Source organism: Rhinopithecus roxellana, chromosome 2, assembly GCF_007565055.1.
Source record: "Rhinopithecus roxellana isolate Shanxi Qingling chromosome 2, ASM756505v1, whole genome shotgun sequence".
Lineage (NCBI taxonomy): Eukaryota > Metazoa > Chordata > Mammalia > Primates > Cercopithecidae > Rhinopithecus > Rhinopithecus roxellana.
This window is the reverse complement of record NC_044550.1, coordinates 107,558,598-107,702,776: the sequence shown is the minus strand read 5'-3', so window position 1 is coordinate 107,702,776 and position 144,179 is coordinate 107,558,598. Positions and strand designations below refer to the sequence as shown.

Genomic DNA, 144,179 nt, shown 5'->3' with positions numbered 1-144,179 from the left:
TTGTTGCCCAGGCTAGAGTGCAATGGCGCCATCTCGGCTCACTGCAACCTCCACCTCCCAGGTTCAAGTGATTCTTCTGCCTCAGCCTCCCGAGTAGTTGTGACAACAGGCACACGCCACCATGCCCCGCTAATTTTTGTATTTTAGTAGAGATAGGGCTTCACCATGTTGACCAGGCTAGTCTTGAAATCCCAGCCTCAGGTGATCCAGCCACCTCTGCCTCCGAAAATTCTGAGATTACAGGCGTGAGTCACTGTGCCTGGCCAATATTCTGTTTTTTAATGCAAATCATTGATAAAATTAGTCCTACATTTTTGTGGTCACAGCTTCCGACTGACACTGAGGTGAAGGACCATGAGTTTAGATGATACGAGGGTGAAAGGAAATTGTGCTCTGCCGGGGCCTCCTTGCAATTGTCTGTCTTCGGGAGCCACTCAGCTAAATACTATACAAAACCAAACAAAAAGAACAACGGAACCGTCCCTGAAACACTGTAGCTCATGAGGCTTTCTTTCCCCCTCATGAGGACATGTATTGTATGTATTTTTGTTTATCATGGGGAAGGGCTGAGCTCTGCTTAATGGAAATAGATCCGGTATATTCCAGAGCTCATGGTTTTTTGAAATTCAAGGTCCATATGAAATTCTGTTTATTTAGAATTAGAATGTTCACCTTTATTATTTAATGTACTTCAGTTGTTGGTTTGGTTAATATTCACACTTTTTAATATTCACACTTTGAGCTTAGCATTGTGTGTCTGTGTGTGTATATATATGTATGTGTGGATGGATGGATGTCTCTGTGTCTGCGTATGTGCATGTGTGTATGGTGTATGTGTCTGTATAGGGGCGTGTGTGTATGTGTGTGTGCATCTCTGTGTCTGTATGAGTGTCTGTGTATATGTGTCTGTATTGGTGTGTGTCCATGTATGAGCCTGTATCTGTGTGTGTGCCTGCATCTCAGTGTGTGTATGAATGTGTGTCTGTGTGTGTATCTGTCACTTTGTGTCCATGTATGTGTCTGTATGGATGTGTGTCTCTGTGTGTCTGTGTATGAGTGTGTGTGTGTATGTGTCTTCTGTGTGTATGAGTGTGTGTGTATGTGCCTCTGTGTGTCTGTGTATGAGTGTGTATGTGTGCATGTGTGTATGAGTGTGTGTGTGTGTCTATGTATATGTGCTCCGAATACACTTCTAATGTGTACCTTCCTGTCCCTGTTGGGAAGCCTCTGTTTTTGCCCCACACTCACCCTGAAGCAAGGATGCAACTTCCCTTTCCCCATAAGGAATTCATGAACTGTAATTGCGTTAAATCACGAGGAAAAACTGTGTATTTCACTAAATATCCCCTTGAAAGATGAATGTGATTCATATCACATACCATACAATATCTCACTTCAAAAGTTCTCTTAATTCCACGTCCAGCAAGGGTGGACTGGATTGTTTCAGACCAACTACCAGCTGAAAGCAACTAGAGAAGCTGAACACCAAGTTAAAGACCTCAAAGGAGTTAGGGTGACCTGCACATAGAGCAGTGCTAGGGACTGAAACCCAGTTTTAGATCTTCTCAATTCCGGATTGGATTAAGGTGACCTGGGACTGTGAGATCCCCCAGCACAGTCTGCTGTAAGAAGCAGATACAATCCTCTTTGAACTTAAGCTGTAAGCAACAACTCTATAGTGTTTACCAGATACCAGTTAAATAGAAGAAGAAAAAAATGTTAAAAATAAATGTACACATCAGGTGTTTGAATTTGCAAATAATCCAAATAAAAGGAAGCTGGTGTATCTTGTATTATATCAGACCAAGTAGACTTCCAAATAAATAGGAAGCCTTGGTGGAAGTAACAAGGGCCATTTCTTAAAGTTTAACGGGCCACTCTATGAGAAGATATAAGAATTCTTAATTTATAGGCACCAATAACATTGTTTCAAAAAGTACATAAAGATGCACCCATTTGACCAACTTGCAGCAGCTGATGTCTGCTGCCAAGGCTTCTGCTCCAGATGCAAGAAAAAGTGTTTTTTGCCATTCCTATCCATCAGCCTGTGGCAGCCAAGATTGAATGGAAGAGCATAGGAAATACAGGTAACTGCTACAACCCAGACATAAACTTGTAAACAGTGCAAAACCTATTTTACTCCAATAAAGGAATCTAAAATTTGACTTTATGAAATCTCTCTCTCTCACTATATCTATCTATCTATCTATCTATCTATCTATCTATCTATCTATCTATCTATCATCTATCTATCTATCATATCTATATATCTATATCTCCATATATATCTTGACAGAACTAAAAGGAGAAATAAATCCAAAATTGTAGTGGAAGATTTTAACAGTAATTGTGTATAATTGTTTGTTTGAGACAGGGTCTCACTCTGTCATCCAGACTGGAGTGCAGGGGCGTGATCTCAGCTCACTGCAGCCTCTACCTGCTCGGGGTCAGGTGATCCTCCCACCTCAGCCTCCCCAGTAGCCACCATGCCTGGCAGTTTTTTTGTATTTCTGTAGATAGGGGGTTTTACCATGTTGCCCAGGCTGGTCTCAAACTCCTGGACTCAAGCGATTCACCTACCTTGAGTTCCCAAAGTGCTGGGACTACTGGCATGAGCCACTGTGCCTGGCCAATTATATACAATTTTTTAGAGACAATTTGTTTCAGAAAAAATACCACCAATTTACCTTAGATTCTAACAACACAGTAATTCCTCTCATATATATGAGAGGAATACATAAATAAGACAGTATGTTACTGATACAAAGGTAGACAAATAGGCCAGGAGAGTACAGTACACAAGCCAGAAACACCTATTTGTACATGGATGTTTGGTTGCTGCAAAGTTGGTGCTGCAGATATTGGTAAAAGATGGTTGCTATGAACCAAATGTCTGTGTCTTTCCCCAAATTCGTATGTTAAGCCCCTGACTCCCAGTGTGTTGGTATTTGGGGAGTAACTAGGTTTAGATTAGGTCTTGAGGAAAGGCCCCTGTGACAGGGTTAGTGCCCTTATAAGAAGAGGAAGGACCGGCACAGTGGCTCACGCCTGTAATCCCAGCACTTTGGGAGGCTGAGGTGGGTGGATCACCTGAGGTCAGGAGTTCGAGACCAGACTGACTGACATGGTAAAACCCCATCTCTACTAAAAATACAAAAATTAGCCAGGTGTGGTGGCAAATGCCTGTAATCCCTCTACTCAGGAGGCTGAGGCAGGTGAATCGCTTGAACCCATGAGGCGGAGGTTGCAGTGCACTGAAATCATGCCATTGTACTCCAGCCTGGGTGACAGCAAGACTCCAACTCAAAAAAAAAAAAAGCCTCCTACTCTCCCACTCTCCATGTTCACACAAAGAAGAGGGCATTTGAGCACACAGGGAGTTGGCAGCCTTTGGCAAGCCAGGACGATGCCCTCACAAGAACCAAAACAGCCGGCACCTTGATCTTGGACTTCCAGGCTCCATGACTGTGAGAAGTCAGTGTCTGTTGATGAAGCTGCCCAGGCTGTGGTGTCTTGCCGCAGTAGCCTGAGCTGACTGAGGCAATGGTCTTTTCAATAAATAGTGCAGAACCAATTGTGTATCCTTACAGAAGTAAAAGATGCCTGATACCTCAAGTCACACTACACATACAAAACAATTTCATGCGGACCGTAGATCTGAATATGAAGGTAGAACAATGAGACTTCTAGGAGAGGACGTTGATGCCGATTTTCATGCATCTTATCCTTGAGGATAGGTAAGGATCTCTTTGCTAACAGACAAAATAATTGCTAACCAAAAAGTAAAAGTTACACTATATTAAAATTAAGACCTTCTGTTAATTAAAACAGACCATTTACTGGAAGGTTTTAAATGACCCCAAACAAGCCTTGGAGGGTCAGCTCGCCCTTTAACTGTAATCGATCGTTAGGAAAAAAGTTATTTTGAATTTGCTTTTGAATGGGTTTAGCTTCTATTCTAGCTTTCTTTATTATCTCCATAAAAGCAACACAGATAACACGTCATTTCCACAACAGAGACTTGGTGATATTAATCATTTGGCAAATGACCTTGGTACAATATTTTCCAGTGTATGTCACTTTTAAAGAAGGGCAAATTTTTAAAGACCTGTTATCTACTTCTGAAAATGAAGCCATCAGTCTTATCAGGAGACAAAATTACAACAAATTTAGTTCAGAAATCTCAATTGGTTTTATTTGTGATTCTGGAATTGGGCAACGCTTCCAGAAAATAGAATAAATGTGCCAAGGGGCAAAGCAGAGGAGGTGAGCTTTATAGACAGGAAACGGTGGAGAAAGCAGAAACAAAGAACAAAGAGTGAGTTGGTCATTTCAATGTTTTTTTATTTTTCCTTGTAAGGCAGAGATAGGGAGACAAAACATGTACCCTAGAACTTAAAGTATAATGATAATAATAATAAATAGAAAGGAATAAAGAAAGAAAGAAAACAAACTGATGGGCTAACATTGGGTTACTCCAGGTTAGAGATGAAAACAGAGGACTTCAGTGTTATGATGCTGATTGGTCTGTTTGGGAAATCAGGATGTCTTTCTCTCCTGATTTCTGGAAAGGCTGGATAATCGCTCAGTTTGGGGATCGACTTGGTGGTTCACGCCTGTAATCCCAGCACTTTGGGAGGCTGCGGTGGGCAGGTCACTTGACGTCAGGAGTTCGAAACCAACCTGACCAACATGGTGAAACCCCATCTCTACTAAAATTACAAAAATTAGCCGGCCATGGTGGTACATGCCTTTAGTCCCAGCTACTCAGGAGACTGAGGCAGGAGAATCGCTTGAACCCAGGAGGCGGAGGTTGCAGTGAGCAGAGATCTTGCCACTGCACTCCAGCCTGGGTGACGGAGCAAGACTGTCTCAAAAAAAAAAAAAAACAAACAAACAAAAACAAACCAACTCAGTTTGGGTTTGGTGAAGTGGAACTTGAGCACATAACTACATTTTGGTTTTTAGTCTTGTCTTTTGGGACCTAGTGCAGGAGCTTAAACCAAAACAGTGGCCTCCTGGAATGTTTATCTAACAGTATTGAAAAAACTTTTTTCCAAGTTGGGAATTACTGAATTTTACTGAATTTGAAATAAGATAGATTACAAGGCACACTGTCATTTTACATTCTACTACAAAGAAAAATGTTAAAATACTTTCTCATTGAGAATTTTAATTCTTATTGTAATAGGTTGTTTAAATTTAATTGGAGTTTAAAAAATCATAAGTCACTCTTGTGCTGATATAAAAAGGAAAATATAGGCTCAAAAAATTCCTAAAAGTTGTTAACAGAGACCAACTATTAATTTTTTCTGCTCAGGATTTGTGAGGTCTTTGCTTTTCCACTGGTAGGTTTTGTGCCCTTAAAGCACTGGTGAGGCACAGAACACAGTAATCACTCTCCTAGATATGAAATTGATTTAACAGCCACAGTAAATAAGACAGTGTGTTAGTGATGCAAAGATAAACAGATGGGCCATGGGAGCCCAGTAGAAAAGCCAGAAACAGACCTATTTGTCTATGGGATTGTTGCAAAGTTGGTGTTGCAGACATTGGTGAGAAGACGATTGTTACGGGCTGAATGTCTGTGTCTTCTAAACCAAAAAGTACCTAAGACAGGTCTCAATCAATTTAGAAATTTTGCCAAGGTTAAGAACATGCCAGGGAGACAGGTCTGTGCCTTTTTCCAAAGATGATTTTGAGGGCTTCGGTATTTAAAGGGGAAAAGGAGGCTGGAGGGGATAGAGGGAGGGTAGGGTCTCACTACTGAATCCACTTGTTCCAAGACAAAAGGAGCAGGGAGGGGAATGGTCAGTTAGGTACTAATCTAGGCTCTTTACGCAAGATAAGGTGAACATGGAGTGTGAAGATATTTAACCTTTTATCTGTAGCTCTCTGCCTGTCAACAAAAGGAAAGATAGTTTCTTACATTGGACTCGACTTTCGGCTTAAGTTTTTCCTTTTGGCATCATGAACTGGGGTCCCAAGTTTCTGTTTTCCTTTCACAGTCTTTCCCTAAATTCATATGTTAAGCCTTGAACCCCCAGTGATGGTATTTGGAGATGGATTTTTTAAAGCGACATTGATGCTGGGCTCTTAGACGAGCTCTGCTTATAGAGCTGGCCTGCACTCAGCACTGTTTAGGGAACGTGAATAAAGGCTTCTGACTCAACACTGCCTCCTCCTCCCTAGGCATTCACTGGTGGGTAAGGGTTACACAGGAGTCATGTATTGTCTCGACTTCTTTCCAGGCTACACACTACGTTCTGCAGCTGGGAGGTGATTTTTTAGAAATTGTGATAAATATGCATGATATAGAATAGATCATTTTAACAATTCTAAGTGTACCATTTAGTGGCATTAAGTACCACATTCATAGTGTTGTGCAATCATCACCACCATCCATCTCCACAAGTTTTTCATCATCTCAAACAAACTCACTACCCATTACCAGTAACTCCCTGTTCCTTCCTCTCCTCAGCACCTGGCAACCACCGTTCTGCTTTCTGTCTGTATGAATTTGACTACTTCAGGGACCTTATATAACTGGAGTCATACAATATTTGGGCTTTTGTGTCTGGCTTATTTCACTTAGTGTAAGGATTTTAAGGTTCATCCATGTTACAGCATGAAGCAGATTTTCACTCCTTTTTAAGATAGTATTTAATCGCATGTATTAATATATACTACCTTTTGTTTATCCATTCTTCTGTTGATGGACATTTGGGTTGTTTCCCTCTTCAGCTATGTGAACAGTGCTGCTGCTGTGAGCGTTTTTTTAAGAGATGGGTTCCTGCTGTGTCACTCGGGCTGGAGTACAGTGGCGTGATCATAGCTCACCACAACCCTGACCTCCTGGGCTCAGGTGATCCTCCTGCCTCAGCCTCCCAGAGTACCAGGGAGTACAGGCATGTGTCACCACACCTAGCTACTTTTTACATTTTTTGTAGAGACAGGATCTCCCTGTATTGCCCAAGGTGGTCTCAAACTCCTGGCTCAAGTGATCCGCCCACCTCAGCCTCCCAAAGTGTTGGGATTACAGGCATGAGCCACTGCACCTGGCCTATGTCCCTGCTTTTAATTCTTTCAGTATATACCAAGAAGTGGGACTGCTGGATTGTAGGGTAATTTTACATTTCACTTTTTGAGGAATCACCAAATGATTTTTTCCTAGTAGCTGCACTGTTTTACGTTTCCACTGGTGATTCATGAGGATTCCCATTTCTCTATGTCTTCACCAAAACTTATTTTCTTTCTTTCTTTTTAAACAGCCACTCTAATGAGTTTGAAATGGAGGACTGATCTTTTTACATTTTTTGGCAAGGGCTTCCAGATAGCACTGTGAGATGCTGTTGAAGATAGACGCATCCCAGCCTCAGAGATTAAACCTGAGCAATTATGATCTTTATTTTCTTCTTTTGCAACATTTTAGACTGGTATCTTCCTGGGTCTCAAATAGGAAGAAAGCCGGATGTGAAGCGTGTTCATGCCTGACTCTGTACTAAGCGCTGCAGCAGGGAGAGGAAGAAGAGCCTCTTTTTTAGGTGCAGGAGAAAGACAGTGAGAACACAGTCATCCTGAGAGTGTCTGGCAGCCTGAGTTCTCCTTTCGGCTTTGGTCAGCTGAGAGCCCTGGAGCACCAAGTAAAGAGGAACCTCTGTGCTCTCCCAAGTGTCTTCTTTAGTCAGACCTCAGTTTTCCCTGGGCATCCTGCACTGCCCTAGAATCTGACAGTTTTGGTGTTTTGCATTTAGAAAGGGTGTTCTGCCAGTGTTCCCACCCAAAGATGGAACAGGATTTACTTAGAATTAAGGCTGTCGAGGGAAAGCCTAGCCACTTCGTGTGCTGCAGGTGTGCAGGGATCTGGGTTCTGGTCCCTGGTCTTCACCAAGCACCAAGGCCTGCCCTTCTGAGACCTCACAGTCTCTTCTCTGGAATAGGAAGGCTGCTTTGATGAGTTCCTCTACTCCTTCAAACATCGATTAAAGGTGTGCTGAGGCTGGGGTGACACAATTCAATATGACACAGTTTCGGGCTCAAGCAATTTTTTAGGTGGGAATGGGTTGGGAGGATAGAATGTATAACAGATGAATCAGGGCGGTGGCTCTCGGAGTGCCATCCTGGGCCAGCAGTACCAGCAGCACGTGGGATCCTGAGAAATCCACATTCTCACTGCAGACTTGCTGCACCAGAGACTGGGGTGGGGCCCAGCAACTTGGGTTTTTACGAGCACTGGAGATTCTGCTGCATGTTACCTTTTGAGAACCACTGGATTTGATTCTGATCTGGCAAGCAAACTGCAGTGCAGACATAAGACAGCAGGCACCACCCCTTTGCCTCTACACTCACATTTTTTACTTTAGATTGTGTATTAAACATAAAACCCATGCAATCTCCCAATTCTAATGTTCTGAAATTCCATCTGTATGTCTTGAAATTTAGTAATAGATTTCTGAAGACGTTGTATCGTCATGTCACATAAATATGAGTGGTGGTAGAGGTAATCATCAGTTCTCATTATGCCTGGTGGTCATGGTCTGTGAAGTCACCAGAAACCATGATGTAGTGAATACTGAACCATACTGTAGAGGAAATACAGGGTTAGCTTCCTGTGAGTCTCCAGTCTCAACATTTTTGTCAGCTGATCAATACCTGATCTTGTCTAATGTGTGTTCCTGTTTAAAGACACCTGGTTTAATATATAGTGGTGACTTGCTAACATTGAACTCACCGACAGTACTGTCTATACCTCGTGCCTGAAAGCTGATCAACATACATATTTCCTTCCCAGGGCACACCACGGTCTTCTGGCACTTAGGAACACTTAATAGCTTTAACACAACACTCCGCAGGACCACTTGACACAGCCAGATCACCAAAAAAAAAGCACGACAGTTTGGAAAACCTGTGACAGCACTGAATAGACCCACAAAAGTGCACACTTGTTTACAGTGTGAGAGCTGAAACAAGGCAGGGTCGCCTTGTGTGACCGCAGTGGGGAGCATGCAGCTGAAGACACTCAGATGTGTCTGCCTTCTGCACGTGTGCGGAGGGGCACGGAGGCACCACGCGTGTGGATTTGGGGCTTACAGATATATTTTAGCAAGTAGGTGAATTTGCAGAGAGTGAACCAGAGAATAAGAAGGATCAATTGCATCTTAATATTTCAGTTACATGAAATATAACATACAATAGTGGTCTAGCAATTACTGTGAAGTCTTTGTTTTCTGCTGTGCTATTTAAAAGAATAAACATCAAAAAACACATTTTAGGAAAATTTGGCCTTATTGGTGTTGCAGTTTGCCCAATCAAACTCTTCATAGAATATATTTGGATAGTCATTTTTATTTTGAAAGACTGTTTAATTATCAAAATTTTTGTAAAACAGTTTTTAGATTATTCTTTTTAAACTTTATACTAAGTATGGTAAACAAATGTGTAAAAGTAAGAAAAAAATTGGATATTAATGTCATTGAACCCATTTGTTCAATATATTAGGTTGAAACAATGAAATTTCTGTTTCTCTGGTTCAAAATAGTACAATATGGACAATTTCATATGATTCTGCCTAATAGTTACTCTCCGTGATAAATTTTTAGCACTTATTTTAAAAAGTTGGGTTTCAGAACTTAGGTATTTCATTTTGAATAATGTACTTATTCTATATTCTTCTATAATTTTCTCTAAGCTTGTGGACCTCATTGATTGCATAGGACTTTCTATGCTTTTTACACTCTTCATATTAAAAGTCTAAGTATTTTTCATCTTCTCTTTCAGATACAACATTCATAGCAATTTTAAAAAGTCCTGGTTGTCTTGGCCATGTATCGGAGCTTTAGCGTCTCTGTATGATTTGTAGAGAGCTGTGGGGGTGTGCCCTGCAGGGCTGGAGGTGGGGTGCTCAACAAACCAGGCTGCCACAGCCTAAGAAGGTGGCTCTGCCTTTCCGTTCACTTCTCTGTGCCCGAGTTTTCTCACTGGCAGAATGGCACTAACAGTAGTGCCCCCTTCAAAGAATGATTGTGAAGCTCAAATACACTGATCGATCGATCGATCTCTCTTTCTGTCTCTCAAGTGCTTAAAACAGGGCTGGGCATGTGGTACATATTCAAGAAATGTTAGCTGGATCCTATGGTGGAACGTATTTGTTGGTTTAAAATAGACCAATAATGAAAGGAACTTTAACAGAAATCAGCAAATTGGATTTGAGATGAATCTTTGAAAGCTAAACTTCTAAAGACAGACTGGACTGATCTGGATAAAGCCGTGTACCTTTGGGAGTTTACCAGATGTTGCTGACCCTCTTGGTTTTTTTTTTTTTTTTTTTTTTTTTTTTTTTTTTTCTGTATAAAAGGGTAGCCACCTTTCAGGTGGCTGAAGGTTTTGCTCATGTGGTGGTTGTGAGGTTTGCGAGTGAGGTGCATTGGTCTCTGGCCTAAGTGCTTGTCAGAGCAAAAGCATCCCCTATGCCTCGTGCTCCTTCACATCATGGCACTTTCTGTTGGCTGCGTGCACCAGCTCCTGTTCACTGAAATGGCGACTTCTGATTTAAACAGGATTCCTCCTCTATTCTGGAATGAAAATTCAGCAAACCCTAAATCTTGAAAGAAAAACAAAAACAAACAAAAAACAAACAAAAAAAAACCCATAAAGTATTAAAATCTGGGCAAGGATTTTTTTTTTTTTTTTTTTTTTTTATAGTGATGAAAGAGGGGAAATGTTGACCTCTGGTGGCTCTCTGGCAATATTGCATGCCAGCCTTTCAGTCCCCATTTAGAGCTGTATCTTGGTTTACATAGGCGATTCCTAGAACATTCTCATAAAAGAAAATTCTGTTATCATTTAATATCATATTTATTTATTGCAATTTCCTGGACTCATTTAAAACAATGTACTTATAAATATCACCACTTAGGTAATTTTTAAACATTAAATAACCTATATTTTTCTATAATTTTATATAAGCTGTGGACTTCATAGTTTACTTAGCACTTTCTAAGATTTTTATACTCTTCCCACTAAAATAATAAAACATGATATTGTTTTATTAGTCTTCTCTGAAGGAAGTTACTAACTTGTAAAATATATTTAAATGTATAGAGAAGGTTAACGCAAGCATTTTTAAAACAGACTTTTTATTTTAGAGCGTTTTAGGTTGACAGAAAAGCAGCTCCCTATTATTCTGGTACACATGCCACAACTAATGAACCAGTATCAATCTATTACCATTAACTAAACTCCACATTTATTCACATTTCGCCAGAGTATTCTTCAGGGTTTTTCAGAGAAGCAGATCAGACAGGATGAGTTGGTGAGTGAGTGTGTGTGTGTGCGTGTGTGTTTGCGTGTATGAAGAGGGAGACAGATTTTTTAAAAATTGGCTTACATGATTGTGGAGGCTTGGTAAGTCCAAAATCTGCAGAGGTGACGTTATTTTGGGGGTTATAATTATATTTTAGCAAATAGGTGAATTTGCAGATAGTGAAGCAGAGGATTGCAGAGATTGGATGAGGTCGACCCACATGATGGAGGGTCATCTCCTTCACGCAGAGTCCACTAAACTAGTATTTTTTTTTTTTTGAGACAGAGTCTCGCTCTGTCGCCCAGGCTGGAGTGCAGTGGCCGGATCTCAGCTCACTGCAAGCTCCGCCTCCCGGGTTCAAGCAATCCTCCCACCTCAGCCTTCGACAAAAAGCTAGGTTTGCAGTCATATACCATCTCATCTGGCTAGTTTATTATTATTATTATTTATTTTTTGAGACGGAGTCTCGCCCTGTCGCCCAGGCGGGAGTGAGTGGCGCCATCTGGGCTCACTGCAAGCTCCGCCTCCCGGGTTCCCGCCATTCTCCTGCCTCAGCCTCCCGAGTAGCTGGGACTACAGGCGCCGCCACCTCGCCCGGCTAGTTTTTTGTATTTTTTAGTAGAGACGGGGTTTCACCGCGTTAGCCAGGATGGTCTCGATCTCCTGACCTCGTGATCCGCCCGTCTCGGCCTCCCAAAGTGCTGGGATGACAGGCTTGAGCCACCGTGCCCGGCCCGCTAAACTAGTATTAACCGTCACCACCAGTTTTCCCCGTGCCGTTCCTCTCCTCCAGGGTCCACTTGGCATCACAGTTGTCACGTCTCCTCAGCGTCCTCTGGTCCGAGACAGTTTCTCAGACTTTCTTGTTTTGATGACCACGACAGTTTAGGGGAGCACTGGTCGTGTGTTTTGTAGAAGGCCGCTCCACTGGGGTTCCCCTTGTGTTTTTATCATGGTGAGACTGGGGTTATGGGTTTGGGGAGGAAGGCCACATAAGGGAAGTGCCGTTCTCATCGCCTCATCGCAAGGGCGCGTGTCAACATGACGCATCACAGGTGGTGCCAGCCTTGACCACCTGGCTCCGGGAGTGCTTGTCAGGTTGCTCCCCTGGGAAGTCAACCCCCATTTCCATACTGCACTCTTGGAGTCAAGCCCCACTCCAGTTGGGAGAAGAAGGTATGACACCAGCCTCCTGGAAGGGGAGACACACACCACTGGGGAAAGTTGTTCTGCGGGAAATTCAACTCTTCTCCCCATTTATTTATTTATTTGTTTATTTCTATCAATATGGGCTCATGGAAATGTATTTTGTACTTCAGTTATAATCTGATAGCACATGATTTATTTTGTTACTCAGGTTGTTCCAGCTTTACCATTTGGGGCTCTTTCGGGTTGGCTCCTGTGACATGCTCTCATTCTGTTGTTTTTGTTTTTTGAGTACTTTCCTACCGTCTGGCAGGACAGGATGCTCCAGGTCCATTTCATATTTCCCTGCCTCAGCCCCCAGATCGGCCACTTCTCCAAGGAGCCCTGGTCCCTCTGTTGGGGAATGGTATTTGCTGTGGTCTGAATGTTTGTATCCCCCAAAATTCCTAGGTTGAAATCTTATCTCCAATGAACTGGTACCAAAGCTGGGGCCTCTAGGAGGCGATTAGGTCATGATTGCGAAGCCCTCATGACGGGATTTGTGCCCTTATAAAAGAGGCCCTGGGGGCTTCTTCACCTTGCGGTCATGTGAAGACACAGCTGGAGAGCACCATCTAGGAAGCACGGAGCCGGCACCAGACACTGACTCTGCTGCCACCTTGTTCTGGGACTTCCCAGCCTTCACACTGTGGGAAACAGGTCGTGGCAAAAACCACAGTTACTTTTGCATCAACCTAATACATTTCTATTGTTGATAAATCACCCAGTCTATGGTATTTTGTGATAGCAGCCCAAATGGACTAGGACAGTGTTAGGGACTAAGACCTAGGCACTGGAGATGTTCATTGCTACTGGAGACAGCTCTGTGGGATAGAGAGATGACATAGTTGTCTATACATGTATGTATTTGCAAAGCAGGGACACAGTTCTGATATGTACAAGTTTCCGTTTACATGATAGCCATGTGAAGCCAGGACTGCTCGTACTGGATAAATGTCAAAGATTATATGTAACTTTTGTATGTCATAGTGCATAATATTAAAATGAACTGATTCATACTCTATCTAACTTAAAAAAAAAAAAACACTCACTTTAAGTAACTCAATGCTTTAAATGCTGAAAAAAGAATTATTTACAATTTGTTATGTATCTATATGCACTTTCCAATCAATGCTTTAAATGCTGAAAAATGGAATAATTTACAATTTATTATGTATCTATATGCACTATCCAAAATTTGTCTCTAATTCACACAACTCTATGAGAAAGACTAATATTAGCCTTGTTTTAGCTAATTTCTGCTCAAAGCATTAAGTTGTCAGCTCAGCATTGCATGGCTAGGGCAAGACAGAGCTAGCATGTGAAATCAGGTCAATTTTTAGAGGAGTTAAATGTTACTTATAATTTTTGCAATAATTTTATATCTTATATTACTAATTAAATATTTTCAGAGGGTGATCACATAATCACATATACCACTTTTTATTTTTATTTTTTGAGACAGTGTCTTGCTTTGTCACCCAGATTGGACTACAGTGGTTTAATCACAGCTTACTGCAGCCTCCATCTCCTGGGCTCTAAGCGATCCTCCCACTTCAGCCTTCCGAGTAGCTGGGACTACAGATCCGTGTGAACACACCCAGCTTATTTTTATTTTTATTTTTTTTGTAGAAACAAAGTCTCATTATGTTGCCCAGGCTTGTCTTGAACTCCTGAGCTCAAGAGATCCTCCCACTTTGGCGTCCCAAAGTGCTGAGCCACTGTGCCTGGCCTATACCATTTTATTTTATCCTAATGAATTTGCCAAAGTGTAGGCTAAGGCAGATCCTATTATTTCAGGAATTGAGGTTTCCCATTTAATGATTATAATTACTGATCCCAGGGCCCCTGGCATTAAAATGTAAAACACTTAAACAATAAGATAGAAATAGTTATATACTTTTCAGTACTCAATTAGGGTTCAAATAATCAATGAAAGATGGAAAATCATATGGACTAAGTACAGGTAACATTGTATTAGGTTCTCCAGAGAAACAGAAGCAATAGGAGATACATGTCTACATCTATATGTATATATATCTGTATAAAGAGATTTATTACAAGGACTTAGCTCATTGATTATGGAGGCTGACAAGTCACAAGGCCTTCACGGTGAATGGCCAAGTTGGAGATCCAGGAGAACCAGTGAAGTAGTTCTGATCCAGCTTGCCGGCATCTGTTATTTTTGGCTTTTTAAGAATAGCCGTTCTAACCAATGTGAGATGGCATCTCCCTGTGGCTTAGATTTGCGCTCCTCTAATGATAAGTGACTGTTGAACTTTGTTTTATATGATTGTTGGCCACATGTATGTCTTCTTTTGAAAGTGTCTGTTCATGTCATTTGCCCACTTGTTTTTGGGGTTGTTTTTTTCTTGCAAATATGTTTTTAAGTTCCTTATAGATACTGGATATTAGACCTTGTTGGATGCATGAAATATGTTATCAGTGTAAACTACACACAGGATTTCAAAACTCAGTACAAAAAAACTAAAAATATCTAATTACTAAGTTTTATACTGATTACATGCTGAAATGATAATATTTTATATTAGAGTAAATAAAATATATCATTAAAATTGTACCTGTTTCTTTCACTTTATAAATGTGGACACTAGAAAATTTAAAATTGTATGTATTCACATTATATTTCTACTGGGCAGTGGTGGTCTAAACCAATCCAACGTGAAGATTTTATCACTTTAATCTTAAGCAACATAGCTTTAGGTTTTGAAATTTGAGAGAGGAGACAAATGAATTAAGGAACTGTTCAGGTTTTGAACAGAAGTCGTAGGAAATGTAAGTCAAGACTTGCTGGGTTTGTGCAACTTTGACCATCACAATCTCTCTGGGCAAAACTGAAAAATGGCCTCCTGTGCGAAAATCAAATCCTAGGCAGGGGCAAAGGTGAAATCAAAGGTTTGGCTTATTAAGACATCAGACTTAGGGGTATCTCATAGATCCCCAAGATAAACACTAGGGCTTTAAAAAAGCATAAGAGAATTGTCCCCCGGCAGTCTCAAAGGGGGATCAAGGGCCCATCTCAGGAAGGTCAGTGTGATTTGTGACTCATGGATGGGGTGAACTCTGATAAAACTCAAAGAAGCCCACAGGGTTCATAAGATAACTACATTGGCAGAGTGATGGAAGCGCCACTGGCTTGAACTAAAAGAGGCTGCAGACTTTTGGACCCCCTTCCCCAGCCTTCCCTGGAAGAAAGCAGGCTGAGAGGCTACTCAGTTGCAAACCTAGGCCATTTCTTTTCCTGAGGAAGTCTTGGAGGGAAGAAGCAAGAGCCCACAGGACAGAGCTAAGGGCTGGGGAGAAGGTCAGGCAGCAGAAGCAAGTCCTTCTCAAGGCAAGGCAGCAGGAGCCTGCTGGAACCCGCAGTGGCCGTTGCCTGACTCTGCCGCCTCTCCTGTTGGACAGGTGCCCACTTGGCGCTGTCCTGGCTCTGTCTCACCATTGTCGGTTGGGTGTGGAGAAGGCTGCTGCCTTTTCTCTTTAGTTCGCAGGTCTTCAGATGTAAGGCAAATACCCCAAGAAGAAGCCTCATCTGCAGGTGGATATGCTTTCGATGACGAAACTTCCGAGCATCTTGAAAGAGCTGAGTGTATCATGCATGTGTAAATGACCTGTGGCCAGAGGAGGGTTATGGCAGATTAAAGAGGGCTGTAGATTCTTCCCATTGAGAGCAGGGGTCTATTTTCCAACTCTTTCATTCTGAGACTGCTTTGATTATGGAGTACAGTGGAGGTGACACTGCCAGTTGCAGCCTTGAATAGAGCTGACAGCTTCTGCCTTGCTTTCTTGGAGCCCTAAGCCACCATGTAGAAATTCTGACGACCTCACTGGAGGGACCACTCGGAGAAGTGTTGAGGCTGCATGAGAGAGGGCTCAACTGAGCCCAGGCTTCCAGCCACCACCCACTGCGTGGTGTAGACACGTGAGCGAAGCCTTCTTAGAGCCTCCAGACCAGGCCACCCTCCACCTGTATGCCACTGAGCGACCCCACATGGAGCAGAAGAAACACTCAACCTGCCGGAATTCCTGAATTCTGTGGATTATGAGCATAACAACATGACTGTTGATTTAATCTACGTTTGGGGGTAGTTTGTTATGGGGTGACAGATATCTGGGACACATTCACACACATTCTAGCTGTGTGACCTCGAACATGTTACTTAAGGTCTCTGTCATCAGTATTTTTATCAACAAAATTGTAATAGTGTCTACCTACTATGGGTGTTAAATAATACATGTAAAATAATATATGTAAGAATATATGTAAAATATATAAAAAGTAAAAGCAGCTAGCATATGTTTGGATCTTAAATGACTTTGTGTTCGATTTTTACTTTTTTTTTTTTTTTTTTTTTTTTGAGAGAGTCTTGCTCTCTTGTCCAGGCTGGTCTTGAACTCCTGGGCTCTAGTGATCCTCCCATCTTGGCCTCTCAAAACGCTGTGGTTACAGGTGGGAGCCATCACACCAGGCTCCTTTCTTTTGTTACCCTGGCATGTCCATCCTCCCGCCCCTGGCAATATAAATAATACCAGCAGGTCTGTGTGGACTTAAGATACCGTCAGTCTTCCTGATAGATATGGATACACATATGCACATATCACATATATACAAATATACATGTATCAGGATTTAAAATGTCATTAATTTTATAATTTATAACCACTTACCACTTTTACAAAAGTGGGGAGGATCCCAGTGTCCTTAGTTCAACAATGGATTACTGTTTTGTTTTTGTTTGTTTTTTTGAGATGGAGGCTCCCTCTGTCGCCCAGCCTGGAGTGCAGTGGGGCGATCTCCGCCTCCCAGGTTGAAGTGATTCTCGTGCCTCAGCCTCCTGAGTAGCTGGGACTACAGGCGCGCACCACCACACCCAGCTAATTTTTGTATTTTTGGTAGAGACGGTTTCACCATGTTGGCCAGGCTGGTCTTGAACTCCTGATCTCAAGTGATCCACCCACCTCAGCCTTCCAAAGTGCTGGGATTACAGGCGTGAGCCACCCTGGCCAGACTAATGTTTTTGTTATTGGTAGTGATTTCTTGTCACCGTGCTAGGGTGGTCCATCAGAAATAAACTGGGCTTTTTACTAAAAACTCGGAAAGACATGGTTTACCTCTGTAAATGCAGGATACTGGGCAGGAGAAATTGTTTGTACCTGTTGAAACTTAGATGGCCTCAGCTCTCAAAAGAGACTGGCTATGGCAGGACAGAGGAGTGTTATACCGGCGGCACCCAGTGCACTAATTGTCATTACTAAAATCCCTGTCGTGCAGCGGCCACCTTCTGACACTCAGGTTGGAAGATGTAGTTCACCTCCGCGGTCCTCATCCCTACTTCCCTTAGCATGTGAAAATGACGGTTTAGCAGTTTCACCAGCTCACAGGAGAGAGTCCAGCTGCTCTGCTCCTGGTGTAATCCTGGGCCTCGAACACTGAAACGAGCATATGTTAACGCAAGCGGCAGGCATGCTCTGGGGGTGCAGGAAATGCACCGGGTTGTGTGAGCCGGCAGGACGGACGTGGCAGGGTCCACGCCTTATTATGCATGCTTAGATCTAGCGTTCCTGTTGATGGAGTAATGGTTCTCGCATGGACTAGATCCGGGGCTTCAGCTCTTAAACCTCATTTGCCCACTCCCCACCCCAGTCCAGTGTCCGCACCCTTTGATAGGGCGGGGATAGGCGAGATGGGCCAGTGGTTTTCTGCATTCTTCTGGTGAATTAAAATCCGATTTGGAAGAGGGAAGGGCAGCCAGCACCAGTCTGCACAGCCCCCGGCCGCAGAGACCCGGGAAGGAGTAGGGAGGCCGTGCGGTGCGCGGAGTGAGCCGGCCCGGCAGGGAGCGGGGAAGGCGCGCTTTCGTGGAGGTCGGCGTGGGGCCCAGAGCCGGGATGGACAGGCGCGGCCCGGATTAGCGGGCCGGCGGGCGAGGGCGCAGTGCAGGGAGGAGGAGGGGAGGCGGCGCCAGCGCGGGCTGGGCGGAGGATCTGGAGAGGGAAGGGGCGCGCGAGCCTCGCGGACCCCGGGCGCGCCCGGGCCGCCCGAGCTGGGCCAGCGGCGCGGCGGGCGCGGGCTTGGGCCAGCGGGGAGCCCCGGCCCCGGGGTTGCGGCGGTGGCGGGGTCGCGTGACCGGCTGTCCGCGTGGGGCCCGCGCGCGGTGCCTCTGCCTGACCGTGCCTGAGCCTAGCGCGGAGCCCGGCGCGGGAGTCGCGAGCACAGGCCCGGGGCTGATCGTGATCGGGTGAGTCTCATGCGGCAGCGGGGCTCGCCTTCTGGCCGCTCTGCGGGCGATGTGCGCGGTGTTCTCTGCCCTCGGGCCGGCTGCGTCTGGCCCGGGCTTCCCTGCCGGCGCTCGGGAAGCGTCAGGCCTGCCCCGGGCATGGCTCACGCGGAGAAGTGTTCCCCGCCAAGGGGACTCCTCCGTCACCGCGGTCGCTCCAGGGACTTGCTGGTCTTGGGTCAGGGCGGTGTGAGCGTTCCATGTTGAGCAGCGGCTTCCCATGGCCACCCTGGAGTGCCCCTGTGTGCCACCCCGTCCTGAAAAACCCACCTGCATTTTAACCTGTTCAGAGTACAGTGCTTATGTCAGACAGTCCTGTCAACTAGGAATAGACAATTTTGAAAGCCGCTGTCACTGACATTAGAGTTTCTACAAAGCAGTGTGGCAGAGGTTTGTGGGCTGTCAGGAAGCATCCTACGAAAGTAACTCCAGATGGTTATTTCCCTGACAGCTGGAACTGAGTCGTGGAGATTGGAACTCACCCTTAGCTCCATGCACCAGCAAATGAGTGCAGTCTAGTGTAGTGACTGCACTTCAGTGCACCCTACGAAGACCTGTCCCCAAATCATCAGCCTTGCTCTATTTAAACAGTATGGACAGGAACTAGTGTAGAACTTGCGTGTCTGTGTATAGAAGCTTCATAGGCATGCCACCACATTCAAGTTTTAAAACACCTGTAGGATGCATCCTGTAAGTTGTGTACACTTTCTTAGACTGTGTAGCGTATATAATAGTGCGTAGTTTATAGGGGATTAAAGAGGTTCAATGTTATGCATGAAGGACCAGTACAATCCTTGGTTAGAGAACAGAGAAACCAAAGAACCAAAACAAGATGTGAAAGAAAAAAAAAAAATAAGAAAAAGAAAAGAAAGGGATTTTTTAGTCTCTGCTGTTAATTCATGATGTTAGTAACTTGCGGTCCTGGAGACACAGGCTGGTCAGTGGCCTGGGTCCTCGGAGAAACCCCGTCCCTATCTTCTTTGTGCTCTTGGGGAATCATTGAGTTATGGACTTAAATTCCTGTTCACCTCGTTTTTTTGTGAATTGTGTGGTCAAGTTTGTATGTTACTACACTGAACTCTGAAGCTCAAGAAATTGCTCAAAAGGAGACACGGAGGGGAAGGGCAGAGAAGAAAAAAGGATAAATGGCGTCGAGTAGAGGAGTTTTAAGGCATCTAATTCATACTAATTGGTGTGACTGTTACCCAGCTTCCCATTTCCTTCTGCCCTGCATCCCAAGACCTCCTGGCCTCAGCTCTGCGTCCAAGACAGTGGGAAGCCTGGTCCTGGAAAGGATGTGGTGTGATGTGAAGAGACATGAGTTCCTCTGTTTTGTAAATAATTTTCTTCTTAATTTGAAAAGACCTTCCACCTTTTCCCCTGAAAAAGAGTGAATTTTCCTAGAGGAAGAAATTATTCATGGAAACACACTCTCATGCGTCCCTTTCTGAATTTGGCTTTGAAGTTGCACAAAAGGCGGAGGAGGAGCTAGAAGCAGGACAGGTGGTCTTGAGCAGAGCAGACGCTCCATTTGGAGGTGAAAACTGTTTGGGGGAACATCAGCTGCTCAAAGAAGAGCTGTGACTTTTTAACGAGTAAAACGTTATGCAATAATGTCTTGAATTTGGGGAATATTTTCATGTCAGGTCACAGTGTAATCCTATGTTTCAGGCATAAACGTTCAGAGTAATTCTATAGTGAAATGAGTTCTGCATTTGAGTTGCTAATTTCATCTTTGCCTGTTGATTCTTTCAACAGAGGGCATTTTTTGTGTGATGAGTGTTATTTCAGGTGCTTAGATTAAAAGATGAATAAGGTGTCAAGGTCACAACAAAAGGTTAAAGTGTGAAAAGATCTGTTTAATACAAAATGCTGTGGGAGGTCCAAAGAAACAAGAACACAGCATCTTCATAGATGCGTCTTCATAGATTCAGAAAGGGACGCATAAGAATTTGTTTCAGTGAATAATTTCTTACCTCTAGGAAAATTCACTCTTTTTCAGGGGAAAAGGTAGAAGGTCTTTTCAAATTAAGAAGAAAATTATTTACAAAACAGCATGTGATGATGATAATAGCAGTGAGAGGACAGGTGCGGTGGCTCATGCCTGTAGTCCCAGCAGTTTTGGAGGCCAAGGCAGGAGGATCACTTGAGCCCAAGAGTTCAAGACCAGCCTGGGCAATATAGTGAGACCCCCATCTCTACAAAACATTAAAAAGTTAGCCACGCATGATGGTAGACACCTGTAGTCCTAGCTACTAGGGAGGCTGAAGGCGGGAGGATAGCTTGAGGCCTGGAGGTCAAGATTACAGTGAGCTGTGATCCTGCTACTGCACTCTAGCCTGTGGAGCAGAGCAAGACCCTGTATCAAATAATAATAATAACATAATAGCAGTGAGCAGGTAAACCTGATTTATCTAGCACTGATTAGACACTTCATATACTTTATCTACAGATGTGGACACTGAATTCAGGAGAGGAAAAGTAACTTGCTTGAAGCCTCAGTGGCAGAGCAAATTTGAACCCCCTATTATTATTCTGTAGATATGTATCATAAAAGAGCAATGTTTTAGTTAATTCATTATGCTGGGTTTTAAAATTATTTCTCAGTCATATATTAACTCATATACCAGTATGTTTTTTTTTAGTGTTCAAAACAAATCTATTTGATGTAATTTTTAGTTGTTATTTTCTATCATTAGTATTTGTATATTCACCTAAAAAGTTATTGAGTCAAGAAATAATGAATGGCTTGAAAGCAACTGAAAAGAGCTAAAGGTAAAGCAGTTTGTGAGCCTAGAACATGCCCTTCGTTCTTTTCTCTGGGGCCCTTTCTTTAACACCTTTATCCTCGGAGTTACCTGGTTGTCCGTAAGATACATAAGCAACAAAGAGAAGAAAAAAGAAAATCATATAATTCGGCCGGGCACAGTGGCTCACGCCTGTAATCCCAGTACTTAGGGAGGCTGAGGCGGGTGGATCACGAGGTCAGGAGATCGAGACCATCCTGGCTAACACGGTGAAACCCCGTCTCTACTAAAAATACAAAAAATTAGCCGGGCGAGGTGGCGGGCGCCTGTAGTCCCAGCTACTTGGGAGGCTGAGGCAGGAGAATGGCGTGAACCCGGGAGGCGGAGCTTGCAGTGAGCTGAGACCCTGCCTCTGTACTCCAGCCTGGGTGACAGAGCAAGACTCCATCTCAAAAAAAAAAAAAAAAAAAAAAAAAATCATATAATTCTATTATTCTCTCTTGCACGAGACATATCTGTGGAAGGTAGATGTTCTTGCTAATCAGTACATGGTAATTAATTTGTTTTAAAAATTCCCTTTGTTGGCTGGGTATGGTGGCTCATGCCTGTAATCCCAGCACTTTGGGAGGCTGAGGTGGGCAGATCACTTGAGGTTAGGATTTCAAGACGAGTCTGGCTAACATGTTGAAACCCTGTCTCTACTAAAAGTACAAAAATTAGCTGGGTGTGGTGGCAGGCGCCTGTAGGAGGCTGAGACAGGAGAATCGCTTGAACCCAGGAGGCGGAGGTTGCAGTGAGCTAAGGTCAATTAGGTAGCCTTATAATTGGAAGCAAAAGCAAACTTTTAAAAAATGCATGCTAGAGTGGTGTCCTTATTAGAAATATTGAAAGTTGAAGTTTTTCCTAATTCACTACCGTATCTTATGTTAATATGTATTTTATTTATAAAGAAAAATAAGATTTCTATTGAAAAACAAGTTGTTGATTATTTAACATCAGGAAGATATTTTGACTATAGAGGAAGTAAATGTTTTAAGTGGTTCACTGAAAGGACATTTCAATGATTAACAGGAACTGTGCTACACCAGTTAGGCTTAATAGTTTATTTAACATCTAGATATTTCTTCTGTTTTAGTTCTTCATTAAATTTTAATGTTTTCTAACTCTTGAAAACTCAGTATACCCACAAACAGCAATGGTAAATTAAAGCGCGTTAGATGTCTGTGTGGCTTCTAAGTGAGTCTAAAGAATTTGGTGCTTCTTAATATGAGATTAATGATTTTTTACTGGAGGGCTGGTTGGGTTTTGTAAGTATAAGGGGCCTGGTCCAGGGACAGCTGGGACCTGACATCCCTGAAATAGTGCGAACTGTTTGGGGCAACTTTTACTTCTCTGGCTAAGTCACAAAAAGTTGATGTTGTCTTCAGTTCACATTAAGGTGCGTGTAGGTTAATGACAACCTTGATTTTAAGAAAACTAAAAATGATAAGGTCCTAAGTCTCAGTTTCTTGAGGATGTGGGGGATGTGTGTGTGTGCGCCGCTTATGCACAGGTGAGTTTGGAGGGATGTGGCAGAAGAAGGGGGAGCAACTTTATACAAAAAGGAAATTTTAAAAGTCTTAATGAATAAAACTATATTATTACATTAGGGAGACTTTTCATGTTTTATTTTATTTCCAGAAGAGGACTGTCAGAAGGACCTAGAAGGCACAGTTTTACTGTGAGAAGTAAAGATCCTTTACCTACACATTTTACAAGAAATGTGCAGAAAGCCATTGATAAATATACCTGGTAAGAATTCACCTTGTTCATTGTTTCAGATTACAAAATCACAAAATGCCGGTAACAAATGTGGGAAAGGAAATTAGTGACTGGCCATGAATTTCTAAAAGTAAGATGCAGTTTTATTTTTAACCTACTGTAAACATCACACTGTAATAGTATACTGTGAAAATAATTAATTAATAAATTTATTTAGTGAAAGAGGAAGCAGGCTCAGAGAAGTGAAGCCACTTAGCCATCCAAGCCCTTCCAGCAAATGTGATTTTTTTGCCCATGTTCATTCCTGCAGCGAATCATCCTTGTCCTCCAGCGGAAGCCGCACACCCACAGGAGCCCACACCTCTTGGTCTGGGTCGGCCACACAGAGCTCTACCACCGGCTCGTCCACGGAGAGGGGCTCCATTTATTCCTGGAGAGATGACGTATGTCTCAGAATATTTTGGATAATCTTGTAATTACAGTGTATAGTGAAGAATTGCTTCCTTATATTCAAAATTTTTTTTAACCAATTATAAAAGCATGACCTGTTGCATACATACATGTACATACATGTAAAAGCATGCACATGTTACATGCGAAAATAATAGATCACGAACTGTGGAGAAAAGTGCAACTCCCTCATGACCTCCTGGCCCCGCCTCAGCTGCCCGCAGTGTTCTCGTTTCCGCCCTGCAGCCGGCTGTCCCGGTGTGTGCTCCCGGTGACTTCTTGATGGTATCCATGGCCAGAAATTCAGGACTTGAAGAGGAAAAAAATGTTGGAAAAGGAAAAGCTGTGACAGCCCACTGTGATTAGAGAACTCCCTGCCAGTGTTCCCAGTCGGATATTTCACCTTCACCTCCTATCCCTGGGAGAGCTGTTGTTGCCTCTGAACTGCTTTTGCCTGTGTGAGCCTGGGATTCTGGCTGGGTGAGCTCTGCTTCCACTGCTCCAGCTTGCTCAGGAACTCACTGGCTCCACAGTCTCCTCCCTCCTCCTCCCTCCAGGGGTCTCTGAGGATCCTGGGACACAGCCTTCCTTTTGTGAGGCCCACCTGGCTACAGCACCTTGGGTGTTCTGTTTTACCTCATTTATGCTGGTGGTTTTTTTTTCTTTCTCTTGCTCTCTCTCTCCCCCCCTTCTCTCTCTCTCTCTCCCCCTCTCTTTCTCTCTCTCTCCCCCCCTCTCTTTCTCTCTCTTTCTCTCTTTTTTTTAAAGACAGAGTCTCGCTCTGTCCCCCAAGCTGAAGTGCAGTGGCGTGATCTCGGCTCACTGCAACCTCCGCCGACGAGGTCCAAGCAATTCTCCTGTCTCAGCCTCCCCTGTAGTTGGGATTACAGGTGCGCACCACCATGCCCAGCTAATTTTTGTATTTTTAGTAGAGATAGTGTTTCACCATGTTGGCCAGGCTGGTTTCGAACTCCTGACCTTGTGATCCGCCCGCCTTGGACTCCCAAGGTGTTGGGATTACAGGTGTGAGCCACCACGCCCGGCCTCTTTGCTTTCTTTAAAAGCGGTTCCCCACTCCCACCGCACACGTGAATCCGCTTCAGTCTGCAGCTGTACAGCCGAGATTCTCAGGGGAGCGGGCAGCGGAGGGAGTCTGGAAGGGACTCAGCTCAGCACTGCTAGGAGGACTTTTCACGCACGCAACTCCCTTACTTAGGGGCAGCTGCCTCCTTCCTCAGCCTTACGCCCACTCACCGCCGCCGCTCAAGCCCGCCTTCCTTGGTAGAAGGCTGAGCACCACTGCTTTACTCTGTCCAAGTTCTAGGATTCTTTTAGTATAACATTTAATGGAATTACCAGGGAAATCCGCATAACTTCCATTTATAGAATTAAAAATACTCCAGACCCTATAATTTCTTTTCATCTTAATTTTTAAAAATGTATTTACTTTTTGATGGGAAATATTTGCAAAAGCAACGGAATGCAAAAGATAGAGAAATGAAAGTGAGCCCTCTCCCATGCCCCAGCCACCCAGTCTCCTCCTGGGAGATAAATATTATTATTAGTTTTTCCTTTTCTTTGTATTTTAAAAGAAATAATTCAACTCCCCTGTAATCTGGGAATCTGGTTTATTATCAATTTGAGAGAGGAGCTAATGCAGAAAATAACAAATAGCATTCTGTGAAAATCAACCTGGACTGACCATCTGGGGACACATATGTGTGACTAAATACACACTTTGCCCTGGAAACTGTGGAAATTCTGGTGCTCCAGAAATTTCTGTGGCGGGATCCTGCCTTGGCTCTGAGAGGTCCAGGAGAGTTGCCTCCCCAATGAGACCGTCTAGGAAGGCTGAGAGGTTTTCTCATCTCTGATTCACTGCAGCCAAGTGTAAGAATCTCCTAAGGCCAGAGGAAAAATTAATACTCGGGTCTCACCCTAATATTCTTAGGATAACTAAGGATTTAAAAAAAATTTTTCCAGTTCATTCATTTAAGGAGGTTAGTGACCTTTTCTACAAAAGTAATTTTCTTTTCTGTGGTATCACCAGAAGAAAAAAAAAATCTTGTATTTTGCAGGTGTGCTTAGGTGTGTCAGGCACAGCTCTGTGAGGGACACGTGGCTGCATGTGTGTGCAGACATACAGATGTTGGTGTGTCTGCGCAGACATACAGATGTGGGCATGTGTGTGTGTGCAGACATACAGATGTGGGCGTGTCTGTGTGTGTGCAGACATACAGATATGGGCATGTCTGTGAAGACATACAAATGTGGGCGTGTCTGCAGACATACAGATGTAGGCGTGTCTGCGCAGACATACAGATGTGGGCATGTGTGTGTGTGCAGACATACAGATGTGGGCGTGTCTGTGTGTGTGCAGACATACAGATGTGGGCATGTCTGTGAAGACATGCAAATGTGGGCCTGTCTGCAGACATACAGATGTGGGCGTGTCTGCGCAGACATACAGATGTGGGCATGTCTGTGTGCGCAGACATACGGATGTGGGCGTGTCTGTGTGCGCGCAGACATACGGATGTGGGCGTGTCTGCAGACATACAGATGTGGGCGTGTCTGTGTGCGCGCAGACATACGGATGTGGGCGTGTCTGCAGACATACAGATGTGGGCGTGTCTGCGCAGACATACAGATGTGGGCGTGTCTGCGCGCAGACATACGGATGTGGGCGTGTCTGCGCAGACATACAGATGTGGGCATGTCTGTGTGTCGACGCTGATGTCTATGGCAGTGTGAACACCTCCACCTATACCTGTATCTATGCAAATTCTCGAGTCTCATCACTCCTGTGGTAGAAGTTTTCTCTATTTAACAGTAAAAGAATCTGAGGCTCAGCGTGAGATGGCATTTCTCCCAAAGGTAACAGCTGGAGCATGGGTGTGTCTGACTGCAAAGCCACCTTCTTTTTCCATGTAATGTACCCTCCTACATGGTGGGTTACAGTAAATGTATAAGTAGCATTGATCCAGAAGCCCACATTTCTGTAACTTTCAGGGTCGTAACTAAATGTGCATTTCTGTTTAGGAATTTGATGAAGCCAGTGCACAGACAGTGCAGCGGTTACTCTGGGAGGTGGAGGAAATGTTATTTGAAGAGAAAGTGAATCCTCAGACCCAGAGTCTGCTGGCCGAATGCGGGGAGTGGACAAGAAGATCCCTCCATCTGAGGTGGGACCTGGTTGGTGGAAGTTCTCTGGGGTGGGTTTTCGAAGCGCCCACCCCTGGCCTGCCTCGATATGATCAATACATTTGGTCTGAAAGCACCTGCCCAGTCGGAATATGGACACAGAGCACAGTCCTTCACTGAGAGATCATTGTCCTCTTACGGTGTCTGAGGAAATACTGAGACATTCCAGTACCCAAGCGCCTTTTAATTTGCGAGAAGCAAATTCGGCTCATCCTGAGAAGGGCATTACACATACGATGAATGCGAGAACGGTGGAGGCCACCTCTTACCTTCACATTCACTGTGTGTGAGCAGCACGTGTCTGTCCATCACAGAACACAGCGAGGGTGGGCAGTGATGATTTACTGAATGGCTGGATAGATGGGTCTTCCCATCTCACCCATTCCTTATGTAGGGAGGAGCGTGTGTTACTTTTTATATCAAAGATGGAGGATATGGATGGGGTATGAAGGCAAGCTTTTCTTTTGGTCACTCAGCCAACGTACTGGGGGACAGTTTATCAAAGTTACCTGAGTTCCTCTAGATTCTGTCTGGGGAGAATCAATTAGAACGCTTATGTAAGTGTGGCTGGATTTTCTGGTTACATTCCCGAGATAACTTTTACAGAATTCTCGGCCAAACTAGAGCTTTTTGTTTTTTTTTTCTTTTCAATCCTTGATAAGTCACCCGCCCTAAAGAGTATGATATGTCAACTAGATACTAGTTGTGGAAACTCACTTTTCTGGGGATGGTCACTCACCAAAAATTCGGGAGCTCAGTCTTACTCTTGTCACTGCTATTGATAGAAATGGAGGCAAGGTGGGAAAAGAAAAGATTGCCAGGTACATAGGCCAAGTGTGCATATTTAGATGGTTTTATTCTTGTTATGTTTGTGTTTAACTGTGCATTAGTTAGTATCTATGGAGAGCTTCTGTGTGCCCAGTGTTGCCTGAGACACCTAAGTCTGTCATATATGATCTCTAAGCCATTCATGAGCCCTGCAAGGTAACCATTATTATCCTGTTTTGCAAATGAAAGACAAACAGGTGAAATTAGCCTGAGAACCTTGCCTGAGACTGAGTCAGTGGAAGAACAATCTGGTCTAAACTCTCAAAGTCACGCTTCTTCTATGATGCGTGATGCTTCCCATGTACCCATACACACTTCATCATATCATACACATGCTTTCAAAATCAGTGTTTCCTACTTTTAAAATCCCCAAACATTTTCCCTTTGTCTGATCAAAAATGTTAGTAGCTTCTCTTTGACCTTGCAGAGTATTAGGAAGACAGCTGACCCTGCCCACTGACGAAGGCGTCCAGCATTTCCAGGGCAGCACTGCTGCCTCCACGGTCCACAGACCCCCGCTCAGTGCCTGCGGATGTAGCAGCAACATCAGAGAGTATGTTCAGATGAGTAACTCTCAAGAAGTATTGTTAGCTGTGTTTTAGTTACACTTTTTAATGTTTATCTCATCTACAAACCTTGGCTCCACCCAGTTTGGAAATTTAGATTCCGATGAAGGGCAGGTACAGAGAAGAGTTTTTATAAGAAGCTTTTGATTCTGAATTGATGATAGGCATATGTATGTGTATATAGAGAGATGTGTAATATATGTATATGTGGAACACACATGCACACACGTGGTAGTTACCTTCCACGTTTGTTCCAAAGACGCTGTGAAAGGTGGACTGGGTGTAGGATGGAAACCGCCTCACTGGGATGGATTATAAGCCTCCAGACAGTGGCAGCAGGAGAAATGAAGCTCTGTCCTGTCATTTCTGTTCACTAGAGGATTTTGATGACTCTATGCCATTCACACATATCTGGTGTGCCGTGACACAATGCAGTCCTTTCACTGCAACCAAAGAGGGTACAAACTCATAGAATAATTTAGGCTTTTAAGAAGCCCTTACAATTTTTAATGATGCCTGTATGAAAGTGTTTTTAAGGACACGAGTTTTGTCCAATGTAATATTCAATCGTTTTGGGGGGGATTCTGTACTTTAAAGATAATTTAAAGATCCGCCGTGATCATTTAAGCATTGCGTTCTTGGTGTCCTATAAACTCCCATGTAGAATCTGTTTTTTCCCCATAGGTTGTGCATTTCTGGCTCTCAAATAGTCCCAGCAGCACTCTCAGCCTCTGCCCTGCCAGGCCCTGATGGCACGGGGGTTGCTGACCTAATGGCATGTTTGTCCCTGGAAGAAGAGGTTTACCATGTGGATGGAAAGATTGAAGAGTATTTCGCTTTTGACAGAAAAGAGGAGTAAATAGAATCTTATTTGACATTGGCCTCTTAAAATAATATTAATTTATTTGACATTATTGTTATCGTATGGTCATTAAGTGTTTTGTGTATATTTTACTCACTCAGAAGATTTCTGTTCTTTTGAGAGTAATGTACTCCCAGAGCTTTTGGATTCCTAGCAGGCAGCGCCTGTGCGGGAGCAGTGAAGAGGGTGTTCAGCGCCCTCGTAAAAGCAAACACGGCTCCTCGCAGTCCTGGTGCTGGGGGCTCCAGGTTCCCCATCCCTGGTTGCCCAAAAGGGCCTAAGGGGAGTCCCCGCCTCTGCACTAAATTCGTATTTTGTTCTTAATCAAAAACTACAACTATTACATGATAAAAATTTGCCCCATGATTGAAAATTGGCACATTAAAAAAGTAACATTGATAAAACCAGTCTTAACAAATTTAAGAAGACTGAAATCAAGCATCTTCTCTGATCTCAGTGGTACGAAACTGAAAGTCAGTAACAGGAAGGAAACTAGAAAACTCCCGAATATGTGTAAACTAAACAACCTGCTCAGGTAAATCAAAAACATAATGAGACAAATTAAAATGGAAACACAACATATTAAAACCAAACTTATGGGATATAGTGGAAGCAGCTCTAACAGGGAAGTCTATGGCAATGAATGCCTACACTGAGAAAAAAGAAATATCTGAAATAAACCACCTAACTTTGTACTTGAAGGAATGAGAAAAAGAACAAAGTAAGCCCAAACTTAGTAGAAGGAAGGGAATAACAAAGCTCCGAGCCGAAATAAATGAAGAGACTAGAAAAAGAGAAAGATCAGTGAAACCAAGACGTGGTTTCTTGTTTTGTTCCCCCCACCCAGTTTTATTCATGTGTAATTGACAAGCTATATATATGTTGAAAAAGAACAATGCTGTTTAACGAAGAGTGTTTATTAATATATGTATAAATGTATATACATGAATGTGTGTAGATAGAATTATTTTAACTCTAAGCCTTGATATTTTAGTAATTGGAGTGGGTTTTTATTCTTAGTGATGATGAATGTCTTGAACAAAAACCAGCTCAGCCTGGTAGGAAAAGGCGCAAACTGGGACTTCCTCCTGTTTCCCCTCATGACTGTGTCAAAGATGCCGTGACAGCAGAAGTGTTTGATCACGTCTGGACAAACATGGTAGAACTTTTGGAAGAGCTGATTAGAAAGCACTGGGAAACTACACTCACAGGTACTTATGTGCAGAATTGGCTTAATGAAAAGAAAAAGTCCCTGTTCCTCAGCCCTGCGCTCCTGCTCCCCAGGAGCCATACCTATAACATGATCAGTGAGAAGAAAAGTGGGCGTTCTGACTTTACTCACTAGTGCTCCTTAGTCCCTTCAAAAAGGACACTATTGTTTTTTGTGTTATAAAAAATAATGCAGGGCTGGCTGGGTGTGGTGGCTCACGCCTGTAATCTCAGCACTTTGGGAGGCTGAGGCAGGTAGATCACCTGAGGTCAGGAGTTTAAGACCAGCCTCGCCAACATGATGAAACCCTGTTTCTACTAAAAATACAAAAATTAGCCGGGCATGGTGGTACGTGCCTGTAATCCCAGCTACTCGGGAGGCTGAGGCAGGAGAATTTCTTGAACCTAGGAGTTGGAGGTTGCAGTGAGCCGAGATTGTGCCATTGTGCTCCAGCCTGGGCAACGAGAATGAAACTCCATCTCAAAAAAAAAAAAAAGAATCCAGGGCAGACATGGTGACTCAGAACTTTGGGAGACCAAGGCAGGAGAATTACTTGAACCCAGAGGTTCAAGGCCAGCTCAGCTTGGGCAACATAGCCATACCCTGTCTCTTCAAAAAATACAAATAAAAAGCCAGGCGTGGTGGCAAGTGCCTGTAGGCCCAGCTACTCAGGAGGCTGAGCTGGGAGGACCCCTTGAGCTCAGGAACTCAATATTAAAAGTAAGCTATGATCGCGCCACTGCATTCCATCCTGGGCAAAAATGCGAAACCATCTGCCCCCAAAAAATAACAGTGCATATGCAGTCTGGAAAACATACAGAAATCCACAAGAACAAGGCTAGAAGTCATGTTTTTTGTTATAGTAAAAATAATTTACCTAACTAATTTCTAATAATGAGAAACTTGTTTTTAATTTTTCAGGACATTATCTGTAATGTAAAATGTAAATATAGCTAAATGAATAATCCTTTAGTTATCTTACTTCAACATATAAAATATTCTCTAAACATAACATTGAACAAAACAAATCATAAAAATGTCGGTGATGGACATTAATGACCAGTTTTATTAATCAATTTGTACAATAAGGCAATAATCATGTTAACCTAAATCCTGTTCTTTTTCCAGTATTTAAGGAATTAGTTGGGCTTTGTGATGTGCTGAGAATCTTTATTGCCTGCTGTGTAATCCGCTTCTCATGCCACTGCAACCACAGTTACAGCAGCCAGTTGCTCCATACGGGTCACTGCCCTCCGTAGTAATGTGCGTAGTGGCCATAGCTTGGACTCGTGGTAGCTCAAGAACAAATATTCTCTTTTAAGAGTGAATTTTAAGTATTTGTATTAGATAATCTGATGTTTCTTATAATATTGATTCTTCTTTTGATTCAGAAGGGAAAAAACAGAGAGAAAAATTGAAAGTAGCTGGAAACAGATTTCCACATGTCCTCATTCCACACACTCACGCTGACGGAGCCAGTGGCCCCCCGTCCGGAAACTCCGAGGCCCACAGCATCTCCCTGGCTTCTCGTCTGAACCCGCCCCAGGTCGGTGCTTTCACACCCTTCTCCCTCTCGCCTTCAATCTGTGCGTCTCTCACCTTAGTTTGTCAGGAGTGCCGTTCTAGTAAGCTGTAGTATTGAGGTACTTGGGGCTGCTTGCCATGCTGCCTGCAGAGGGGTCCATGCAGGCTTTCCATGGTGACTTAAAGGGAAACCTTCACAGTGTCAGATGCCTGGAGCCCTTGACGTCCTGCCCATGAAGGACGAGGCTGTCCTCAAGTTCCTTGCAGTAGGAGCCCATGCAGGCGGCACCACTCTTGGCTTCCAGATGGAGCAGTATATCCACAAAAGGAACAGTGGTGGCATCTCTGTCAGAAATCTGAAGGGACCTGGGAGAAGCTGCTGCTGGCAGCTCGTGCCATTGTTGCTGTTGAACCCTGCTGAGGTCCCTGTCGTGCTCCAGGAACAGTGGCCGGCGGGCTGTGCTGCCACTGGCCGCTTCTCTCCTGGCAACTTCACTCACCAGATCCAGGCAGCCTTCCGGGAAACACGTCTGCTGCTGGCTACTGATCCCAGGGCGATCACCGGCCTCTCAGAGAGGCGTCTTGTGCTAACCCACCTTCCATTGCTCTGTGGAACGCAGATTCTCCTCTGCGCTGTGTGGAAGTCTCCATCCCGTGCAACAAGGGAGCTTGCTCAGTGGGCCTGAAGGGGTGGCTGCTGGCGCAGGGAGTTCTGGGACGTGTGACACCATCCCCCAGGAACACCCATGGGAGTCCACGCCCGACCTCTGCTTCTGCAGAGACGCTGAAGAGATTGAGAGGGAAGAGCAGCCTGGTGCTGATGCCGCTGTGGTCAAGGGGGAGTTTCAGGGGAATGGACTACCCCAGTGCCTGCTGAGCATTGCCACCCAGCCTGAGGCTGCAGACCCAGCCCCTGCGTGCACTGCTGCCCAGCCTGAGGGTGCAGACCCAGCCCAAGTACACTGCCGCCCAGCCTGAGGCTGCAGACCCAGCCCCTGTGTGCACTGCCACTCAGCCTGAGGCTGCAGTCCCAGCCCCTGCGTGCACTGCTGCCCAGCCTGAGGGTGCAGACGCAGCCCCTGCGTGCACTGCCACCCAGCCTGAGGGTGCAGACCCAGCCTAAGTACACTGCCGCCCAGCCTGAGGCTGCAGACCCAGCCCCTGTGTGCACTGCCGCCCAGCCTGAGGCTGCACACCCAGCCCAAGTACACTGCCACCCAGCCTGAGGCTGCACACCCAGCCCCTGCATGCACTGCTGCTCAGCGTGAGACTGCAGACTGCTCTGAAGGTGCAGGCGCCCCCTGTGCCTATTCAGCAAGTCCCTACTGCAGACTGGAGCACTCAGCCTGCCAGGGAAGCCTGTTCTGCAACTCCCAATGCTCAGGCCCCTGAACGAGGAGGATCAACCACTGAGTGGTCTCAAGCTGTTCTTCCACAGGCCACCAGCAAGATGGAAATAAGGCTGATGGAAAATAATCAGTTTCTATTTAAAACAATGATATTCAGGTCTGTTTGCAACGTGATTATTTCATGAAGTTTAACAGAATTACCACATGGTGCTGCTTTGAGATGTGAAGCTGTTTTCTGTGTTTTGGGTCATAGAAAATGCTTTCCCCCTAACATTTCCAGCTAGTTTGAAAATTATAAATGTTCTCCCTTCTTTCTACCAAAGTGATGAAAGAATCGGCGAGTGTACATTGGGCTTACTCAGCGTTCATTGGTGGTAGTGGAGGCGTTTTGAGGAGACAGAGGTGAATCCTAGTGATGTAAAAGCCGTGACACAGGGTCGGGGGCGATACATTCTGTGAGGGTCGCACAAAAAAACAAAAGCAAAAACAAACCTTGTAGAATAATCAAAGAGTGATTTGTTCTGATTACAGGAGGGGATTGGTCTTTTACACTGGAGGTAAAATTTGAGCAGAAACATGAAGGAATGAGAAAGGCTCTTGTGGGAGAGAACTCTGGGTGGGCCATTTCCGGCCAAGCCAAGGCGTGGATCAATAAAAGATGGGGCCTGTTTGGGGACTGTGACTGGGCTGAGCTTAGGGGATAAGAAACTGGGAACCGCAGCGTAGTGTCAAGAACGGGGATTAAGAATCGAGAGGCCTGTGAGGAGTATTCTTCTGGACGTGTTGTTTAACTTTGCTGAATTTTAGTGTCCTTAGCTTACAATGAGATTATTATCTTGTCCAAGGCATTATCACGAGGATAAAATCATAGAAATACCTGAGAGCTCCTACCACAGGGGCCAGCACATACTGAGCACTTAATGCATTTTTCTTGAATTGCATTTTTATTGAAAGATGTGATCGCAGGTGAGGCTGGAAAGGACACGCTTGTTCACGTGAGGCCTGTAGTGGTGCCAAGGAGGTTGTTTCTGCTGCCTGCCTTGTGTGGGGGAGCAGGGAACACGGATAAGGCAGGATTCCTAGTCCTGAGCTACACAGAATCTGTAGTATAGCTGGAGGGTGTCCAACCATGCCAAACAACACACACCACATACACACACCACACCACTCACACACACACTAGACACACCACACACACACCACACCACTCACACACTAGACACACCACACACCACATACACACACCACACCCACACACACACACTAGACACACTACACACACCACGCCACTCACACACCACACACCACATACACCACACCACTCACACACACACTAGACACACCACATACACCACACCACTCACACACACACACTAGACACACCACACACACCACGCCACTCACACACCACACACCACACACACACCCTACACCACTCACACACTAGACACACCACACACCACATACACACACCACACCACTCACACACGCACACTAGACACACTACACACACCATGCCACTCACACACACACTACACCACTCACACACTAGACACACACCACTCACACACACACTAGACACACCACACACACACCACACCACTCACACACTACACACCACACACCACATACACACACACCACTCACACATAGACACACCACACACACCACACCACACACACCACACCCGCACACTAGACACCACACACACACCACACCACTCACACACTAGACACACCACACACACCACGCCACTCACACACACACCACACACCACATACACACACCACACCACTCACACACACACTAGACACACCACATACACACACCACACCACTCACACACACACTAGACACACCACACACACCACGCCACTCACACACCACACACCACACACACACCCTACACCACTCACACACTAGACACACCACACACCACATACACACACCACACCACTCACACACACGCACACTAGACACGCCACACACACCATGCCACTCACACACACACTACACCACTCACACACTAGACACACCACACACCACACACACACCACACCACTCACACACACATAGACACACCACACACACCACACACACACCACACCACCACACACACACAACACACACCACCACACACACACACACACCAACACACATAGACACCACACCCACACACACACACACTAGACACCACACACACACCACACCACTCACACACTAGACACACACACACACCACGCCACTCACATACACCACACCACTCACGCACAGACACACCACACACCCCCCACACACACCACACCACGCACAACACACACTAGACACACCACACACACCACTCATACACACTGCATACATCCCCCCCACACACCCCAAACACACCACACACCATACACCACACACACACCAGACACATACCACATACACACCACACACACCCCCCACACCACTCACACACACACACTAGACACACCACACATACACACCACACACACACACCCTAGACACACCACACACACCACACCACTCACACACACACTAGACACACCACACACACACACCACACCACACACACACAAGACACACCACACACACCACACACACACTAGACACACCACACACACATAGACACACCACACCCACACACACACCACACCACTCACACACACACTAGACACACCACACACACCACACCACTCACACACACACTAGACACACCACACATACCACACACACACACCACACCACACACAAGACACACCACACACACCACACCCACATAGACACACCACACCCACACACACACCACACCACTCACATACACTAGACACACCACACACCACACATACACTAGACACACCACACACATCACTCATACACACACCACACCACTCACATACACTAGACACACCACACACCACACATACACTAGACACACCACACACACCACTCATACACACTGCATACATCCCCCCCACATACCCCACACAAACACACTACACACCGTACACCACACACACACCAAACACATACTACATACACACCACACACACCACTCACATACACACACTAGACACACCAGATACCACACACACACTGGACACATCCCCCCACACACCCCACACAAACACACCACACTACACACCAAACACACCACATACACACTACACACAACCATGCACACACACACCACACACACCACTCATACACACTGTACACATTCCACCACACACCCCCCACACAAACACACCACACACCATACACCACACACACCACACACCAAACACCACATACACACACTACACACATACACCACACACACCACTCACACTACACACACCCCACACACACACACCACACACCCCACACAAACACACCACAAACCATACACCACACACACACCACACACTATACAAACACATACCAAATACACACACCACACACACCATGCACACCCCACAGGTGCACACATAACACATACACACTATACACACACCACACACATACACCACATGCATACACAGCCCACAACACACCGCACATGTTCACCCCCCCACACACACCACACACACACCCCCCACACACCCACACACCCCACACATACACACACACCTTCACACACAACACACATTCTCCCACACACCACACACACACCACACCACACACACACATGCACACCTCCCCACATGGGAGGCAGTCTAGCTGACAGAGTGAAGCTTGCATATATAGACTACTAGTTCTGAGCTTGACGTCTTTATTTAATACTCCATGATTTTAAATCAGTCCCTGTTTCTCAAAACCTCAATTTCCTGATTTATGAGGTAGGAAGCTGTGAGAATTAAAGGAGAGAAAACATTTTGTATAGTGTGTGGTGTAGAGTGGGCGTTCAATAAGTGTTACCTCTTATTATAATCAGATGCTAATTATATATTAATAGTATATATAATCTTTCGTAATTAGATTTTTGTGTAATTTTAAAATTAGATGTAATATTTTGTAATTAGATTATGTATATTTTATAATTAGATGTGTTTTGGATCCTAAGTGCTCTGGGGGTCAGAGGAAAAATATACTTTTCACAGAGTAGGGTAAGATATGAACCAAACCCTGAATGATAGGTGTGATTTGTTAAGATGAGAAAGGAAGGGAGGCTCTTCAAAGCAAAAGCAAAACTGTGCACCTGGCACAGGAGCACCTAAACATCGATCTTTGTGAGACCAAAAGGACACAGGCCTGAACAGAATCCGTGCTTCAGGGGGCAGTGGGGAGAACAGAGCGCCTCAGAGGCTTGCTTCACTCTCTAGTGTGAGGGCTTTACAAGAAGTCTTCTGTGCCTTTTCTGTTCTAAAGAAACTTGTGGAATTGCTACCTGCTTATTGTATTTTTTTGGTCTCTTTAAACTGCTCTGACAAATTCAATACAGTATTTCCCACTTTTAAAAACATAGGCAGCATGAATATCACAAAAAGAGCAGTGGATGAACCTTTTAATATTAGGCAAAATAAACAGACCTGGAAAATACAGAAATTCTAGAAGCTGAGGCATTTTTAAAATAGCTGTTTTGTTTTTATAATTACTCTGTTCGGATAAGTGTTAAAAAAATAAATGGACAGCAAAGTTAACAATAAAAATAGAGCCTGTTTCGAAATACTCAAGATGTTCTAGTGGTAATTATGAAAGCTCTTAAGTTATTCCTCTGCATATGACTGTGGTTGCCACATCTGTTCATGAACTAGAACAGAATTCCAGTCCCAGAAATCCTGTTCTCCTGAATCTAAATATTATTCTTTAAAAAAAATTTTAATTTTACTGTAAGTTCTGGGATACATGTACAGAATGTGCAGGTTTGTTACACGGGTATACATGTGCCATGGTGGTTTGCTGCACCTGTCAACCTGTCATCTAGGTAAATAGATTTTAAATCCTAGTTGGTCATGTTGTAGGACTGAAGAGGGAGTTGAGAATTACTTAGCCCTTAGCTCACACTTTCTGTCATCTCATTTAATTCTCACAATAGCTCTGTGAAGTACGTATGATTTTTCCCCAATGTAAAGATGAGGCCATTAAAGCTCTAAGAACAAAGTAAGCTTTCAAGAATTACAAATCAGGAAGCAGTGAGAGCTGGGATTCAGACGGAAGCTTTCGAGGGCCCAGGCCATCTCACTGCTTCTGGGAAGAGAACCCAGGCAAGTATGGAGGGGAGGGGAGGAGAGGAGAGGTCCGGGCAAGCAGGCTAGCGAGGAGCCGTGATGCCCGGCCTGTGCTGCTCCTGGTTCTCTCTCTGCCTTCCTCACCCTGGAGTTACCAGAGGCTGATACACATTGAGCACACTAGGGCTCCTTGCCCTCCAACCTCTGGGATCTCAGAGCATGGGGGAGACTGAAGCAGGGCTCTGCTTCCCTGCAGCCTCCCTGCCGCCTCCCTGCGAGGTCACCCTGGGCTGGTGGCATTTCTACCCCGTGCAGCTACCCTCTCCGGGTGCAGGAACCTCTCCCTCACATCTGGCCACTTTTGGCCAGGTGTGCTGAATGTCCCTACTATCGGGGAATTAACCAGTTCGTTGTTAATGTCTCAGCCCACATCTTTATAAAATATCTCCCCTTTATTAGTTTTTCCTCCAGTTAGCTGGTCAGTGTGCTGTGTGTTTCCTGCTGATTTCGGACAAGCATCAGTCATTGGAACGGCACTGGGCATTTGTAATTTTTTTTTTTTTTTTACTGTTCTCAGATTCATCGCTTCTCCAACAGTTTTTGTAGTGACATGAATGGCGTCATGACAATTCAAGCAAAACCACTTCAGCGGAGACCTACCTATTTTGCCGACAGAACGCAGTATGTATCAGAATCAGTAGTAGTTACCCAGCCTCTTCCCTGGGCTGCAAACACTGGAGCACTGAAGATTGCAGGGGGCATGAGATCACGAAGGTCCCACTGAATCCCAGGCTTCGGATGTGCCTGAGCACGTTTGGAAACGCAGAAACAGACCCTTCAGTACCAACCACACGACAGTTACTACCGTGTATTTGGTTGGGAGAGATGGGGAAGGGGAATGTAGTCCTGAAATTCTGAATCTTGTGGGCTTGACTGTTTGATTACTAACAGTGAAAACCTTAGCTCTCTTCCTGTGGATGATTCTTCTTTGAAACAGAAATGGAAATGATGGGTCTCTTCATTCATTCAAACAGTGCTTAGGAGTGTGTTCTAGGTGCCAGACTGTTCTAGACAGTCAGTGCTCAGCTAAGCACAGACAGGTGCGTTCCCTGTTATCCCAGCACTTGCAGCTGAGTAGCTCACAGGATTTCCTTCCCAGGAATGAGAAGGAGGACAAAGCCTCGGGTGGAGGAGCAGGTGCTCTCTCCTCCGCACGGCACAGACTGGGACGGGCCTCAGACACTCATGGATTACCACCTTCTGCAAAGCAAACACCGGTGCCCTGGAGGCTGCCTTCCCTTGCTTCAGATTCACAGAGACTAAAAACCCCCAACATCTATAGTGACGAAGTTCTTCGGGCAACAAAACTGTGAGTCTCGTTTCTCTCATAGTAAACTAAAGGCCATGCAGGACCTAGACGCTTGTCAGTTAGGGTTCATGGATCATCCCGGAGAAATCATCCTCTATCCAGTTTTACACAGATGCTTTTCTAATGAGTTCATTGAGTATTTAACGTTCTGCTTGCTCCAGTGGTCTGCTTAGCTGCATACTAGCACACAAGGTCAGGCAGTGTCCCTGTCACACAGGCGAAATGAGCCTCTGATGGTGGGGTGACCTTGGGTGGAGTTCAGTGGTCTCACCTGTGCAATGAGTAATTAGCTAATGCCTTTCAATTACATAATTAATACTTTTTAAGGGGAGGTTTAAATAGAATAATGTATATAAAATGCTATAAAAATAAAAGGACTGTGTCCCTATCGGATTATCTTTAAGGATGGGTTTCTCTCTATGTGGGAGTTTCAGGAAAGCTTTCCATCTCAGGGATGCACATCCCGTCATGGCCTCATTAGAAAGGTGTTTGTCTCTTGCCCTCCAGCCAACTTACCAGTGTCGGCCAATACTTAAATTGATAATAACAGCTGATGTTTATTGATCGCTTTCTTTGTTATCAGCACCAGGTAAATGAATTATATTTATGATCTTATTTATTCCCCACCATAAACCTTTCTATGGCTGAGACTCATACTACCCCAAATCTGAGACGAGGAAACAGGCTAAGCTTGCCAAAGGTCATCCCCGCCAGGAAGAGGGCCACCCGGACACACCCACCAGTGCTCTCAGGCTTTAGAGACCACCCACTGGACCCCCGGCCTGCAGGGGAGCGGTTATCAGGAGCTGGGCTCAGGAGTGGGCGGCTGCCAACACTCACCTGGCACCCGGACTTTTTCCAGATGCAGTCGGAAACCTCCTTTCAGCTTTTTAATTGGTGCCTGTTTCTTTCACAGTTTGGGACTGATGTTTCCAGCTGTGTTGCGTCTGCTGTGCTGATTCCTTCGAGATCCCTCTCCCTCCTCCGCCTCGCTTCCCCCCATGCCAGTCGGCAGCAGACGGTGCCAGTCAGCAGCACACAGTGCCAGTCAGCAGCACATGGCAGGCTTTCTCCTCCTGCCCCAGCCTACCTGGGCCCCCGGTCACACCTTCTCCTCCTTCATCAAATAGAAACTTTCATCAAATAGAAACCCTTTATGTTTCCTACTGAGATACATTCAGATGCCTCCAATTGTGCAAATCCCTCTGTGTTCTGACTCCTCCCTCCCTGTGAGCGGGTGATTTTTCAGCTTTCTTTTTATTATTGCCACCCTGAGGAGCCCTTTTAGACCATTCTTCCCAATTGCTCTCCCTACACGTGGAATTGTAGTCCCACAGACAGCCTGTTTTTCTGTGTGCATAGCTGTGCTCTACACATACGAGGGAAGCCGTGGCTTCAGGGGGCCAGTGCCCTCCCCCTTTGGTGATGCTACCTCACCTGTGTCCCCCGGCTTCTCACCTGCCTGAATTCTCACCTGCCAGAATTCTCACCTGCCAGAATTCTCACCTGCCAGAATTCTCACCTGCCAGAATTCTCACCTGCCAGCCTCACTTTCCCTCTGGCCCCACACACACCAGCTCTGCGTCTTCTCCCCTCCATCCTCTGTCTTCCACCTGTATCGAGATAACATTTTCCCCCAGTTTTCAGAGTGCTATAAGTTTCCTGGGGAGCATCAGGATAATACCACAAATAGCAGAAATGAAAGACCTCCGGTGTGCCCATCACACAGAAGTCACAGCTCTTGGCAGATTTCCTGTCACTTGCCAGTTACCCATGTACCTGGGTGCTCAGTGACATGATGCTGTGTTGCAGGCCGACTGGCATGGAGCACATGGTTTCGCCGCTGGTTCAGACATCACGGAGCAGGTTCCCCCCGATAGGCGTGGAGACCAGGGAGCAGAATATGGCAGTTCCTGGATGCCGCCTTGCGTCTGTAAGACAGATTTCATTGTATTTCAGTGGACCATTTAGGTTCTGTATTGGAAAACAAACAAAAACAACTTTGGCACTTCCAAGTGAAACTAGTAACATAAGATCGGAGTGGCTGTATTCAAATGCCTTCATTATCTGTTTCCAGAAAGTAAATGAATGGCTTGTGAGAATTTACAGGGAGCGAGAGGCTTAATTCACTGTTTTGTGAAATAAAAGCATGTCTTGAACTAAATCAGAAATTCCAGGTGTCAAGGAAATCTCTGACAGGATAGTGGAGCAAGGAAGACAGCATGAGATTTGGTCAGGAGACAGGCAGGTCCGCACGGATCCTGCCACAGAAACTCTCTTCTATGACTTGGTACAAGTCACTTTAATCTCCCTGAGCCTTAGTGTTCTCTATACAAGGGAATTAATGATTCTTACCTCTAAAGAATTGTTGGAAGGACCAAATGAACTCAGAGGTGTTAAATAATTCCTGATGTGAAATTATGAGCTCAGTCAATGATGACCCTGGTCATTTTTATCAGGTCTCATTTTTACAGCTAACCTCTGCCATGTCTATTGCAGTGGAAGGCGATACCTTCTGCAGTGAAGCTCCCCTCAGCCAGGCAGTCGCACAGGTCTGGGGAGTGTGCTGCTGTCCGTATGCAGAGCCAGGCAGCCCCCAGGTTTACAGCCACCCCTCCCTCCACTCTCACACAAGTAACTTGTCTCTATTCATTTTATACAACACAGAAGGACCCCAGTTGTAGGAATATAAAGACATAGTGAGAGAAAAACCCTCCCTGGGGTGAGGTTTCCTCCTGTATGCCCTGTGCCACCTTGAGCCCAGCACTGGAACCCATTCCCAGAAGGCAAGAGTTGCAAAGTGTTCATGTTTAACCTTAGAATAACATAATTTTACAAAAGGTGGCTGGACGCAGTGGCTCACGCCTGTAATCCCAGCACTTTGGGAAGCCAAGGTGGGTGAATCACGAGAGCAAGAGTTCGAGACCAGCCTGGCCAACATAGTGAAACCTCATCTCTACTAAAAATACAAAAAAATTACCCAGACGTGGTGGCGCATGCCTGTAATCCCAGCTACTCAGGAGGCTGAGGTAGGAGGATCGCTTGACCCCAGGAAGCAGAGGTTGTAGTGAGCCGAGATCACGCCATTGCACTCTAGCCTGGGTGACAGAGCGAGACTCCGTCTCAGGAAAAAAAAAAAAAAAAGGCAAACATCACATTAAAAAGCCTGCTGCTTTACAAATGCAGAATTACATTTCTATTAAGGTTTTATATCTCTCTTTCCCTATTATGACACTATCATTTTATCAGATTTAATAGTGCAGTTACATAATCAAAATATATTTCATCAGGTATTTATCCTTAGGAGACCTGATCCTTAGTAATGTCTAACTAAAAGTTTCCAAATAAATGAGTGAATGATTGAGCATGTAAAGATCTTCTTTTATGTTTTTAAGGATTGCATTTATTTTAAACAAGAACATATTATCCTTCATTTAGTACAGAGGAAGGCATCCACAAAACCGTGTGTCGAGTGCTGTGCCTGACGGTATAGAACGATCACGTCTTCGAGAAAGAACCGCTACCCTGGAACAGCTGTCAAGGCCCAGCACAACCCATACGTTCCGGGTGGGTTCTCTGTTTACTGTAATTTTAATTTTGAAAAACATTTGAAAAAAATGAAATTTGTCCCTGATTTTATTTTTCTTCCAGCAGTCAGATACGCCTCGAAAAAGTTCACTGACACAAATGGAATTTGCTGCTCACACATGGACAGGTCAAAGTATTTTGACAGGTCAGCCTTTCTCCATATATAAATAAAGTGATGTAATATGTGAGATTTCAGGTTTCGGAAAGTGAAATGGAAGATTATCTACCTTGATAAGCCTATTCCGCTCGTGTAGGAGGGAATAGCAAGTGTCTGTGGCCTGTGGCCTGCCCTCGGAAACCTCGGTCACAGAGCGCACCTGCACAGACACGCATGCCCTCACCTGCTGTCAGGTCAAGAAGGGGGAAATGTCCAGAAGCTCTCCATGAACTAGGGGCCTCACTCTAGAAAGAATGCTGTCTTGGGAGAAGTCAGTCCCTTGTTTGCTATAGAGTTTTCATGCTCTGTTTCTAAGTGGAACTCTAATCTTAGATTCTCTTTGAAAATCTGATGATAAAAATGCCTGAGAAAATTAACACAGATTTGCTAATTACTTTATAACATAAGGTTTTACAGAGAAATACGAATTCTCAGCCTGGTGTGTTGTTCGCAGGATATTCTAGTTTGAATACGGGCTGGTGATGGTTCCACTTCCAGAACAGTCACCCACGCTTTTTCAAGGTGGTAGCATGGCCTCATCATGAGGTGTGCTGCTTTAGAGTCTGACATTGGATTTCCACCCTTGCTCTGCCACCAGCTGTGCAACCCTAGGAATGTCCCAACCTCTCTGGCCCTCGGCTTCCTCTTTTATAAGAAGCTGGGTAGATAAAATAATTATTGGAAATCTGTGAAAAGGACCTAGCTAGATACCGGGCATATATTGCTCAAAAATTATGAAGTATGAACCATTTGTATTATAAATGATCTGAAATTTCAGGGATAATTTATTGTTTTACAGAGAATTTTAAACATATAATCCTAAAAATAAATTTCGTACTTTGGGAGGCCGAGACGGGCGGATCACGAGGTCAGGAGATCGAGACCATCCCAGCTAACACAGTGAAACCCCATCTCTACTAAAAATACAAAAAACTAGCCGGGCGAGGTGGTGGCGCCTGTGGTCCCAGCTACTTGGGAGGCTGAGGCAGGAGAATGGCGGGAACCCGGGAGGCGGAGCTTGCAGTGAGCTGAGATCCGGCCACTGCACTCCAGCCTGGGCCACAGAGCGAGACTCCGTCTCAAATAATAAATAATAATAATAATAATAATAATAATAATAAATAAAATAAATTTTGTAAAAAGTAAGCATTGTGTAATACAGATCTATCTGTTCTCATCAGCCCTTCTGTCGCCCTGTAGTATAGTGATGTCATGGATTCCTCAGCTCTTTAAAATTTTGCTCCTGTGCTAATAGCTCTGGGCTGCTGTGCTTTTTGTTGCTTTTCTGGACATTGTATGTTCCTTAGCAGCGTTAGCCGTCATTCTCATGGCAACAGCTCCTTCTCTAAGAAGCAGCCACGCTACATGGTTAGGTGTTGCTTTTGTTTTTTTGAAGACGAAGCCTCGCTGTGATGTCCAGGCTGGAGGGCAATGGTGCAATCTCAGCTCACCGCAACCTCCACCTCATGGGTTCAAGCGATTCTTCTGCCACAGCCCTCCCTGAGTAGCTGAGATTACAGGCACATGCCACGATGCCTGGCTAATGTTTGTATTTTTAGTAAAGATGAGGTTTCACCATATTGGCCAGGCTGGTCTCAAACTCCTGACCTCAGGTGATCCACCCATCTCGGCCTCCCAAAGTGCTGGGATTACAGGCATGAGCTACTGCGCCCGGCCCAGGTGTTGCTTTTAACACAATTGTAGATGCTTGGGGGAAAGTAGGTGCCCGAGTTAGCTTATCAGTCATGGATGGGGTATCAAGCACTCACTCTGTGCCAAGGTCTGTGCCGAAGGCTGGGATTCAAACAGCAGGGGTGTTTCTGTCTGTGCCTCAGGGAGCATTGAGCCTGGCAGGCAAGCTGGAAAAGGCTGTGAGGGGGTGAGCAGGAGCACCTGACTCCCCTGTCGGGTGGCTGGAGGGTGCCGAGTCTTCCTGGAGGAGATGACCATCGCAAGAGAGAGCGGGAGTGAGGACTGACGGACGATTCTGTGGATGGCCAGCGGCAGCTGGTGCTGAGAGAGGGAACTGGAGGGGTTCTGATGAGTTCACTTTTGGGGCTGCTGACTGTAGCACCCCAAGCAGAGACGTCCAGTAGGTAGTTTGGGCACACAGTGGAGGTCTGGAGTGGGAATTGGGTTCTGAATTTGTTTTAAATCTTCACTGTTGATCATTGACCAAATGCCAGGTCAGTGTATTCTCTTATCAGTAACTTTTTGCTTTGAAATACGCTATTCATTTCTTCTACAATTATAAAAATAATACATTATCAAAATAGACAACTTACAAAACACAGAAATCCACCAAGGAAAACACAGCCAAGGCCCCTGATCTCACCACGTAGAGAGAACGTGGCTCAAAGGTGTGAGCTGTGATGACGGTACGATGAGGCGCGTGCCCCATGCAGATGTCCCCAGGCCCCAGGTGAGGCTGCAGGTGAGGCGCGCGCAGCCTTACACACAGATTAGAGCTTGGGAGCAGAAAGGCCTAAGTCTTGTCCCTCAAAAACGAAAAGCTGTGTCTGTCCTCCTAAGCACTCTGTCAACGTCAGCCCACCACGCTGCTCACACGGGGAGTCGCCTCTCTGGCCACCAGCTTAGGCAGCACACCACGATCTGCCAGGACATTTGGGAATGAATTAAAAACCAGAGTGGATTCATGGTGGCACCTTTGGAGTATCACTCACTGCTTTTTGGAAGAGGAGGTGGGGGTAGAGCCTGTATGGAGGGACTCTGGGGGCACCCACGGGAGGTACATTAACACTGCAGTCACATATGGCCGCTTAACTCATGCAGGACCCAGAGAACGGGCTACACCAGTCATCTGCACCTCACTGCCTCTTAACTACTGACCCAAGACAAAAGAGCTATTAGAAGGGAGAACACAGCCAACCAAATGCACAGCTCCAAGAGGTTTTGCATCTATAATGACAAGCTAACATTTAGTTCTTTGGTTCAAAATATTTCCCCTCCTTAACCATTTTTTAAGGCTGCAAAGCTCATCCCCATTTGGGGAGTGCTAAGGGTATGTCCAGGCCCCCTCAGGATCAGGCTGGCTTTTCTTCCTTTCCACCAGGTGCACAGGCAAACTGGCCACAGGGGACTCTCTGGAGCTCCATGCGGCTCAGCACGGTCTGTGCAGCCTGGAAGGGAGGGCCGAGATGCCCAGGGCTGTAGGTGCCGGCCTGTGCATTCCGGAGGAGGCCATGCCTGGTGGTGGTGAGAGACACAGGCCTTGGCACGCAAGTCCTAGCTCTGCTGCTGGGTGCTGTGAGACCAGGCATTCCCTGCGGGTCTCAGCTTCTGTATCTGTAAAATGGGAGTAGCACCTCACTCAAGGACTCCTGAAGAGATTAAATAAAACATGGAGCAGGTAACACGGTGCCTGGTGCATAACAAGCCTCAACATATCCAAGGACTCATCCTGATCGCCCATGAGCCTATTGAAGGTCAACCCTGTCTCATTTAAAAAACAAAACAAGACTGTGCATCCAAGTCCAGGTAGGGTGACCCTGTCCAGGGCCAGCCCCCACCTAGAACCAGCCAGGCTTGTGCTGCTGGAGAGGACTGGCCAAGCCAACGCCCTCGGGACCAGCAGTGAGCAGCCTCCGAGCCTGCAGAGCAGGCAGGGCCCCTAACAGGCAGGCTGTGCGCAGAGACCCCTGGGGCACCAAGGGGCAGAAAACCTCCTGGGGAAGGAGGCCCTTTCACCTGCCCAAGTGGAACCTTCCCCACTGAACACCGGATCTCCCAGCACTGTCTGGCCTTCAGTCACATTTTAAACACTGGACAGAGGGACAGAGGGACGGAGGGACAGAGGGACAGAAGGACCTTTGTTCCTTGATGTTTTGTCTTTGTTCATCCGTCGGTCGTCCTCCAAATCAAAGTCCAGAAGCTTCTGCACTAATTTCGAGGTCAGGCTGAATCTTGAGTCATGAACAAAACTGTTTCAATTTTCCTCTAACTCTGTCTAAGTCTTCGTGGAGCTTATCATAAGCAGGATCCTTATAAGAGAATTTCTGAATCATTTCGATCGGTGATTCTACGAACGACATCTTTCTGCGGTCCTTCTCGGTAGCACAGCTGTGCGGGAGACATTCCCACACAAAAGCCAGGCCTTGGTAGCACCTGATCTCAGGCCAGATGTTGGTTCCATGCAGCGTGTGGTGCTGCCTTCCTTCAGTCACGCCCACGCTCCTGTCTTCCTTCTCCTTCAGTCACACCCACACTCCTGCCTTCCTCCCAGCCTTTCTGGCATCCAACACGGCCTGGCTCCCAGGGTCAGGGCCAGATGCACTGCTTCAGAGGAGGCGGTCTTATCAGAAACTCTGAGACAGCTATTATTGATGGTCAAAGGTCATTTCTATATCTGCAAAAGTGATCGAGGGTCCATAAGAGGGATCTTCCTGTCTTTCTGAGGGTTTATTTTCTTTTTCTCTGACAAGCAGGCACATAACCTCCTTGCTAGCTTTGCATCCAGGTCAAAAAGCACTGGGAACTACTAACTTATCAACTTTTATTATTTCTGTGATAGAAAAAAAAAAAAGGAGCCAAAGGGGTATCCCAGGTAGTGGGAAGGATCCCTTAAAGTACCTGGCGTTGCACCTGCCCCTGGGAAGCAGTAGAGCTGCCAGGAAGTAGAGCTCCCTCAGCCTCCTGGGCCAGGACTCGCCTCCGCATAGAAGCTTCTCGCAAATCCACCAGCTTGGGAGGACGCACGGCCTGCACCTCGACTTGGTTTTGGGGGAGCGCCCTTCCTTTTTCTCAGGACCCTAATTGGCAGTTTTTGCATATGACTATTTCCTAATTTATACAAAAGTGTATTCATAAAATATTTTTAAGTATTTGCATGGAATGTACAAAACAGCCGTTCTGAATAGTTGCCTTTGTAACATTTTAATGAGAATTAACTCTTGCTTGCTGTTTCCAGGTTCACAGTATGTGCCTAAATCTTTCCAGAGGACAACTTTGACTTTAAAGAAGAGATTCCAAATGACATCTTGAAACCACCTCGCTGGAACCATTGGTGCACTCATGGTCTCAGCACACCACTTATCGCTTGAAAACTGGAGGAACAAGTATTCTATTTATCTGTGTGTCTGACAGTGTGAGATGCTAGACTGAGAAAAATGCAAACAAATAAATCACTTAATTTTGAACACTTTACATTTTAAAGAGAGTAAAAGTCAAATCCACCAAGCTGCCTTGCTGAAAGCATCTCCAAGGTTCTGTAGGCTTTGCTCAGAAGACCCTGATGTATGTTTACAATCCGTCATTTTATCAATGATACACAAACATAATTAGCATGTGTTTGTACTCACATACTAATTACATATAAGAATATATTATCTAGGAACATGCCATTTATAACTTTGTACTCTGACGTATTTTCTAGTCTCATTAGTAATTCCGTCAAAATCCTAGACACTAGTAGATATTAGTATTTGAGACAATATGTCAGTCTGAATAAGACTCAGATTGTTCTAGTCATGCTGACTTTCTCATACATTTTTAAAAAGTGCTTCAGCCATGAACCTTTTTGAGAAATGTCAGTGGTGAAATCTCCCAAGCTAATTTTCTTTTTCTAGTTTCCATCTTCAAATTCAGACAGTTCACGTGAAGTACCCCACATTTATTGATCTTAGGGTTGAATGTAAATATAAACATAATTAAAAGCTATGGCCGATGATGTCATCTTTATTGTTTACAGTCGAAGCTCCTCCGTGGGAGGGGAGTCTCGCACCCTCCGCGTGCCATCGGGAGCTGGCCTTTGCTCAGATGCCACCTCTGCAGGGACGCCTTCCCAGAGCCCTCGTCTCTTCTTGCTCTGTCCTCCAGCTCTGCTTGGCTTTTCTTCAGAGCATGTATCCCCATCTAACATGACGTAGAAAGTGGAGCAGAGAATGGGAAGAGGAACTAGCGGAGCTGAGGTTCAGGCATGCCTTTCTCTTGTCCCTCTCCTCACTGTTTCTCTCGATCGTGATTCAGGTCCTTACACTCATTTTTATATTCTCAGATCTCAAATCAGCTACTTTCTTCTTTTCTGTCCAATAATTGCATTTTATCAGTCTAATTATTACTAATCCAAACTGTAACTTTATAAGGTTATATATATGAGCATATTTATAAACTTAGATTTATAAACTATATATGCACATATGTATCATATAAATGCATAATAAATTATTTTCAGATGATTTCTGGCTATAAGGGGAAGGGATCACTGCCTGCTTGTAGATGTCTGGAATTTTAAAAGATGTGTTCAGACTAACACTAATGTTGTCCTTTATCACAGAGTGACAAAACAAAAATGACCCTAGAGCCTTGCCTCTGTTTGAATATTTCTCCTTGACCTTGCTGACTCCATTTCTTTTTTGATTTCTTTTTTTTCAAAACGGAGTCTCACTCTGTCACCCAGGCTAGAGTGCAGTGGCACGATCTCAGCACACTACAACCTCTGCCTCCTGGGCTCAAGCGATTCTCCTGCCTCAGCCTCCTGGGTAGCTAGGATTACAGGTGCATGCCACTACACCCAGGTAATTTTTTTGTATTTTCAGTAGAGACGGGGTTTCACCATGTTAGCCAGGCTGGTGTCGAACTCCTGATCTCAGGTCATCTGCCTGCCTCGGCGTCCCAAAGTGCTGGGATTACAGGCGTGAGCCACTGCGCCCGGCCAGCTGACTCCATTTCTATAGCAATGAGACACATTAGGCAGCAGCAGCAACAGTGACCACCAGGTCCAGGCCTCTTTTCCATGGTCACAGCTCCATGCATCCGGGGAAGATTGCTAATGCTTAGTTTTCTGCACAAAGCAAACCAAAGCATTTTTGAGAATTTTCTACATTATTCCTAAACATTAGCAATAGAAACTTTTAAGAGCAAATGCCAGTTTTAATTCAGCAGCTCTCACACTTGAGGAATAGTTAGATATGTGAGTAGCCTGGAGCCCAAGTTATAGGGCTGCTGGTTAGGTGCTCTCTGGTGCATCATTACTGCTCAAAGCATGACCCACTTATTCTTTCAGAACCACTCAGGATATTTTATGTCCATTTCCAGGAACCATCCAACTCCTTCCCTATTCAGTCCAAACTTCCTTTTTTTTTTTTTTTTTTTTTTTTTTAACTTTAAGTCCAGGGGAACATGTGCAGGTTGTTACACAGGCAAACTTCTTGTGTCATGGGAGTTAGTTGTACAGATTACTTTATCACCCAGGCATTAAGCCTAGTGTCCATTAGTTGCTTTTCCTGATTCTCTCCCTCCTTCCACCCTCCACCCTTTGATAGGCCCCAGAGTGTGCTGTTCCCCTCTGTGTCCATGTGTTCTCATCATTTCGCTCCCACTTAGAAGTGAGAACGGATGGCATTTGTTTTTCTGTTCCTGCATTAGTTTGCTAAGGATGATGACTTCCAGCTCCAGCCATGCCTCTGCAAAGAACATAATCTCATTCTTTTCTATGACCTCAAGCTTCGTAATAGGGAAAACACTGGATATTCAGTCTAAACTAACATTAAGGTAGGGTATCCAGGATAAAATGTTTTTTCTTTGAAAACCACCGAATATACTTTATCGTAGCTTTATCTTGTTTGGCTTCAGAAGTTTGTAAATAAGAATCTATTATTTGTATATAGGTAAAAAACAAAATTTTTTTTTTTTTTTTTTTGAGGCGGAGTCTCGCTCTGTCGCCTGGACTGGAGTGCAGTGGCCGGATCTCAGCTCACTGCAAGCTCCGCGCCCCGGGTTTGCGCCATTCTCCCGCCTCAGCCTAAAAAACAAAATATTTTTAAAAATAGAACCAGTTCCAGTGATCTTGAGTCTTCTAAACATTTAAATTGGAAGATAAAGTATCATTTTAGAGATTACATAGATACTTGGCCCTGTCATTGATTTTAAAAATGACCTTCTCATTGCACTGATTTTTACCCCATATTAAAGTTAGTATTTTATTTATACATTACATTAGATTTAGAGGTTAGTAAATAATGCTTACATCAAGGATGGTGCTTTTTAAGCTAATTAGGTAAAAATTAGGGCAGTGTTTTTATAATCTACTTTAATAAATGAGTCTTACCTTAGAATTAATCTGTTAAAAATTAGAAAAATTGAAGTACATCTGAGATAGATTTTTAAATTCAGATTAGTGACTACATCAATTAAAATGTGTTTATCCAAAACCAAAGGAAGAATGAAGAAATTTTAATCTAAGAAAATGTAAAATACCATAGAAAACTGCTAGATTTTGTGAATTTGATATAAAAGGAAGCATTCATATTGATATTATTCTGAACTAGATGAAATTTCTACACCAATTCAGAAGTACATTTTTATATTATATATCATTTGGGTATTATATTTTTATTGTTTTCCTATAACTACAGATCATTGTGTAGGATTTTTGATTCCTTAATTTCTAATAAAATATAAAAGTGTTAAAAGAGTTTTCAAAAATGTGTTACATTTATAAAAGTATTTTTAGATTCCCAATTTTTGTATCATTTGGCAAATACCTCTCTATTCTGCATTTTCTAATACAGAGGTATTTATTATTTCTACCTACATAGCAAACTTTCCCCAGTAAATTCGAAGTATATGTCCATATATATTTGCAAAGGCTTTACATAATTTATGAACACGCCATTGTAATGTTTGTTCAGAAGATTATGCTCCTATGTGGTAATCATCATGGATTTGATTTCATCAGACATTTATTAAGCACTTTCTTGGTGTAAGATTTTGTTCTAAGCATTATATTGAACAAGATAGTCTTTGGCCTAAAAGAACTTAGATTCTAGTGGAGGAGACAGACTATAAACAATTAAATAAAAACATAATACAGGTCAGGTAGCAATAAGTGCTATGAAGAAACATAGCGAGGCAAGGTGACCGAGTGAAAGGAGCTGCAACTTTCCATCGAGCGGTTGGGGACGGCTGTGTTGCAGAGGTGATATTTGAGCAAACCCCAAAGAAGATGAGAAAAGAAGCCTTGGAGGTATCTGGGGAGAAAGAATTGTAGACAGAGCAAAAGACATGTGCCTAAACCAAGAGTCCACCTGGAATGTTTGAAGAACAGCAGAGAGGCCAGTGCCTGGCATGCAGTTGGCAAGGGAGTGAATAATAGAAGCTCAGTGAGGTAACAGGAGCTGAGGGACTGAGGTCCCTTTTGGACTATGGGAAATCTTAAGTAGTCTGAAATAAGAAGCCACTGGAACAGTTGAGTTTTGGGGATAGAATGATATAATCGACAAGAGATGATCATGTTTCAGTCAAATGATAGTGGTGAGAATCCCAGGACGGGGGATGTGTTTTGAAATTTGAGCCAAAAGATTTGCAATTGGATGAGAGTTGGAGTGTGTCTACAAAAAGATCAAGAATGCCTCCAAGGCTTTTGGCTTTACACTTGGAAGGATGGTGTTGACATTCACTGAAATTGGAAAGACTGCAAGGGGAACACGTTTGGCAACATGAGGGACATGTTATGTGTGAGGTGCCAATGAGATGCCCGAGTGGAGATATTGAGATATTTGGATATCCACACTTGGGTGTGGAGATGAGTAGAGACTGGAGGTATAAATTTGGGGATTGCCAGCATGTAGATGGTATTTAAGAACTGAAATGGATGAGGTAACCAAGAAAATGAGTGTAGAGAAATGGAAGAAAAAGGAGTTCTGAGCCTTGTGCCTTCTAACATCTAAAGGCCTGGGATGTGAAGGAAAACCAGCAAAGCAGACTGAGAAAGACTGACTGGTGAAGGGAAATAAGAGTTAGGAGAATATGGCATCCTCAAAGCGTGTGTGTGTGTGTGCGCGCGCACGCGCAGGGGAAGTGTTTCAAGGAAGCCATAGGGACTTAAGTATGTTGAATGCTGTTGATGAGTCAATTAAGATAAGGTCTGAGAATCGGACTAAAGGTTTAGCCACATGGAAGTTACCGGTGGCCTTGACAAGCTCTGCTATGTGAATGGACGAGGCAAAAGTCTGCTTGCAGTGGGTTCGGGAGAAAAGGAGAGAAATTGAAGACAGTAGTCATGGGCAAGTCTTGTAGGGAATTTTTCTGTACAGAGGAGTAGAGTAATTTGTGTGTGTGTGTGTGTGTGTGTGTGTGTGTGTGTATGCATGTGCATGCACGTGTGTTTCCTAGTAAGGTTCATCTTGATGAATGTCTTCATTCAGTATAAAAATGTTGATCCAAAAAGGAAGATAGCTGTAGTGTTCCCTGGAGGACGTGTGGGGTGTATTCCCACTGGAAAATTAAAGAAAAAGCTGACAGAGCCGAGTGAATAGTAAGTTATAATTCAGAAGCAACATTCAGAGAAGGCTACACCTTGTGAAGTACATCTTCAGAGTTCACAAAAAGAACATTGTGGGGGTGAAAGTTTTAGCTTAGAGGGCAAAACATTTCAAAAATACACAGAATCACAATGATGTTAGAAATAAACGTGGCGGCATTCCACTACTGTTTATTGAAGAATAGTTCATGTGAAACTGACCTACTGAGAACAACTATAAAAGCTGTAAATGGACAAGAAACAGCTCTTTGGAGGTACACGTGGACACCCACACCCACACCCACCCAACCCCCCAGCACAAAGCAGCATAACTTCAGAAAGCAAATTGGTAGACAACAGGAATAATACACTGAGGTGAACCCCATATTTGCTACTGTTTTCTTTCCCTGTATCCATATATTTTAGACTGATAATGGGTCATAGAGACCAAGAAAAAGGGATACCCTCAAAATTTGTGACAAGCTCACTAGACTGCCAAAAGGAATGATGTTGGGAAATGTCTCAGACTTTGAATTGACAACCTTGAAGCACTAGACTCTAGGAGTCAGGGCAAACTCAGTACAGATGAGTGCTTAAAACACTGGAAGCAGAACCTAGAATCAATGAAACCTCTGTTTACATCCAGGTTATATGCCTGTACTTATATGACCGCCAGAAAAAGTAATCCTCTTTAAAGAAATACAGCATCACCTAGAATTTCTATAATTTTTATATATAATGTACAGCATTCAATAGAAAATTAAGAGACAGCCCAGGATATAGGGCCAAGTGACTGACAGCCAAGAGAGAAAACAAACAAAATTATAATGGGCCCACATGTGATTAAAATAGTAGCACTATCAGGTACAAGCTAAGAAACGATTTGATTTGCACATTCAAAAATATATTTTTAAAAACAGGTACATTCAAGAGAGAACTATAATCTGAAAATAATCAAACTGATACCCTAGAAATGAATAATACAGTGACTCAAGAATTCACTAGCTATGTTGAACTGCAGATTACACATAGCAGACAAGAGAGTTAGTAAACTGGAAGGCAGGTCAATATACAGTATTCACTCTGAACAAGCATAAAAAATAGATATTCCAGAAAAAATTGTGAGGCCATGTGAAAAAATCTAAGATCCATGTAATTATACTCATAGAGGAAAAAGAGAATGGAATAATGCAGTATTGAATAGATGCCACGAAATAATCTTCCAAAATAGATAGAAGACATTTAATTCAAAAAGCTATAAGAAACACAAGATAGATACAAAGCAAAACATACTTAGGTCCATCACAAATTGATAGAAACCCCAGATCAAAAAGAACAAAACAACAGTTGGGGTGGGCGGGAAGACTCATTATCGTCAAAGAAGCGACAATAAGCCCTAGTATTTGACTTTTCAACACGAGTGATGGAAGATGAAAGACAACAGGAAAAACATCATTAAGGTGCTGAAAAAAAACTGCCCACCCAGAATTTTATACATAGTGAACATATACCTCAAAAATGAGAACAAAAGAGCAGTGTTTTCAGATAAACTAAAATTAGGAATTAATCACCAGCAAATCTGTAATAATGGAAATACTAATGAGAGCTCTTCACAGAGTAGGAAAATTATGCCAGCAGGAAATACAATGATAAAAGAAGAAATAATAAAAATCAGCATGGATAAATATGTGGGAAAGTAGAAAATACTTGCATAAAACAATGAGTAGTGTATCATAGAGTTCAGTATATATTTGGGATTAAAATATTATAGAAATAGCTTAAAGTTGGGAAGGGTTAAATTGTTGTTAAAGTGTTACAGATTCATTACATTGCCCAGGAATACTGTTCTAAGGTAGAGTTTTATAAAGCAGTGTTTGTGGTATAGCGAGGTGAAGGCACAAAATACTATCAGGAATGAAAATGGGTATACCACTGCTGTTTCTATAGGTGTGAAAAAACATAAGCAGTATACCATGAATAACTTGATTTGGTAATTTAGATGAAAATTAAAACTTTTTGAAAAATACCACATCGCTCAAGAAGAAGTAGAAAATTTGAAAAAGGTTGTGTCTAACACTTAAACATATTATTAAAAGCCTTCCCACAAAGACAACTCCAAGTCCTGGTGACTTCATTGGTTAATCCTTCCAAATATTTAAGGAAAAGCTAATACCACTAGTGGCGGTATCAAAAAATGCTTCAGGGCTGAGCATGGTGGCTCATGCCTATAATCCCAGCACTCTGGGAGGCTGAAGCGGAGGATTGCTGGAGCCCAGGGGTTCGAGGTTACAGTGAGCTATGATCACGCCACTGCACTCCAGCCTGGGTAACAGAGTGAGACCTTGTCTCTCCAAAAAACTAACAAAATAAAAAAGCTATTCAAGATAATTGTCATTTTGTAAGACTACCACAACCCTGATACAAAACCTAACAAGGACATTACAAAAAACAAAAAAAGTAAATTACAATAAAGTAACTGAGAATTAAAAAACAAAAAAAGGAAATTATAGGCCAATATCCCTGAACTCTTAAGCAAAATCAAATCAGTAATATATGAAATAGATAATACATACTATCCAAATTAAATTTATTTCAGAAATGCAATTTTGATATACCATGTGAAAATCATTCAATGCAACAAATGATGTAAGGAAACAAGCATGTCATCTTCTCAACAGATAAAGAAAATGTCTTTGAAAAAAATCCATAATAAAAATTCTTACTCAACCAGGAAGATAAAAATATCACTGTTATCTTTTAATGGGCATCTAGGAGAAAAAAACACCACAAACTGCATACTTATTGGTAATTTTATTCTGATTTTACCTATTCAAGAAGCTATACTTCCTGAGATGAGATAATATGAAGTGTCAGCTACTGCCACTGTTATTCATAATACAGAACATATTTTCCAACCCAGCAGGGCAAGATTAAATTATTAAAGCATCTAAAGAATTAGGAAGAAAGAAACAATTTGGTTTTTCACAGAAAACATAGTTGTGTACATAGAAAATACAAAATAATTACAAATACACTTAAAAATTAATACGATTTTAGCAACATCATTGAAAACAGTCAATATAAAAATTATGTGCATTTCTGTATACTAACAACAACTAGATAATAGTTTATAAAAATACAATATAATAGCCTCAAAAATCAAATACCTAGGAATAAATTTAATAAAAATGAGTATATTAGAGTTCTTCAGACCATTAGAATTATTAGGAGACACTAGATTATGTATTATAATCTAATGTATATATGGAGGGAGAAAGTTATTGTGTTTTTATTTTTCATTTTTTTATTATATTTTAAGTTCTAGGGTACGCGTGCACAACCTACAGGTTTGTTACATATGTATACATGTGCTATGTTGGTGTGCTGCACCCATTAACTCGTCATTTACATTAGGTATATCTCCTAATGTTATCCCTCCCCGCTCCCCCCACCCGCCCGCCCACGACAGGCCCTGGTGTGTGATGTTCACCATCCTGTTTCCAAGTGTTCTCATTGTTCAATTCCCACCGATGAGTGAGAACATGCGGTGTTTGGTTTTCTGTCCTTGAGACAGTTTGCTCAGAATGATGGTTTCCAGCTTCATCCATGTCCCTACAAAGGACATGAACTCATCCTTTTTTGTGGCTGCATAGTATTCCATGGTGTATATGTGCCACATTTGCTTAATCCAGTCTATCATTGATGGACATTTGGGTTGGTTCCCAGTCTTTGCTGTTGTGAATAGTGCTGCAATAAACATACATGTGCATGTGTCTTTATAGCAGTATGATATATAATCATTTGGGTATATACCCAGTAATGGGATGGCTGGGTCAAATGGTATTTCTAGGTCTAGATCCTTGAGGAATCCCCACACTGTCTTCCACAATGGTTGAACTAGTTTACAGTCCCATCAACAGTGTAAACATGTTCCAATTTCTCCACATCCTCTCCAGCACCTGTTTCTTCCTGACTTTTTAATGATTGTCATTCTAACTGGTGTGAGATGGTATCTCATTGTGGTTTTGATTTGCATTTCTCTGATGGCCAGTGATGATGAGCATTTTTTCATGTGTCTGTTGGCTGCATAAATGTCTTCTTTTGAGAAGTGCCTGTTATATCCTTCGCCCACTTTTTGATGGGGTTGATTTTTTCTTGTAAATTAATTTAAGTTCTTTGTAGATTCTGGATATTAGCCCTTTGTCAGATGGGTAGATTGCAAAAATTTTCTCCCATTCTGTAGGTTGCCTGTTCACTCTGATGGTAGTTTCTTTTGCTGTGCAGAAGTTCTTTCATTTAATTAGATCCCATTTGTCAATTTTGGCTTTTGTTGCCATTGCTTTTGATGTTTTAGACATGAAGTCTTTGCCCATGCCTATGTCCTGAATGGTATTGCCTAGGTTTTCTTCTAGGGTTTTTATGGTTTTAGGTCTGACATTTAAGTCTTTAATCCATCTTGAATTAATTTTCGTATAAGGTGTAAGGAAGGGATCCAGTTTCAGCTTTCTACATATGGCTAGCCAGTTTCTCCAGCACCATTTATTAAATAGGGAATCCTTTCCCCATTTCTTGTTTTTGTCAGATTTGTCAAAGATCAGGTGATTGTAGATGTGTGGCATTTTTGCGGGCTCTGTTCTGTTCCATTGGTCTATATCTCTGTTTTGGTACCAGTACCATGCTGTTTTGGTTACTGTAGCCTTGTAGTATAGTTTGAAGTCAGGTAGCACGATGCCTCCAGCTTTGTTCTTTTGGCTTAGAATTGTCTTGGCAATGCAGGCTTTTTTTGGTTCCATATGAACTTTAAAGTAGTTTTTTCCAATTCTGTGAAGAAAGTCATTGGTAGCTTAATGGGGATGGCACTGAATCTATAAATTACCTTGGGCAGTATGGCCCTTTTCATGATATTGATTCTTCCTATCCATGAGCATGGAATGTTCTTCCATTTGTTTGCGTCCTCTTTTACTTCGTTGAGCAGTGGTTTGTAATTCTCCTTGAAGAGGTTCTTCACATCCTTTGTAAGTTGGATTCCTAGGTATTTTATTCTCTTTGAAGCAATTCTGAATGGGAGTTCACTCATTATTTGGCTCTCTGTTTTTCAGTTACTGGTGTATAGGAATGCTTATGATTTTTGCACATTGATTTTGTATCTGGAGACTTTTCTGAAGTTGCTTGGGAGGGTGTATGTGTCCAGGAATTTACGTGTTTTTTCTAGATTTTCTAGTTTATTTGCATAGAGGTGTTTATAGTATTCTCTGATGGTAGTTTATATTTCTGTGGGGTCGGTGGTGATATCCCCTTTATCATTTTTTATTGCGTCTATTTGATTCTTCTCTCTTTTCTTCTTTATTAGTCTTGTTGTGGTCTATCAATTTTGTTGATCTTTCAAAAAACCAGCTGCTGGATTCATTGATTTTTTGAAGGGTTTTTTGTGTCTCTATCTCCTTCAGTTTTGCTCTGGTCTTAGTTATTTATTGCTTTCTGCTAGCTTTTGAATGTGTTTGCTCTTGCTTCTCTATTTCTTTTAATTGTGATGTTAGGGTGTCAATTTTAGATCCTTCCTGCTTTCTTTTGTGGGCATTTAGTGCTATAAATTTCCCTCTACACATTGCTTTAAATGTGTCCCAGAGATTCTGGTATGTTGTGTCTTTGTTCTAATTGGTTTCAAAGAACATCTTTATTTCTGCCTTTGTTTCGTTATGTACCCAGTAGTCATTCAGGAACAGGTTGTTCAGTTTCCGTGTAGTTGAGTGGTTTTGATTGAGTTTCTTAATCCTGACTTCTAGTTTGATTGCACTGTGGTCTGAGAGCCAGTTTGTTATTATTTCTGTTCTTTTCTATTTGCTGAGGAGTGCTTTACTTCCAACTGTGTGGTCAATTTTGGAATAAGTGTGATGTGGTGCTGAGAAGAATGCATATTCTATTGATTTGGGGTATAGAATTCTGTAGATGTCTATTAGGTCTGCTTGGTGCAGAGCTGAGTTCAATTCCTGGATATCCTTGTTAACTTTCTGTCTCATTCATCTGTCTAATGTTGACAGCGGATGTTAAAGTCTCCCATTATTATTGTGTGGGAGTCTAAGTCTCTTTGTAGGTCTCTAAGGACTTGCTTTATGAATCTGGGCGCTCCTGTATTGGGTGCATATGTATTTAGGATGGTTAGCTCTTCTTGTTGAATTGATCTCTTTACCATTATGTCATGGCCGCCTTTGTCTCTTCTGATCTTTGTTGGTTTAAAGTCTGTTTTATCAGAGACTAGGATTGTAACCCCTGCTTTTTTTTGTTTTCCATTTGCTTGGTACATCTTCCTCCATCCCTTTATTTTGAACCTATGTGTGTCTCTGCACATGAGATGGGTCTCCTGAATACGACACACTGATGGGTCTTGACTCTTTATCCAGTTTGCCAGTCTTTGTCTTTTAATTAGCACATTTAGCCCATTTACATTTAAGGTTAATATTGTTATGTGTGAATTTGATCCTGTCATTATGATGTTAGCTGTTTATTTTGCTTGTTAGTTGATGCAGTTTCTTCCTAGCATCGATGGTCTTTATAATTTGGCATGTTTTTGCAGTGGCTGGTACTGGTTGTTCCTTTCCGTGTTTTGTGCTTCCTTCAGGAGCTCTTGTAAGGCAGGCCTGGTGGTAACAAAAATCTCTCAGCATTTGCTTGTCTGTAAAGGATTTTATTTCTCCTTCACTTATAAAGCTTAGCTTGGCTGGATATGAAATTCTGAGTTGAAATTCTTTAAGAATGTTGAATATTGGCCCCCACTCTCTTCTGGCTTGTAGAGTTTCTGCTGAGAGATCCACTGTTAGTCTGATGGGCTTCCCTTTGTGGGAAACCCGACCTTTCTCTCTGGCTGCCCTTAACATTTTTTCCTTCATTTCAACTTTGGTGAATCTGACAATTACGTGTCTTGGAGTTGCTCATCTTGGGGGGTATCTTTGTGGCATTCTCTGTATTTCCTGAATCTGAATGTTGGCCTCCCTTGCTAGGTTGGTGAAGTTCTCCTGGATAATATCCTGAAGAGTGTTTTCCAACTTGGTTGCATTCTCCCCATCACTTTCAGGTACACCAATAAGATGTAGATTTGGTCTTTTCACATAGTCCCATATTTCTTGGAGGCTTTGTTCATTTCGTTTTACTCTTTTTCTCTAAACTTCTCTTCTCACTTCATTTCATTCATTTGATCTTCAATCACTGATACCCTTTCTTCCAGTTGATTGAATCAGCTGCTGAAGCTTGTGCATGTGTCACGTAGTTCTCGTGCCATGGTTTTCAGCTCCATCGGGTCATTTAAGGTCTTCTTTACGCTGTTTATTCTAGTTAGCCATTTAATCTTTTTTCAAGGTTTTTAGCTTCTGTGCGATGGGTTCAAACATCCTCCTTTAGCTCAGAGAATTTTGTTATTACTGATCATCTGAAGCCTTCTTCTCTCAACTCATCAAAGTCATTCTCTGTCCAGCTTTGTTCCATTGCTGGCGAGGAGCTGTGTTCCTTTTGAGGAGAAGAGGCACTCTGGTTTTAGAATTTTCAGCTTTTCTGCTCTGGTTTCTCCCCATCTTTGTGGTTTTTATCTACCTTTCATCTTTGATGATGGTGATGTACAGATGGGGTTTTGGTGTGGATGTCCTTTCTCTTTGTTAGTTTTCCTTCTAACAGTCAGGACCCTCCACTGCAGTTCTGTTGGAGTTTGCTGGAGGTTCATTCCAGACCCTGTTTGCCTGGGTATCACCAATGGAGCCTGCAGAACCACAAATATTGCGGAATAGCAAATGTTGCTGTCTGAACATTCCTCTGGAAGCTTTGTCTCAGAGGGGCACCCAGCTGTATGAGGTGTCAGTCGGCCCCTACTGGGAGGTGCCTCCCAGTTAGGCTACTCAGGGGTCAGGGACCCACTTGAGGAGGCAGTCTGTCCGTTCTCAGATCTCAAACTCTGTGCTGGGAGAAGCACTACTCTCTTCAAAGCTCAGTTGAAAATGCAAAAATCACCCATCTTCTGCGTCGCTCATGCTGGGAGCTGTAGACTGGAGCTGTTCCTATTCAGCCATCTTGGAACCTCGATTTTCGAGAGTTATTTCTTTCAAGGGAAAAGGGAGCTGGCAAAGCTGAAATCTGTAAAGCAAGCTGGAAGGCTGGAAATTCAGGTAAGAATTCAGTATTGAGTCTGAAATCCACAGGACAAGGCAAGTAGCCTGGAAATTGTGGTAGGGTCTCTGTGTTGCCATCTTGAGGTCAGATTCTTTCTTCTTCAAAAAACCTCAGTCTTTTTTTTTTTCTTTTTTGAGACAGAGTTTTGCTCTTGTCGCCCAGACTAGAGTACAATGGCTCAATCTCGGCTCACTGCAACCTCCACCTCCTGGTTTCAAATGATTCTCCTGCTTCAGCCTCTCAAGTAGCTGGGATTACAGGCATATGCCACCACACTCAGCTAATTTTGTATTTTTAGTAGAGATGGAGTTTCACCATGTTGGTCAGGCTAGTCTTGAACTCCTGACCTCAACTGATCCACCTGCCTTGGCCTCCCAAAGTGCTGGAATTACAGGCATGAGCCACTGAGCCTGGCCAAAACCTCAGTCTTTATTCTTGAGGCCTTCACTGGTTAGACACGGCCCACTCACATTCTGGAGGGCAAACTGCTTTACCCTAAGTCTACTGATTTAAATGTTAACCACATCTTAAAAATACCTTGACAGCAACATCCAGATTGGTGTTTGACCATACAACCTGGCCCCATAACCAAATCGGCACATAAAATTATCCATTGTAATAGGTAAGACTTCCTCAAAGAGATCTAGAAAACATTTCTGGGAGAAATTAACCAAGACCCAAATAAATGAAGTGATATATCATGTTCGTGGATTGGAAGACTCAGTGCAGGTATTATAAAGATGTCAGTTCTCTTCAAATTGATTTTTGTATTTAATTCAATCACAATTAAAATACCATCAGGGAGTGTGTGTGTGTGTGTGTGTGTGTGTGTGTGTGTGTGTTATTATTCTAAAATTTACAGGGAAATGAAAAGCACTCAAAATAGCAAGATAGTCTTGATGAATTTGAAAAACAAGTTAAATAACTTATACCAAAAAATAACAAGACATAAAATTTTTGATTGAAATTACCTGTTATTGGCATACAAATGGACAAATAACAATAGAACAGAACAGATCATATGCATGTGTACAATCCCCTGATTTATGACAAGATGACATTCTGTGCATTGATTAAAAGATGGTCTTTTCATTAAATTGTATTGAATCCATTGGATATTCATATTTTTATTTAGAAGGGTGTTGAACTCCACTATCACATACATACACAAATACATTACAGATGCAAGTTCTTGGATCTAAATTAGAAAGGGAAGATTATGAAGCTTTTAGATGTTAATATAAGAGAGAGTATCTGTTTTAGCTTGTGGTAGGCAAAGATTTTCTAAGATGCATAAAACATTAACCGTAATGAAAAAGATAAATAAATTGGACTTCATTAAACTTTAAAACATTCTTATTCATTCAAATACATCAGTGATGGTTTGACTGTGTCCCCCAAAGTTCAGGTGTTGGAAAGTAATCCCCAACGCAACAGTGGTGAGAGGTGGGACCATTAAGAGGTGATTAGGCCATGAGGGCTCTGCCCTCACAAATGGATTAATGCTACTATCGTGGGAGTGGGTTCCTAATTAAATGATGAATTCAGCCCCCTTCTTGCTCTCTGTCGTTTACTCTTGTGCTTTTTCACCTTCTGCCATGGGATAATGCAACAGAAGGCCCTCATCAAATGTGGCTCCTCTGTCTTGGACTTCCCACCCTCCAGAACCATACTGGTCTGTGATATTTGGTTATAGGAGCACAAAATGAACTATGACAACATCATTAAGAGGGTGATAAGGCAAACTACGGAGAGGAAGAAACTTGCACTACATAGCTGGCAAAGGATTTGTATTCATATATAATTGATTATATAATAATTGCTCATTCATTATTATAATTCCTACAAATCACTAAAAATTCAGACAATTACAATGTTAAACATGAGAAAATGATTTAATAGGTACTCTCTGAAATGGCCAATTATCTTTTGAAATGATGCTCACTGTCCTAGGTCGCTAGGAAAATTCATACTAAAATTTCAATGCTCAGCCTAGGCAACATGGTGAAACCCTGTCTCTACTAAAAATACAAAAATTAGCCTGGTGTGGTATGCACTTGTCCCACCTACTCAGAGGGCTGAAGCAGGAGGATTGCTTGAGCCTGGGAAGTTGAGGCTGCAGTGAGCTGAGATCATGCCACTGCACTACAGTCTGAGTGAGAGAGTGAGATCTTGTCTCACAAAAATAAATAAGTTAAATAAATAAACAAACTCAATGCCGTTTTACTACAAGACTCCAGCTAAGACAATACCAAACATTGACAAGTATATGGAGCCACTGGAACTATCAGAGATTACTCATGAGTGTGCAAATTGGTACGAATTTGGAAAACTGGCAAGAAGTACTAAGTCTAAATGTATGCATGCCTTATGACCTAATAATTCCATTCCTGGGCATATTTACAGGAAGGAGAAATATGTACATATGTGTATCAAAAGACATCTACAACAGTGATCATACAAAATTCGTCACAACATAGGAAAACTGGAAACAATTGAAACATCCATTGGCAGTAAAATGAATGATAAGTTATAATATATTCCAACAATGGAATAATATACAGCTGTGAAAAATAAGGGAAAATATTACACGTGGCAAAATAGTCAATATAGAGTGTCATAAATCAGGTGATTGTACACATACATATGATCTGTTGCTGTTTTCCATTTATGTGCCAGTTACATGATTTTAATTAATAATTTTATGTCTTGATATTTCTTGGTATAAGTTATCTAACTTGTTTTTCAAATTCCTCTAAACTCAAGTGTTGAGTTTAAGAAGCCGGATATGAAAGAGTGCATGCTGTATGATTTCACATTGTATTGCATGATCTAGGTTGTGGTTACATGGAAGTGATGGTGTTTGTCTATGAAACTGGACCTTTGAGTGTTGTATACTTTATTTGATCCTGGTACTTGTGAGTCAAGATTTCACAACAATTTCCTGCTACTCTTTATGATTTGATGTGTGTAAGTAGAGTTTGCAGATAATGTAGTTCTATACTGAGCTATGAATTTATTTTTATAATGTAATTTTTTTGTATTAAGAATCATTCCAAGTGACAGAAAATTTGGGAAATCAAAGTATTAACATTTATAAAACCATTCTGTTGTTTATAACATATTCTGGCCATGACTTTCAAAAGCACTGGTTCCTAGGGGGAGAGAGTATCAAAGAAAGACCTTGACTAAAGAACGCTCTTTCAAGTGGGAAGGGCATCATAGAGAATGGATCTTGAGGAGGGAAAGTCAGGAGATGCCTTCCTACTCAGCTGCATTAGCTCATGAAGCTGACAGCCCGCAGGCTTATAAATGTTGTGGGTAGATTGCCTTCACATCGGCCTTGCAATCATCTGCTACACTGAGCACCAGTACATTTCATGGTGGACATTCTAAGGTGTGACACTGTGTACTCTGCTGTTAGGAGGCTTTCCGGCAGGAAGGTCTTGCCAAGGATTTCTTGCACCTGACTGGTTTAGTCTGAAATTTCAGTATTCCAGGCAGTATGAGAAAGGCCCTATCTGGCAACAAGGCATAAGAAAGATGACTAAGGGAACAAAGGGATAAGGTTTTTATTTTGTTCTTCACCCACAGATTGCCTTCAAAATAAAGCGTCTGGCTGGGCGCACTGGCTCAAGCCTGTAATCCCAGCACTTTGCAAGGCCGAAGCGGGTGAATCACCAGGTCAGGAGACCGAGACCATCCTGGCTAACACGGTGAAACCCAGTCTCTACTTAAAAAAAAAAAAAACGCAAAAAATTAGCCAGGCGTGGTGGCGGGCGCCTGTATTCCCAGCTACTCGGGAGGCTGAGGCAGGAGAATGGCGGGAACCCGGGAGGCAGAGCTTGCAGTGAGCCGAGATCACGCCACTGCACTCCAGCCTGGACCACAGGTGAGACTCTGTCTCAAAACAAACAACAACAACAACAACAACAAAAAGATAAAAGCGTCTAAGCCTGACAGTCCAGGTCTCTTTAAGCTGGCTCCACCCTACCCACCCACCTTATCCTGCACCTGTCACTGTGTGGGACCCTGTGCTCCAGGCAGGGGCCCCTCACTGCCCCTTGAGCTCATTTTACGCCTCCTGGCTCTGCAGCATTTCTGACCATTTCTACTCAGTCCAAGACTCACTGCTGCCCAGAGCAATCTCCCTTCTCTGCTTCTGGAGGGGAAGGGTTGTATGTTACCTGCCTTGTTTTGTCCACAGAGGTTAGCAGAGACTGACAGAGACAAACCTTTTTTCTAATTTTAGATTAAGGAGCACATGTGCAGGTTTGTTAAATTTGCCTGATGCTGAGGTTTGAGTTTCTATTGATCCCTCACCTGAATACTGAACACAGTACCCAACACACAGTTTTTCAACTGTTACTCCCCTTCCTTTCTACCCCTATTTTGGAATCCCCAGTGTGATGTAGGCAAATTGTTTACTTTTATAGCTGTAATTAACCTTATTGTAGTTCAGCCTCAACCCTTTAGAGAGGAGGAAACTAAAGCTCATGAGATATGCTTAAAGATACTAAGTGAACATATTTTTTTTTTTAGTATTAAAGTGATTAAACAATGTAGACGTGAATGAAACATAAAGCGTAAGTTCCCGATCTTCATTCCCACTCCTTAGAGCTGATCAGTATTTTTACTTCCAGACATTAGTGGAGCCGTAGAGAAAGAAACCTTTTCATCCAAAGAAGGCATTACTTTACACACTCCATTCTGCAACTTGTTTTGTTTGTTTGTTTGAGAGGGAGTCTCGCTCTGTTTCCCCGGCTGGAGTGCAGTGGTGCGATCTGGGCTCACTGCAAGCTCCGCCTCCCGGGTTCCCGCCATTCTCCTGCCTCAGCCTCCCGAGTAGCTGGGACTACAGGCGCCGCCACCTCGCCCGGCTAGTTTTTTGTATTTTTAGTAGAGACGGGGTTTCACCGGCTTAGCCAGGATGGTGTCGATCTCCTGACCTCGTGATCCGCCCGCCTTGGCCTCCCACAGTGCTGGGATTACAGGCGTGAGCCACCGCGCCCGGCCGTTTTGTTTTGTTCACTTACTATTTCACGTCAGCACATGCAGATGACTTAAATTCAGATGGAGAAAAGCCTGAGGCATGTTCTTCTCTGCACTAAAGAGGCGCTGCAGGTGGCTGTGGGCAACCTATGCAGTGGTTTCGAGTAAACGAACGTAATTAGTAATTAAGCAAAGCGGGCATCCAGGACATTCTATTTCATCTTCCTGGCACTTTAGTGCTTACTAAGGGCCTGGCCTCTTGGAGAGCGACACTCCTCGCCCGGCCTCTTTGTAAGAAGCATCCAGCGTGGAAAAGGGGCTGGGGTCAGCACTGGGGCCCTCTGGCGGGAAGAGAGACTGGCAGCCAGGACACGCGTCTCCCCGGGCTGAAATCGGGCACCCTCTCGGTCCTTCCCTCCCTTCCCAGGCTGGGTGGCTAGTCTTGGCTCTTCTGCGAGTCCCCCGCGGCTGCGGTCTCCCGGCACCCGCTGAGCAGCCTCACCCGCCTTCCTCCCCCACCCGCCCCTCCGTGCTCTCCCGGGCTCCGGCTTCCTGGGTCTGGTGCCTGGTGCATATTTTGGAAAATAACTGGCTCACAACCACCTCATTTCGCTCCCAGTGTCCCAGGGGGCCAGCGCACACGGACGGGTAGGTGACTTCCCTAAAGTTGCGTCCCCGAGGCCACCCTGGATCACAGCGCCCGCTGCTCCGTGTGACCCCGCCGGAGCCAGGACGCGCCCGGCCTCCCGGGGCCTGTAGGTCGCGCAGGGAGCGAGCGCTGCGCGGCAGAGCTGGGATACGAGCCGGGGCCGGATGCGGCTTCCTTTCCCCTTCAGGGCAGGCTGCCCGCCCGCGGAACCCCCCACGTCAGAGCGGCCTCGCAGGACCCGCAGACCAGCCCCGCTGGGGCGCGCCGGGCTGCCGCGGTGACCGTTCCGACGCCCCCTGACCCCCCATCCCGAGGCGGCCCGAAATGTCTGTCGCCGGCCTCCTCCCGGCCCAGCCCCCGGGCCTCGTGCAGTCACCACGCCCTGGGGCCCGGAAACCGTTTTCCGGTCTTTCGCTTTCGGCTGGCGCGGGGCGCGGAGGCCGCGGTGCTGCGTAGCCCCGGCCGGGCGCAGGAACAACCCGGTGGCGCCCTCCCTGGCCGCCGCCCAGGCGGGAAACGTCGTTCTGGGGACCCGGCGGCCCCGTAGCGGGGAGCGCGCCACGCCTGCGAGGGGAAGGGGGCGGTGCGCGGCCGGCGCCGCCTCTCATCACGTCCCCGCGGGCCCGCACTCGTCCGGAGCGCACCCAGGGGTCGCCAGCCAGGGCGATGGCGAGCGTCTGGCTGGGGCTTGTGTGGCAGAAGCTGCTGCTGTGGGGCGCGGCGAGTGCCGTGTCCCTGGCCGGCGCCAGTCTGGTCTTGAGCCTGCTGCAGAGGGTGGCGAGCTACGTGCGGAAATGGCAGCAGATGCGGCCCATCCCCACGGTGGCCCGCGCCTACCCACTGGTGGGCCACGCGCTGCTGATGAAGCCGGACGGGCGAGGTAAGGGCCGGCGCCCCTCCTGAAGCGCACCGGGGTCGGCAGCCCCGTCCCCACCCTCCGATCGGCCAGGAACCCGCTGCTTGTGGCGCTGGCCGCAGGAGAGAGGAGCCTGTCACCCTGTGGAGAATGCGCTCCCAGTTCTATTCGTTGCCCCTTGGCACCCGCCGACACTGCTAGTGCCCCATCCCAAAGTGAGCATTTTCTTTGTGTGTAGCACAGGATGCGGTATTTCCAAGCCCCCCCCCCCCCCCCCCCCGAGTCTTTTCCCACCTCCCTGCTGCTCAGCTCTCAAAGCCCTGCCTTTCCTCCTGCCTTGGCTTGGGAAGCCTTAGGAACAGAAGCTCCCCAGGAGCGCAAAGCGTTTGTAAACTGGCCAACACCTTAACGCTTGGAGCCGCCCTCCTCTCGCTCCCACTTTGGAAAATAAGAGACTAGAGATTCATTGGAGGCTTCCTCCCAGCATCACAAGACTTGACCGCTGCTTCGGTTCCCGCTTGACCTTCATATTTTAGCCCTTTAAAGGAGGTTACAAATAACTGTTAAGAAACTGTGATTTAAAGGAGGTTACAAATAACTGTTAAGAAACTGTGACTTAAAGGAGTTTACATAATAACAGTTTAGAAACTGACGGCAGGGCCATCAGGCAGACTTCTTTGGAGGGTTTCAAACTCCTCGTTTATTAAAAAGTGAATTTTTAAATTAAAATCATGTTTTAAAACAGAGATGAACATTTTATTGATGGGAGAAAAATCACTCGAAGTTGGAAAGCTCTCAAAAGTGCCTGGTATTTACAGCCCCCCGTCAGGGACGGTGAACTCGATCTCAGCGCTTCATTTTCATCAGGGGTTAGTTAAGTTGAGGTACCCAGAACTGGAAAGATTTGCCCAAAATGACATGTTTTAAAATGGGCCCCGAGCAGAACCCAGTTTCCTCTGGATTTATTTGTCAGTGATTGTTTTACAGGCTGAGCATTAACTAACTCCAAAGCTTGAAGGACTTTTTATCATTTTCACTTGTTTTCTCTAATAAAAACAACGCTGCCATTTCAGCGTCACAAGATGAGACCTCATGGAAGAGTGTTTACCAGAATATTAAAAATATTTTGTCAGAAAAAAAATCAAGCGAACTCTGCCAACCAAATATCATCATGACTGATGTAACAAGTAATCCAGTCCAGATATGAAAATCACACTGGTAAAAATCATCTCAGTTAATTCTAAAAGCAGAGCTAACCACCCCTTTTGTCCTAAGGCTTTACGGTATTAAAAAATAATTGTACAAAAATATAGGGGTAACGGTATTTCTTACCCCTGGAAATAATATATTTAAGTCTCATCATATTCTTTTGGGGATTCCAGTAATTAAAATCTCTGGTGAATAAGACCTGTTTCAAAACAACCTGTGAGCTGGCTGGACTATTTAAAGTAATTCTCCTTGCAGTCACTTTCAGAGTGAAGACAATGACAAATACTGTCTTTTACAAAGGGACTTTTTATTCCACCAACAAATTCTGGATTTTGGCATCAGGAAAACCACTGTTCAATTTCCAACAGTATATCCAAGTTTTTTGGGAAATTATTTAAAACTCTTTAACTTAGAGGGCTTTTCCCCCCTTTACTTGTTAAAGTGACTATATTACAGAGTTACTTTAAGGATTAAATGTATTGCTTGCAAAGTTGCTAGATCACTGTCTAGAAGTTGGTTAGAAGTTGGTTAGAATTGACAACTAAGTTCTTTAGTTGTCAATCAAGCATTTATTGAGGCCCTGCTTGGGCCCAGTGTTGACCTCAACAAAGTTGGGGATATCAGAATATTCTAAGATATAGTCATTGTTCTCAAGAATCCTGTCTTTTGCGTGCAAGAGGTGTTGCCTTTCGTTTTGTGGCTAATGTCCAAACGCTGGCCTCAGCCATTTCACCTTGAAGATTATGGTTGGCTTCCAACTGGCCTCTAAACTCTAATCTAGCATTTTCCAGTCCATAGTGACAATGTCTGCCTTTCCCAGCTACTCCCAGCTGTGGGCCTTGCTCCTTAGAATCACACATTGAGACTTCGCTGTCCCCTCTGGTAGACCAGACCAGGGCAGGCAGTATGCTAGCATGACTCAGGATGATTGACACTGGTAGACCAGACCAGGGCAGACAGTATGTTAGCATGACTCAGGATGACTGACACTGGTAGACCAGACCAGGGCAGGCAGTATGCCAGCATGACTCAGGATGACTGACACTGGTAGACCAGACCAGGGCAGGCAGTATGCCAGCATGACTCAGGATGACTGACACTGGTAGACCAGACCAGGGCAGGCAGTATGCTAGCATGACTCAGGATGACTGACACTGGTAGACCAGACCAGGGCAGGCAGTATGTTAGCATGACTCAGGATGACTGACACTGGTAGACCAGACCAGGGCAGGCAGTATGCTAGCATGACTCAGGATGACTGACACTGGTAGACCAGACCAGGGCAGGCAGTATGCTAGCATGACTCAGGATGACTGACACTGGTAGACCAGACCAGGGCAGGCAGTATGCTAGCATGACTCAGGATGACTGACACTGGTAGACCAGACCAGGGCAGGCAGTATGTTAGCATGACTCAGGATGACTGACACTGGTAGACCAGACCAGGGCAGGCAGTATGCTAGCATGACTCAGGATGACTGACACTGGTAGACCAGACCAGGGCAGGCAGTATGCTAGCATGACTCAGGATGACTGACACTGGTAGACCAGACCAGGGCAGGCAGTATGTTAGCATGACTCAGGATGATTGACACTGGTAGACCAGACCAGGGCAGGCAGTATGTTAGCATGACTCAGGATGATTGACACTGGTGATCTGACCCAGCTCCTTTCATACCAGTTTTGACAACTGCTTCATCTGAGAGACATTTGGAAGCAGCATAGTGTATGGGGAAGTTCTGGAGTCTCGGTGCAAGCCAGTTTCCACCGTTGGCCAGCTCTGTGATACTGGGCAGTCGTTAGAAAGAATGCCCATTCTGGGACATCAAAACCTAATAATTATTATTCTCTAATAGCTAACATGCATTATGTAGGTTTATTTGCTCTGGCAAATGCTATTTTGAAAAAAACTTGAGACTTACAGAAAAGTTGCAATATTACAGATAGTTCACACATGCTCTCTACCTGGCTTCCTCTAACAGTAACACATTACCAAATTAGTATATTTATCAAAATGAGAAAACAAATATTTGTCCAGTAATGGTCACAACATTCTCATCTTGATTGAATTAAAAATTTGATGTTTTTCCCCAGAATTTTTTCAGCAGATCATTGAGTACACAGAGAAATACCGCCACATGCCACTGCTGAAGCTCTGGGTCGGGCCGGTGCCCATGGTGGCCCTTTATAATGCAGAAAATGTGGAGGTGGGTACGTGTGAATATGATCATTATTGCACTGTGTATCTTACAGTGTGAGAATCTCATCAGAATCAATAAAATGCATCCTTACATTTCAACCATTTCAGTGCAAAAAACATTCCATTAAGTATTTTAGACTATATAGGTGCAATTTAATGCTTTCCAGATGTAGCCTGAATCCTGGGAGATTAACACCCTCCAGATATAAGTGCACAACTGCTATCAGGTCCCGTTATATTTATTCTTTTTTTGAAAGGATATCTTTTTTTAGAAACATAAATAAATTATTCCACAAGGCGAGCACTTGTTATCCACCAGATACTATTTTAAGACTTCAAAAATATATGACTAATAAAATATGTTTTCCTCAAGTTGCTCAGGTCTCATATTATATCAATGATAAACTTATTATTCCAAATTTAAAAGACAAGGTAAATTTGATATTTATGGGATAAATATTACAAACCCATGCTATTGAAATTAGTCCTCCAAAAAACTGTAGTCCTTTTAGTAGTTGAAAGGTCTGGGGAAATCATCTTGTAGTATGGTGAGAAAAGGATTCAGGTGAGGAAACAAAGATGGGGTAAGCAGACCACTGACCAAAATTAAAGGCCAAATTCCCTAGGAAGCAGTGCCAGGACACGTCTTTCTAATTACGGTGAAAGTGTTGGAGTTTCTCATGCTGCTCCAGAATCTGGCTCAGAGAAGAGAGCGAGAAGGGCAGACAGCATCTCAGCCACTGTTGGCCTAGTGTTAACAGAAGTTGGTGTGGTGGATGCAGATGGAGAGCTGTCCAGAGTAGGGGACTCGAACAAGAAGCCTGGTGAGCACTCTGTGCTCAGCCCTAGACCCCATCCCTCCTCCCACTTCACTTGGACTCTTGGTGATCCGATCACACTCACGGCTTCCCTTGCTGCCTCTATGCTGGGGACACTCAAACAGGCATCTCCAGCTCAGGTCTTATCTTGGCTGTCTCATTTGCTTTCAGACCACAGCAACCTGAATGCCTCAAAGTCAACATCGCCTGAAAATACACCCATGATTTCCATCTCCCCAGATGTGCTCACCCTCCAGATGTGCCTCCTCCCCACCTCACTTTCCCCTCCCCCCATTAAATAACTCCACTTGGTTCCTGGTTTATGGCAGGAACTAGAGAACCACCTGGGTCATCTTTCTTTCTCCCAACTGCATTGAGTCCCCAAGACTGAATGCTAGTTTTATGTTCAAAACTCTAATTGAAAGTCTTTGAGGCACAGGACTGAAAATGAACCACGGAGGAAATAAATGTTGTGAATGTCCTAAAAATTAGCTGTATTCTAGCCAGGTATCCTATAATTACAGGAAGGTTGTTTGATGTCTGTATGTCTCTAAAATATGTTTTTCTCTTCCTAAGGTAATTTTAACTAGTTCAAAGCAAATTGACAAATCCTCTATGTACAAGTTTTTAGAACCGTGGCTTGGCCTAGGACTTCTTACAAGGTATGCCAGTGTACCTTTGTAAAGCTGTCTATAGAAATGGTTACTTCTACCTGCAACTTGTTATTTCAGGAATTGACACAGGGTAGCTTTTTTCTGTAGCAGGACTGTGCTGTCAGAAGGGAGGAGAAAGGCTGGAAAGGAAGGTCCAGCTGGCAGCTGGCCTTTGCCCGCCAAGAGGCCAAGAGTTGAGGTGAACGGTTATCTCCAGCTGTGGTATTCAATAGTGACTATCGCCTGTGTTCAGGAAGACTCAGAAGTTCCTGATGGACGGGACTGGGCAGGATGGAGGACACAGTAAAGCAAGGAGTGTCTGGAGCAGGGAAATCTTGAAAATCCGATCAAAAAGATAGCCTCAGTGAGCTGGTATCTAGAAACAGGGTTCCACCCTCTGAGAGAGGTCCCCACAAGGGCAAGGCAGGAGCCCAGAAGGGACTTTGGAGAAGTGGAGCAGGGGCGAGATCAAGGTAGAACCGTGGAGAGTGAGGATCATCTGAGGACTGAGGTATTGATGGCAGGAGAAAAAAGTTTTGTTAGAAACTTGGAACTCAGAAATTGAGAAAAATTCTTAAATGTTCAATTTTATGAATGCTATTTTGAACATAAATATTATAGAAAAATATCCAAAATACTCATATTTTGTAACTATAGATGAATATTTTATAGATACGTGTATATCTTTGTCATTCTGCCAAAAGCATTTGAGACTCTGTAGATGAAGGTGTTTCAGGAGAATTTTGTTGACTTGCTATATTTATGCTTTAATCGTTTTGGATGTTACTTTTCTCTTTCTGTCTCTCTCTATATGTATATTTTTTGTAACCACATATTTTATTTCTAGTACTGGAAGCAAATGGCGCTCCAGGAGAAAGATGTTAACACCCACTTTCCATTTTACCATTCTGGAAGATTTCTTAGATATCATGAATGAACAAGCAAATATATTGGTTAAGAAACTTGAAAAACATGTTAACCAAGAAGCATTTAACTGCTTTGTTTACATCACTCTTTGTGCCTTAGATATCATCTGTGGTGAGTCTCATCGATCTGTTTCTAAATTTATGACATACGGAGCAAATGGCCCAAATAGGAAAATGACAGTCCACCGGGAAGGCGAATGGGGGACTGGAAAGGGTGGTGGGCTCTTCAGAGCGGTTCTCCTGCCGTGTCAGCCTTCTGAGGAGCAGCAGCCACGCCCAGGGCTGTGAGCGGGGCAGGCACGGAGCAACTGCCTAGGGAGGCGAAGGGAAGGAAGAACAGGAACAGGGAGCAGAAGTGGCCCGTACAAGAGAAGGGGGTAAAGGGAGGAAGGAGAATTCTGAGAAGTACAAGGACCAAGCAGGATGTGCATCTTTAGTGTCTGCCACTGCAAAATAAACACAAGATAACTAACGTGCATGAACTGAATGGTTGCTTCTCACCCATATTTTATAGAAACAGCTATGGGGAAGACTATTGGTGCTCAAAGTAATGATGATTCCGAGTATGTCCGTGCAGTTTATAGGTAAATGGAATCCTTTCAGTTATTTCGAAAATTATTGATTTGGACTTTAAAAATTATCGCTAACAATTTCTGTGTTGTATCTTCTTATGGTTTCAAAATTAACCATTAAACTAGAAGTTAACCTCATCATGTAAGCATGTGTTAAGCAGTAGAGTAAAGGTTATGTAAATTATGGCACATCTAGATTATGCAGTAATTTAAAATGATTATTCTCTAACATTGAGATTACATTATATTGTAGATAATGATGCTTACATTGTGATGCTGAGAAAAGAAAGATACAGTTTTCTGCACTATGATAATTGTTATATTTAAAAATTATTCAAAGAAAACTAGCAGATACTATAACCAAATGTTAGCCGTGGTTCTTATTGTCTCGTGTATGTGTTTCTCATTTTTTTGCTTTCCTTTTGTTGTTATTCTTCTTTCTCATATTTTCTGCACCCAGTAGGTATTGTTTTAGTCATCAAAACAGTCAATTTTACTCTAAAATTGCTTGCAATTATTCACCTGTTAAGAGGCAGGGCAAGGACTTGAGGAAGTACAGAGAAGTGCATTGAGCTGAGTACATTTAAATCTCTTGCTCATTTCACTTCATTTTAACCAACATTTATTAAGCATCTGTGATCTTCCAATCATTGCACAGCGTACTGATTGGTTTTGTAGTAGTACACAAAACAGAATAACACAGGAGTCAGGCATTGGACAAAGAAATTCATGAGTTGTAATAATTGCTCAGGAAGAGAAGATCAAATTGATATCGGAGAGGAAAACAAGAAAGTATCCTACAGAGTGAGAGGCCAGGAAAGGTCTTTCTGAAGAACCGGCATCTAAGCTGGTCCTGCAGGAAATCATGTAGGGGTCTTTCTGCTCCATGGCTGGACATGAAAGGGAGGTGCCAGAACAGCCAAGTGACAGATGGGTACTTACAGGGCCCTTGCGTGTAGAAGAGGGCAGCCAGTTGTCTTCTGTCCCTCCAGAGGAGTGGTCAAACCAATGATGGACCTTAAAAGGAGGCCGATTTCATCTCAGCCCCTGGTACAGAGGCCCTAGGCAGAGTGGCAAACTCGCCCTGGAGAAACAGAAGCAGAGGCCAGATGGCTATCTAGTAAGAATGTTTTATAATGGATTCTTCATTCCTTTAAAGAACCCATTATTTTCTGAGGCTTCATGGGATGCATGATAGCCCATACCTTCACTGTTGAGCATAAAGCATGGAGCTCTTAGTAGCCTCTAAGACAGTCATCATCATTTCCACGATTGCCTTCATCAAGGCTAGGTACCAAGGAAGTGCTCAAGAAATACACCTTTCTGATACAACAGCTGATGTATTTTTTTCCCATCTATAGAATGAGTGAGATGATATTTCGAAGAATAAAGATGCCCTGGCTTTGGCTTGACCTCTGGTACCTTATGTTTAAAGAAGGATGGGAACACAAAAAGAGCCTTAAGATCCTCCATACTTTTACCAACAATGTAAGTCCCTGACTTTTAAAATTGTGGTAAAATAGACATAACATAAAATTTTCCTTTACAACCATTTTAACTGTACAGTTTGGTGGTATTAAGTGCATTCACGATGTTGTGCAACCATCCCCACCATCCATTTCCAGAACTTTTGGTAAGTCCATGCTGTCGATATTTTGTTAACATACCCGGTGTAGGACTATTGAGCCTATATCTCAGAAAATAAAAGTTGAATAATAATAGAAAAAATTACTTAGCATATTTATACTTAAATTATGTATTTGACCAATATTAATTAAGTGCTCGCTAAGTGCCAGGCACCATACCAAATGTTGGAAATGTAGTAATGAGTAGGGCAGGTGCATGTGGTCCCTACCTGAAAGGAAGGCATTCTAGTAGGTGATCTATCAACACATAATTACAACATGTGGTATGAGCTGTGAACACTTATTAACAAACGGGTGCTGTGTGAAGGAATAAAGAAGCAAATGTCTGTGTATAGGAGTTTTCTGGAAAATGTTTGGATCTGGCAGTCATTTTCAAAGGCAGGGGGCCTTGATAGCAGTATCTTAACTTGGAAAACATTAAAATTAACTAGATATTAGTCTTTTACTTCCAATTCAAAAGTAACCAGAAGATAGTGATGTTGTTTTGAATATAGGATGTCAATTTTTGTGTTAATAATGTGTTTTGAAAAAGCAAGATCTAATTGAAAATATACATCACATTCTCATTTCAGTGTGTTGAAAAAACTGCCTATATAAATGTGTCCTTTCTTTGCTGTAAATTTTGGTTAAAATCTGTTGGAATTACGTCCTTGTGGTAAAGTATGCCCTACCCCAAGAGAATAAATGATAAATAAATCAGTTGACGTTCTGTGAATGCAATGTTGGCTGAGCTGGCCACAGTGGAATGTGATCACCTGGTTATAGGAGAATAGCCAGCAGGTTATATTTCATAGTTAAATTTTTCCTTAAATTTTGTGCATTAATATTTAATAGCAATAATTAAATGAATTCCTGACTGAATGGACAGTATTATTCATTTAATAAACATTGAGAATTGCCTACTGAGGCCTAGGCTGTAAGAATTCCACCAAGAATAAAAGAAGACATGCTGTTTTGCCCTCAAAGAGCTTAGAATCTATTTAGGCCACTTAGTAGCAGGTTTGGTCAATTACCTGGTAGGAAAAGAAGGTTGAAATGTACAACAAAATTAAGTGTATGGGTCTTCATTCTTTTATCCATTCAAGAAATATCTAGTGAGTATTTTTTAAGTGCCAAGCCGTACTCTATATATCAATGAACAAAGACATGCACAAGCATGGCAGAGTTTGAGTTGGAAGAGAAAGAGGCTAAGTAATAAGTATAATATAAGTATAATATCACATATAATAAGTAATAAGTATAACATAAGTATAATATCACATATAATTAATAAGCATATTAGAAATATCACATAATGTCAGGTGGCAAGGGAAATGGAGAAAAATAAAGCAGTGTTAGGAAGCGTCGCAATGCTAGGGACGGGGGTAGCAAGGATGAGGGAGGTCTCTCTGATCGTGTGACAGTGAGCAGAGATCTGGAAGAAGGGAAGGGGCAGCCATGCAGGCCTCTGAGGAAAGCATTTCAGGCAGCAGGAATTGCAAGCATAGAGGGTGAATTAACTAATCTACTTGCTGTTTCTTTTCTCCCCTACAACATGTAATTAAGTCTATAATTAGAGTATTGTATAACGATTGCATTCACTCCACCACTTAAACTTTTTCTCATTAGCACGATCAAATCTCTAGGGTACTATCTAATAGACTATGATTCTATTCTTGTGTTGAAAAGACTGCAAAAATAGCACTTGAAAATTAGGAATTTGCATGACATTACATTTGTTTTTAAAAGTTTCACCAAATAATCCCCAAAATATTAATGAGGATTTACTGTGTTTTCACAAGAGCCTATGTTGTCGAAATGTTGAAATAGCAAGGCTTGGAAAAAATAAATGAAAGAAACTAGCATATTTTATAAGAAAATGTGTTACCAGCGTGCATCCAAGTTCAAACAGAAGCATGTGATTATCATTCAAATTGTACAGGTTATCGCTGAACGGGCCCATGAAATGAACGCAGATGAAGACGGTAGAGGTGATGGCAGGGACTCCGCCCCTTCCAAAAATAAACGCAGGGCCTTTCTTGACTTGCTTTTAAGCGTGACTGATGACGAAGGGAACAGGCTAAGTCATGAAGATATTCGAGAAGAAGTTGACACCTTCATGTTTGAGGTATTGCATATTGCTATGTTCAGATATCATTAAACAAATTTCAGTTATTGTTAGAATCTTTACCATTATTTTTTAAAACTTAATCAAATATTAAAGTAGTTTACTGTAACTAAGGAAGATTCATTATATTTTAATTAGAAATTACAAAATTTAAGAAACTGATTAACTCAACTTCCTTCTTCAGGAAACGATTTTGACTAGTGCTGGGCATAGCAGTAGACGCATTTGTTTTTCCTCAGGAAAACCTAAGACTTGTCAGAGTTTTCCCAAGCAGAAGAGCAGCCAGAGATTGTTGCTCTCAGTTCTCCACATGGCTTCAGACTTCTTGCCAACCCCCGAGACCCGCAAGTCCACTTCCTCACCACCTCCTTTCTGAGGTTCCAGCAGATGAGTGCTTAGCTATTGCCATGAGCTGCTCTACCTAAAGAGGACAGCAAGAGCCCTCCCACAGAGAATCAGCCAGTTCATGATTCTGAAGAGACCTCTGATCTCAAGTTTATACATATATATGAAGTGCTTTTTACAAAGATAGCTTAAATATTAAATACTACAAAGAGAGACTTTCTCTTTATGTGGATTGCAAAATAGATAAAGCATGGTGTTTAGAAGCCATGTAGTAATATCCTCCACATGGAGCAGAGTGAAAGGCGCCTGAGTTGTTTTTTTTTTTTTTGAAACGGAGTCTCGCTCTGTCGCTGGAGTGAGTGGCGCGATCTTGGCTCACTGCAAGCTCCGCCTCCCGGGTTCACGCCATTCTCCTGCCTCAGTCTCCCGAGTAGCTGGGACTACAGGCGCCGCCACCGGCGCCCGGCTAGTTTTTTGTATTTTTAGTAGAGACAGGGTTTCACCGTGTTAGCCAGGATGGTCTCGATCTCCTGACCTCGTGATCCGCCCATCTCGGCCTCCCAAAGTGCTGGGATTACAGGACGTGAGCCACCGCGCCCGGCCAGGCACCTGAGTTTTTAATGGCTCTTCCTGCCACCCACGTGTTAGCTGCTCTGTGGCAGCCTCTGGCAGCAGTGCCAAGCATGTGCACTCTGGTGTGAGGCTCCACGACACGGTAGAAAAAAGCAGTGTGAAGGGTCTTTAGATCCGAGTTCCAGTTCAGGTTCTGTGCTGATTAGCCAAATAAGATAGTTCTGATCATTCCAGAGCTCTTTCACAATTTTCCTATGTGTAAAGAGAGAGATGGTCTACATTGGCAGTTTTAAACCTTTTAAAGCAGAAAACTTTACTGAAAATAAATCTTAAGCAGAAAATGGACATCTGAATTAGCTGAAAAGTAGAGAGGTGTTAAGTGTGTGGGCTCTAAGACCACATCCCAGCTAACATGCTGGAACCATGACCTCAAGCACCTCACCTAGCCACTCTGGGCCTGAATATTCTTATTTTAATAGCACAAGCCTCATGGAATAGTTATGATGATTAGATTTGTAAAGGTGCCCTGAGAATCGAGATTGGCCCATAAGAAGTATGCAGCACATACCAGGTGTCATTTGATGTTGAAGTGGAGAGACCTTCTCACATCTTCACCTTGCCCATGTACACACACACACACGCACAAACACACATGCACACGTCTACACACACATGCTCATGCACATACACACACATGCACAGACACATGTATATACCCACAAACACACATTCACATATACACACATACACAAATGCATGCACGCACCTACATACGCTCATGCACATACACACATACATGCACACACATACACAAACGTGTATATCCACATGCACACACACGTGTATACAAACACACACAAATATACACACACACCCAGATATGCACATACACATGCATGCACACACATATATACCCACATGCACACATGCATGCATACACATACATGCACACACAACCCCACACACGTGCACACATTCATGTACATTTATGCAAATAATCACACATACAAAAACACACGTACACACCTACATACACACATGCACATAGACACACATACATAGATGTACATATAAATACACATGCACACAAATGCACAAAGCCATGTACATTCGTGTATACATAAACACAAATGCACACACAAGCACATGTACATAGCCACGTACACACATGCATATATGTACACACCCCCATATACACGTACACACATGTGCACACACACATCCATCTCCTACCAGGAACCTCTCAATCTCACGAAAACAACCAGAACCAGACTAATGATTTCTCTTCCATCTGTAACATTCCTTAACATTCTAATTCTTTTCTTCTTTGCATTGAAAGGGAGGCATAGCAGGTGTGAGTGTGATACTGTGGCCTCCTCCACAGGCTGGTCAATTTTTAATGCAGAGGATATGACTTAGAACCACACCTGTACCCCGCTGGTACCCGCCATCAACAGGCAAGGCCCACCTGACAGATGGGGGAAGGCAGAGAAGTACAGACCTGACAAGCAGGCTCATGAAAATCAGACTTCGTTCTATTCACAAAGGCCCAGCTTGCCTAGCGCCTGTGGAACGCCCCCTTTGTTAATACAGCACAGGCACGTCCCACCAGTGCGCACCACCGTGCGGCGCAGAACTGTCATCTCTAGGCATGAACCTCCGCTTTTCAGGGACTGTTTCCTTGTTTATCACCGAGGTAAGGTGCTGCACGGGATTCATTTCTCATGTCCTGCAGTCACAGTGCAGCCATCAAATCTGGAGACAATTCAAAAGAGGTTTCTGGTCCCTCCTAATCATCGCAGGGTAACTCTGCTTTTTAAGCTACTGTTTTCTCCATTTGTAGGGCCACGACACAACGGCAGCTGCAATGAACTGGTCCTTATACCTGTTGGGGTCTAACCCAGAAGTCCAGAGAAAAGTGGACCACGAGCTGGATGATGTGTTTGGTATGTCTGGCCCCTTTACTGGTTATATTGTGGTACTAAGTCCCCTGCAGAGATGTCACTGTGTTGTAAACACAGCATAATGAGCAGGAAGGCTCCCCGGCGGGATCCTTTCCAGTACCATCCCCTTTGCAAGGCCTCATCCGTTCACCCGCAGGCCTCTGCCAGTCGCCTGGCCAGTGACCGTACTGGGCCGGATGCTGGGGTGCACAGATGGGTGCTGCCGTCCTCAAGGGTCTCACTGCTTCCCGGGCAAAACAGACACCTACGTGAAGCTTTGAGTCGTGGGCTGTGCATTTGAATGAAGAGGTGCTCTTTGGGAGAAAGGAGGAGCTGGTGAAACTATTCAGAAGAGTACAGGAAAGCTGTTTCACAGATCGCATCTCACCACAAAGAGAGAAGAGATGGATTAAGCTACCAGGAGATACATTTCTATTACATAGCAAGCAACCGGAGGAAAAGTCCTGCCAGTAGGATGTCCAGGGTCCCAGACTTGCCCTTTTGCTCCCTGCCATCCCTACCATCTTGGCTTTTGTTCTCCTGATTGGCATTCCGAGCATCACATTCATCTTCAAGGCAGGAAGACGGGGTGGGGGTTCCGGGTGTCTTGGTGTCCTGTGGCTGCTGTGACAAATCCACAGACGGGGAGGTTCACAGCAGCGACGTCTGTTCCCTCACAGTTCTGGACACCTGAGTCAAAGATCAGTGTCACTGAGCCCACATTACCGTGTGGGCGGGGCTGAGCTCCTCCTCGCCTCTTCAGCTTCCGGTGGCTGCCAGCGTTCCTTGGCTGACAGCTGCATTGCTGGCATCTCTGCCAGTCTCTGCATTGCCTTCTCTTTTCTCTGCGTGTGTGTGCACACACGTGCATGCGTGTGTGGTGTGTGTGTGCATATGTGTGTTTGTGTGTCTTTCTCTCACAAACATACTTGTGACATACTTGTGATGGCGTTCAGGGCCCACCTGGATAATTGCCCCACTATAAGATCTTTAATTTAATCAAATCTGCCAAGAGTTCTCTTCTTCCAAATAGGGTAACATTTACAGATTGCAGGGATTAAGACCTGATATTTTGGGGCCCATTATCAGCCTGCCACAAAGGGGCTTCCATCAATTTTATCCTTTTTGAAAATCACGTGTCGCATGGCCCCCAATAGCTGCAAGGTGAAGAGGAATTAGGTTGAGTTAGTCAAGCAGCAAGTGGTATCTGATGCAGTTTTATAGCGAGAAGAGGGGAAGGAAAACTAAAGGTATAAAGCTGGAGAGAGAAGGCGTTCTAGAAAGAGAGGAAGCAGATGAGCAACAGCACAGAAATGGAAAGGTTTCTGGTCTGGAGGGCAATAGTGGAGAGTGAGAGACGGCGAGAACTCATCTCTCATTCACTGGGAGATGAGGATGGAAAAGCAGTTTTGTGTGCAGATTGTGCCGGGACTGGAATTTCATATTAAGAGGCAAGCTTTTATTTTGCAGAATGGACACCTTCTAAACCTTTTGGCAACATTTTTGTCATCGTTTTATTTTTTTTACACTGATTTTAGTTTTGCTTAGATTGCCTTGAGTGGGTGAATTTAGTCTTCTAAAAGCTCACAAGTTATTTTGGAATAGGCTGCAATATTTTGTGTCCCCTACAATGTTTAGTTCATTGCCGGTTTCACAGAGGTTTTTGGTCCTGCAGAATCAGTGACACAGTCGTCATTACTAGAATCTTTGCTCTGTGCTTCTCGTGTTTTCTGCTTATTGTGCCTCACTTTTTCTTCTACCCCCAATCCTAGTTCTAAAATTTTTGAGCAACTAGGCTGGGCATAATGGCTCACACCTGTAATCCCAGCGCTTCAGGAGGCTGAGGCGGGCGGATCACAAGGTCAGGAGGTCGAGACCATCCTGGCTAACACGGTGAAACCCCATCTCTACTAAAAATATAAAAAATTAGCCGGGCGTGGTGGCGGTGCCTGAAGTCCAGGCTGCTCCGGAGGCTGAGGCAGGAGAATGGCGGGAACCCGGGAGGCGGAGCTTGCAGTGAGCCGAGATTGCGCCACTGCACTCCAGTCTGGGCGACAGAGCAAGACTCCATCTCAAAAAAAAAAAAAAAGAAATTTTTTTTTGAGCAACTAATCTTTGTGTAGTGAGTTGCAAGTATTAATTCCTTATGTTATTTTTTTACTGAGGTAAATGTCACATAATGTAAAATCTGCCATTTAAAAATGTACATTTCAGTGGCATTTAGTACCTTCACCATGTTGTACAATAGTTACGTCTACCTAATTCCAGAACATTTTCAGCACCTCGAAAGGAAACCTGGTGCGATTAAGCAGTCCCTCTTGATTCCTCCTTCCCCCGGCCCTGGCAGCCTCTGATTTACTTTCTGTCTCTGTGGATTTACCTATTCTGAGTACTGCTTATACATGGATTCGTACAATATGTGACCTTTAGTGTCTATTCATTTTACTTGGCATATTGCCTCATTTTATTTTGATTATGCAGAGTGTTAGAAATTCTGCTTTAGCTGTGGGTATTTAGCATCTGGTGCATTGATCCACATGTTCTTCTTTGATGGGTATTTGATGGGTATTTAGCATCCAGTACCCTGATCCACGTGTTCTTCTTTGCTGGGTATTTGATGGGTATTTAGCATCCAGACCTTGATCCACGTGTTCTTCTTTGATGGGTATTTGATGGGTATTTAGCATCCAGTACCCTGATCCACGTGTTCTTCTTTGCTGGGTATTTGATGGGTATTCAGCATCCAGTACCTTGATCCACGTGTTCTTCTTTGATGGGTATTTGATGGGTATTTAGCATCCAGTACCCTGATCCACATGTTCTTCTTTGCTGGGTATTTGATGGGTATTCAGCATCCAGTACCTTGATCCACGTGTTCTTCTTTGATGGGTATTGATGGGTATTTAGCATCCAGTACCCTGATCCACCTGTTCTTCTTTGCTGGGTATTTGATGGGTATTTAGCATCCAGTACCTTGATCCACGTGTTCTTCTTTGATGGGTATTGATGGGTGTTTAGCATCCAGTACCTTGATCCACGTGTTCTTCTTTGATGGGTATTTGATGGGTATTCAGCATCCAGTACCTTGATCCACATGTTCTTCTTTGATGGGTATTGATGGGTATTTAGCATCCAGTACCTTGATCCACGTGTTCTTCTTTGATGGGTATTTGATGGGTATTTAGCATCCAGATCTTGATCCACGTGTTCTTCTTTGATGGGTATTGATGGGTGTTTAGCATCCAGTACCTTGATCCACGTGTTCTTCTTTGACGGGTATTTGATGGGTATTCAGCATCCAGTACCTTGATCCACGTGTTCTTCTTTGATGGGTATTGATGGGTATTTAGCATCCAGTACCTTGATCCACGTGTTCTTCTTTGATGGGTATTTGATGGGTATTTAGCATCCAGACCTTGATCCACGTGTTCTTCTTTGATGGGTATTGATGGGTGTTTAGCATCCAGTACCTTGATCCACGTGTTCTTCTTTGCTGGGTATTTGATGGGTGTTTAGCATCCAGTACCTTGATCCACGTGTTCTTCTTTGATGGGTATTTGATGGGTATTTAGCATCCAGTACCTTGATCCACGTGTTCTTCTTTGATGGGTATTTGATGGGTATTTAGCATCCAGATCTTGATCCACGTGTTCTTCTTTGATGGGTATTGATGGGTGTTTAGCATCCAGTACCTTGATCCACGTGTTCTTCTTTGCTGGGTATTTGATGGGTATTTAGCATCCAGTACCTTGATCCACGTGTTCTTCTTTGATGGGTATTGATGGGTGTTTAGCATCCAGTACCCTGATCCACGTGTTCTTCTTTGATGGGTATTGATGGGTATTTAGCATCCAGTACCTTGATCCACGTGTTCTTCTTTGATGGGTATTTGATGGGTATTTAGCATCCCCTGCCTTGATCCACGTGTTCTTCTTTGATGGATATTTGATGGGTATTCAGCATCCAGTACCCTGATCCACATGTTCTTCTTTGACGGGTATTTGATGGGTATTTAGCATCCAGTACCCTGATCCACGTGTTCTTCTTTGCTGGGTATTTGATGGGTGTTTAGCATCCAGTACCCTGATCCACGTGTTCTTCTTTGATGGGTATTTGATGGGTATTTAGCATCCAGTACCCTGATCCACGTGTTCTTCTTTGATAGGTATTGATGGGTATTTAGCATCCAGTACCCTGATCCACGTGTTCTTCTTTGCTGGGTATTTGATGGGTGTTTAGCATCCCCTGACTTGATCCACGTGTTCTTTTTCGATATGTGCACCCCTGGCCCCCACCGCTCTTTCAGGTCATCTTATCCTACTTGCTTTCATCAGGGAGGTCTGACCGTCCCGCTACCGTAGAAGACCTGAAGAAACTTCGGTATCTGGAATGTGTTATTAAGGAGACCCTTCGCCTTTTTCCTTCTGTTCCTTTATTTGCCCGCAGTGTTAGTGAAGATTGTGAAGTGGGTAAGTATGCTATACCTAAAGTAGAAGGGAGAGGGAAACTTTCTAATGTCTGTCTTGCTGTGGTCTCATGGCGTTTTGACTACTTTTTGACAGCAGGTTACAGAGTTCTGAAAGGCACTGAAGCTGTCATCGTTCCCTATGCATTGCACAGAGATCCAAGATACTTCCCCAACCCCGAGGAGTTCCAGCCTGAGCGGTTCTTCCCCGAGAATGCACAAGGGCGCCATCCATATGCCTACGTGCCCTTCTCTGCTGGTCCCAGGAACTGTATAGGTTTGTATCCATCTCAGTTGGTTTGACCTTTCAGGCCCACTTGATAGTGGGTTTCTCACAGTTATTTCTTTGAGATGTGATATGACATTGCCCATATGCAACAGCCTTAAAAAAATAGCTGGTTTCTTTTTTCCCTCACTTACTGTGCTTTGTAGTTTTAAAATATTATGGTGAAAATGTATATTAGTATATTAGCCTGCGTGGGCTTCCATAGCAAAATACCACAGACTTGGTGGCTTAAACAGCAGAAATTTATCTTCTCACAGTTCTGGAGGCTGGAAGTTCAAGATCAAGGTGTTGGCAGGGCTAGTTTCTCCTGAGGCCTCTCTCCGTGGCTTGTAGATGCTGTCTTCACCTCATGTCTTCACTTGGTCTTTCCTCTGTGTAGGTCTGTGTCCTGATCTTCTCTCCAGTCAGACTACTCTAGGGCCTACCCCAATGACCTCACTTATACTTACTGACCTCTTTCAATGACCTGTCCCCAAATACAGTCATATTCTAAGATACAGGGGGCTTAGAATTTGGAGAGAGACACAATTAGACATAAGACATAATTAGTTTCATGGTAGAGTTTCAAAATGTTGTAGATTTTTAATTACAGTAGGATATCTTATTGTGGTAAAAACTTTATTTATGATTACTTATGGTTAACCTAATTTTTGTGTTTATTGCTTTTAAGAATTTCATTTTGCAAATCGAAACAGAAAATGCTTGCCATATGGCCAACTGAAGTACTTAAGCAAAATGAATGCACATCACTGCCCTGCATTATAAACCCTTTTGGTTTTAGTATCTCTAGCATTTTGTCATTTATGTAAATGCAGACCTTGGTAAAATGAGGACAGAATGAAATGGGTGAATCTGAAGCTTATTTGGTGAATCTATAGTAAATTAAACACCCACTAAGACATAATCTAGAGTAGTGAGTCTCAAGCTTGAATGAGCTCAGGATTTATCTGGATCAGCTGGAGTACAACTTCCCTGGTCCTCCCCAGCTATAGACATGCAAGGTGGGAGCAGGGAGGGAAACTCAAGACTCTGCATTTTTAACAAGTGTCCCAAGCCATTCTGATTCTCCTTCCGCCTACTCTGAAAATGTAAAATGGCTTCCTGTGATAGGACCTCTTGTTTCTCACATTTGGGGTAAATCTATATCTAAAGCGATGGTATCTACATTGATTTGAAGGTCAAAAGTTTGCTGTGATGGAAGAAAAGACCATTCTTTCATGCATCCTGAGGCACTTTTGGATAGAATCCAACCAGAAAAGAGAAGAACTTGGTCTAGAAGGACAGTTGATTCTTCGTCCAAGTAATGGCATCTGGATCAAGTTGAAGAGGAGAAATGCAGATGAACCCTAACTATATTATTGGGTCATGCCTTTATCATGAGAAAGGTCTTTATTTTAAGAGATCCTTGGCATTTACAATTTATAGATCATGAGTTCAATATGCTTGAATCTCCTAGACCTAATTTTTCCTTGATCTCACTGATCTTGACATCAAGTCTAACAAAGAAAGAGTTTTGAGTTTTGTATTTTCTTTTCTTTTTTTTGGGACCGAGTCTCACTCTGTCACCCAGGCTGAAGGAGTGCAGTGGTGTGATCTCGGCTCACTGCAACCTCCAACTCCCAGGTTCAAGTGATTCTTCTGCCTCAGCCTCCCAAGTAGCTGGGATTACAGGCGCCTGCCATCACACCTGGCTAATTTTTTTGTATTTTTGGTAGAAACAGGGTTTCGCCATGTTGGCCAGACAGGTCTTGAACTCCTGACCTCAAGTTATCCACCTGCCTCAGCCTCCCAAGTGCTGGGATTACAGTCGTGAGCCACCACGCCCGACCAGAGTTTTGTATTTTCATCACCATCATAGATGTTACAGTTGGCTGTGGTCTCAAAAGTAGAGTTAAGTGTGTCAGTACCCAAATAAACATCTAACCAGTTTCTCAACAGGGGAATCCACAGTCCAATTCCACTTCAATTGATAGACCCCAAAAATATAATTTAATCAACGTTCTAGAATTTTTGTTTGTTTGTTTGAGATGGAGTCTCGCTCTGTTGCCCATGCTGGAATGCAGTAGTGACATCTCGGCTCACTGCAGCCTCCGCCTCGCAGGTTCAAGCGATTCTCCTGCCTCAGTCTTCTGAGTTGCTGGGGCTACAGGCGCATGCCACCACGCCCAGCTAATTTTTGTATTTTTAGTAGAGATGGGGTTTCATCATGTTGGCCAGGATGGTCTTGATCTCTTGGCCTCGTGATCTGCCTGCCTCGGCCTCCCAAAGTGCTGGCATTACAGGCATGAGCCACTGCGCCTGGCCCAAAGTTCTAGAATTTTTTAAAGGTATTCATGTTGACTCAGGAATACACAGACACACAGACACACACACACACACACACAGCATAATTTGAAAGAGGTAAATACTCTGACTTAGGCTCTCAGGTTTTAAAAACTATGTTAGTGGCATCAGTTATGACAAGAATAATCATTATAGTACTTTTCAGATTTTATAACCCAGAGCAGATTATTTACAAGTTGATTCATAGGTTCTGTTACAGTTTCTCTTTTGATTGTCACTTATGGTCTTCATTTAATTCCTCATAGAATCCCAATCACCTTTATATATTATTGGAAGAGATTCATCTTCATAATCTCCAATTTTTCACAGTGCCTCACAAGGTTAATCATGCCTTTTGGAGCTAGAAGGACTTTAGAACGTGTCTAGTTATGCTCCTTTATATTATAAGTAAGGGAATAGAATCAATAAGACAGTTTCTGCCCAAAGTCATGTTACCACTTGGTGACAGAGCCAGCAATACATAGAGATCTATACTCTCAATCTCTCCACTCACATGCTGATATACTTTCTACTACAGTAAGTATATGGAACTCAGGGTGATGATCAGACGTGTCATTAGAACATGAGTCTTCTGCTTCTGATTTAGGCATACTTCTGGGATTCTTCCATCTTTAAAGGAAAAAGGAAGCCATTCCTCTGTATTTAGTAACCCAGTAATATCTCACTTAGTTTAGGGTTAGACCTTTAGTTAATTCAACCCTACAGATCATACTTATCAAGCTGATAACTGACACATATTCCCTGAATTTTAATTTGATAGGCAATACATCTACCCACTCCATTATTTTTTTAAAACTTCATTTAATAATTTAAACAAGATTGGTTTTGTTTTCAATTTTTATTCTTCATAGAATCACAATTACCTTAATCATGTATTTTTGGAAGAGATTCCTCAGTAATTGCCAGTCTCTCATAGTGCCTCACAGGGTTGATCAGTGGCTTTTGGAACTGGAAGGACCTTAGAACTTTCCTGGTTATGCTCCCAGTAGGCAATAGCAGATAGAACCGTGCAATCAAGAGGGTAGGATGTGTATTCTTCAATGGATATCAGAGGAAGAGGTTGCAAACCAAAGCCATTTGGCAAGCCCTATAGCCTGGGCCATTTAAGGCAGGGGTAATCTCAGCCATTGCACCCATTTAACTATCCCAAAGAGCCACAGTGCATAGAACCCAGGCCCTAAATTGATGAGGAAAAAGTCATGGAAGGAGGTGATACAATTGGAAATATTCCCATCAAATGGTTAATCTTATTATCTAGAAAATGGGTATATTAGAAAATTTCCTTCCAAGGTGATTTTGGATAATAAAAGTTGTATTTGTGGAAATTGGTCTTATCTCTGTTTTATGCACTTACATTTATCCCTTACATTTTGTTTTTAGTGACCCTACATGACATTAAATTTAAATAAAACATTGCTTAATGTTACCTTTTGGTCTGAGAACTTCATTCAGCTCCAGAATTATTGTTACTCACATTTTAATCAGTAAGTCATTTAAGCTAAGACAGAATAGGAATTGAGGAATTATTTCATGTGCTGCAGTATTGAAGTGTGGATGCTGCCTTGTTTTGTAAGAAGATGATCAAGTATCTGTTTGTGTGCCCATTACCTTTCTTCTGCTTGAAAGACGTGTCTCAAGAAAAATAAATTATATTTTAGATGCAGGTGCTGCATTTAAAAAAAAAAATTTCTACCTCTAGGCTTTGCCTCCTTGCTTGCTCAAGTCAAGCCCAAGTTTTAAGTTTTATGCTTATGGAAATACAGTAAATTAAGGCATTTATTTATTTATTTATTTATTTTATTTTATTTTTTGAGACAGGGTCTCACTCTGTCACCCAGGCTGAGTTGCAATGATGCAATCGTGGCTCACTGCAACCTTCACCTACTGGGCTCAATGGATTATCCCACCTCAGTCTGCTGAGTAGCTAGGACTACAGGTGCATGCCACCACGCCTGTCTAATTTTTGTATTTTTTCTTGTACAGTTAGGGTTTTGCCATGTTTCCCGGGCTACATTAAGACATCTAAATCACTCAGGCACAACTAATTTTTTCATATTGCCACATCCTCCTAGGAGTGGGATTGTGCTTCAGTCTTTTCAGCTGTCCATGCCTTAATTGTGTCTCCCATCAATAATGCTTGATGTTGTAGCCAGCATTGGTTTGTTATTACCAAAAGCAATGCTGTTCTGGAAACCCAAGGACAGCAGTGTCTCATGCAATGCAATGGGACAGAACCTCAAGAGGACATTTGCCCCCACCAAAGGGCATTCAGCAGAGCAAGGACCAATCAGAATTCATCCGACAATCGTGTTCAGTGTTGTCTGACACCAGCAGGTCATAGCTTACATGTGTGATTGTGACTCTCATATGAGAATGAGATGGTCCACAACTGTGGGTGAAGGAGCCTTCCTGTTCTCAATCTCTTGTTTTTTAAAAATATTTCATTCCTTATTCATGTGCTTATTTATTTATCATTTTACTCTTTCATTCATAAAAGTCTGCCAAATGCTATTCAGGGAACTAGGGAAAGACAACAAGCAAGCCTCAATCCTTCCAGCAAAGTGTTACAGACATTACAGATACAGGCGGGCATCTGAAAGACAGCAGAGAGATCGACAAGGAGGCGATAGAATGGCAGGGAGTGAGAAGCGCTATGCAGAAAGAACAGACGGCGGGCATCTGAAAGACAGCAGAGAAATGGACAAGGAGGCGATAGAATGGCAGGGAGTGAGAAGCGCTATGCAGAAAGAACAGACGGCGGACATCTGAAAGGCAACAGAGAAATGGACAAGGAGGCAATAGAATGGCAGGGAGTGAGAAGCGCTATGCAGAAAGAACAGACGGCGGGCATCTGAAAGATAGCAGAGAGATCGACAAGGAGGCAATAGAATGGCAGGGAGTGAGAAGCGCTATGCAGAAAGAACAGACGGCGGGCATCTGAAAGACAGCAGAGAAATGGACAAGGAGGCGATAGAATGGCAGGGAGTGAGAAGCGCTATGCAGAAAGACAAAGAATGGTAAAGAGACAGGAGGTGGAAGAGATGGAAGGTGCCTTTTCAGATGAGATGCTTGCTGGAGGATGGCATCCCAAGGAGATGATGCTTGAGCAGTGGTCTGATTAAAGTGAGTCACATGGAGATCTGGGACAAGGGGAGGTGGAGAGGGCTCCATCCTGGAAAGTGTCTAAGGGGAGGTTCTGGAGAAAACTTCTCTTTCAAGCACGTGCAGTTTGTTGGAGTATTCAGAGCTTCTGATGGTAGGAGTGAAATCCCCATGTTCTTTTTGGCTCTTGTCCAGAGATGACTCTCAGGTCCTGCCCCGTGACCCATCTCGAAGCCAGTGCTGGAGCACTTCCCTGCTGTCAATCGCTCTCACGCTCTGAGTCTCTCTGACTTCTCCTTATGCTGACTGCAGAGGAAAACTCGACTTTTAACGGGCTCATGTGATGAGATTCAGCCTACTCTAATTGACTCCATTTTGATGAGCACAAAGTCAACTGTTTAGTAATCTTAATGCTATCGGCAGAATTGCTTTTCTCATGTAACAATCATGGGCAGATGTGAAACCTCATTTTATTCACTGTCCCCAGGATTTGAGTGGGAGATTTGGGAGAACATTTTAGAATTCTACTGACCACGCCTCTTTTCAATTTAGTTCTAATTTGGTTCACCTGAATCTATAGAGTTTTTTTAGTTTTATTGTATTACTAGAGTGTAACATGTTTCACTGTAAGAAAACTCCAAACTAAACACAGAAGCATATTTAAATAGGTTAAAAGTCTGTAATTTCACCTTTTAGAGAAACGAGCCCCAAGGGTTTCTGCTGTGATTTGCAGGCAGGGTGCTTTTGTCCCAACTGCTTTTTGTTTTTTGTTTTCTGCTGAGCCTGGTAACAGATGAAATTTAAAATTTAAACTCTTTTCTACTCTGCACAAAGTAGAGAGATTTGTTGACTACTCTGCTGCAACACTTGATATCCTAAATCTAAAAGACAGTACAACAGGCATATTTAAAATATGCTACTTCATTCTGCCAGAAAATATTGTATTGGCAACATTATCCTACATTTCTAATAAATGTAGTTCTGCCTTCCAGTAGTATACATAAAATATTTATTTAAGAATCGACTCCGAAAACTCTAATTTACTAATCAAGGTGATATACTGTAATTTCAAAGAATAGAAAACAAGGAGATTTAGTGGGCAAGTCATTGTGGTCTTTAAATATTTTAAAAGCAGAAAAAGGAGGATAAATTGTTTTGTGTGGGTCTAGTACGTAAATCTAGGACTGAATGGTAGAAGTTGCAAGGAAGTGTATTTCAGTATACAGGAAGTTTTTTACTTTTCTTAAAAATAAAATTAAAATAGAGCTCCCTGAGCTCTGAAATAAAATAAAATTAAACTAGAGCTCCCTGAGTTGGAGCAGACTGCTTAGGAAACCAGTTTCTCCTCAGTCGAAGTATTTTGACAGGAAAGTCTAAAGTCTATGTCAGAAGTGTTATCCAGCAGGTTTCAGCCAACCTTATCTGTGGAGTCAGACAGTAAATCTTCTTGGCTTTTGAGGCCATGCTGCCTCTGTAGCAACTTCTTAACTCTGCCATGTAAGTGAAAGCAGGCAGAGACAGTAAGTGAATGAATGACCATGGCTGTTTTTCAATAAAACTTTATTTACAAAAACAGGTGCAAAGCCGAATGTGGTCTGTGAACTGTGGTTTGTCGAGCCTGATATACTGCATTTCCTGAATTGGGTGGGAATAGGACCTAAACATCAACCCAGTCCCTTCCAAATCTAAGATTTCAGTGTTATGTGATTCTTTGGTAGGGTGTGGGAAACATAGATACTATTTGCTAAAATATCCCTCTAGGAGCAGCTATCCATACCCATCCATTATTGACTGTGCCTCCAAGCAACTCTAATAAAAAAGCTCAGTTAGAAGAGGTGCCAACTGCATGCTACCAAATAACTGGGAATGTTATGAGCATTTTTAAAAATGGAAACTTGTGCATAAACTGTGTGACCCTAAAATGAGATTAAGGTCCTTTTGAGTGCAGCATTTTTCTACCTTTTTTGATGTGTCATTTACAAATAAAAATTATATATATCTTCCATGTACAACATAGTGTTTTGATATACATGTACATTGTGAAATGATTACCATAGTCAAGCTAATTAGCATGTCCATTATTTTACATGGTTATCATTTGTGTGTGTGTGTATGTGTGTGTGCTGAGAACCCATCAGATCTATTCTCTAGCAACGTTCATGTATACGATACAGTATTATGAACTATAGTCAACATGTTTGCATTAGTCAGGGTTCTCTAGAAGGACAGAACTAATAGGACAGATGTACATATAAAGGGCAGTTTATTAAGGAGTACTGACTCACAAGATCACAAGGTGAAGTCCCACAGTAGTCTGCCTGCAGGCTGAGAAGCAAGGAAGCCAGTCCCAGTTCCAAAACCTCAAAAGCGGGGAAGTGGACAGTGCAGCCTTCAGTCTGTGGTTGAAGATCCAAGAACCCCAGGCAAACCACTGGTGTAACTCCAAGAGTCCAAAAGCTGAAGAACTTGGAGTACAATGTTTAAGGGCAGGAAACATCCAGCACAGGAGAAAGATGAAGGCCAGAAGACTTAGCCAGTCTAGTCCTTCCACGTTCCTCTGCCTGCTTTTATCCTAGCTCTGTTGGCCCCGATTAGATGTTGCCCACCCAGATTGAGGGTGGGTCTGCCTCTCCCAGTCAACTGACTCAAATATTAATTTCCTTTGGCAACACCCTCACAGGCACATCCAGGAACCATACTTTGCATCCTTCAATCCAATCCTAATACTAAGTTGACACTTAGTATTAACCATCACAAGTCTACCCCTTGTCTACTTGAACCCATACGTATCTCCTGAAATCATATATAATCTTCAAATAAAGTCAATAATAAGGTCATAATTATGTTAGGTATACATAATACAGCTGTCCTTCATACAACCAGAAATATACCAATCCCCAAACCAAATGCTATTACATAAAGTTAACAACACTTAAATGCTATATGAAGTCAATAAATCTTATGTCACATGATAAAGGAAAAAGAAAGGAAATAAAATGAAGAAATGTTCTTAGTACAAGTGTATACATACACAAACATGTTCTTAACAAAATAAGGAGGAAATGAGACAATTACAGTCCTCGTTTCTGCAACTGGTCATGTGGGCATAGCTGGTATTGATGACTACCTTCTTCTACTACCCATTCTGTATTCCTTTTGCCTTCAGCAAGCATCTTAGCAGGTTGTGGTTTTTTACCTGGTGGAGTGACCCAAACATTCATTCTTAAGGGGTCTGGGTGGTATGTAGCACTGCCTGGATTGAACTATTGTAGTTTCCCATTGACCTGGATCACAGATCATGGTACTATGCTTTGTGATCATGGTACTAAGAGCATGGTACTAAGAGGTGCCTGAAGGGATCACCTGTAATCCTCGCATACTCTTCCTTACCTCCATTGTGGAGTAAGAGACTAACTTCATCTTTTTTTTTTTAAACATAAAGTATTTTTAATGCAGGTGTAAAAATAAAAGAATGGTGAACATAATAAGGTATATTTAATTTTACTTCTTTTTAGGAAGTTTAGAGTACAGACATGTATGCATATTTTGTTTCTTCTGTTCAGTACAAGTCTATTTATAAAGTTTCAATATGTGCTATTTCTCTTTGTAGGGAGAAAAAAAATGAATACAATGAACAGGTTGAGACAATATTCCTAGAGAATATATACAGTAACCAAATATAAAAGCAGCTTAAAATATGTTCCAAAATTATAAATAAGGCTTACATTCTTAAAGAGGATTGTTAACTAAGCAAACTCATTTTCTCATCTCTAAGAACAAATGTTTGAAATTTAATTAAATACTATAAAATGCATATTGATGACATATATTTTAATAATGCAAATAGATCAGATTAATATATCACAAACGTCAATAGGTTATGCAACACAGGCCAAGTGAGATACTAAATACACATCATGACTTCTGTTTCTTCATCTTGATAGTCCAGGTCAATCATCCCAGCCAACATGGCAACTCCCTTCTTAGCCTGTTGACTTAGAAGTAAAAGGAGCTCAAACTGTCCAGGTGGCAATCTTAACTTCCAGTTTAATGGAATCCTTGTTGTGTCTTCTGGTGGCAGCATTTTTGCCTCTGAAACTAACACCTCTAGGCAAGCAGAAAGTAATGTCTTGGGAACAGGAAGCAAAAATTTTGCTACTGGATCGCTAGGGGCGATGGTGAGTGGTGCCACTTCCGCTTCCACTCCTTGATTCCTAGACCTGTGAATCCTGGCTATGGGAGAAACAGTGCCATGTATTGGACATTGATTCAGAGCATACATAGCCACCTGGAGAATTTTGCCCCAGCCCTGCAAAATATTGTCCCCTAGTTGGCATTGTAATTGTGACTTCAAAAGACCATTCCACCATTCTATCAATACAGCTGCTTCAAGATGATGGGAAACAATGTCATACATTAGATCCTCCAACTTATTCACACCGTGTATTTGAAAGTTTGGATCCCTTGACCAAAACCACCCCATAGCCGGCACTCCCCATATGCTGACTACCACCATTCTACTTTCTGTTACCGTGACTTCGACTTTTTTAGATTCTGCATGTAGTTGTAAGTGCCTCTCTTCAGATGATCATATGATTTTTATCCATCATTTTGTGAATGTGGTATATAGCATTTATTGAGTTGCATATGTTGAACCATCCTTGCGTCCCAGGTTCAGTTGATCATGATCCTTTTAATGTGTTGTTGAGTTTAGTCTGGTTAAGATTTTCTTCAGGATTTTTGGATCTATGTTCATCAAGAATATTGATCTATAATTTTACTTTTGTTTTCTTGTGATGTCCTTGTTTGGCTCTGCTATCAAAGTAATGCTGACCTCATTAAATGAGATTGGAAGTGTTTCCTCCTTTTCAATTATTTGAAAGAGTTTGAGAAGGATTTGTGTTCATTCTTCTTTAAATGTTTATAGACTTCACCAATGAAGACATCAGGTCCTGAGCTTTTCCTAGTTAAGAGTTTTTATTTCTGATTCAATCTCCTTACTCATTATTGGCCTGTTCAGATTTTCTGTTTCTTCCTGATTCAGTCTTGGTAGGTTGTATGTTCCTAGGAATTTATCTATTTCTTCTATGTTATTTAATTTGTTGATGTACTGTTTTTCATAGTAGTCTCATGATTTTCTGTATTTCTGTGGTATCTATTGTAATGTTTCCTCCTTCAATTATAATTTTATTTGAGTGTTTTTCTTTTTCTCCTAATTAGGCTAAAGATTTCTTGATTTATGTTTTTAAAAACAACAACAGTGTCACTGATCTTTTCTGTTGTTTTTCTGGTCTCTATTTCATTTATCTCTACTCTGATCTTTATTATTTTCTTTCTTCCTGTCTTTGGGCTTAGTTTTTTGTTTTTTTCTTTCTTATTGCTTCAGGTGTAAAGTTAGGATATTTCAGATCTTTCTGTTTTCTTAAGGTAAGCATTTATCGCTATAAACTTCCTCCTTAGAACTGTTTTTGTTGCATCCCATAAATTCAATGCCACAAGTTTTGTTTCTCTTTTCATTTTTCTCAAGATATTTTTTGATTTTCCTTTTGATTTTTTCTTTGACTCATTGGTTGTTCAGGAGTATGTTCATTTTCATGTATTTGTGAATTTTCCATTTTTCCTTCTGTTATTGAGTTCTACTTTTATGCCATTATGGTTGGAAAAGATACTTGATACGATTTCAGTCTTCTTAAATTTGTTAAGATGTTTTTCATGGCCTAACATACGACCTATCCTGGAAAATGTTCTGTGTGCACTTAAAAAGAATGTGCATTCTGCTGCTTTTGGAAGGAGTGTTCTACACATGTCTGTTAGGGCTATTGGTTTATAGTGTTTTGAACACAGTTTCCTTGTTGATTTTCTGTCTAGGTGATCTAATTCATTGTTGAAAGCATGTTGCTGTTTATTTCTCCTTTAGTTATGTTAATATTTGCTTTATAGATTTAGATGCACTGATGTTGGGTACAGACATACTTATAATTGTTTTATCCTCTTAATGAATTGACCCTTTTACCATTATATAATGACCTTCTCTGTCTCTTGTGACAGTATTTGACTTAAACTCTATCTCGTCTGTTGTAAGGATAGCCACCTCTGCTTTCTTTTGGTTATCATTTTAATGCAATCCTTTTTACATCCCTTCGCTTTCAGCTTATGTCTGTCCTTAAAGCCAAAGTTAATCTCTTACAGCCAAAGTTAAGGCCTTACATATAGTTAGGTCTTGTTTTTTATTCACTCATCCACTCTGTCTTTTGATTGGATAATTTAATACATTTACTTCTAAAGTAATTATTGGTAGGTAAAAGCTTGCTACTGTCATGTTGTTAATTGTTTTCTGATTGTTTTATAGCTCCTTTGTTGCTTCTTTTTGTCTCACTGTCTTCCCTTGTGACTTAATGACGTTTTTGGAGCGATTTGCTTTGATTCCTTTCTCGGTATGTTTTGTGTAACTACTACAAACTTTTTCTTTGTGGTTATCATGAGGTTTACAAAAATATTTCATATTTATAACCATCTATTTTAATCTGGTAACAACTTAGACTGCATTTAGAAATGCTGTATTTTAACTTCTCCCCCCACATTTTATTATTTGTGCCATAGTTTATATCTTTTGTATGTTGTGTATTCATTAGCAAATTGTTGTAGTTATGGTTATTTTTTAATACTTTCATTTTTTAACTTTTATACTAGAGTTAAAAGTGACTGTGGCACAATAACAGTATTGGAGAATTCTGTATTTGACTGTATAAGAATACCTTTAATGGAGTTTTATTCTTTCATATGTTTTCATGTTAGTTAGTGTCCTTTTGTTTAAACTTGACAATTCCCTTTTGCATTTTTTGTAAGGCAAGTTTAATGGTGTTGAAATCCCACAGCTTTTATTTGTCTGGTGATATGATTTGGCGCTGAGCTCCCACCCAAATCTCATCTCGAATTGCAGTCCCCAGGTGTCAAAGGAGGGTCCTGTTGGGAGATGATTGGATCATGAGGTGTTTTCCCCAATTATGTTCTCATGATAGTGAGAGTGTTCTCATGAGATCTGATGGTTTAAAAGTGGCCGTTACCCCTGTGCACATGCTCTCTCTCTCTCCTACTGCCTTGTGAAGAAAGTACCTGCTTCCCCTTCACCTTTCACCATAATTGTAAGTTTCCTGAGGCCTCCCCGGCCATGAGGAACTGTTAGTCAATTAGACCTCTTTTGTATATAAATTATCCAGTCTCAGGTAATATCTTTTAGCAGTGTGAAAATAAATAATACAGAGAATTGTTACTGACAGAGTAAGGTATTGCTCTAAAGATAACCTGAAAATGTGGAGGAAACTTTGAAACTGGGTAACAGGCAGAGGTTGGAACAGTTTGGAGGGCTCAGAAGAAGATAGGAAGATGTGAGAAAGTTTGAAGCTTCCTAGAGACTTGTTGAACGGTTGTGACCAAAATGCTGATAATCATATTGACAATGAAGTCCAGGCTGAGGTGGTCTCAGATGGAGATGAGGAACTATTGGGAACTGGAGCAAAGGTCATTCTTGCTATGCTTTAGCAGAGACTGGCAGCATTTTGCCCCTGCCCTACAGATCTGTGGAACTTTGAACTTGAGAGAGATGATTTAGGATATCTGTCAGAAGAAATTTCTAAGCAGAAAAGCATTCAAGATATAACCTGACTTTTTCTGAAAGCATACAGTCATATGCGTTCACAAAGAGATGGTATTAAATTGGTACTTATGTTTAAAAGGGAAGCAAAGCATAAAAGTTTGGAAAATTTGCAGCCTGACCACGTGGTAGAAAAGAAAAACCAATTTTCTGGGGAGAAATTCAAGCCGGCTGCAGAAATTTACATAAGTAACCAGGAGCTGAATGTTAACTGCCAAACAATGGGGAAAATGTCACCAGGGCATTTCAGAGGTCTTCAAGGCAGCCCCTCCCATTACAAGCCCAGAGGCCTAGGAGGGAAAAATGGTTTCATGGGACCTACTGCTGTGTGCAGCCTTGGGACTTGGTGCCCTGTGCCTCAGCCACTCCAGTTCCATCTCCAGCTATGGCTAAAAGGTTCCATAGCTCAATTCCATCCACTCCAGTTCCATCTCTAGCTGTGGCTAAAAGGTTCCATAGCTCAATTCCATCCACTCCAGTTCCATCTTCAGCTATGGCTAAAAGGTTCTGTTGCTTCAAGGGTGCAAGCCTTGGTGGCTTCCATGTGCTCTTGGGCCTGTAAGTGCACAGAAAACAAGAGATGAGCTTTGAGAGCCTCCGCCTAGATTTCACAGGATGTGTGGAAACATCTGGCTGTCCAGGCAGAAGTCTGCTACAGGGACACAGCCCTCATGGAGAACCTCTATTAGGGCCATGCAGAGGTAATATGTAGGGTTGGAGCCCACACACAGAGTCCCCACTGGGGCACTGCCCAGCAGGCTGTGAAAAGAGTTCCTCCATCTTCCAGACCCCAGAATGGTAGATCTACTGACCACTTTCACCACGTGCCTGGAAAAGTTGTAGGCATTCAGTGCCTGCCGATGAAGGCAGCCGTAGGGGCTGTAACCTGCAGAACCACAGGGACAGAGCTGCCCAAGGCCTTAACAGCCCACCCCTTGCATCAGCATGCCCTGGATGTGAGACAGGGGCTTAAAGGAGGTTATTTTGGAGCTTTAAAATTTAATGATTTCCCTGCTAGGTTTTGCACATGCATGGGGCCTGTGGCCCCTTTATTTTGGCCAATTTCTCCCATTTGGAATGGGAACATTTACCCAACTGCTGTACCCCTGTTGTATTTTGGAAGTAACTAACTTGTTTTTTATTTTAAAGGCTCATTGTCTCAGATGACACTTTGGACTTGGACTTTTGGGTTACTGTGGAATGAGTTAAGACTTTGGGGGACTGTTGGAAAGACATCATTGGTTTTGAAATTTGAAAAGGACATGAGATTTGGGAAAGGCCAGGGGAAGAATGATATGGTTTGGCTCCATGTCCCCAACAAAATCTCATCTTGAATTGTAATCCCTGCATGTTGAAGGAGGGGCCTGGTGGGAGGTGATAGGATCATTGGGGTGGTTTCCCCTGTGCTGTGATCTCATGATAGTGAGGGATTTAAAAGTGGCTGTTTCCCCTGCACATACACACTCTGTCTCTCCTATTACCTTGTGAAGGAGGTGTCTGCTTCCCCTCTGCCTTCCATCATGATTATAAGTTTCCTGAGGCCTCCCCAGCCATGGGTAACCGTGGGTCAGTTAAACCTCTTTTGTTTATAAATTGCCCAGTCTCAGGTAGTATCTTTACAGCAATGTGAAACTGAACTAATACATCTGGGAAATTCTTTTTCTCTCCTTCCTTTCTGAAGGACAGCTTTGCCTGATATTATATTCTTGGTTGCCAGGTTTTGTACTTTCAGTACTTTAAATATATCATCCCACTCTCTCAGCCTACATGATTTCTGCTGAGAAATCCACTGATAATCTTGTGAAGCTTCCCTTGTATGTGAAGAATTGCTTTTCTCTTGCTTCTTTGAAAATGCTCTCTTTGTCATGGTGAGGATCTCTTTATATTTAATCTATTGGAGTTCTTTTGGGCTTCATAAATCTGGATGTTTATTTCATTTATGTCTTCAAATTTTGAGAGTTTTCTGTTCTTATTTTTAAAAATAAGTTTCTGCAACTTTCTCTTTCTCTGCTTCTTCTGGAACTCTTGTCATGCATATTAGTTTTCTTAACAGTGTCCTGTAATTTTTGTCAGCTTTCTGCAATCTTTATCATTCCTTTTATTACTCTGACTGGGTAATTTCAAATGACCTGTATCCGAGTGTGCTAATTCTTTCTCCTGCTTGATCAAGCCTGCTGCTGAAGCCGTTTGTGAATTTTTTCAATTCAGTCATTGTGTTCTTCAGTTCCAGAATTTCTGTTTGGTTCTTTTTTATGGTTCCTATCTATCTTTTTGTTGAACTTCTAATTTTGCTCATGTATTGTTTTCCTGATTTTGTTTACTGTCTATCTATATTGTTTTGTAGCTCATTGAGCTTTCTTAAGATAATTATTTTTAACTCTTTGTCATGCAGTATAGATCTCCATTTCTTTAGGGTTGCCTCCTGATGCTTTATTTTCTTCCTTTGGTGGTTTCTTGTTTCCCTGATTATTTGTGATCAGTGTGGCCTTGCATTGAAGTAGGTACCTATTTCAGTCTTTACATACTAGCTTCAGTAGAGGAAGCCGTTCACTAGTCAGATTGACCAGAGATTGTAGGTGGGCTGTCTGTTGGAGTCTATGCACAGGATTTCTGTTGGAGTTCTAAGGTGGGCAGGGCTGGATTCTGGGTTCATTCATTGTGCTCTTCTGTATTCTGTGCACAAGGACTGGCTTGAAGCATGGATTCTTGAGGGCTGACTAGGCACTGAAATGAGCCTTAAGCCTGAGTCTGCAGGGGCCAGCCTAACATGGGGATCACCTTGCACCTGAGTTCATGGGGATAGACCTGTTCCTGAGTTTATTCAGGCTGTCCTGGGACCAAGGTCCACTGGGGTGAGCCCAGCATCTGGGTCCACATGGCCAAGATCTCTGGAGGCTGACCTGGTGCTGGATCTGCAGGGGATGGCCTGAATTCTAGGCCCATGGGTACTAACTTGGAGCCTTGGGCTGCTGGGGCTAATGTGGAGGCTAGAGTCTTGGGGGCCAGGATAGAGTTGGTGCAGGCCTGAAGTCTAGGTCTTCTGTGGCCACCTTGGAGCCTAGAGCCCCAGGGGCTTACCTGGTCTGGGGTGAGCATGGGGCTGAGGCCACAGAGGCCAGTCTGGCCTGTGGCAGGCCTGAATCCTCGTGCTGGGGTTTACTGGAGTGGGCTTGGTGCTTGGGATCTGTGGTGAAGTTGGGTGCTATCTTAGCTGTCCCTCTTCCATGCAAGACGGTATCTCTCTCCATGCTGTGCTGCCCAGGCTTGAAGGTGGGGTGACACTGGTAATGTGAAATTGTCCTTCCTATGCACTTCAATGTGTCTTTTCTTATTTCTGTGCTGCAACTGGGTGGTATAACCTCTCACCCGATTCCTTAGCTCTAGTGAAGTTATTTTCGTGCATGGATACTTGTTCAAATTTATGTTTCTGCAAGGGATGAACACTAGAAACTCCTGTTCTGACAAACTCCTATTCCTGTTCTTGCTGACATCACTCCCTGAAATAGTTAATATACTTAACAGCTGAACACAGATAGGATGTTCATGGAATATGTTGACAGGACAAAAAGTTGAAACTGTTGGCAGAAACCCAAAGTCAATATCGAAGCCAAGGAAAACATTGCCTGCAGTGCCACATTAGAACAGCTTGAAGACCGTTCATTTTTAAGTGACAAGAGACTCGCCTCCAAGAAGCAATTGTGTTTTCAGGTAGCACATTTCTGTTATTCTGATTGTTTCCAAAGAAACTATAATTTTTAAAGTATAAATTTTTACTTTATGAGAAAATTAGTCATTTATATTCTAATTTCTTGAGTATAAGACAGTAGAGAAGGAACTAATGTTCCTTTATGTAGAAATATTTAAATGTAAGATGATTTTAAATCAAAAAGAATATTTGACTGATTTGAAATTTTTAAATTTAAATTTAAAATTTAAATTTTAAATTTTAAAATTTTAAATTTGAAAATTTTAAATTTGAAATTTTAAATTTTTAAATTTGAAATTTTAATATTTTCAGAGGTTTTCTTTACTTAGGGATTTTTGGACTGACATTATTGCCATTATTTATTAATTTTCTTTTTGCCCAAATCAAGAGGTTTCATAACTGTTTAATCTCTCTCTCTACCAATTCCCTTTCCAACATTACTAGCCACAGAGTTTGCCAATCAACAATAAACACAACAGTAGTCTGGAGGTCTCAATTTGTATCTTGGGAAGCATTATAAACTTTCCAACTCCCTAGACACAAATGTAGAGGAAAAAACCCTTGTTTTCTATACCAGAAACTGTGTGCTTTGTCTTGTAATTCAGACATTTACAAGAAAATCTGTATCACCTTAAGTTAAGATTTATGTTAAATGTGATCTAAAACCAACAGAGTTTTGTACTGTTTTCTTTTTTAGAATGATTTTATTCAAGCAAGCAACTTATTTCATTTCCTTGTTTGCTACAGTTTCCTGTGGTAAGTGAATTATCTATAAAACTTGAAATTCAGGCTAAGACAGGAGTAGCCAAGCAAGTCGTACCACCCCTGGAGAAAGCTATTGAACATACAGCTTCGGGGATGGAGATAGTCCCTGATGATTCAGGATTCATGTCTATTTAATGTTCCAGAACAAGTACGACTTGTGAGATATATTGCTCTATACATACATTGCAGACCAGAGGAAGGAGCTCAGAGGTGGGAATGTCTTGGGACTTGTGTTAATAAAAACTTCTGTTCACAGATGACACTCTGCAAACTCAAAACAAAAAAATTAGTCTTCTATTTTTATCAACATTAAAAAATTAAACATTATCTGAAGTTTCAGAAGAGTGCTGGGCATTATATGGTGTCGGGGTCCAATGCAAGTATCTGTTAGGTACATGATACATAGTTTTACTCTGGACCGCCAGGGAACCATTTCAAAAATGAAAGTACCTGGTTTAAATTTAACTTAGCAAACCAGGCATTTGGATAGTTCTAGGTGAATAGCTTTCAACAGCAGATTTCGATCTCCTTTCTCTATTAATTTCATTAATTTTTGGAGAATAAAAATGATTCTGGACATTTCATTAATTGCTATAGAGGGAATTTTCTCTGTGTCCCCACAAGGCATGATTCTGAGTCTATGGTGACTTAAGAGGGCCACATAACAATGAGTATTACCTTTCCCCTCAGATGTATGGCTATAATAAACGTCTACAGGGAAGGTTTACATTCATAAAGAGATGATTTTTCCAGGAAAAAAGCCTTTTATTCCCCCTAAATCATAACTCCCCTGTGTCTGTCCCTCAACCCTGATTGCTCTTCTAAACCGTAATTTACCAACCCATGTGCAAACCCACTGAAAACTGAGAAGGAGCATAAGCCAGAGATACTGTGAACCACAGACAACTCCAGGTGGTTTTTCGTTTTTTTGTTTTTTTATTTTGGCAAAATCAATTATGATTATGGCTAGGAAAATTAGGGATGTAAATAAGCAAAAAACTGGAAACTACCTATTGCATGTAGTCCCCAAATTCAGAAACAGTCGTTGTTAAACATCTTTTATTTAGTCTTTCAGATATTTTTCTACATATGCCTATTTGCACATTTTACAAAAAAGAGTTATTAACTATGGATACTCTTTGACTTGCATTTTCCACTTGTAGTTACCTTTTGATGCAAATAAATAATATTTTTTGGAGCTTGCTATTGTCTTTTTATGGTATGTTTGTGTGCACATTCTTATGCACTTAGTTATTTCTGTAGAATACATTTTTTGAAATAAAAATACTAGATTCAAAGGTATGAATATTTTAGAAGGTTTTATGGTGTGGCATCATGAAATTATCTTTCAGAAAGGTTACTCTCTAGTTGACTTCTTCTACCAGCTAATAAGAGTCCTCATTTACTCCACTTAGGCCAGCTCTAACAGGCTTCTGTTGCTTTGCATCCTGACATAATTATCTTCTGGAAACAGTATCCTAATTTATTTCTGCAGAGCTACTGCCTCTCAGTTTTGGTCCATGTGATTCTGGTGACCCTGACTCTTCTGCTGAACCAGGAAGTGCACACATCCTGCTGGCTACAGTGACCCAATCAGAGCCAACATCTTGCAACGAAGTTTTTGTTTAGATGTCTAGAAATAGGACTCTTACTTTTTTTTTTTTCCAATTTAACTTGAAACATAAGAGAATACAGAGGCCTGAGCTGCTACTATGTGGAGCTTGAGAGTAATGGTAACACCATGATTGGAGCAAGCGGAAGGAGACATATTGTCCACTGATGCTATCCGTTGAGCACAGTGTGGGGTTACTCCTTAAGCCAGGGTCACCATGGGCTTTTTGTCTCCTGAACCAATAGATTTCATTTGTATTCAAGCCACTTTGTACTAGGTTTTCCGTTTGCAATGAAAACGAGTATACAAATACTGGTTATTTAATTTTTCATTTTTACTAATCTCATGGAAAAACTGGCTTCTAGTTGTTTTAACTTGCCTATATTTGTGAATCTTCCCATTTTCATGTAGTTACTAATCACTTATATTTCTTTTGTAAATTATCTTTTCATATTTGTCCACTAATTCTTTAAAATTAGAGTACTTTTCTTCTCCTTATTGTTTATGTAATTGTTAAACAAGACTGAATAACCTGCCCAAAATCCGTGGACATGGGAGTCCATGTGAAAGCTTTGAAAGCCACCATCATTATGAGATAAACTATATAACAGTACTTTACATATGCTCCAAAATTCAGTACAGACACGGTTATCATTTTCATGATCATCATTATCATCATGATCGCCAACTTAGGAGGGTAAGCAAGAACACCTACCAGAAGTTTCTGTCCATTCAGCAACAAAATTGGTGTCTTTCTAGTCACTCCCTTCCCTGATGGAGTCACATGGCAGTTCACAGAGGCTCAATGGCAGAATGGGAAGCTCTGGGCCAGCACCAGCCATTGTGTGCATCCTTGTGTGTGAACCTAAGTGCTGGAAGAGGAGTAACTGCTTGATAATTATGAGTCAGTCAAAACCACCAACTGTCTGACAAAACAGGCCTCCTTGTAACCAGTATTGTCACTAAACCAACGCCTCCATGCTTTGTGCATACATGAAATCTAGGCAATACACTTGTATTCCCCAAAGCTTCCACTTGAGGAGATCTGTGCTCTTCCCAAATATAAACCTTACCCGAGAGGTGGTCATCTTGACCGCACCTCTGAGAGGGACAGAAGAAGTCTTGCTGTATTGGGTGCTCATAATGGGGCTCAGGGCCAGAATCCCAAGGGGGTAGGATAGTGCAGAGAAGATGGCACTCTCCAGTGCTTAATAAAATGCACATGGTCTAAGCTGCCCATTCCCTCAAAGGCAATAAAAAAAATAGGTACTGTTTAAATTGAAGAGTAACTACTGCCCCAGCGAATGGACAGGTTGTCATTGGAGTAGCCATGGTTAATGCCCTAGCGAATGGACAGGTTGTCATTGGAGTAGCCATGGTTAATGCCCTAGCGAATAGACAGGTTGTCATCAGAGTAGCCATGGTTAATGCCCCAGCGAATGGACAGGTTGTCATCGGAATAGCCATGGTTAATGGTCAGTTGACTGACCAAAATGAATGTGCTGCCTGACCAGGAAAGCTCATTAAGCAGACTTGGAAGAGAGTCTTTCCAGGTAACTCCAAACTTACAAATTAAAGTAGTAAAGACACCTAATTCTCTAATAATAGGTGGGGTGCAGTGTATTTTAGAGCTGGGAATAATTCCAAACAGCAAATAGTTCAAAATTTACTTTCAATTTAGCATATGCATGCATTTGCTTAAACTATCTTAAAAATGAGTAAAAAATATTGTCAGTTTGGTTGAATCATACTGAGATGCAGAACAATATTTAGCATTGCATGCTAGAAAAGGACACAGGATTGGGAGTCAGGGCTGGGTGACTGTTCAGGATTTTCATTAACTGTGTGGATCTTGGGCAAGTCTGTGTGCCCTGAGATTCAGTTATTTAACTTTCTTTTAAAAAACATAATCCAGATGCAGATAACAAAGCCTGCTTCTAACTTCACTTACAGAATTGTGAGAAGCTGGTGGAGATGTTTGTAACAAAAGTGTTTTGAAAATAGAGCAAATATTATTCTTTTTAAGGCATGATATTTTCATAGCATGTCAGGCAACAGGGAAAAGCTAAGTTAGGATTTTATTTTATTGTGGATAACTTATGTGCAAATTATTGTTCAATTTAATGAAAATAAGCCAAATTTTTAATACAGAAGTGCCCAGAAAATTAAATAACACTCTACATTGTTCAAATGGTTGCCTTAATATATTTTATTTTCTCAGCATAATTAGAATTATATTATACAGGTCTTAGTCAGTCAGTGGGAGAAGTTAAGACAACAGATATCTTTTTATTAAAATTATTATTTGAATTACCTCAAATTAACTTTTATGGTTCTATCACAGGATGTCTGACTCAACTATACGAAAACACCTTCTTCAGAGGTGGGGATGTAGCTTCCATGTACACCCCAAACGCCCAGCACTGCCAGATGATGTGCACATTCCACCCAAGGTGTTTGCTATTCAGTTTTCTTCCAGCAAGTTCCATCAATGACATGGAGAAAAGGTAAAAGTTGATATTTCACTATTGGAGAAGCCATTTTTCTAAACTGAATCAGTTTTGTGCAAAGAGGTATAGTATAACTGAGAGTTCTGTCTCAGACAGGGTTCAAGGACCAGCTTCGGCAAACTCCCTTCAAGTGGTTCTTACAAATGCAGATTTCTCGGCCACAATCCATTTGCTGAAACAAAGTTTCTTGGGACCAGAAATCTGCATTTCACACAATCACTGTGTTTTTTAAAGTAGTAGAAACTAGTCATTTTCTATTCAAAGCCTCAAAATGCTTGAACATCGTTGGGCTAAGAGATTGTCTCCAGAAAGCGTCTAACAGGCGAACATTTCATCTGAATAAAGAAACAGACTTAACTGTGTGACCCGTGATCACAATAGTGGCTAGCACAGTCCGAAGAAAATAACGTAAGACAAGCATTTTGCGGAGAATATAATTGAGAAAGATCTAGAACTTGTGATTTTGGGACAGGGCAGATCTGAATGACGCCTAAAATGAGCCAGTTTGGGCACCTATGGCATGATGCTATGTATAGTATGTGTGTGTTCATCTGTGCTTGTGCTTGTGTGAATATGTATTATTAACTGGAGATTTGTAAAAGTATTGGAAAAATAGTACTTATGATTTTTTTTTTTTTTTTTTTTTTTTTTTTTGAGATGGAGTCTTGCTTTGTAACCCAGGCTGGAGTGCAGTGGCATGATCTTGGCTCACTGCAACTTCTGCCTTCCAGGTTCAAGCGATTCTCCTGCCTTAGCCTCCCAAGTAGCTGGGATTACAGGCACGCACCACTACATCTGGCTAATTTTTGTATTTTTAGTGGAGACGGGGTTTCCCCATATTGGCCAGGTTGGCCTTGAACTCCTGACCTCGTGATCCACTGCCTCTGCCTCCTAAAGTGCTGGGATTACAGGCGTGAGCCACCGCACCCGGCTGTAATTACAATTTTTATTACGTCAGAGAGATGCTTATTAATCACAAGCCACAGTTTCATCTTAATGTTTTTTCATTTTGATTAATATCCAGAATAAGCTTTTCTTTGTTGTTCCCATTTCCATATTCATAACTCTTTTCTCATCTTCACTCTACACGAGTTTATGAACTAGAAATTGGACAGTCATTCTCTGATCCTACATGTTAAACTTGTAGAGAAAACCCAGATTATATTTGAGGATCATCATATTAAAAGTGGAGGTAGGTTCTAGAATTCTTATAAATAATGAAATTAACATGAAGGCTGACATGTGAGCCAGAGAGAAGTCTTTCATTAAGTGCAGACTACAAGGAGTTAATAAGCAAGATGAACACACAATATGCAGATCCAGCTCTTATCACTAAGTTAATTTTTTAAGTAAATGAAAGTATTTGCAAAAATAATTACCAATTAAGGACATAGCTGCCTGAAAGTTTAAGAACACAGGAAAAATCACTAACTCTTCAATATGGTTGACTTCCTGTACTTAAAAAATGTGAGTGTAAAGAAAACGCAATGCTGAAGTTAAATATTATGGGGATGTTATAAAATTACCTCTAAGAGTGTTCTTTCCAGCAAGTTTTGGGGAAGCTGTATTATTTCCCTTATTCCTGGTTTTATTTGTTAGTGTATAGAAGATGCTAGACCGACCTTCCTTCCTTCCTTCCTTCCTTCCTTCCTTCCTTCCTTCCTTCCTTCCTTCCTTCCTTTCTCTCTCTCTCTCTTTCTTTCTTTCCTCCCCTTCCCTTCCTTTTCTTTTCTTTTTTCTTTTCTTTTCTTTCTTTTTTCAGAATCTCACTCGGTCAAAAAAAAAAAAAAGAAAAAAAAGAAAATGCTAGACATTTCCTCAATGTATGTTTATTGTTCTACTTCCTAAATAAAGCTACTTTTAAAACAGGTTTGGTTGCTTCTTGAAAGATAGTGTTACAGGAACCCTGCCAAAAGTACATCGAGCAGGTGCAATTTCTGGACATTCCTTAAAGCAATGTGGTCGTCAAATAAGTGGTAAGTTGCGAATTTCTTAGCTTCATTTGAGTTAATGTTGGATCTACCTTAGAACAGCTTTTGCTAAAAGTTTGTACTGCTACAGCCTTTTGGAAGGAATCACTCATAAAGATAGAAGATGGGGCAGTATTCTGGACACAAAAGAGGGACCCATATTCATCTGGACACTTCTGTTGTCTTTATCAATTGACACATACTTAATGAGCCTCTATTATTTATGAGGTTAGCACTCAAGTGTAAGATTTGCAGAAAATGAATCCAAATAATTGTGTCTCCTCATTTCCAGATAAGAATTTTTAAGAAAACACAAGGGAACATCTCTCTCAGGTTCACGTGAGGGTAATTTTTATATCAGTGATTCTCAACCAGCAGTGATTTTTGTCTCTTCTGTTAGGGGACATTTGACAATGTCTGGAGACTCTTTTGGTTGCTATGACTAGGGAGGGCGCTATTAGCATTTACTAAGTAGAGGCCAGAAGGCCTCTCTCATTTACTAAGAATGCCTCTTTCATTTACTAAGAAGAGGCCAGAATGTTGGAATGCTGCTGCCCAACCTTCTACAAGGCACAGAGCAGTCCTCCACAGCAAATAATTTTCTGGCCCAAAATGTCAACAGTGCTGACATCAAGAAACTCTGATATACCATTAGGCCCAAATTGAAGAACTGAGTTCTGCAAATCTTGCTAAGAGTAATACTTCTTAAAGGAAACTTGAGGACTAGGATGCTAGAGAACTTTGATTTTACATCTGAAGCTACTGATGTCTTGGGAAATAATTTCCAACGCTATCCTAATACATTTAAGACAAATGAACTATTTCTTAAACATGACTGGGACTGATCAGAAAGTGAAAAGTGCTGAAAAGATCCAACTGATGGGTTGTCGGAATGTTAAAATAGCTGTGCTGTGATTCTTTGTGTGACTATACATCATAACTATTTTATTTGTATTATGCACAATTAATTTTGTAGGTTCAAATTTCAGATGTTTTTAAATTTGTCATCCTTTCCTCCCTAATTGATATCACCCCTTCAATACATACACACTTTGAGCCTGCTGTTTGCATTTTAACCAGTTATCAAAGGATGCAAAGCCTTCATTACCAATATGGGCCTGACTTAGCCAGTGTAATAGATGTAGTCTACCTGAGGTGGGGTACATTTCCTATTTTATAAGATCAATGTGTATGTTAATCTAATTTGGTATAAAGTATTCAAGGAAGTGCTGTTTCCAATTGTTGTATCTTATAGCAAAATTTAAAGAAAAAGTAATATTGTGCCTTTCTCAATATTCCTGTTATTGTTAATGTATTCTAAAACTCAGTGTTGGCCGGGCGCGGTGGCTCAAGCCTGTAATCCTGGCACTTTGGGAGGCCGAGACGGGCGGATCACGAGGTCAGGAGATCGAGACCATCCTGGCTAACATGGTGAAACCCCATCTCTACTAAAAAATACAAAAAACTAGCCGGGCGAGGTGGCAGGCGCCTGTAGTCCCAGCTACTCGGGAGGCTGAGGCAGGAGAATGGCGTGAGCCCGGGAGGCGGAGCTTGCAGTGAGCTGAGATCCGGCCACTGCACTCCAGTTCGGGCGACAGAGCAAGACTCCGTCTCAAAAAAAAAAAAAAAAAACAAAAAAAAACTGAGTGTTACTCACTTAGCTTGCTTTTAATGTTTTTTTCTAACTTCATCATCTTAAAGTGAAAAATTGTTCCCAAGTACATAAAATCTCTACTTTCAGGAACAATTCTAGTCAAAAGCATTTAGAGCTTTCACATGAACACTTAAAAAGTTTTTATTTGTAAGAGTCCCATCCCAACTCTTAGCCTATTCTTTTCTCACATGCAGAAAAATTGGAAAGAGATTTCTACCGTCTGCAAATTCCCGTGTTTAAGAACCACTGTGAATAATCCACCTCCCTACCCAATTCAACATACAGTTTTCCTGACAGTTTGTATATTTTCTGTCTTTCCCACCCTTAAATTTAGTTTTATGACTTCAACCATACTTCTTAGGAGTGGAAAGTTACCTGTAATAGATGATGGTTTATTCCACATAATCTTGGGGAATAAAACTTTTAAAGAGTTTATGGTTTATACTTCTGGTTTACATTACTTCCTTAACCAAAAGTTTAACTAAGAAATTTGAATATTTAAAAAGAAAAGAGCCTAATTTTGCTTCATTGTCTGCGAAAAGAATTATCTATATCTTTTGCATGTAAGACAAATCTCAGTGAAAAGGGTGCTTAAATAGAAGTTAACACTATTTTATTATTATTATTATTATATTTTAAGTTCTAGGGTACATGTGCATAACGTGCAGGTTTGTTACATATGTAAACTTGTGCCATGTTGGTGTGCTGCACCCATCAACTCATCAGCACCCATCAATTCATCATTTATATCATGTATAACTCCCCAATGCAATCCCTCCCCCCTCCCCCCTCCCCATGATAGGCCCCAGTGTGTGATGTTCCCCTTCCCGAGTCCAAGTGATCTCATTGTTCAGTTCCCACCTATGAGTGAGAACATGCGGTATTTGGTTTTCTCTTCTTGTGACAGTTTGCTAAGAATGATGGTTTCCAGCTGCATCCATGTCCCTACAAAGGACGCAAACTCATCCTTTTTTATGGCTGCATAGTATTCCATGGTGAATATGTGCCACATTTTCTTAATCCAGTCTGTCACAGATGGACATTTGGGTTGATTCCAAGTCTTTGCTATTGTGAATAGTGCTGCAATAAACATACATACGTGTGCATGTGTCTTTATAGCAGCATGATTTATAATCCTTTGGGTATATCCCCAGTAGTGGGACAGCTGGGTCATATGGTACATCTAGTTCTAGATCCTTAAGGAATTGCCATACTGTTTTCCATAATGGTTGAACTAGTTTACAATCCCACCAACAGTGTAAAAGTGTTCCTATTTCTCCACATCCTCTCCAACAACTGTTGTTTCCTGATTTTTTAATGATTGCCATTCTAACTGGTGTGAGATGGTATCTCATTGTGGTTTTGATTTGCATTTCTCTGATGGCGAGTGATGATGAGCATTTTTTCATGTGTCTGTTGGCTGTATGAATGTCTTCTTTTGAGAAATGTCTGTTCATATCCTTTGCCCACTTTTTGATGGGGTTGTTTGTTTTTTTCTTGTATATTTGTTTGAGTTCTTTGTAGATTCTGGATATTAGCCCTTTGTCAGATGAGTAGATTGCAAAAATTTTCTCCCATTCTGTAGGTTGCCTGTTCACTCTGATAGTAGTTTCTTTTGCTGTGCAGAAGCTCTTTAGTTTAATTAGATCCCATTTGTCAATTTTGGCTTTTGCTGCCGTTGCTTTTGGTGTTTTAGACATGAAGTCCTTGCCCATGCCTATGTCCTGAATGGTACTACCTAGATTTTCTTCTAGGGTTTTTATGGTATTAGGTCTAACATTTAAGTCTCTAATCCATCTTGAATTAATCTTCGTATAAGGGGTAAGGAAAGGATCCAGTTTCAGCTTTCTACTTATGGCTAGCCAATTTTCCCAGCACCATTTATTTTAAAGCAAGAATGGAAGTGGTTTCATCATGCATAAACAACAACTCTCCATATTTTGTAATGATTGATCCAGATGCAATTTGTAGTCAGACAGGAGAAGTTGAAAACAGAGAAATAACACTGGGAGATAGAGAAGCTCCTTCATTCAATGCAAAAGGTCAAAGGCACATCAGTTTCTTTACTAATGCAAACCTCAGCACACATTATCAGTGTCCTCATTATTATTGCCTTGTTTATTTCCTACTGCTCATTGTTAATTTCAACGTGAAATTTACCTGTATTGCTGCATGCATCTTGCAATTTAAGAAGCGAAGTAACCCAATTTCCAAGCTAGTGCTTTCAGGAAAATATTGGATTGTATTCACTTCAAGCAGAGTTTGATAATTTATGGACACAATTAAAATTTTAAATCCCTTAATTAATATAGCAATCGCCAAAACTGGGCTGTTATCCTTCTAAACTACCAGCCCAAATGGTAGTGGGTATCTAATCTACCTCTAGAAAGAAAATGGACTGTATTTGCTCTATGTACTTTTTCTTGTACAGCTTGCCACCGAGACATTTATAAAGGAATTGATATGAGAGGAGTCAATTTTAACGTATCTAAGGTCAGCAGTGTTGAAGAATGCCAAAGAAGGTGCACCAATAACATTCGCTGCCAATTTTTTTCATATGCCACACAAACATTTCACAATGCAGACTACCGGTGAGTACAGTTCATGGTGTTTGTTCCTTATATTAGTGCCCCCAGGATTTCACTGTGTTCTTCATAATCTCTTTTGTTCCCGAACTAAAAACCAAACAGGGCTTTTACTCCTAACCACTTTCCTTATTTACTTATTCTATTTTATATTTTTATCTTCTTTTTTTTTTTGAGACGGAGTCTCTCTGTGTTGCCCAGGCTGGAGTGTAGTGGCGCAATCTCGGCTCACTGCAACCTGTGCTTCCTGGCTTCAGGCAATCCTCCTTCCTCAGCCTCCCGTGTAGCTAGGACTACAGGTGCCCACTACCACACCTAGCTAATTTTTGTGTTTTTAGTAGAGACGGGGTTTTACCATGTTGCTCAGGCTGGTCTGGAACTCGTGATCTCATGATCCACCCACCTCGGCCTCCCAAAGCGCTGGAATTACAGGCATGAGCCACTGTGCCCGGCCCTTCATTTTTTAATTAAATAGTTCATTTAATTTCATTTGTTTCTCTACTCTTTTCCCCTGGCAGGTAATTGTACCCCATCTTCAAAGCCTGGCATCCTCTTCCACCACTTCTCCAAAGGCTGATTCTTTCAGGTCTTTCCTCAGATACCATCCCCTCCAAAGGGCCATTTCTGAGCACTCTCTTTTAAGCCACATTCAGCTCTGTTTATTTCATCCATAGAGCTAGTCACAATTTGATTTTAACTTGTGAATTTCTTTCCTTATTTTTAAATCTCATTTTTGTTTGCATAGATATATGGGGTACAAGTGTAATTTTATTACCTTGGTGTATTGTACAGTGGTAAAGTCTGGGCTTTTGGTATATCCATCACTGGAGTCACGTACATTGTACCAACTAAGCAGCTTTTCAGCACCCGCCCCCTTCCCACCTCTCTATCACCTTCCCAGTCTTACTGTCGATCACTCCATGCTCTTCTCAATTTTGGTGTCATTGTTTCTGAAGCGAAATTTTGGTGTCATTGTTTCTGAAGTCATTTTCTGAAGTCTGTGTCATTTTTCGCTTTCCTGAAGTGAATTTTGGTGTCATTTTTCCTGAAGTTCCATTTGCCCCACACATAGGCCTTGCTTATAGAATGAGGGTTTAGTGTCATGGTGTCTTCTGCCTCATTCTCACCCCAACTTTCCCTTTACCCCTTTGTGCGGAGAAGGATGTCCATTTGATTAATAATGCAAACCCCAACCCACTCGTTATCCGCGTCATTGTTTTTTCCACTGTCCATTTGAATACTAAATGTTACCTGGACTGCTACCTCCACCTCAAAGTGCAGGAAGCAAAGTAACCTCTTTTCTTCCCATTCAGGAACACTTGCCTATTAAAGCACAGTCCCGGAGGAACACCTACCACTATAAAGGTGCTGAATAACGTGGAATCTGGATTCTCACTGAAGCCCTGTGCCCTTTCAGAAATTGGTAATTGTAGGACCACTTCACCTTGTGATTGTAGTAGACGGAATAGGAGCCCCCAGAGATGTCCCTGTGCTGGGCCCCGTACCTGTGCAAGTGTTCCCATAGCTGGCAAAAGCGTTTCTATCCACGGGATTCAGTTAAGGACTTTGAGATGGGGAGTTTACTCTGGATTTTCTCGATGGGCCCAGTGTCCTCACAGGGTTGAGTACTCACAAGGCTAATAAGAAAAAGAGAGAGGCAGAAGCGTCAGAGCCAGAGAGAGGTTTGAAGGTGTTACACTGCTGGCTTTGAAGATGAAGGTCCATGAGCCAAGGAATGCAGGTGGCCTCTAGAAGTTGAAAAGGGTGAGGAAACAGTTTCCCTGTGGAGCATCCTGGAGGAACAAGCCCTGCTGATGTCTTGATTTTAGCCCAGTAAGACCCAATCTCTAGAATGGTAAGATAATAAATTTGTGTTGTTTTGAACCAGTAAGTTTGTGGTTATGCCCCCATAGCAGCAGTTATAGGAACCTAGTACAGTGATGTTGTTATAGGTACAATGATATTGTAGCAAAACTGTAAGGTCATTCCTTGGTTGTGTCCCTATCTAGGGAAATGACTCTACCAGGGGGAGGGAAATAACATTCTGTCATGTCACACATAAAGGTAATTTCAATGGAATTATCCAAAAAATTGCCATGACATTCCACCTCATTTAGCATATCAGGATGTTAATGACAAGATGTTACTGAAACCAAATCTCTTACTGCCAGTTCTCCGCAGTACTGGGTGCTGGCTCTGTGCCTGGCCCCGTATTGGATGCTGGGCTAAGATTTCCCTGTGGAAGATTGGGAAGGTTGGTCACAAGGTGTCTATTTTCCTGTCTTCTCTTTGTGACAGCACACCTTCTCCACGGTGTGTGCCAGGTTCACACGTACTGGTGATGTAATTTTAATGTTCATATTATTTTTTTCTGGGAGAGTTTTTGAAAGCTGCCAGGAGGCAGGACTCGATGCAAGCATGCTCCATTCTGTACCCAGCACTGCTGCTGGAAGGATTTGCTGTACTTACCCAGGGAACAGGCAAGCTCATGCCGTGGTTCTGGGCTGTCGCAGCTGCTGTCCACACCTGGGAGAGCACCCTGGATGGCTCATCTCTGTACTTGCTTTCTTGTTAAATTACAGTGAGTTCACATGTGATTTAATCTGATCAAATGGCCTTTACAGACTGACAAAAATCTGGCTGTTTCAGGCAGTGTTTTGAGCTGCTAAGGGCATGGCTTTTCACTGAGTACATGTTCCCCGTTCCTCAGGGAACACCCAGTAGCTACGTGCCTCCTCAGCCTGGAGTAGGGCTGTCTCCTGGCCTCACTGCCCAGATGAGATTCATAAGTTAGGGATCATCTGTAGTCATCACTACGGATTTGTCCTTAGTTTCACCATGGATTTTTCTAATTTTACAAACAAAACCCCTAAGGCTCCTAGAAGGAGGGCAGAAGTGAAGGTGCTCGGGGGTCATAGAGCTGATGAGCTGAACCAGAACTTGACCCTTGGGTCATGCAGATTTCACATTGCTCACTCCCCATTTTGATTTTTTAATGGATTTAATGGTGTTTTAAAGTCTCCTGCCTCTCAACTCATATGAATTCATCATATTTACAGATTTCCTTCTCTTGCGGTCCATCTTCCTGCATAGATCTGGAGAGATGTCACGATAATCACATCTCCCCAGTGAATTGCAAAACCATTTGCAATTCTGATATGGAAAATCTACCATATGACTTATTAATTCATCAATTGAGGTGATAAATATATTTTTCAAGCCAAAAGTAGGAGAACATAAACTGGAAAAAAAAAGTTTTGTGTTTTTTTTAAATTTTTATCACCACTGGGGAAGAAAGTCTGATAAAAGAACCTGGTTGATGAAATTGCAATTAGTGGGAGCAACATCATGGTTTCTGTTCTGAGACTAACCAGATGGCATACTTGAAATAGAGAATGTCCTAGAAATCAACTGGTTGCTTGGCCAAAATATCTATAAATAGTGCCCAACATAATTAGATAGGAAAAGCAAAGTAAAAGCAATTTTAATAGATTAGGACATTGGGCTGAAGTATTGCATATATTTAATGTCACATGCATCTGTGTGAAGAGACCACCAAACAGGCTTTGTGTGAGCAATAAACCTTTTTAATCACCTGGGTGCAGGAAGGCTGAGTCCAAAAAGAGAGTCAGGGAAGGGAGACGGGGTGGGGCCATTTTACAGGATTTGGGTAGGTAATGGAAAATTACAGTCAAAGGGGTTGTTCTCTGGTGGGCGGGGAGGGGGGGATCAGAAGGTGCTCAGTGGGAGAGCTTCTGAGCCAGGAGAAGGAATTTCACAAGGTAATGTCACCAGTTAAGGCAGGAACTGGCCATTTTCACTTCTTTTGTCATTCTTCAGTTATTTCAGGCCATCTGGGTGTATGTGTTCAGGCTTAGTCCCAGAGGCCTGACATTCCTGTCTTCTCATATTAATAAGAAAAATAAAATGAAATAGGGGTAAAGTGTTGGGGTGGCAAAAATTTTGGGGGTGGTATGGAGAGATAACGGGCGATGTTTCTCAGAGCTGCTTCGAGCAGGATTAGGGGTGGCGTGGGAACCTAGAGTGGGAGAGATTAAGCTGAAGGAAGATTTTGTGGTAAGGGGTGATATTGTGGGGTTGTTAGTGGGAGCATTTGTCATATAGAATGATTGGTGACGACGTGGATATGGTATTGTATGAATTGAGAAACTAAACGGAAGACACAAGGTCTGAATAAGAGAAGGAGAAAAACAGGTATTAAAGGACTGAGAATTGGGAGGACCCAGGACATCTAATTAGAGAGTGCCTAAGGGGATTCAGCATAATTAGTTGCTTGGTTGGTGAGTTTTTGGGCTCTATCCTTGACAGAGTCCTCCTTTTTAAGTTGGAGGCTGAGCTTGGTGAGATGTATTTTTAAAAGACCATTAGTCCATTCTACCTTTCCTGAAGATTGAGGACAGTAAGGTGTATGAAGGTTTTACTGACTACTAAGAGCCTGAGAAACTGCTTGGGTGATTTGACTAATAAAGACCGGTCCATTATCAGATTGTATAGAGGTGGGAAGGCCAAACCAAGGAATTATGTTTTACAGAAGGGAAGAAATGACCACAGTGGCCTTCTCAGACCCTGTGGGAAAGGCCTCTACCCATCCAGTGAAAGTATCTACCCAGACCAAGAGGTATTTTAGTTTCCTGACTCAGGGCATGTGAGTAAAGTCAATTTACCAGTCCTCTGCAGGGGCAAATCCCCAAGCCTGATGTGTAGGGAAGGGAGGGGGCCTGAACAATCCCTGAGTAGTAATAGAATAACAGATGGAACACTGAGAAGTGATTTCCTAGAGGATAGATTTCCACAATGGAAAGGAAAAGAGAGGTTTTAAGAGGCAGGCTAGTGGCTTGTAACCTACATGGAAGAGGTTACAAAATGACGACAGAATAGAATGGGCCTGTGAGGCTGGAAGGAGATATTTACCTTGGTCCAAGAACTATTTGCCTTGTGTGGGAAGAGATTGATAGGTGGAAGTTTCAATGTGGGAGTAGATGGGAGTAACCGATGAAAGGGAGGAAAAACTGGCCATGAGGGACAGAAGTTGGAATGGTAGCTGCTTTTATAGCTACCTTATCAGCATGGGTGTTGCCTTGAGCAATGGGATCTGATGCCTTTTGATGGCCCTTGCAGTGAATGACTCTAGCTTCCTTTGGAAGTAAAGTGGCCTTGAGAAGAGTTTTTATTAAAGAGCTATTAATGATAGAGGACCCTTGCATAGTGAGGAAACCTCTTTCAGCCCATATAACAGCATAGTGGTGTAGGATATGGAAGGCATATTTAGAGTCAGTGTAAATATTGACACATAGTCCCTTTGCAAGAGTGAGGGCCTGAGTTAAGGCAATGAGTTTGGCTTGCTGAGAGGTAAGTTAAGGCAATGAGTTAGGCTTGCTGAGAGGTAGTGGAGGGGTGCAGGGTAGTAGCCTCAATGATAAATATGGAAGATACTATAGCATAGTCTGCCTTTGCTGGTGAGTTGCGATTAGGACTGGTGGAACTGCCATCAATAAACCAAGTGTGATCAGGGTGAGGAACAGGAAAGACGGAAATATGGGGAAATGGAGTGGATGTCAGGTGGATCCGAGAGATACAGCCATGGCGATGGGGGCCAGCCTAAAACAGTAAGGTCAAGTTGTTTGGACAGAAAGGCTACAGGGCGAGGTCCTGGCTCTTGTGTAAGAATTTTGACTGCACAGCCCTGTACTTTGGCTGTGTGTAATGAAAAGGGTTGGAATGAGTTAGGGAGAGCTAGTGTGGGAGCAGCCTCTAGTGCTGTTTTTAAGGAATGGCAGGATGAGTGGCTAAAGGATTTAGGATCTATGGGGTCAGCTAGGTTCGCTTTTGTGAGTTCATATAATGGTTTAGTCAGGATGGTAAAACTAGGTATCCAAAGGCAGAAGTACTTAACAATGCCTAGGAAGAAAAGGAGTTGTTGTTTTGTAGAAGGGGTTGGGGCTTGGGAGATTAGCCAGACACGATCAGCAGGGAGAGCACGTGTGTTCTCAAGAAGAATTATGTCGAGATAGGTAATGGATGAGGAAGAAATTTGGGCTTGACTGAAGTAATGGGTGCTGTCTGTGAAGCCTTGCAGCAGTACAGCCCAGGTAGTTTGCTGAGCCTGATGGGTGTCAGGGTCAGCCCAAATGAAAGCAAAGAGAGGCTGGGATGAAGGGTGCAAAGGATAGTAAAGAAAGCGTGTCTGAGATCCAGAACAGAATAATGAGTTATGGAAGGGTTGTGGAGGGAGGTATTGAGGATAGGAGAGTATATATCCACTGGGTGGATAGGCAAGATAATTTGGTTGATAAGGCACAGATCCTGAACTAACCTGTAAGGCTTGTCTGGTTTTTTGGACAGGCAAAATGGGGGAATTGTAAAGAGCGTTTATAGGCTTTAAAAGGCCGTGCTGTAACAGGTGAGTGATAACAGGCTTTAATCCTTTTAACGCGTGCTGTGGGATGGAATAGTGACGTTGGGCAGGGTAAGGGTGATTAGGTTTTAATGGGATGGTAAGGGGTGCATGATCAGTCGCCAAGGAGGGAGCAGAGGTAACCTACACTTATGGATGAAGGTGGGGACATACAAGGGGAGGATGTGAAGGAGGCTTTGGGGACAAGGGTGGCAATGAGGTGTGGCTGTGGCCTAGGAACAGTCAGGGAAGCAGATAATTTAGTTAAAATGCCTCAACCTAATCAGGGAACTGGGTAGGTGGGGATAACTAAAAAGGAGTGCATAAAAGAATGTTGTCCAAGTTGGCACCAGAGTTGGGGAGTTTTAAGAGGTTTAGAAGCCTGGCCGTCAATACTCACAATAGTTATGGGAGCAAGGGAAACAGGCCCTTGCAAAGAAGGTAATGTGGAGTGCGTAGCAGCTGTATTAATTAAGAAGGGGACAGATTTACCCTCCACTGTAAGAGTTGCCCAAAGCGTCTGTGATGGTCCAGGAGGCTTCCGAGGCGATCAGGCAGCTTTTCAGCTGCTAAGCTGAGAAGATCTGGGAAGGAGTCAGTCAGAGAGCCTTGGGTCAGAGTTCCAGGGGCTCTGGGAGTGGCTGCTGGGTGAGTTGGAGAGTCCGATTTCCACTGAGGTCCCACAAAGATGGGACACGGCTTAGGAGGAATCCTGGGCTGCGGGCATTCCTTGGCCCAGTGGCCAGATTTCTGGCACTTGAAACAAGATCCTGATGGAGGAGGTCCTGGAGGAATGCTTGACCACTGCAGCTTAGCCATTTTGAAGTTTTTGTGTGCTGGAGATGTGGCTGGGTTTTGTCTCACAGCAGAGGCAAAGATTGCAACTCAGAAATAAGTTGCTACTTGTCTGCCTCTACTCTATTATTGTACACCTTGAAGGCAAGGTTCATTAAGTCCTGCTGTGGGGTTTGAGGGCTGGAATCTAATTTTTGGAGGTTTTTTTTTTTTTTTTAATGTCAGGAGCTGACTGGGTGATAAAATGCATATTGAGAATAAGACGGCTTTCTGGCCCTTCTGGGTCTAGGGCTGTAAAGCGTCTCAGGGTTGCTGTCAAAGGAGCCATGAACTGGGCTAGGTTTTTTATATTTGGTGAAAAAGAGCCAAAACGCTAACTGATTTGGGAGAGGTCACATAAAGAAGAAGGAGCATTAATCTTGACTATGCCTTTAGCTCCAGCCACCTCTTTAGGAGGAAATTGTTGGGCAGGTGAGAAGGGCCGGGTGTGAAGCCAGGACCGGGTGCGAGGAGGGGAGGTGATAGAAGGATTATAGGGTGGAGGAGCGGAGGCTGAGGGAGAATTGGGACCTGGCTCAGTCTGGCGAGGAGTAGCCTGGGGAGGAGGGGAGAGGTCAGATGGGTCCATAGAAAAGGAAGATTGGAAAGACTCAGTAACGTTTGGGGTTGGGATTGAGGGTACAGGCGGGAGGGAAAGAAGGAAGATTTGGGATGAGTTGCATTGGGAACAAAGACTAGGGAGGGACTGATGTGTAAAAGAATGCCCGGACGTCAGGCAGCTCAGACCGTTCGCCCATTTTACAACAAGAATTATCTAGATCTTGTAGGATGGAAAAATTGAAAGTGCCGTTTTCTGGCTATTTGGAACCATTGGCAAGTTTGTATTGGGGTTAAGCGGCATTGCAGAAGAAAATAAGGTGTTTAGGTTTTAGGTCAGGTGTGAGCTGAAGAGGTTTTAAGTTCTTGAGAACATAGAGAAGGAGGAGTGGAGGGTGGAAAGTTGCCTATAGTGAAGGAGGCAAGCCCAGAGAAAAGAGAGGGTAGAGACATGGAGAGAAGGGGTAAGGGGTGCTTGCCCCCCAGGAAAGTGGTGCTTGCCACTAAGGGTGAAGGATCAAGACAGGTGTCCCCACGGTGATCAGACACCTCTGAAACATGGGCGCATAATCAAGCAGGTGTCCCTGTAGTGATTAAACGCCAAGGGAAGACTGTCTTCCCGAGTCCATGACCGGCGCCAGAGTTTTGCGTTCACAGATAAAACGCGTCTCCTCTGTCTCTACCAGAAAATGAAATGAATTGAAATTAAGCGAAGGGAGAGATTGAAGGATGGCGCCAAGATTAAAAGGAGAAAGAGGTTGAGGGATAGTGAGAGAGGTTGGATAAGAGAGTAAAAAGGGGCCGTTTACCCGATTTAAAATCTGTGAGATGTTCCTTGGGCTGGTTGGTCTGTGGACCAGAGGTTGTATGTGGATCTTTCTCACAGAGCAAAGAGCAGGAGGACAGGGGATTGATCTCCCAAGGGGGGCCCCCCGATCTGTGTCACGGCACCAAATGTCATGTGCGCCCGTGTGAAGAGACCACTAAACAGGCTTTGTGTGAGCAATAAAGCTTTTTAATCACCTGGGTGCAGCTGGGCTGAGTCAGAAAAAGAGTCAGCGAAGGGAGATGGGGTGGGCCGTTTTATAGGATTTGGGTGGGTAATAGAAAATTACAGTCAAAGGGGTTGTTCTCTGATGGGCAGGGTCGGGGGTCACAAGGTGCTCAGTGGGAGAGCTTCTGAGCCAGGAGAAGGAATTTCACAAGGTGATGTCATCCGTGAAGGCAGGAACCGGCCATTGTCACTTCTTTTGTCATTCTTCAGTCACTTCAGGCCATCTGGGTGTATGTGTGCAGGCTTGGGCTCAGAGACCTGACGTTTAACATGGATAAATGTGAAGTTCTTAGAATCATACATACACATTGGAAAAAATGGGGTTTAATAGCACTTTATAAGAAGACTTGAAGAATGTTTGAGAGTCCACTATGAAGCTGCTGAAAATATCAAGAAAATTTAATTCTTATGTATATAAATAATGTGTCTGTTTTACATGAATTCCCTCTATCAAGTTTGGTATTTTAATATAGCATATATTATTTTTTCATAGTAGATTTAAAATTTTTGATATATAATTTAGATAACATAAAATTAACCCTTTGAAAGTGTAAACTCAGTGGGTTGTAGTATATCCACCTGATTGCACAAGAATCACCACTATCTAGTTCCAGAAGATTTTTATTACCACTGAGGAAGACTGTATCCATTGGCAGTCTTTCTCCATTCCCTACTCCTCCAATTCCCTGGCAACCACTAATCCACTTTCCATGTCTGCGGACTTGACTCCTCGGGACATTTTACATAAATGGAATCATGCAATGCAGCACATTTTGCATCTAGCTTTTTTCATCTGGAGTGTTTTCAAGGCGCATTCATATTCTAGCATATATCAGTACTTTGTTCCTATTTAGGACTAAATAATATTCTATTGTATGAATAAACCATATTTTGTTTATATACTTAGTTTAATGAACATTTGAGTTGTTTCTGGATTTTTTTTTTTTTTTTTTTTTTTTTGCCTCTTATGAATAATGCTGCAATGGACAACAGTTTTTGTGTAGGCATGCATTTTAAATTCTCTTATGTATATACTTAGGATTAAAATTGTTGGATCAAACAGTAACTCCATGTTTAACTTTTTGATGAACTGCCAAACTGTTTTTGAGAGCAGCTACCCAATTTTACATTCTTACCAGCAACAACTGAGTGCTTCAATCTCTCCACAACCTTAACAACACTTGTTATGTTTTTTTTTATTATTGCCTTTCTAGGCAGTGTGAAGTGGTGTCTCACTGTGGTTTTGATATGTATTTCCCTAATGACTAATAATGTTGTGTATATTTTCATGTGCTTATTATCAATTTGAATAAATTATTTGGGGAAATCTCTGTTTAAATCCTTTAGCCATTAAAAATAATTGGGTTATTTTGTTTTCATTGTTGAGCTGTATGAACTCTTTATACACTCTGGATACTACACTCTTGTAACATATATTATTGGCAAAAATTTCTGTGCATCATTAGGTCATCTTTTCACTTTACTGATGGTGTTCTCTGAAGCGCAAAAGTTTTTAAACTTGATGAAATCCAGTCTGGCTTTATTCTTGCATGTGCTTTACCTAATATGCCAAAACCTAATTCATTGTTATGAAGATTTTTGCTTATGATTTGTTCTTAGAGGTTTATAGTTTTAGCTCTTACATTTAGGCATTTAATGCATTTTAAATTAAACTTTGTATATGGTGTAAAATAGGAATCCAACTTAATTCTTGTATGTGGATATTCAGTTATTCCATTGTCTTGAAACCCTTTTCAAAATCAATTTTCTATAAATGTAAGAGTTTATTTTTAGACCATCAGTTCTATCCCATTGACCTATTTGTCTGTCCTAATGCCAGTTACACACAGTCTTGATTACCATAACTTTGTAGTCAGTTTTGAACTCAGACAGTCTGAGTACTTTTATTTTGTTCTTTTTCAAGATTAATTTGGTTATTCCGGATCTTTTGCATTTCCATATGAATTGTAGGTTGGTTGTCAATTTCTGCAACAAAAAGGCAGCAGGATTTTGATAGAGAGTGCATTGAATCTGTAGACCAATGAGTATCAATAGAATTATGTGTTATCAAATTTAGTAAACTACATAAACGATAGGAACACAACTAAAATAAAACTACGATATAAGATCATATTAATGTAATGTTAATAAAAGTGGATTGTCTCCTGTTCTAATTTTAATGGGCACAAGGCATTTTTGTTAATCACTTCTTATTAAAGAATTTTTTATAATATTCAAGAAAATACAACAACAAAAACCCCTCACATTCCTAAGGCCTCAGAGGCAGAGTAATAGAAAGGAAACGTAAACACATGCTGAGTAATGCAAACATTTGGCAACGGTGGTGACTGGAGCTGGGAGCACAGCTTTTATTTCTCTGACATAGGAATTTGCCCCTTAGAGTTGGACCCGTTTTGCCTTCCTCTAAATGGCAAACAGTTTGGAGGTATTTTAAAGGACATTTTTTCACTTAGAATGTTTAGTACCATGAATAATATAAATAGTCATGATTTCCTTAATTATGATGACAAAATACAAGCAAATTTAGCATCGTGTCATTTCCTAAGGAACGTCTCTCTGAGTTCACAGGCTGTCACATGAACATCTTCCAGCATCTTGCCTTCTCAGATGTGGATGTTGCCAGAGTTCTCACTCCAGATGCTTTTGTGTGTCGAACCATCTGCACCTATCATCCCAATTGCCTCTTCTTTACGTTCTATACGAATGCATGGAAGATCGAGTCACAAAGGCGAGTATGCATGGCTAGCACTTGCTGCTGTACTTTCATCAGATTTATTTTAGAGTCTGAGTTTTTAAAAGTTTCGTTCATTTCCCTCAAAACACTTGGATCTGCAGTTTAAGTAGGTACTTTTCTGCCAGGTGCAGATTAGTTAAGAGATTAGCAGACTTCTCTGCCTATCTTCTCTTACTTTAAAACACATGTTACCGGCCGGGCGCGGTGGCTCACGCCTGGAATCCCAGCACTGTGGGAGGCCGAGGCGGGCGGATCGCGAGGTCAGGAGATCGAGACCATCCTGGCTAGCACGGTGAAACCCCGTCTCTACTAAAAATACAAAAAAAACTAGCCGGGCGAGGTGGCAGCGCCTGTAATCTCGGCTACTCGGGAGGCTGAGGCAGGAGAATGGTGTGAACCCGGGAGGCGGAGCTTGCAGTGAGCTGAGATCCGGCCACTCACTCCAGCCTGGGCCACAGAGCCAGGCTCTGTCTCAAAAACAAACAAAAAAACCCAAAACAAAACACATGTTACCATTGAATCCAGGAAGCAATAGCCATGAGAACAAAGAAGGACCTGACGCCTTTGAATGAAGATTCAAAACATATCTTCATGTTTTGTATTAGCTTGGAGTAAAAGCCACTCGCTGGCAGAATATCCCTTAAGCTTGTTGCTGCTTCTCTTTGTTTCAGAAACTAGAGCTCTGTTTATTCTGATCAAGGCTCTGTCTCACTCTCTTTATCTCAGATAACCCACCCTCTTCTACACACAGCATGGAGCTAAGAGAAGGGTGCCTAGTTATGGAATATCAGCAGCAGCATAAACTCCCAGAATTTGTTTTTTGATTTTTTTTTTTTGTTTGTTTTTCCCAGTTAGAAGGTAGACTTCGTCATTGTCCTCTCTTCAGGTTGTCTGTGCCTATTAGTTTTCTCCAGAGGGCGATGTGGTTTGATTTATATTTAATCTCTGCAATTTATTAGAGTCCTGTAGTCGGATTTACTTGGAAGAGAGTTTCCCAAAAGAATAAAATTTGCCAAGTTGCTATTTGGGTGTGAGCTGCTTTTGTATTTGCCTAATACCTTTAATGCAAATTTCTTTCTTTCTCTCTTGCTTTTTTTTTTAAAAATAGAAATGTTTGTTTTCTTAAAACATCTGAAAGTGGCACACCAAGTTCCTCTACTCCTCAAGAAAATACCACATCTGGATACAGCCTTTTAACCTGCAAAAGAACCTTACCTGGTAATGTGATTCAATAATAATATTACATAAAACGTAACATATTTCGTGACTTAACAGCAACAGTGTTGAAACAATCCACAAGGTAACAGAAACTTGTGTAAATGTCGTTCATTGTTTTTCTCATTTGGTATCTTTTCGTGTTTATAATTGACACAGAACCCTGCCATTCTAAAATTTACCCGGGAGTTGACTTTGGAGGAGAAGAATTGAACGTGACTTTTGTTAAAGGAGTGAATGTTTGCCAAGAGACTTGTACAAAGATGATTCGCTGTCAGTTTTTCACTTATTCTTTAGTCCCAGAAGACTGTAAGGAGGAGAAGTAAGGGACATTTTATTTTTCATGATCATTTCATGTTCTTTTTCCCCCAGTGAAAGTTTACTCTTTCTACTGTTCATTTCATCTAGGTGTAAGTGTTTCTTAAGATTATCTTCGGATGGTTCTCCAACTAGGATTACATATGGGACACAAGGGAGCTCTGGTTACTCTCTGAGATTGTGTAACACTGGGGACGGCTCTGGTGAGTAACCTCACTTTTTCATGGAACTGTAAGGGATGTCTGTCATGTTGATAGTGTGCTTAGTCTTAAGGAATTCTGTGTCTTGTTCTCCTTGGTTAGAAGGGACTTTGATTCACTTCTAATTCCAACCATTAGCGTCAACACTCTCGTTTCAGTCTGCACAACAAAAACAAGCTCACGCATTGTTGGAGGAACAAACTCTTCTTGGGGAGAGTGGCCCTGGCAGGTGAGCCTGCAGGTGAAGCTGACGGCTCAGAGGCACCTGTGTGGAGGGTCACTCATAGGACACCAGTGGGTCCTCACTGCTGCCCACTGCTTTGATGGGTAAGTGTTGGATGTATCTCATCCAGAGTCTTACCCTGACTTTTCATTTTGAAGGGTCTATGATCAGCTGCTTCACCATCATGTGACTTTATGAATAGAGACGTGTTAAAGCAGGGATGGTATTCACAACATTTAACTAGCAGAGTCCAAGCACTGACCAGTCTGACCATCATAACAGAGTGTGGTCTCTGTACAGACTGATAGCCCTGGGTGGGTATTCTCCCGCAGAAAGAGAAACAAGCACAATACACCACTCCTCCAACCCACCACCCACCACCAATCCCACCACCAATCCCATCACCAATCCCTCCACCAATCCCACCACCAATCCCACCACCAATCCCACCACCCACCACCAATCCCACCACCAATCCCACCACCCACCACCAATCCCACCACCACCGACCACCAATCCTACCACCAATCCCACCACCAATCCCACCACCAATCCCACTACCCACCACCAATCCCACCACCAATCCCACCACCACCCACCACCAATCCCACCACCAATCCTACCACCCACCACCAATCCCACCATCAATCCCACCACCAATCCCATCACCCACCACCAATCCCACCAATCCCACCACCAATCCTACCACCCACCACCAATCCCACCACCAATCCCACCACCAATCCTACCACCCACCACCAATCCCACCACCAATCCCACCACCACCCACCACCAATCCCACCACCAATCCTACCACCCACCACCAATCCCACCACCAATCCCACCACGAATCCCACCACCCACCACCAATCCCACCACCACCCACCACCAATCCCTGATGTGTTCTTCAAAGACTTATTTCTCAGGCCCATAGAAATGTTACTTCTTGCTTTTTGATTCATAAATATACTAATAATAATTTTTTAAAGTGAGAGTTTTGTACTCCGTATATTTCAACATATATAATTTGATCTATTTCAGTTTTATTGGTCAAATAGTAGACATGTTAGGTAAGTCTTAAAACACTGAGGCTTTGGAGTTAGACAAAACATGGTTTGAGTGACAGCTTTGCTGCTTATTAGAGGTGTGGCCCTAGGAGATTTGTAAATCTCTCTGAGCTTTATTTTATCTAAAATATAAATAATAATAGTACCTAATTTGTAAGATTATTGGGAGGATTAAGTGACACATTTAAAATGCTTAGTACTGTATGTAGAACATGAACACTGCTCAACAAATGTAAACTATGATTTCTATATTCAATAAGAAATGTAGAAATGGACAAAGCATGTGAAAAAGCAAAAGAAATACTAGAAGACACTTGATTTTTCTAAAAAATAAACACAAAGTGTTTTTGTTTTAGTGAAATTCATGCTTAGATGCTGTGTACTAGGATTGAACATACAGCTGCCAAAATATAGCAGTTGGTGGTACACGTGGGTGGAGCAAGACCCCTCCACCTTGTCACTGTGAAGGGCTCCGCCATACATGACCTTGCATGTGGTTTAAAGGTGGTTGACCTGGAAGAAAAGGCCCAAGATGGGAAATAGTAGGTGTCTTTTTTACTAAATGCACTCCAATCTGAGACCAGGGATTTTCATTCTTGAAGGCTCAGTATTTTAAGTTTGTAAGAGATAATAGACATAAAAGTACAATGATTTCATTTAAAAAAAAAAAAAGGCCCCTTTGCACATGATATCTCTGTTATTTTTTCTAGAATATTATGCACACATGCCTTGCACCACTTGGTCATGATAAAGATTTCTAGATCTGCACAGAATAAGGCTTTGCTTTAGATCATAATTTTGGATGTTCTTAGTACGTATTCATCTTTTAAATCAATTTAAATGTTCATACTTCTATATATATATATATGCGCGCACACACACACACACGCACACTTTATTTTAATATTTTATTTATTTATTTATTTATTTATTTATTTATTTATTGAGATGGAATCTCACTCTGTCACCCAGGCTGGAGTGCAGTGGCAGGATCTCGGCTCACTGCAGCCTCCGCCTCCCAGGTTCAAGTGATTCTCCTGCCTCATCCTCCTGAGTAGCTGGGATTACAGGCATGCACCACCACGCCTGACAAATTTTTGTATTTTTAGTAGAGACGGGGTTTCACCATGTTGGTCAGGCTGGTCTTAAACTCCTGGCCTCAAGTGATCCACCCGCCTCGGCCTCCCGAAGTGCTGGGATTATAGGTGTGAGCCACTGTGCCCAGCCGTATAGAGATATTTTAAACAACACTAAAGTCCTCCTACTCTGCCTAATTAGAAGAGCATTAGAAGATCGGTCTGACTTCTTGATAGTTCTGAATTTAATGGAGCAATGAGGTGCAGCTTTGGTGAATGAGCTTAATTTTTCCATGATAAATTGCTAGTCTCTTCCCACTACAGTGTCTCTCAAAAACGGGACAGCAACATTCTTTGTGTTCTCACTTGCAGTAAGTACGCATGATACAATTACATAAATGTACACTTTTCAGTTTGTTAAATATAATCTTCAGAGATTCACGTCTGCCGCTATGGGTGATAAAAAACGACCCGTAGGAGGAATTGCGTAGGAGAAACTACCTCATATGCAGTATTTCCTTCCCAGTTCTCGTTGAAAGAGAGTGATAGGAAAAAGGACCAATATCGAAGGAAGGCCTTCCCAGTTTCAAATAGGTTTTCTTTTTCTCTCCTAGGCTTCCCTTACCGGATGTTTGGCGCATTTATAGTGGCATTTTAAATCTGTCAGACATTACAAAAGAAACACCTTTCTCACAAATAAAAGAGATTATTATTCACCAAAACTATAGAATCTCAGAAGGGAATCATGATATCGCCTTAATAAAACTCCAGGCTCCTTTGAATGACACTGGTATGTAGCGTATGTAAGAAGGTGGATAGCAGAATTGTACTGGATGATATTTTCATATCAGTTTGAACAAGAGGGCAGACCTAGAGAGACTGTGGTTATTTTCTGACTGGTGGAGTTGAGGGAAAGGTGAGGGTTGCATGGGAAGTGAAGATCCCACGACTTGCCATGAAATCTCTTCTACGTATAGAGCAAGAAATGTGAATTAGTTCTTTTAGGGAGGAGCACAGCTGTGTGCAGGTGATGGAGCACAGCTGTGTGCAGGTGATGGAAATAACGGGCGGAGGAGACGTCTGTGCCGTCTGAGAGGCACCGGGCTTCCTTTGACAAGAGTAGCAGAACTGTCATTGCTTTGGGCTTAGGGATATTAGAATGTGTGAGGACCAGTGGGACTAGATATCTACTTCCAGGTATAATTTGGGTAGGAAAGAGACTGATGCCGAAAGAAGCCCTGGAAAGGCTGGAGCATCGTGATCAGAGGTGTTGCCTTTGGAGGTTCATTGCTGCCAGGAGCTGAATACCCACTGTATCCAATAACATTAATGGCCAGGCATGGTGGCTCACCCCTGTAATCCCCACACTTTGGGATGCCCAGGTGGGAGGATTGCTTGAGGTCAGGAGTTTGAGATCAGCCTGGGCAACACAGTGAGACCCTGTCTCTACATAAAATTACAAAAAACCAATTAACTGGGTGTGGTGGTGTGCACCTGTAGTCCAAGCTAGTCAGGAGGTTGAAACAAGAGGATCACATCAGCCCAGGAGGTCAAGGCTGTAGTGAGCCAAGATCGTGCCTCTGCACACAATTATGTGACCTCAGGCAAGTTGCTTTACCTCTTTGCACCTCTTAATTTCCTCATCTGTAAAATGAGGATGATAATTTCTTCCTGGGTTTGTTGTAATAATTAATACATTAAAGCACTTTATGTCTGGAACAGTGAAGACACCCTGCTATGACTATTAAGGATAGCATACACGGAATAAGACGTAGGAACTTCTAAATGCTTTTGACCATAGATTTAGGTTCTGAGTTTTAAGAATGTAACTCAGGAAATTGTAACACCAAAAAAGTCATGTGAAAAATGGTGGTGACAAATTTTCTTGAATCATTAGCCTTAGAAGTTGGGCAGAAAGCAAAAAGGTTACTCTTGGTGCTACTCTATAGAAAGAGAAGACAGAAAAAGAAAAAGATGTATTTTTAAAGTCTATATCCATAACTTTATTTGACCAAACTCTAATTTTAAAATTATGTTTCAGAATTCCAAAAACCAATATGCCTACCTTCCAAAGGTGACACAAACACAATTTATACCAACTGTTGGGTAACTGGATGGGGCTTCTCGAGAGAAAAAGGTACAGCATGATGCTTTAAATATTGCTTCTAGAGCAAGTCTTACATGTTGAAATACATGGAGTGGGTTATTTTAATCGGCTTCTGTCTGAAATTATATCAAACCCCTTTATCTTTCCTACCTATTTATTCCCAAATATTTATTCAGTTATTCTTAAGAAATGTATTTTTGCTTTGGCTTGAAAAAAAAATTTTAGGGAGACTTTTAAGCATCTTACTTTATTCTAAAGATCATTTGCTTGACTTCGCATGAAGGATTGTCCCCATCTAAGGCTGACGAGCCTGTGCAAGACCATCTAGTCCTCAGTGTTAGCAGCATTCTCATCTCCCAATACCATGTTCTCCCATTGATGCTAATGGCCAGGAGCACAGGCAGGTGTGTCGCCTCTCTCTGTGGCCAGTTCTTCATCTTCTTCTTCCAGGGCCTAGGAACCACTTCTCTAATAATGCTTTTAAATGCTTAAATAAAATACACAGGATTACAAAAGAAACCAAGTGAAGGGCAAGACAGTTCTCAAAATACTTTCAAAGAGTACTACAATAATATATATGCCTCCTTTATTAATCCTCTACATAGCAAGTTATTCTAATACCAAACATACTTTTGAAATAGTGGTGAGCATAAATGGCATTTTCACTTATCTGCCACAACTGAAAAGTGATATGAAAATATCTGTAATCTCTGTTGATGGCAAAGTCATAGGTACCACTGATACTACTGTGTTTATTGTCTGCATTCATAATCGAAGGGAGTGGTAGGCTTCATTTGGAGGTTTGTGAAAATGAAGACTTTTTTTCTACACAAATTTATAAACCATGTGAATTCTTTCTGAGGACCTTAGGTTTGCAATTCCTGCTTGTGGGTATCTGGAGTGTTCCAATTGTCCTTGAACTTTTTAGGAAACAGACCAGTCTCCCTTTCCAAAATTATGTTCCTGATAGACACTATGGAGAATAATATCTGTATCATTCTTTACAGAAGAAGGTAGCTTGCCAAACTCTCTCCATCTTTCCCGATTCAGTCCTTAGTTCAAGTAATTCACAGTTTTAGATTTTTTACTGGTAATTTGAGACAAGAAGAAATTAAAAGTAATCTTCACCAGGCAACGAAAGCTCCCAATACTGTTCTCCCCCATGAGAGATGCTCACTTGCATTTACTCAAAAACAAAAGACCCCAAGACCCCTCTGTCGCGACAGCTCAGAGGGCTTTTCAGAAATGATAGGGTTTTAAATTATAATTTTGAATACATAAAACAAAAAAATGAAAAGTGAGAACTTCCAGGCTTTGGATTTTTGTAGGTGATAAATAGAAAATGGGATTTCTGGGGGACTGTTACCGAGATGAGGGAATGGCAGAAGACAGGGAAGCAAGGTCTCCGGCCAGCCCAGAGTGCTGGGTTTGTCCCAATACCACATAGGTAATAAGAGGACAGTGCAGGGCCCTGACTCTCTCTTCCTCTCTCTCTATCTCTCTCTCTGTATGTGTGTGTGTGTGTGTGTGTAACACTACCTTCCTAATTTTTACCATTTGTATTCAAAGATACGGCCCTTATAAAAAACTACAGTGCTCTGATTCACTTGAAAACTTATTTCCATATTTACTATTTATTGTGTTTCCTCCCTCTGAAGTTATATATTGGTTACTTCACAGGTGAAATCCAAGATATTCTACAAAAGGTAAATATTCCTTTGGTAACAAATGAAGAATGCCAGAAAAGATATCAAGATTATAAAATAACCCAGCGGATGGTCTGTGCTGGCTATAAAGAAGGGGGAAAAGATGCTTGTAAGGTAATGCATGAGATTATGAAAAACACAATAGGCTGCTTGAGAAAATTCATTTCAAAATATATTTCCAATAGCATAATTTATTATAGTTTTTTTAAAAATTCAGAGACAAATGATCTGATAAATTTATAAGCAACTTTTAACAAATTGAATAGATACAATACATATTTATATTATTCATGATGTATGTCACAATCTATGCATGTGCTAATTTAAGAGGGACAAAAATACATACAAAAATTGCACTAAAATATAAAAACATTAGATTTCTTTGTCATTGGGATGATGATATCAAGATTTCTTTGTTAGATTTATTTCAGAATTGAAGAGGGGATACAAAAAATACAGGCACATGAGATACTTGGAGAACTTTAAGAAAGTGTGTGTGTGTGTGCGCGCGCGTGTTGCTGTGCGGTGGACTACAGAGAAAGCGCGTGCGCGCGCGCGCGCGTGTTGCTGTGCGGTGGACTACAGAGAAAGCGCGTGGGCGTGCGTGCGTGCGTGTTGCTGTGCGGTGGACTACAGAGAAAGCGTGTGCGTGCGCGTGCGTGTTGCTGTGCGGTGGACTACAGAGAAAGCGCGTGCGTGCGTGCGTGTTGCTGTGCGGTGGACTACAGAGAAAGCGTGTGCGTGCGCGTGCGTGTTGCTGTGCGGTGGACTACAGAGAAAGCGTGTGCGTGCGTGCGTGTTGCTGTGCGGTGGACTACAGAGAAAGCGCGTGCGCGCGCGCGCGTGTTGCTGTGCGGTGGACTACAGAGAAAGCGCGTGCGCGCGCGCGCGCGTGTTGCTGTGCGGTGGACTACAGAGAAAGCGCGTGCGCGCGCGCGCGTGTTGCTGTGCGGTGGACTACAGAGAAAGCGCGCGCGCGCGCGTGCGTGTTGCTGTGCGGTGGACTACAGAGAAAGCGTGTGCGCGCGCGCGTGCGTGTTGCTGTGCGGTGGACTACAGAGAAAGCGTGCGCGCGCGCGTGGTGTTGCTGTGCGGTGGACTACAGAGAAAGCGTGCGCGCGCGCGTGCGTGTTGCTGTGCGGTGGACTACAGAGAAAGCGTGCGCGCGCGCGTGCGTGTTGCTGTGCGGTGGACTACAGAGAAAGCGTGCGCGCGCGCGTGCGTGTTGCTGTGCGGTGGACTACAGAGAAAGCGTGCGCGCGCGCGTGCGTGTTGCTGTGCGGTGGACTACAGAGAAAGCGTGTGCGCGCGCGTGCGTGTTTGCTGTGGCGTGGACTACAGAGAAAGCGTTGCGCGGCGCAGTGCGTTTGCTGTGCGGTGGACTACAGAGAAAGCGTGTGCGCGCGCGTGCGTGTTGCTGTGCGGGTGGACTACAGAGAAAGCGTGTGCGCGCGCGTGCGTGTTGCTGTGGCGGTGGACTACAGAGAAAGCGTGTGCGCGCGCGTGCGTGTTGCTGTGCGGTGGACTACAGAGAAAGCGTGTGCGCGCGCGTGCGTGTGCTGTGCGGTGGACTACAGAGAAAGCGTGTGCGCGCGCGTGCGTGTTGCGTGTCGGTGGACTACAAGAAAGCGTGTGCGCGCGCGTGCGTGTTGCTGTGCGGTGGACTACAGAGAAAAGCGTGTGCGCGCCGCGTGCGTGTTGCTGTGCGGTGGACTACAGAGAAGCGTGTGCGTGCGTGCGTGTTGCTGTGCGGTGGACTACAGAGAAAGCGTGTGCGCGTGCGTGCGTGTTGCTGTGCGGTGGACTACAGAGAAAGCGTGTGCGCGTGCGTGTTGCTGTGCGGTGGACTACAGAGAAAGCGTGTGCGCGTGCGTGCGTGTTGCTGTGCGGTGGACTACAGAGAAAGCGTGTGCGTGCGTGCGTGTTGCTGTGCGGTGGACTACAGAGAAAGCGTGTGCGCGCGCGTGCGTGTTGCTGTGCGGTGGACTACAGAGAAAGCGTGTGCGTGCGTGCGTGTTGCTGTGCGGTGGACTACAGAGAAAGCGTGTGCGTGCGTGTTGCTGTGCGGTGGACTACAGAGAAAGCGTGTGCGTGCGTGCGTGCGTGTTGCTGTGCGGTGGACTACAGAGAAAGCGTGTGCGCGTGCGTGCGTGCGTGTTGCTGTGCGGTGGACTACAGAGAAAGCGTGTGCGTGCGCGTGCGTGTTGCTGTGCGGTGGACTACAGAGAAAGCGTGTGCGTGCGCGTGCGTGTTGCTGTGCGGTGGACTACAGAGAAAGCGTGTGCGTGCGTGCGTGTTGCTGTGCGGTGGACTACAGAGAAAGCGGCTCGCGCGCTCGCGTGTTGCTGTGCGGTGGACTACAGAGAAAGCGCGCGCGCGCGCGCGCGCGTGTTGCTGTGCGGTGGACTACAGAGAAGCGCGCGCGCGCGCTCCGTGTTGCTGTGCGGTGGACTACAGAGAAAGCGCGCGCGCGCCGCGCGGCGTGTTGCTGTGGTGTGGACTACAGAGAAACGTGCGCGCGCGCGCGTGCGTGTTGCTGTGCGGTGGACTACAGAGAAAGCGTGCGCGCGCGCGCGTGCGTGTTGCTGTGCGTGGACTACAGAGAAAGCGTGCGCGCGCGCGTGCGTGTTGCTGTGCGGTGGACTACAGAGAAAGCGTGCGCGCGCGCGCGTGCGTGTTGCTTGCGGTGGACTACAGAGAAAGCGTGCGCGCGCGCGTGCTTTGCTGTGCGGTGGACTACAGAGAAGCGTGTGCGCGCGCGTGCGTGTTGCTGTGCGGTGGACTACAGAGAAAGCGTGTGCGCGCGCGTGCGTGTTGCTGTGCGGTGGACTACAGAGAAAGCGTGTGCGCGCGCGTGCGTGTTGCTGTGCGGTGGACTACAGAGAAAGCGTGTGCGCGCGCGTGCGTGTTGCTGTGCGGTGGACTACAGAGAAAGCGTGTGCGCGGCGTGCGTGTTGCTGTGGCGGTGGACTACAGAGAAAGCGTGTGCGCGCGCGTGCGTGTTGCTGTGCGGTGGACTACAGAGGAAAGGTGTGCGCGCGCGTGCGTGTTGCTGTGCGGTGGACTACAGAGAAAGCGTGTGCGCGCGCGTGCAGTGTGCTGTGGCGGTGGACTACAGAGAAAGCGTGTGCGCAGCGCGTGCGTGTTGCTGTGCGGTGGACTACAGAGAAAGCGTGTGCGCGCGCGTGCGTGTTGCTGTGCGGTGGACTACAGCAGAAAGCGTGTGCGCGCGCGTGCGTGTTGCTGTGCGTGGACTACAGAGAAAGCGTGTGCGCGCGCGTGCGTGTTGCTGTGCGGTGGACTACAGAGAAAGCGTGGTGCGTGTGCGTGCGTGCGTGTTGCTGTGGTGGACTACAGAGAAAGCGTGTGCGCGTGCGTGCGTGTTGCTGTGCGGTGGACTACAGAGAAAGCGTGTGCGCGTGCGTGCGTGTTGCTGTGCGGTGGACTACAGAGAAAGCGTGTGCGTGCGTGCGTGTTGCTGTGCGGTGGACTACAGAGAAAGCGTGTGCGCGCGCGTGCGTGTTGCTGTGCGGTGGACTACAGAGAAAGCGTGTGCGTGCGTGCGTGTTGCTGTGCGGTGGACTACAGAGAAAGCGTGTGCGTGCGTGCGTGCGTGTTGCTGTGCGGTGGACTACAGAGAAAGCGTGTGCGTGCGTGCGTGCGTGCGTGTGTGCGGTGGACTACAGAGAAAGCGTGTGCGTGCGCGTGCGTGTTGCTGTGCGGTGGACTACAGAGAAAGCGTGTGCGTGCGCGTGCGTGTTGCTGTGCGGTGGACTACAGAGAAAGCGTGTGCGTGCGTGCGTGTTGCTGTGCGGTGGACTACAGAGAAAGCGTGTGCGCGTGCGTGCGTGTTGCTGTGCGGTGGACTACAGAGAAAGCGTGTGCGTGCGTGCGTGTTGCTGTGTGGTGGACTACAGAGAAAGCGTGTGCGTGCGTGCGTGTTGCTGTGTGGTGGACTACAGAGAAAGCGTGTGCGTGCGTGCGTGTTGCTGTGTGGTGGACTACAGAGAAAGCGTGTGCGTGAGCGTGCGTGTTGCTGTGCGGTGGACTACAGAGAAAGCGTGTGCGTGCGTGCGTGCGTGTTGCTGTGCGGTGGACTACAGAGAAAGCGTGTGCGTGCGTGCGTGCGTGTTGCTGTGTGGTGGACTACAGAATTTTAGAGGTGGTCACTTATTTGAATCCCACTGTCATAACTTTCGACCATTTTATTTTTCCCCTGTGACTCAGGGAGATTCCGGGGGTCCCTTAGCTTGCAAACACAATGGAATGTGGCGTTTGGTGGGCATCACCAGCTGGGGTGAAGGTTGTGCCCGCAGGGAGCAACCTGGTGTCTACACCAAAGTCGCTGAGTACATGGACTGGATTGTAGAGAAAACACAGAGCAGTGATGGAAACGCTCGGATACAGGCGCCAGCGTGAGGAGCAGCCCAGCGTCTCGGCGATTTTTACAACCTGGGTTCAAGTCAAATTCTGAGCCGTGGGGGTCCTCATCTGCAAAGTATGGAGAGTGGCATCTACTTTGCATCCTGTCATAAGGACACAAGACAGTGCACTCAGAGCTGCTGAGGACGATGTTTTGCTGAAGCCAGCTTTCAGCGTTCAGTAACTGGGAGCTGATAATGTGAAGTCGCAACCGGGATCTCCATGATTGTGTGTTGTAAAATAAAATGGTGAAAGACCACAATTAGCAAGTGTTTTCTTCTGGTTGTGAAACAGAACTGAAAGTAAGTGGTCGAGGTTCTAGCACAGTGCCTGGAATCCCTCTAATGGCACTACTTCTTCTGGAACTCAGTCTATCTCAAAGATGTAATTTCCTCTCCTTGCTGCACCTGGTTAGCCACTGAAAGCCACGATTTCCTGCTTCACTTGTGGCAAAGAGCTAGCAGGCTTGGGTTTCGTTCTGCCGAGTGGAAGGGAGAACAACTGCGTCACAACCACTTTTATAAGAAAGAGATGGGTTACCTGAACCCATCAGGCATGTTTGCCTCTTGGCCTCCTAACTTTGCTACTGGGGCACGAATAGGAGGGTCCAGGCTGCGCGTGCGGAGGAACTCAAGGACCCGCAGCATTGCACAGCCTTCATGGTAGGCAAGGAATCTGCTTTGCAAGGGGCATTAGCCCTGGAGGCTCAGTGGATATGGGCTATTGCAATAGTAATTCAAGGAGCATTTTTAGGATGGTGCGTTGGCTCATGCCTGTAATTCCAACAGTTTGGGAGATCACGGCAGGTGGATCACTTGAGCCTAGGGGTTCAAGACCAGCCTGGGCAATGTGACGAAACCCCATCTCTACAAAAATTAGCTGGGCGTGGTGGTGCATACCTGTAATCCCAGCTCCCCCAGAAGCTGAGGCAGGAGGATCACTTGAGTGTGGTTGCAGCGAGCAGAGATCGCACTACTGCATTCCAGCCTGGACGACAGAGTGAGACTCTGTCTCAAAAAAAAAGGAAGCATTGTTAGGTATAAATTACTATTATTTATTTATTTTTGAAACGGAGTCTCACTCTATCACCCAGGCTGCAGTGCAGTGGTGCCATCTCGGCTCACTGCAAGCACCGCCTCCCAGGTTCACGACATTCTCCTGCCTCAGCCTCCCGAGTAGCTGGGAATACAGGCACCCGCCACCTCGCCCGGCTAATTTTTTGTATTTTTAGTAGAGACAGGGTTTCACTGTGTTGGCCAGGATGGTCTCGATCTCCTGACCTTGTGATCCACCTGCCTCAGCCTCCCAAAGCGCTGGGATTACAGACTTGAACCACCGTGCCCGGCCCTGTTAGGTATAAATTATTTCATAAAATTCAGACTTGTAAATTTATGGTAGCCTTTGGAATGGATGATAGACATCCTTATGTCACACACATTCCTCGTATGCTGGGGCTCACCATAACTGAAACCAGCTCGCTTGATTCAGCTCAGTTGAACATTTACACAGAATTGGCCATTTACAAAATCTTACATAAGTTAAGTAGAAAAGTAGAAAAGTGAGGTTTTCTGAAAGAGTTTGGGTTTTTCCTTCGATGCTCAACAACAGAGGTCCCCAATCTTTTTGGCACCAGGGACCAGTTTTGTGGAAGACAGTTTTTCCACGAACCAGCGTGGTGGTGGGGGATGATTCTGGAATGATTCAAGTGCATGACATTTATTGTGCACTTTATTTCTATTATTACTACATTGTAATATATAATGAAATAATTATGCAACTCACCATACTGTAGAATCAGTGGGAGCTCTGAGCTTGTTTTCCTGCAACTAGACAGTCCCATCTGAGGGTGATGGGAGATGGTGACAGACTATCAGGCATTAGATTCTCATAAGGAAGCTAGATCCCTCCCATGTGCAGTTCACAGTAGGGTTTGAGCTTCTATGAGAATCTCCTGCTGCCGCGGATCTGGCAGGAGGCGGAGCTCAGGCGGTAATGCTTGCTGGCCTGCCACTCACCTCCTGCTGTGCCGCCTGGTTCCTAACAGGCCATGGACCGGGTACTGGTCTGTGCCCCGGGCGTTGGGAACCCCTTCTCAAAGACACACCGGGTGGTAGGAGTGGCTAAAGGTGGAGAGACTAAAGGAAAACTTGAGGTCTGGGCTATCCACAAACCAGACAGTAGGAAACTGAAGAGTTAAAAATTTATTTCAGAATGGAATGGCTTTTGTAAAATCTGGTTAAATTCCATGAAATTATTTTAAAAACGCACTATTTAAACGTTTGCCTTTGCATGCAGTGAAAACATTAGTCCTTGTTCATGTGGATTTTTTTATGTTGAAAAGGGAAAAAATGGTTTGCAATGAAACTCTTCTGTCTCAGTCTTTGAGTATTGACCATAGGGTGTCGGAACAGGACTTTGGAATGCTTGCAGGATAAACCTTTGGCCTGTGTTAGTCAGGGAATGACCTAGTTTGGTAAAACAGAGGAGAGTTTTGAAATATGGAACTTTCCCGAGGCATAAACTGTCATTGTAAAGTTGTCAATCAAAGTCCAGTAGGACCGGGATGGTGTCTCAGTGACTCACTGTGTGCTCGTACCCAGGGGAAACTGAGGAGCCCTTCACACAGTTACAGCCTCGTGGGACTGAAAAGCATGAAATGGGCGAAGAAAATGAGAGGCTGGGATGACTTCACTCTCACCAGGAAGAGTGAAGGGAGGAGGCGTGGGTCACTGGCAGTTCTGCTTCACAAAGGCTGGTGGCAGTGCCAATCCTGCGAGCTGGCCTTGCCCCCCTGTGGCGGCAGTGTACACGTGGCATGCAAGCACTTGCGCAAGTCATCTGGCTCCAAGGTCGGCCAAGGGCTCCAACATCTGTCTCAGTCCCTGCCAAGGCATGGGAACCCCCTCTTGAAAATTCGGAACTTTTCCTTTCAATGCTTGTTTCTGTCTGTCTGCTTTGCTTGACTGTGAGCCGCTTCTAGGAAGGCTGTCTCATTCGTGTTGCATATAATGGGCATTCAGTAAATGGCTGATGATGATACACCTTTATTACAAAAATAAGGCAATGGAGACTTGAAGAGGTAGAATGATTAGCTCAAGGTCACTGGCAAGGACAGAGCTGGAACAAAGCTCAGCATGCCTGTCCCAGACAACGTTCTCTCACCGATACCCTGCTGCTTCTCACTAGGAGAAGGAGGAAAGACGGCGGAGCATTTATAACCGCCATCTGTTGTCTTCATTAACATCTGACACTGGTGTTTCCCCACCGGGAGCAATTTTGCCCTCCCTTCCCCTCAGGAAACATTTGGCAATGTCTAGAGACCTTTTTGGTGGTCCTAACAGGAGAGGGTGTGTTCAACTGGCTGGAGTGGGTAGAGGCCAGGGATGCTGCTAAACATCCAGCGATGTGTGGGACAGCCCCTCACAAAAGAGAGTTATCCTGTCCCAATATCAGTAATGTTAGGGTTGAGAAGGCCTGACCTCATGTCAGCATTAAAACCTTGTAATGAGAAGAGGACGTTTCAGGAATAGCAAGAAAGGGGTCGTAGGACCTGGCAGGCTGTGCTCTTTCTCTTCTTTATTTTTGATACATTATATTTGTACATATTCATGGGGCAGATGTGAAATTGTGTTATATGCATGGAACGTGTAATGATCAAGGCAGGGTGTTTAGGATACATACCCATTACCCGACCATTTCTATGTGTTGAGTACATTTCAAGTCCTTTTCTAGCTATTTAGAAAACTGTGATACCTTGTTGTTAACTATAGTCACCCTACTCTTCTACCAAGCATTTGAATGCATTCCTTCTGTCTAACTGTATGGTTGCACCCATTCAGCAACCTCTCTTCGCCCCCACCCCCCACCCCCAACCCACACACCCTTCCCAGCCTCTGGGAACCACCATATACTCTCTACCACCATGAAATCATCTTTTATGGAATCATGCGATGTTTGTCTTTGTCTTTCTGTGCTTGGCTTATTTTACTTAACATAATGACCTCCAGTTCCATCCACATTGCTGCAAATGGAATGATTTCCTTCTTTTTTTATTGTGTCTGTTTTCAACGCGGGTTTTGATAGGCGAGAGAAGGGGCTCTGAGAGTTGATTAGGGCCATGCCTGAGAAGGGGTCTCAGTCAACTGATGCCATCGTGGTCACTCCTGTCCCAAGCAGAAGGCTTTAGGTCACAATATGTCCAATACATCTCCCACCTATGATCCACTGAAAAGACAATAAACCTTGGGACCCCCAAAATCACGGAGCCACATGGAAAAGTCAAGCTGGGAACTGCATTGGGCAAACCTTGCTCCCATTCTATTCCTAAATGAGATAGCTTTTTAAAGCTATAATAAACCTTTTTTAAGCTTTAAAAAGGTTTTAAAAAGCTACATTCCTCACAATTTGCCCACAAGGACATTCCTGTGGAAAAAGGACAGGCAGAAGTCAGAGTCACCCCTCTGCTGACATGAGACAAGTGGGTGTCTGATGCTTCATTTGCCATATTGTTTCACTGAGCCAGACTAAGGCATGAGTGACTGTTCTTGTAAATTGCATATTTGGTGAAGGGTTAATCAGAAACTCGAAAAAATGCACCTGTTGTCTCTTATCTACCTATGACCTGGAAGCCCGCTTCCCTTCTTCTAGTTGTCCCACCTTTTCAGACCAAACCAACGTACATCTTACATAGATTGATTGAGGTCTCATGTCTCCCTAAAATGTATAAAATCAGGCTGGGCCCTGACCACCTTGGACACATGTCATGAGGACCTTGGGAGGCTGTGTCATAGGCACATCCTTATCTTTGGCAAAATAAACTTGCTAAATTGATTGAGAACTGTCTCATACTTTTTGGTTTATAATGCTAACTTCTGACTTGTACTTGGGTTTCTGCAGACTAACTTCTAGATTCTTCCCAAGACTTTGTTTAGTTATTCCTGATTTTCATCAGGCTTCAAATATTCAAAAACCTTTCATTTCACTGAAAAAAAATTAAGATAAAAATAGTTGATATCAGAATTTTAAACTGCAATGCATTCGTTGAAAATAATTTTTAAAGAATATCTAGGTCAGTTTAAAAGAAAGGTCTATTTAATCTCAAAGAGTTTCTATGTAGTCAAGACTTTTATTCTAGGCCGGGCACGGTGGCTCACGCCTGTAATTCCAGCACTTCGGAGGCCGAGGCAGGTGGATCGCTTGTGCCCAGGCATTCCAGACCAGCTTGGGCAACACGGCAAAACCCTGTCTCTACAAAAAGTACAAAAATTAGCCATGCAGGGTAACGTGTGGCTGTAGTCCTAGCTACTCAGGAGGCTGAGGTGGGAGGATCACCTGGTGGCTGCGGTGAGTTGAGATCACACCACTGTACTCCCATCTGGGCGACAGGAGTGAAGCCTTGTCTAAAAAACAAAACAAAACAAAACAAAACAAAACAAAAACTCTTATTCTACTTTTATTTGAATAGACACAAATTTTTTGAATCCTGATACTATTTCAAAGACCTTAAAGATTTCACTAACTAGCTAAATCAAACTTACTAAAATATTATTTGGTTTTCCAATGAAGCATTTCTCTTATTTAGACCCTTTCTGTTTCTCTCAATAGGGTTGAAGAGTTATCCTTATCTTTTTTTTATTGGGGCTTCAGAAGAGAGATGAAGTTTCATGGAGTAAACAATACAAGGATATAAGGACCTCATATAATCTCACATATCCGTTTTCCATGAAAGCCATTCTTGGCATGAATTTGCCATTCTATATTTGAGCCTTATAAAAGGCAATGCATCATAAATATGCACTTTTTGGGTAGCTGGAATGTACTTAACTTTAAATGGGAAACTCAAAAAAAAAACAGCTAGGAACTCTTTATGCCAGGACAGGTCAAATGTACTGGCAACAGATCAAATAAAAATATCTGAGTAAATGCCTTCCAGATAGAACATCACCCTAGTTCTTCAGCACTTTACAAAAAGACCTGTTCTCAGTTCACATTCCCTTAATTCCCTGTCATTTCTCCCCTGATCTTCCAAATATGTTTTTTTAAATTATGATTCCATTTATAAACACAAGATCATATTTTGCTTCTCTAGGAAAAATTGAGAGCCTTCTCTGAACCACAAAATTATCTTTC

General features: G+C 43.1%; 3 protein-coding genes and 1 pseudogene across 6 annotated transcripts in view; 3 read left to right on the top strand and 1 right to left on the bottom strand.

Annotated features, from left to right (window-relative positions):
• The window catches only part of FAM149A (family with sequence similarity 149 member A), a 66,050-nt gene extending 16,817 nt beyond the window's left edge, over window positions 1-49,233 (top strand). Inside the window, exons 1-14 of one of the 3 annotated variants that reach the window (XM_030926278.1) lie at window positions 18,491-18,747; window positions 23,214-23,324; window positions 23,605-23,737; window positions 26,787-26,929; window positions 28,204-28,329; window positions 29,027-29,197; window positions 30,225-30,415; window positions 31,806-31,960; window positions 39,017-39,120; window positions 39,599-39,808; window positions 41,621-41,741; window positions 43,247-43,375; window positions 43,460-43,541; window positions 48,481-49,233. In XM_030926278.1, the coding sequence (XP_030782138.1) occupies window positions 26,844-26,929; window positions 28,204-28,329; window positions 29,027-29,197; window positions 30,225-30,415; window positions 31,806-31,960; window positions 39,017-39,120; window positions 39,599-39,808; window positions 41,621-41,741; window positions 43,247-43,375; window positions 43,460-43,541; window positions 48,481-48,554 (1,449 nt within the window). In that variant the 5' untranslated portion in view covers window positions 18,491-18,747; window positions 23,214-23,324; window positions 23,605-23,737; window positions 26,787-26,843 and the 3' untranslated portion in view covers window positions 48,555-49,233. Of the gene's footprint in view, window positions 1-18,490; window positions 18,748-23,213; window positions 23,325-23,604; window positions 23,738-26,786; window positions 26,930-28,203; window positions 28,330-29,026; window positions 29,198-30,224; window positions 30,416-31,805; window positions 31,961-39,016; window positions 39,121-39,598; window positions 39,809-41,620; window positions 41,742-43,246; window positions 43,376-43,459; window positions 43,542-48,480 lie in introns of those variants that run through there. The other 2 variants (XM_010377983.2, XM_030926287.1) reach the window with 2 other exon arrangements.
• A 17,954-nt stretch (window positions 49,234-67,187) lies between these two features.
• On the bottom strand, window positions 67,188-68,211 carry LOC104673833 (annotated as a pseudogene).
• LOC104673816 (cytochrome P450 4V2) lies at window positions 67,752-89,971 on the top strand. The gene is made up of 11 exons (XM_010377986.2): window positions 67,752-68,483; window positions 71,763-71,875; window positions 73,263-73,348; window positions 74,187-74,377; window positions 74,780-74,849; window positions 76,199-76,325; window positions 78,405-78,590; window positions 81,352-81,454; window positions 85,786-85,920; window positions 86,014-86,193; window positions 87,380-89,971. The coding sequence occupies exons 1-11, from the start codon at window positions 68,270-68,272 to the stop codon at window positions 87,550-87,552; spliced, it is 1,578 nt and encodes a 525-aa protein (XP_010376288.1). The 5' UTR covers window positions 67,752-68,269; the 3' UTR covers window positions 87,553-89,971.
• Window positions 89,972-102,889: 12,918 nt separating this feature from the next.
• On the top strand, window positions 102,890-138,306 carry KLKB1 (kallikrein B1). Of its 2 annotated transcripts, XM_010377987.2 has the most exons (15): window positions 102,890-103,006; window positions 103,702-103,760; window positions 107,726-107,888; window positions 109,761-109,867; window positions 113,947-114,106; window positions 115,414-115,523; window positions 125,551-125,710; window positions 126,825-126,934; window positions 127,091-127,253; window positions 127,340-127,452; window positions 127,608-127,776; window positions 130,430-130,605; window positions 131,857-131,952; window positions 133,603-133,742; window positions 137,856-138,306. In XM_010377987.2, the coding sequence occupies exons 2-15, from the start codon at window positions 103,703-103,705 to the stop codon at window positions 138,045-138,047; spliced, it is 1,917 nt and encodes a 638-aa protein (XP_010376289.1). In that variant the 5' UTR covers window positions 102,890-103,006; window position 103,702; the 3' UTR covers window positions 138,048-138,306. The 2 variants fall into 2 exon arrangements, with proteins under 2 accessions (XP_010376289.1, XP_030773256.1); XM_030917396.1 differs by lacking the exons at window positions 102,890-103,006; window positions 103,702-103,760; window positions 107,726-107,888; ... (1 more) ...; window positions 113,947-114,106; window positions 115,414-115,523 and having other exon boundaries at window positions 125,590-125,728; window positions 126,812-126,934.
• Window positions 138,307-144,179: the final 5,873 nt, after the last annotated feature.

Coding starts and splice junctions, on each gene's coding strand:
- KLKB1 (XM_010377987.2), top strand. CDS start 103,703: ATGATTTTATTCAAGCAAGCAACTTATTTCATTTCCTTGTTTGCTACA. Junction 127,254..127,339: donor GAAGACTGTAAGGAGGAGAA/GTAAGGGACATT, acceptor CATTTCATCTAG/GTGTAAGTGTTTCTTAAGAT. Junction 133,743..137,855: donor GGGGAAAAGATGCTTGTAAG/GTAATGCATGAG, acceptor CCTGTGACTCAG/GGAGATTCCGGGGGTCCCTT.
- LOC104673816 (XM_010377986.2), top strand. CDS start 68,270: ATGGCGAGCGTCTGGCTGGGGCTTGTGTGGCAGAAGCTGCTGCTGTGG. Junction 78,591..81,351: donor TTGACACCTTCATGTTTGAG/GTATTGCATATT, acceptor CTCCATTTGTAG/GGCCACGACACAACGGCAGC. Junction 81,455..85,785: donor CGAGCTGGATGATGTGTTTG/GTATGTCTGGCC, acceptor TGCTTTCATCAG/GGAGGTCTGACCGTCCCGCT.